The sequence below is a fragment of the Uloborus diversus genome, unplaced genomic scaffold, assembly GCF_026930045.1.
Source record: "Uloborus diversus isolate 005 unplaced genomic scaffold, Udiv.v.3.1 scaffold_11, whole genome shotgun sequence".
Classification (NCBI taxonomy): Eukaryota; Metazoa; Arthropoda; class Arachnida; order Araneae; family Uloboridae; genus Uloborus; species Uloborus diversus.
The window spans coordinates 1,401,482-1,545,660 of NW_026557765.1; the positions used below are offsets into that span (position 1 = coordinate 1,401,482).

General features: G+C 33.3%; 3 protein-coding genes across 5 annotated transcripts; 2 read left to right on the top strand and 1 right to left on the bottom strand.

Moving 5' to 3' along the window:
• The first annotated feature begins 9,928 nt into the window (after nucleotides 1–9,928).
• Nucleotides 9,929–70,449, top strand: LOC129232128 (retinol dehydrogenase 13-like). 3 transcript variants are annotated; one of them, XM_054866368.1, is made up of 7 exons: nucleotides 9,929–10,015; nucleotides 37,830–37,973; nucleotides 41,986–42,177; nucleotides 44,884–45,042; nucleotides 56,080–56,199; nucleotides 64,877–65,084; nucleotides 70,280–70,449. In XM_054866368.1, exons 1-7 carry the CDS (start codon nucleotides 10,012–10,014, stop codon nucleotides 70,374–70,376), a joined length of 924 nt encoding a protein of 307 aa, XP_054722343.1. In that variant the 5' UTR covers nucleotides 9,929–10,011; the 3' UTR covers nucleotides 70,377–70,449. The 3 variants fall into 3 exon arrangements, with proteins under 3 accessions (XP_054722343.1, XP_054722341.1, XP_054722342.1); XM_054866366.1 differs by lacking the exon at nucleotides 9,929–10,015 and adding an exon at nucleotides 22,334–22,500; XM_054866367.1 differs by lacking the exon at nucleotides 9,929–10,015 and adding an exon at nucleotides 36,370–36,598.
• LOC129232129 (uncharacterized) lies at nucleotides 70,389–87,469 on the bottom strand. Its single transcript, XM_054866370.1, has 4 exons — nucleotides 87,349–87,469; nucleotides 85,817–85,985; nucleotides 72,703–72,759; nucleotides 70,389–70,513 (listed from the first exon to the last, which is right to left on the bottom strand). The coding sequence occupies exons 2-4, from the start codon at nucleotides 85,974–85,976 to the stop codon at nucleotides 70,500–70,502; spliced, it is 231 nt and encodes a 76-aa protein (XP_054722345.1). The 5' UTR covers nucleotides 85,977–85,985; nucleotides 87,349–87,469; the 3' UTR covers nucleotides 70,389–70,499.
• Nucleotides 87,470–87,834: 365 nt separating this feature from the next.
• LOC129232135 (zinc finger protein 239-like) lies at nucleotides 87,835–104,119 on the top strand. The gene is made up of 2 exons (XM_054866376.1): nucleotides 87,835–88,084; nucleotides 102,832–104,119. The coding sequence occupies exon 2, from the start codon at nucleotides 102,888–102,890 to the stop codon at nucleotides 103,950–103,952; it is 1,065 nt and encodes a 354-aa protein (XP_054722351.1). The 5' UTR covers nucleotides 87,835–88,084; nucleotides 102,832–102,887; the 3' UTR covers nucleotides 103,953–104,119.
• The last annotated feature ends 40,060 nt before the right edge of the window (nucleotides 104,120–144,179 follow it).

Below are 144,179 nucleotides of genomic sequence, written 5' to 3' on the forward strand. Positions count from 1 at the left end.
ATGGCCACAACATACTAGTTTTTCTTGATTTAGTTGAATTTCTTATTTGTTAGCCCAGCGTTTCTTAATTTCTTTGATTAGTAGAACCCTTTTTAATGCTCACTTTTTTCTTGGAACCCCTGGTGTTTCAATAGTTTGCAGTGGCGTCGCCAGTATTCTGTTTCGGAGAGTGCCCAAGTTCTTACCTCAAAGAGACTATCACATTAACTATTTGTCGATAATCGCTAATTAAATGTACATAATTGTAGATCATTTTAATCATTGGTAATTGCTAATTATTATTTCTTTTTGTAAAATATACCGGTACATTCCTATTTGTGATTCTGAGAAATACACAGAATTTTTAAAAGGGATAAATAACCTAAGAATTTATGTATGAGCTATATGATTAAAATATCTTCTCAATTAGGAAAAGAAATAGTGATGTGTTTTACCTACAAAAGTGTTAATAATTCACTTATATTTACGCAAAAAAAGTTTTTAATCCTTAAAGTTAAAATTTTTAAAAATATCTCTTATTACTTTCTTCTATATCTAATGTATAGAAGAAAGTATTGGATTCGTGCAAAATTTCGGATTTCGAATTTTGACGGATTCGAACGTTTTGAGGTGTGCTGAGTCCATTCCGACTATTTTTGGAAAATGTCTGTCTGTCTGTGTGTGTGTCACGTCTGTGTGTGACCAGTTTTTTGTGGCCGCTCTACAGCAAAAACTACCGCATGAAATCGAACGAAATTCGGTACACATATGTGCCGCTATGTGAACTTGTGCCCATTGGTTTTTGGCGCGAATTCCTCCAAGGGGGTTGGAGCAATGGGACGTTTTTTGAGTTACGCGTGCTTGCTATTCCTCAGGAAGTAACTGGCGGAATCAAACAAAATTTAGTCCATATATTGCCATTAACAGGAACAGGTGCTGATTCAATTTTGGTGTCAATAACTCAAACGGGGGTTGAGCTATAGAACGTTTTTTGTCGTCAATTGTGACTACTGTATCTCAAGAAATAATGAACGGAATGAAAGAAAAATTTATCGGCAAGTAGCCCTTAGTGGGTATAAGAGCTGATTTTATTTTGGTGTCAACAGCTAAAAAGGGGGTACGCCAATCGCTCCAAGAGGTGTTGATTTTTTTTACTTTCTTCTATATCTAATATATAGAAGAAAGTATTGGATTCGTGCAAATTTTCGAATTTCGAATTTTGACGGATTCGAACGTTTTGAGGTGTGCTGAGTCCATTTCGACCATTTTTGGAAAATGTCTGTCTGTCTGTGTGTGTGTGTGTATGTATGTATGTATGTGTGTGTGTATGTATGTGTGTCACGTCTGTGTGTGACCAGTTTTTTGTGGCCGCTCTACAACAAAAACTACCGCATGAAATCGAACGAAATTTAGTACACATATGTGCCCCTATGTGAACTTGTGCCCATTAGTTTTTGGCGCGAATTCCTCCAAGGGGGGTGGAGCAATGGGACGTTTTTCGAGTTACGCGTGCTTGCTATTCCTCAGGAAGTTACTGGCGGAATCAAACAAAATTTGGTCCATATGTTGGTATTAACAGGAACAGGTGCTAATTCAATTTTGGTGTCAATAACTCAAACGGGGGTTGAGCTGTAGAACGTTTTTTGTCGTCAATTGTGACTGCTGTATCTCAAGAAATAATGAACGGAATGAAAGAAAAATTTATCGGCAAGTAGCCCTTAGTGGGTATAAGAACTGATTTTATTTTTGTGTCAACAGCTAAAAGGGGGGTAGCGCAATCACCCGTTCTTTTTTTCCATTGTGAGTGCCCTCAAGAAGTAATGCTACGTTCTGGTTGAAATTTGGAATATATGTGAATCCATATGTAAACAGGCTTTGGTTCTATTTTGACGCCGATCGCTCCAAGAGGTGTTGATTTTTTTTTTTTTTTTTTTTTTTTTTTGCGAATAAAAATATTTTTATTAATGCAACAATAAGAAAGATAAATCGTAATAGATTGTCGTCTGCGTATTTCTCGTGATTTTAATTGTATGGAAATGATCGGAAATATTATCTCAATGATTTAAAATTTTGAACTGTTGCCATCTTATGTTTGTTAACAAATAAAATATTTGTAATTCATTCAAGCAAGGCTTTTAAAATAACTTTCAATTTTCGCTCTTTGCTTTGCTTTTGCAATAATTCAGACATTGGGATGGTCGTCAAGTTTTTGCATGTGTAATTTTGTTTTTGTTGGGAATATTGCTTCCTCGTCAAGCATGGGGAGGGATCAGAAAAAAAAAAAGAAAAATATAGAAGAAAGTTTCGTGATGGCCACAACATACTAGTTTTTTTTTGCGAATAGAAATAGCTTTATTAATGCAACAATAAGAAAGATAAATCGTAATAGATTGTCGTCTGCGTATTTCTCGTGATTTTAATTGTATGGAAATGATCGGAAATATTATCTCAATGATTTAAAATTTTTTACTGTTGCCATCTTATGTTTGTTAACAAATAAAATATTTGTAATTAATTCAAGCAAGGCTTTTAAAATAACTTTCAATTTTCGCTCTTTGCTTTGCTTTTGCAATAGTTTTTGCATGTGTAATTTTGTTTTTGTTGGGAATATTGCTTCCTCATCAAGCATGGGGAGGGATCAGAAAAAAAAGAAGAAAAATATTCGGAACTCCAGCGCTCGAATACGCTACCTTGCGGTGATTTACAAAACTGCCGATGAAACTAAAACATTGCCACGTTGCGTTCCACGTGTGTCTGTTGACGTAAACACAGGCAGTTTGTTCTGAGTATTTATTAACGCAATCGATGTGTCTTAGTTTGCTTTCAGCTACAGAAATTAATTCGTCCCTTAGTAGTATTCTCGAGCTTCTCAAAATAATGTTAGTTTTCCTTATTTCTTTCAAAAAAGTATTAAATGGTGGAAGCGTAAACAAGAAAACTCTGGATTAACAAAATTGGATAACGTTATACCAGGTAAAATTTTTTATTGTTTTGTATGAATTTGTAAGAATATGAGTTTTTTTAAATCTTAAATTAATTTAACTAATCATATTTTACAGCAGCATTTAGTTGGAATGGACAGTATGCAAAATATTTTCTTGAATTTATTATCGTAGAACAAAATGAAAAATGTTTAACCGAGAAAGAATTTACTTTATTCTTTTTATTCTCAGCTGAAAGGTTTCGCCAAATTTGTTTAGGGTTATAGTTTTAGTATTGTGCGAGCAAAGTAGCCTTGGCGAGATTTCGCGTTTTTAGTTAAACCATTTTTAATTTTTATCATGAGTGGAATAAAATGATAATAAGATTACAGAATTCGATAAGTAAAAAGAAATAATGGTCAATCAACTGAAAAGAAAACTACCACCATATATAAACTGTGAGTACACATTTTATTTATTTTGTTCTGAGTGAATTTGAATAAATATCAGTTTTTCAATTCGATGGAAAAAAAACGAACTTAACAACATTGACGGGACACTTTTCCTTAACCTAATTCCACATAAATGATTTAAATAACCTTTGTTACTACAGTATCCTACTGAAATAGACAGTATGCAAATAAATTTTCTTGAAAATATTTATCGCAGAACAGATTGAAAAATCCAGAAAGAACGTTATGAATTTGAACAATAAAAAATAAAAGTTCGCCAAAAATCTGTTTATAGGGTTATGGTTTTAAAATTGTGTGAAAGAATAATGTATCTTGACAAGATTTCGCATATCAGGTAAATCATTTCCATGACGAATGAATTAAATGCATGATTTCTTTGGATATCCAATCATATAGTCATAGAAATAAATTATCTAGTGTTAAACGTTACTCTTGACAGTCTGCCACGTATGTGCACTATGTGACAAAAATGTCAACAAATGCCGGAAATGTCACGAAACTGAACTTAATATGTACTAATGTATAGGAAAAACGGTACAAAATGAAACTGCCGTTCGAAGCGAACCAAAAATTTATGAATTCCGAATTCAACATCGTGAAAATGGCTGCTTCAGAACAACTTACTGTGTGTTCTGCATTAATTGTTTACTTTCGTAATACTTTTTGGTTTCTAATATCTTTCTATATGGGTCAGAATAACCAAAAGACTTTGAAAAATCTTTTCAAATGAATAAAGCGAAAAAATCATACATACGAACAAAAATCACAACACTTTTAGCATTTTCTTCGTTACCACATGCGTTTGTTTTAGTTTTTAAGTCGGCCATTAGACAGTGACCCCTATAGTTCGTTGGAGTTGCGAATAGAAGAAAGTTTCGTAATGGCCACAACATACTAGTTTTTTATTTATTTACCAATCAGAGTTTTTGATGTCACTGTGTGTTCCATCAGACAGAACTATAGTTGCTGTATATATAGGCACCTTAGACAGAACTAAACCATTAAGACCCTCGTGACCAGTTCTCCTCCTTAAATTGGTCTTCACTAGTTAAATGCTGAAATGGTCCCTTCAACTGCTGCCCTAGGTACTGGGAGAGTGACTAGTATCAAGGGCAAAATATTTGAAATTGATGGCAAAAATCGTAATTTATGGCAATATCTGGTAATGCTGTAGGGGAGGATTTGGGGCGCTTTTCCGAAATTTCTTTAACATTTAAGCCACTTTTAAACTATTTTTGGTGATATTAGGGAGCCAATAGCTTCTTCTGAAACTTTTAAAACGCAATTTTATGATATCTTTGGAGACATTTGGTGAAAAACAGGCGTTTAGGATTGATCTTGAAAAAATTTCGAAGTTAAAACCTTAAAGGCACCATTTCATGCTATTTTCGATAGCTAAAAATTTGCATTATATTTGGTGAGAAATAAAATTGCTCCCATATGGCTAACCCAGATGGATACTAATGCTTAGATTAGATGTGAAAGTAACAGGGTAAGTGTATTTTTGAAAAGGCGTTATTTTTGTCGATTTTGTAAGTGACTAATTTGAAAGGTGTGAAAAGAAAATCTTGTGGAACCCCTGAGAGCGCTCCATGGAACACTGGGGTTCCGCGGAACACAATTTAAGAAACGCTGTGTTAGACAAAATCACTGCCATCCGATGGGGCCAGAATATTTGAAGTAACTACACTTGATTTGTTTATTATTATTTTAAATTTTTTCGGAGGAATGGATGTGACTGTATCCATCAGAGGCGTACTGGCTGACTTTGGCCCAGTCGGCAAAAGAGTATTTTGGCCCACCCCTGTAAATTAAAAAAGTTGAGTTAACCAGTACCGAATCTCGATTCTTCCGAGTCGAGCAAATACGTTAAACTACCGCTAGTTCCTATTTTCCTTTAAGTTTCTAAATCAAGTTTTAAAGTTCTATTAAAAAAAAAATGTGAAACGTAAAATAAAGTTAACACTGACACATTTTTTATGTGCCTTGAAAAAAGGATACTAATGGTTATAAGTCTGCCGATTTCGAGCCAGGGACTCCTCAAGGACCGGGCCCGTAGTTTCTGATTAGGCTAGTATCTAATTACCAAGATGTGCCAACGTAAAAACCACGATCTTTATTTTATTTTTTATTTTTTTTATCTTTTTTTTTTTGATGAAGATGAAGAAAGGAACTGAATTCGGCACATTTTAATCTTCACCCTTTTCCCTCGCATTCGGTAGAAAGTTTAAAATCCAAAGTTTGTAACTTCATTTTCGGAAATTTTCAAGGTTTTCAATTACTTATAAGTGAAATTATTTTTTTCAAGTACTTTTCATTTTTCAGGAACGAATCAAGAGTAGGGGGGCTCCCAACGAAACGGGGCCCTAAAAGCTATATAGCTTGTTTCGCTTATAAATAAATGCGGCCCTTTGCTGGATCCGCGCTTATCTGATCCTCTAAAACAAATCAGTGATTCTCAATTTGCGAACAGCTAGCGAAAGTGAATATATATGTAATTTTTATAGTTGTGTAATTTAATTTATTAAACAAACTTTTGGATTTGTTATATTTCTTCCCCCCCCCCATATAAAATTGTTGTGAAGGTATTCCAAGCGCTCCCCACAGGTCGGTAGCAAAGATCCACCGTATTCGTTAATGGTGACTGGGGCACGTTAAATATGTTGTAGTCTCTAAGTCCTTCAAATGGGAATCAATGCCTCGGGCGGTGCTGGACCGGGGAATGCTCGGCTTCTAGTCTGGATTAAAAAATCAGAGCTGTCTTCAGGCCCCCACCCAACCGGTTAAGCCGCAAATAGTGGTAGTCGGGGTCTCTGGAGTGAAGGATAGTGAAAAGGTTGAGAATCACCGCTCTAAATTACGGGCTGTAATTATTTTTCAAAAGCGAATGCTTCCCGATGCCTTGGGTTCTGCCTCCCCTCTCCCATCTCTGTAAAAAACAAAAAATCTATGTAAATAAAACAAAGAATGTATATGTGTATATAAATATACAGATTGTTCCGTTTTAACCTACAAGACCTTTATTTTCGCAACCGTTAGTCCTAGATGTATACTTCCAGTTGCAAAAATGTTCAAAATCAGGTGCAGAGTTAAGATATTGAAAGTTTGAAGTGAAAATAAAAACGAGCTGATGTGTGCATCACATGACTTCCTTTTACTCCAATTTAATGTCATTTTCTCATTATTGGCAGTTTTAATATGATTCAATAGTTTACTCTCTAAATATCACCAACAGTGGCTAAATTGAAACCAGATTAAAAAAAAAAGTTTAGAAAAATCGCCGAATTTGTCGCCAAGTTGGCGACAAAACTTGGCGACCAAAAGACTGGCGATATATCGCCAAGTGTCCGCCAAATTATAACACCACGTGAGTTTACATTGAAATTAACAATGATTTCCCCCCAAAAAGGGGCAAAAGACCCCCTTTGGAGCATTCGAATGCAACCAAAAAGGAAGGTGCACAACTAGACCCCACTAGGAGTCTACGTACCAAATTTCAACTTTCTAGGACATTCCGTTCTTGAGTTATGCGACATACATACACACATACATACGTACATACAGACGTCACGAGAAAACTCGTTGTAATTAACTCGGGGATCGTCAAAATGGTGTTTTCCCATTTGGTCCAAAAAAGAAGGGTGTTTTCCCATTTGGTCCAAAAATTTCTCGTGGTTTTGACTGACAAGATTTTCTTTATGTGTTTGACAGTTTGGACCAGTTGGAACCTCACCGTCAAAATGGATATTTCCGGTGTCTGTACGTTCCTAGGCACATATCCACGTGTGGTCGGGTTGAAAAAAAAAAACTCAACATTCATTTGGGGGTAAGCAAAATGGAAATTACGGCCGATTTTTGGGTGAAATTTTTTTCGCGAATACAATACTTCCTCTACTGTAAAAGGAAGTAATAAGACGAAAAATACAAAATTTAACTTTTTACACGGGCCTCAGGTCCCCTAACTAATATTTAGAGAAATAATCTCCATTGAAAACTATTACTGACACAAAAAACTTGACATTTGTGCGATGAAAAATCAAGGAGATATTCCATTTCAAAAATTTAAGGGACCATACAGAAGATGAGATTGGAACTTATCGCCCTATCAAAAGAATGACAGGTCGTCAAAGTAAGAGAAAAACAAGGTATTTCTATATTTTTCACTGCTATTCAAAAATTAATGCAAGTGTTATGCCGTGATACGCAAAAACGCACTACAAAACCTCGAATAATTTGAGAAACCAACGCTCTATGCACACATATCATTTCAAACACTTGTTAACCGCTATATTTTCCCTCAAAAGGTGTTATTGATGGCGAGTGAAAAGTGGTCTAAGTCACAAAAACGGTGTGTTTCATATATCGGTGAATATTGGTCGTACTAATGTCAAACGTTTTTTGTTGGAATTATTTTTCAATGGAGATTATTTCCCTAAATATTAGTTAGGGGACCTGGGGCAGTATAAAAAGTTAAATTTTGTATTTTTTGACATCTTAACCCTGCATCTGATTTTGAACATTTTTGCAATTGGAAGATTCAATCTAGGACTAACGGTTGCGAAAATAAAGGTCTTGCAGGTTAAAACGGAACACCCTGTATACCCTGTATATATAATGTGTATGTTCCCTCTATTCACACCCAAATCCAGTTTATGTCGGCCCTGCCAAATTTGGCAGGGAGGTACTTGGGCACCCGAGAAGAAACGTAGGGGGGGGGGGGGGTAAAACGCCAAAAAAGAACCGAACCGTTCAAATTTTAATTTTAAGGCCCGAAATGGTATTAAATGGCTCTACCCGAAATTGTTATCTGATCAGTTCGATTTTAACGCCATTCGAATGCCCGCGAAAAATACCCATACAGTTCATTCACTTCCTACGAATTCAAGAAAAAAAAAGCTGTAAAATCACCTTGAAAAAATTAAAAAGCATCATTAAGCCTAATGGAACCGAAATTTTACGTCGGAAATTTATCGTTTGCGCGATAAATTAGCGTGAAAACAATTCTGAAGGTTGTCACTTTTTTTTCTCGACTGTGGCTAAATAACATTTTGTTTTTGTTTTGAGGTAAAAATATCCCATTTTGATTATTATTTGGCGATTTAGCTTACTTTTACAGTATTTTTTCTTCTCTAATTGAAGCCTGGTTGTTGAACATGCATTACTTGTAAATAAATAAAACTAGTATGTTGTGGCCATCACGAAACTTTCTTCTATATTTTTCTTTTTTTTTTTTTTTCTGATCCCTCCCCATGCTTGACGAGGAAGCAATGTTCCCAACAAAAACAAAATGACACATGCAAAAACTTGACGACTATCCCAATGTCTGAATTATTGCAAAAGCAAAGCAAAGAGCGAAAATTGAAAGTTATTTTAAAAGCCTTGCTTGAATTAATTACAAATATTTTATTTGTTAACAAACATAAGATGGCAACAGTTAAAAATTTTAAATCATTGGGATAATATTTCCTATCATTTCCATACAATTAAAATCACGAGAAATACGCAGACGACAATCTATTACAATTTATCTTTCTTATTGTTGCATTAATAAAAATATTTTTATTCGCAAAAAAAAAAATCAACACCTCTTGGAGCGATCGGCGTCAAAATAGAACCAAAGCCTGTTTACATATGGATTCCCATATATTCCAAATTTCAACCAGAACGTAGCATTACTTCTTGAGATAGGGCACTCAAAATGGAAAAAAAGAACGGGTGATTGCGCTACCCCCCTTTTTAGCTGTTGACACAAAAATAAAATCAGTTCTTATACCCACTAAGGGCAACTTGCGGATAAATTTTTCTTTCATTCCTTTCATTATTTCTTGAGATACAGCAGTCACAATTGACGACGAAAAACGTTCTATAGCTCAACCCCCGTTTGAGTTATTGACACCAAAATTGAATCAGCACCTGTTCCTGTTAATACCAACATATGGACCAAATTTTGTTTGATTCCGCCATTTACTTCCTGAGGAATAGCAAGCACGCGTAACTCGAAAAACGTCCCATTGCTCCACCCCCCTTGGAGGAATTCGCGCCAAAAACTAATGGGCACAAGTTCACATACGGGCACATATGTGTACCAAATTTCGTTCGATTTCATGCGGTAGTTTTTGCTGTAGAGTGGCCACAAAAAACTGGTCACACACAGACGTGACACACATACATACATACACACACACATACATACATACACACACACATACACACACACACACACAGACAGACAGACATTTTCCAAAAATGGTCGAAATGGACTCAGCACACCTCAAAACGTTCGAATCCGTCAAAATTCGAAAATTTGCACGAATCCAATACTTTCTTCTATATATTAGATATAGAAGAAAGTAAAAAGACATTCCAGGCTCTGGTTATACGCTCTTGGTACAAAGGCCCGTAATTTTCATTTCACAGCAAAAACTATGGCGTCATAGTTAAAGATATTTTTTGCCACGAAAAGGAAATATTGACCAAATAAATGAAGGATTTGGCTCCTAGCCTAATTCAATTAGTTTCCTTTCTGTATTCTCTTCTCTCGCGCGTGGAGGCTTTCTGAAACTGAAACCTGCGAAGTAACGTTAGAAGGGGAAGGTGTTGAGTCACTTTCTGCTGGTGAATCGCACTTTCAGGGCTAAATGGGTAGGTAATTTTTCTCACTCTTTATACAGTTGAACTCGCTTAAAACGAGCCCTGATTTAACGAGAGCCCGGATTTAGCGAGGAAGTCAGAGATATTTGGTAGGTTCAATGTTAAATCTATGGGAGAATAACTCGCTTTTAACGAACAAACCCCGCTTAAAGCGAGCAATTTTTCTGTGATTCATAAAATTTCTGTTGATTTCCAGCTAAATTTATTCTTTTTTGAGAAAATTTTCTTTAACATTTCGAAGTCAACCGAGAACAAGCACTGACAGCAACTTTTTAAATTTGTGGTGTAAAGAAGCATTTTAAAATTATGTATATGTGTGTGCATGTGTATTCTTCAACAAGCAACGATAAAATTAAAAATTAAAAAAAAAAACCGACTGAGTCGCAACTGTAGAATCAAGAGGGGAAAATTGAAAATCCTTTCAAAAGCCTTTTTATTAAAGATCAATGTCAAGTATTTTATTTGCTACTCGTGGTACCCGCACGGCTTTGCCCGTAGTTGAAAATTAAAAGGTCATTCGGCTCGCTTGTATATTTACAAATAATGGATGCCGAATTTCTCGCCAATTGGCTATGTTCATTCGCTCTCCCATTCCACGTCGTGATAATTTCGTAATTTACTCGTCCGTCTTATGATAATTTTGCTCCGGAAAATGTTCTTAAAATTGAAATAGAAAAAGAACAAAATCGAATTTTCGAAAAATCGCTTCGAGGTGCACATTCCCATGCTACAAACTAACTTTGTGCCAAATTTTATGAAAATCGGCTGAACGGTCTAGGCGCTATGCGCGTCAGAGAGATCCAGACATCCTCCAGACAGAGAGACTTTGAGCTTTATTATTAGTAAAGATTAAATAGGAACTGGCAACAGATAAAAATTTTAAATCATTGCTTTTGATTTCCTTGTCGTCCAACAATGAATTCGTTATCAATCGCGTGAATAAAGGCTTATGCAACATTCAAACAGCGTCCGCACATCGCGTTCGCCGCGTCAAGCGGACACACTTACGTTTTCCGAACAGGGGAAAGCATTCATACATTCGAACGCGCGTAAAGCACATGTCGTTATCGCACCTAATAGCGAGAGCGCGCTCATCTCGTGGAGACCAATGAAATGCGACTCCCACGGACGTCAGAGCCGTCAGATATCTGGCACGTCGACGGGTCTTGCACAATACGGCTTGCTGTCATGGCAACGCCGGGCAAAAACTGATTTAGGAAGAAAAGTATACGTCGGTGACGGATGTGCGGACGCAATGTGAATGTTGCATTAGCCGTTATTGAAATCTGCTTTGAAAAAAGGTTATAATTCGAATTCTATGAAACATGGAAGTTCCAAACACATTCTATCAGACGCGCAAAAAAAAATTCTCTTTATTTTGGTAATAAATTTTAAAATTTTTAACTATGTTTTCTCTAAAAAAATCTCGAAAAACCTTGTAGAGGTTTTTAATTAATATCTTCGTTAATTAATGTCATCCAAAGATGCAACCTAGCTAAGAACACTCTCGATCAACTCTCCTTCCGAACATTTTTTTTTTTTTTTTCAAATCGGTCCATCCGTTTAGGCGCTAGAGTGCCACAGACAGACACACACACGTACACACACACAGGGCCGCCGACAGGATTTATGGGCCCCTATGCAACTTTCTTCAGGGCCCCTAACTTTTTACTAAATTTTTAACCTCCTATTTTTATTAGGCACCGTTTTCACATAAATATTTAAAATTTATTTGCGATTTTTTACTTTTTTGGAGGAGGAGGGATATCAGGAGAGTGATGCAGGGATCTCCTTTGGGTTGAGGGTAGAATATTTCCAACTTTAGGGGGTCCGGGGGTTTCTCCCCCCGGGAAATTTTTTGAAAAAAACACTAAAAATTTCTGCATTTTGAGGCCTTATACGGGATAATAGGAACTACAAAAACATGAGGAAAGAAAAAAGGAAAACAAAAAATTTCTTAAACTTTACTCTTTTGCAAACTAAGACAATACAAAACACAAACTGCTCGTGGTTCGACAAATCGTAGATATTAATCGACAGAGAGGAAGAGCGACGAGGGAGAAACGATGACGCATTGTCACTTGCTCACATCGACTATCGGTATAATTAGTTTTCTATCATCTCTTATCAACTCACCAACAAACGGAACACTGAATTAACTGAAAAACGATCAAGATTAAAATATGTTTTAAAAGAAATGGTGGAAATAACAGCCTAACCATTTGGACAAATATACTTTATACAACTGATGGGAAATAAAATTGAAGCACTTTTCAAGCAGTATCAGAAACTTTTTAAATTATTTTCAAGGCCTCTAGAACAATTAAAATTATTCAAAGCAGTTCATTTGTACTTTCCAATCTCTGACATTTTAATACTTGATCGTATAAGTGATCGAGCCTGATCACTTTCACTGAATTCACAACGATTGAAAACTAATAATCTTAACTATTAATCTTAACTCTAGGAGAAAAACTTCCTTCAAACTAAATAGTTTTTTTAAGGGGGGGGGGATTTATCTTTATCTTAGGCCCGCTTCGCGGGCCCCTGTGCAATGCATAGGCCTGCCCCCCCCCCCTCTCGACGGCCCTGCACACACACACAGACACGTCAAACTTATATCCCCCTTCCATTGTGTGCCGGGGGTTAAAAAGAAACAGATAATCAGACAGTTCAAAGCAAATTATTCAACTCTTTGGTATTACACAGAGATTAAAAAGGAGAAAAAAAACGACTTGATGGATTTTTATGATTTTTTCCCGAACTCGTTTTTTACGAGCACTCGGTTATAATGAGCTCGTTATTTCTTTTAACAAATATCTTCAAGAAAGTTGGCTTTTGAATGTAAATGTTTTCAATCGTAATTTTAGTAGAACGATTCATGTTACCTTCTCAACCTTGAAAGCTGTTCGTATTCAATGGGTATGTAAGTTGATGTTTCGTAGCCTTTGGTCAGAATGTGTATCCCGAATCCCGTATCGTATCACATACGCAAGTTCAAAACTTTTCACTTTCGGTCAAACTTGGGTTTATAAATCAGGCTCTATGTTTTAGTAAAAGGATTTCATTTGGAAACTATCATAACATGAAACATGGCAAGTTGGCTCAAAATTTCCCATTGTTGGAATTACAGTAGCCATTTTTACTCTTATAATTTTTTATTTCAGTGGAACATTTGTTGTTTTTAATGAATTGATGAGGGGGCCCCGCCCCCTCCTCGTTTCGCTCGCCAACCCCTCCCCCCCATCGCCATCTACGGTGGCTCAATGCCACCTGCGTCGATTATTTGATGATTTTAATGCTTTTACCCGGTTGTGTGTTCTAAGACCCTTATATATATATATATATATATATATATATATATATATATGATAATAAAAGTGAAAAATATTGAAAAGACCACACCAAGAGCCCATAGATGCGCAACGCAGCAAAACTAAAAAGCCAAGTAAATATAAAATTAAGCAAACAGAATTACAAATATTAAACAAATTATAAATAACAAATGATGATAAAAAGGAAAAATGCAAACAGCTATTAAGTAGGAATAGAAAAAGAGTGAATCCAGAGCTCATCAGCCGTGGAGGATTCATTAATTATGGTCAAAAGACCAAAATTTTAACTATAAACTAGAAGAGAATGCTTAAGCTCCAGTACATGTAATATAGAGTAACAATGGGCAAACGTACCACTTGCTAAACTAAAAACAATAAACTAGAGCTCAAACCTAAAACTAAAAGCAGGGGGTTTCGCTTCGACTAATTAGGAAAACAAGTTCCGATAATTAGCCTTCCACGGGACAGTAGCTGCCAATAACAAAATTGTCTTACCTTGAAATCCGCGTAAACAAATCCTGTCCATTGCTCAGCCTGATAAAAAAGCCAATCCATTCGTCAACAAAACATTAAAAATATAAAAACACATCCGGAAATCGGTCCAAAGACATACCAGGTCGCCTGTTTCGCACATGTAAAACTTATCCACCACGGTGATTCATAAAAAAAAATGGTTTGTCACGGTTGTATCATACATTTACACAGTTAAACAGTTTCAAAAGAAGCGAAATGTTCATCGAAGGCTATACTTAAGCAGATGTTTTCAACTAGATTTTTAGGGAAGTTATTATAAAAAAGTAAGTTTTTGAGTACTGAAATTTCTTGCTTAAATGCAGAAATGGTATTGCAAATTCTTTTAATTCTGATAGCTTGCGAAACAATAATGCCAATAAAAACCTTTTGACTTAGGCAGGAGGAGAAATCTTGTAAACTGTTAACTGTGAAATTGAATTCACGTCTTTTATCATAGATTGTAGTGGAACAATTTGAGTCAATGTTGATATCCAAGAAATTAAAGCTATTATGATTAGAATTGGTCTTTTTGAGCGTTAATGAACTATGATAAATAGTTTTGCTGAGTTCAGAAAAATTAGGAAAATTTATGCACAAAAGGTCATCAATGTATCTGCAACAAAGAGGTGTAGAGGAAGGATTGTCAATTAAATATTTTCGTTCATAATATAAAAGAAAAAGGTTGGCTAATGTAGAGCTAAAATTAGCTCCCATTGCTATGCCATTAATTTGAAGAAAACATGAATTACCATTTTTGAAAAAATTATTGAAAATACAAAATTTAAAAAGACCAAGAAAAAACAATTCATTAAAATCAAGGGAATCCTTGACTGAATTAAAAAGTTCTGAAACAGAGGAAAAAAATTCAATGAGTGGGATATTGGTGAAGAGGTTTTCAAAATCAAAAGTTTCTAAGTGATTTATATCAAGCATATTAAGTAAATTGATGACTTCAACACTATTATTAACAATCCAGAACCAATTCATTTGTTGAAGTTTAAGTTGTTCAAGAATTTTTTTGAGAAACTGTTCAAGCTTTACACTCAGATTTTTTCCAATGGTGTTGGTGGCAGAGCAAATAAAGCGAAATCCAACAGGTGTTTTATGAAATTTTGGAATTGCATATAAGTAAGGTAAGTTAACAGAATCGGGACGTGGCAATTTAAAAAGTTTGTAAGCAGCAGCAAATTTTTTGATGATGGAGGATTCATTAAGTTTGGAGGAAACATAAGTGGTGGTTTTTTCTAGTTCATTTTTCAAAATATTAGCATATAATTTTTTGCAGCGAAACACTTTTAAAGACATGTCAAGTCTTCCACGTGCTTGAACTGATTTTAGCCTAGAATTTTTGCTAAATTAGAAACCCTTATGTATCCTGTTCTAATTAATTGAGAAAACTATAACAAACTTCATCCTGTGCAGAAAAAACCTTTCACACGGCATAGAATGTTATGGGGTGTGAGAAATCTTTTATGTCCTTATTTTAGGCATTTTATATTAAATTTTACCTTAAAAAGTTATTTTCAAAAAAAAAAAAAACTAATTCGAAGTTTAAGGAGAAGAAAAAACTTCGAGGTGCAAACTCCCGGGGTCCGAAATAATTTTGTACCAAATTTTAAGACTATAGGTGTTATGGGGTCAACTGAACCCGGGACAACCTGACAACCACCGACACAATTTCACGATTTCTTTTTCCCTTACTTTTTTTAAACTATAGGGACTTTGTACTGTGTAGTCTTATGGATTTTTCCTCTTCCATGCAGTACGTGCAATAAAAATTTAAAGTTTTACGGTTAGCACGGTTATATAATTGCTGAAAAAATATTTTCGTATTTTCACAGTACTACTGTGCAATTTAAATGGGGTTGTTTCCTTCAGTCAAAAGTACTACTTTTAGTCACTGAAACTGATAGAACGAGTAACAAAAATAACATGGACCCCAGAAAATACTTTGACTTTCCCAACAGTTATTTTTTAACTAATTTTTTAAATGTCCGACTTTGAAAACAAGGCGTGGTCTTTATGACGTCAGAAATGATGCGATTTGGCGCATCTTTCTACCACGTTTCCACGTTATGATAATCAAGTAGCGAATTAAATATCGTGCTCTACGCTTACTATCAACCCTATCGTTGCCTATACACGTGACTAAAGATGCGAATTAAATATTTTGCTCTGGGAATGGCAACACAGAATGGCATTTCATCATTTGTGATGTCACACGACAGAAACGTAAACAATGAAAGCGCACCGATTAAAGTAATTTTTTAAAAATATTAAACTTGAAGAAATTATTTAAAAAATGGTTAGATAATATGTTTTTAAGCATGTTCTTTCAGAAAAAATACTTTTAAAATATTGGAAACGACCCCATTGAAGAAAATCTCCTACGGTATTCTGTTGCTACCAAACATTAAGAAACCATGAAATTAAGATTAAGAAACATTAGAAAACCATTTTTTACCATGTCCGATTTTGAAAATGAGGCGTGGCCTTTATGACGTCACAAGTGACGTATTTTGGCGCGTCGAATGTTGCGCGTTGAATTATTTAAACTAGTATGTTGTGGCCATTACGAAACTTTCTTCTATATTTTTCCTTTTTCTGATCCCTCCCCATGCTTGACGAGGAAGCAATATTCCTAACAAAAACAAAATTACACATGCAAAAACTTGACTACCATCCCAATGTCTGAATTATTGTAAAAACAAAACAAAGAGCGAAAATTGAAAGTTACTTTAAAAGCCTTGCTTGAATTAATTACAAATATTTTATTTGTTAACAAACATAAGATGGCAACAGTTAAAAATTTTAAATCATTGAGATAATATTTCCGATCATTTCCATTCAATTAAAATCACGAGAAATACGCAGATGACAATCTATTACGATTTATCTTTCTTATTGCTGCATTAATAAAAATATTTTTATTCGCAAAAAAAAAAAAATCAACACCTCATGGAGCGATCGGCGTCAAAATTGAACCAAAGCCTGTTTACATATGGATTCACATATATTCCAAATTTCAACCAGAACGTAGCATTACTTCTTGAGATAGGGCACTCACAATGGAAAAAAAGAACGGGTGATTGCGCTACCTCCTTTTTAGCTGTCGACACAAAAATAAAATCAGTTCTTATACCCACTAAGGGCTACTTGCCGATAAATTTTTCTTTCATTCCGTTCATTATTTCTTGAGATACAGCAGTCACAATTGACGACAAAAAACGTTCTATAGCTCAACCCCCGTTTGAGTTATTGACACCAAAATTGAATCAGCACCTGTTCCTGTTAATGGCAATATATGGACCAAATTTTGTTTGATTCCGCCAGTTACTTCCTGAGGAATAGCAAGCACGCGTAACTCGAAAAACGTCCCATTGCTCCACCCCCCTTGGAGGAATTCGCGCCAAAAACCAATGGGCACAAGTTCACATAGGGGCACATACGTGTACTAAATTTCGTTCGATTTCATGCGGTAGTTTTTGTTGTAGAGCGGCCACAAAAAACTGGTCACACACAGACGTGACACACATACACACACACACACACATACACACACACACAGACAGACAGACATTTTCCAAAAATGGTCGAAATGGACTCAGCACACCTCAAAACGTTCGAATCCGTCAAAATTCGAAATTCGAAAATTTGCACGAATCCAATACTTTCTTCTATATATTAGATATAGAAGAAAGTAAAAATGGTGAAATCCAATGTTTTTAAGCATGCTCTTTCAGAAAAAAATACTTTTAAAATTTTGGAAACGACCCCAATGGCACAGTATAGGTTACAAACCAGTGGCGCACACAAGGGAGGGGTCCAAGGAGAGGGGCGGACCCCTCCCATAGGTCTTGCTTTTTTTTCCTTATTGATTACGATTATATTGTATTTTGTACGTAGAATAATTTGAAACAAAGGTAACAATAACTTCAGTTCTAATATGTGAAAAAGTAAAATCCTCATGTTAAAAGATTTTTACTTTCTTCTATATCTAATATATAGAAGAAAGTATTGGATTCGTGCAAATTTTCGAATTTCGAATTTTGACGGATTCGAACGTTTTGAGGTGTGCTGAGTCCATTTCGACTATTTTTGGAAAATGTCTGTCTGTCTGTGTGTGTGTATGTATGTGTGTGTGTATGTATGTGTGTGTGTCACGTCTGTGTGTGACCAGTTTTTTGTGGCCGCTCTACAGCAAAAACTACCGCACGAAATCGAGCGAAATTTGGTACACATATGTGCCCCTATGTGAACTTGTGCCCATTGGTTTTTGGCGCGAATTCCTCCAAGGGGGGTGGAGCAATGGGACGTTTTTTGAGTTACGCGTGCTTGCTATTCCTCAGGAAGTAACTGGCGGAATCAAACAAAATTTGGACCATATGTTGCCATTAACAGGAACAGGTGCTGATTCAATTTTGGTGGCAATAACTCAAACGGGGGTTGAGCTATAGAACGTTTTTTGTCGTCAATTGTGACTGCTGTATCTCAAGAAATAATGAACGGAATGAAAGAAAAATTTATCGGCAAGTAGACCTTAGTGGGTATAAGAGCTGATTTTATTTTGGTGTCAAAAGCTGAAAAGGGGGTGGCGCAATCGAATGTTCTTTTTTTTCATTGTGAGTGCCATTTCTCAAGAAGTAATGCTACGTTCTGGATGAAATTTGGAATAAATGTGAATCTATTTGTAAATAGGCGTTGTTTCAATTTTGGCGCCAATCGCTCCATGGGGGTCTGATTTTTTTTTGTGTTAATAAAAATAGCTTTATAAATGCAACAATAAGAAAGATAAATTACAATATTCTCGTCTGCTTATTTCACGTGATTTTAATTTTCGGGAGATAATCGGAAATGTTATCGCAATGATTTAAAATTAATAACTGTTGCCATTTTATGTTTGTTAACAAATAAAACATCTAATTAATTCAAGCAAGGCTTTTAAAATAACTTTCAAGTCGTTCTTTGCTTTGCTTTTGCGGGAATTCAGGAATTCGGACGGTCGTCAAGTTTTTTTTTTTTTTTGCTGGGAACATTGCATTCTTTTCAAGCATAGGGATTGATCAGAATTCACAAGAAAGATATAGAAGAAAGTTTCGTGATGGCCACAACATACTAGTTTAAAATATTGTGCACTTTTCTCATAACGAATTGCTTATAAGAAGCAGAATGGTGATTATAAATGAATGCACTGCAATAACCATGTTTTTAGTTTTGTAATTGCAGATTACTGAGAGATCAGAGAAATGAGATTGTATGAACTTGAATCCATTTTTACTTTCTTCTATATTTAATATATAGAAGAAAGTATTGGATTCGTGCAAATTTTCGAATTTCGAATTTTGATGGATTCGAACGTTTTGAGGTGTGCTGAGTCCATTTCGACCATTTTTGGAAAATGTCTGTCTGTCTGTGTGTGTCACGTATGTGTGTGACCAGTTTTTTGTGGCCGCTCTACAGCAAAAACTACCGCATGAAATCGAATGAAATTTGGTACACGTATGTGCCCCTATGTGAACTTGTGCCCATTGCTTTTTGGCGCGAATTCCTCCAAGGGGGTGGAGCAATGGGACGTTTTTTGAGTTTTGCGTGACTGCTATCCCCCGGAAGTAACTGGCAGAATCAAACAAAATTTGGTCCATATGTTGCCTCTAACAGGTACAGGTCCTGATTCAATTTTGGGGTCAATAGCGCAAACGGGGGTTGAGCTATAGAACGTTTTCTGTCGTCAATTGTCCTGTATCTCAAGAAATAATGAACGTAATCAAACAAAAATTTATCGACTAGTAGCCCTTAGAGGGTATAAGAAACGATTCTATATTGGCGTCAGCAGCTGAAAAGGGGGTAGCGCAATCGAACGTTCTTTTTTTCCCATTGTGAGTACAATATCTCAAGAAGTAATGCTACGTTCTGGATGAAATTTGGAATGAATATGAATCCATAATTAAAAAGGCGTTGATTCAATTTTGGCGCCAATCGCTCCATAAGGGTAGGGGGGGGGGCTGATTTTTTTTATTTGTGTGAATAAAAATAGCTTTATAATTGCAACAATAAGAAATATAAATCGTAATGGAGTGTCGTCTGCGTTTATCTCGTGATTTTAATTGCATGGAAATGATCGGAAATATTATCTCAATGCATGAAATACACCACCAGTTGAGTCAATTCCAGCCGAGGACTGAGTTTCGTGCTTATTAGCACTCATCAGCCCGGCATGGGAGTGACTGAGCTGGAGATGGAAAACTCTTAGCAGACTCTCTCGCAGAGAAAGAATTCTCGCAGAAACTCTCGCAGAGGTTTTCCACCTCCAGCTCAGTCACTCCTATGCCGGGCTGATGAGTGCTAATAAGCACGAAACTGCTGTCCTCGGCTGGATTCGACTCAGTTGGTGGTGTATTTCATGTGTTTCTGCCTTAACCCTAGGGCGGTAACTTACTGAATATATTATCTCAATGATTTAAAATTTTTAACTGTTACCATCTCGTGTTTGTTAACAAATAAATGTTTTATTATTTTAAGCAAGGCTTTTAAAATAATTATCAATTTTCATTCTTTGCTTTGCTTTTGAGATAAATCGGGAATTAGGATGGTCGTTAAGTTTTGGCGTGTGTAATTTTTTTTTGTTGGGAATATTGCTACCTCGTCAAGCATGGGGAGGGATCATAATTATACGAAAGATATAGAAGAAAGTTTCGTGATGGCCACAACATACTAGTTTAATTATGAGAAAAGTAAAAGCATAAATTATTTTGCTCTCTGGTCATATATTTAAGTATATTTCATTAAATATAATGCTAATTATTTATTCATTAGTTTATTTTTTATCGTTTCTCGTTCCCGCGAATCGAAGAAATCAAGTCAATATGTTTGATGGCGTATTGGGGTATGATATGAGAATGAAGTTTTCGATCTTGGACCCTCCCCTTGCAAAATTCCTGTGTGCGCCACTGTTACAAACACTTCAATGTAATTGTATGTATGATTTGTATGCATATCATACATACTCTTCATCTGAAAGAGCTTTCTTTGAAACATGGCGATTGTTCTGAAGAAAAGAATATTCAATCATGTAGACACTTTTGCTCTGTGAAATTGAAAATATTGTTTAAAAAAAAAGAAAAAAAAAAAAGTGTCCCTTTCGTTTACATAAAAATAAGCTAAAAAGTGGGTTTCCCATTTGCAATTTTAAAGTTGATGCGTATTTTACTATTAGGAAAAATATTTACAGTATTTAATCAAGGAAAGCAAAATTTAAGAAATACTAATGGCCTTACTTGGGAAAACCTAATTACAGTAGAATCTCGAAAATCCGAGTCTCAAAAGTCCGAGGTTCCGCTTAATTCGAGCTATCAAAAAGTTTGATTCTTTCCCTCGCTAGTAGGAATGATTTTTTTCCCTCCGTTTTTTTGATGGAGCAACTACATTTTGGAAAAACACATATTTTGGCATATTCCCTTTTTAGATGTCTTAAAAGAAAAGGCAGCGAAAAATTTAGTAACGATATTCCTTACTAATTTTCTTTACACTTTAGTTCCTTACACATTTTTAGAGTAAAAGAAAACGATCTGGTGTGTAAATTATATTAGGTTCTTTCTTGTACGCCTATTAGTAACAAACACTTTTAATAGCTAAAGATGATTTCTGTCATCAACAAATTAATGGTTTTTACTTATTATAAAACTTCTTTAACTGCTTATACAGTGAAGTCATAAAGAACGATTGGAACGGCTGTGTCCCCAGCTAGCACTCTTTGAGAGACGTGAAATTTTAAATTGACTAAAGTCGAAATAATTCAACGAAACTAATTGAAATGAACTCGGGGGTAGACTAGTTGGATTTTTTAGTTGCTCACGAGTTTAGTAGACATCTTGAATCACTTTTGAAAATAAGAGTTATCGGTTACTAAAATGGAAAAATAGGTGAAATCTTTTCATCCCTACAATATTCCCTGTATACTTTGTACTGGGAACTGAAAGATATGTACGCCCTTTTGTAGTCCAAATAGTGAAAAATTGCAAAGGATAAGATTTTTCCGGATAATCCGAGTTTTCAGTAATCCGAGGTGGCGTCAGCCCCAATTACCTCGGATTTTCGAGACTCTACTGTATGTGATTTCACTTTACACTTGTTTTAGCCCGGTCCTAATTTCAAAAAAAAAAAAAAAAAAAACTCATTAAAATTTAAAAAAATAAAAGCGCATTTTCATTTTTTCCGTAACTTAATAAGAATGCGTAACATCCGAAACTTTCTTCGCCATGCATTATTCATCTCATCATTCTCCATAACACATTCTGTTCGGTAAACCAAAACGACCTATTTCGCGACGTCGCACGAGCGTATTCCTAGCGAGTTTCTGATCCTCCGGTCAAAACAACCCTTTTCTCTTCCCTCGCGGCGGGAAGTCAAGGACGGGTCGGGTCACTTCTCTCTGCTTACTTTTAAAACTAACTCGTCTTCGATCATTTCAAATTGAGGATTCTGTGATCGCGAAATCTCTTTTGTTTGGTGCCATGGCATCACAGGATGACAAGGAAGACCATTTGCAAGAAGTCCCCTTGCATGGAGAGGATATCGTTGCTGGAAGTGAGCAGATCGAATCGGATTCGAATACCACGTGTTGTGCCCCAGGTAAGTCCCTTTCCTTTTGCTTCTTTATAGGCAGGGGCGCCTCGAAGTTAAAGATTTTTGGGAGGGCAATTCCAAATTTTGCCGAATGCTGATAATTCACCGAATCGTTTGACAAAATTTGCCGGAAAAGGACATTTTTGAAAAGTCACATTGACCTTCTATCCTCCCCCCCCCCCTTTTGTAGGAAGTACAGGGTGAGCACAAACGATGGATTCGATTTCAAAAAAATCATATTTTCGAAACCGCTGCAGTCATTATTACAATAAGTGATACATGAATGTAAAGAGAAATATAGAGAGGTTGAGAATCCCTGTTTTAGAAGATATCTAAACTGTCAAATTTCAAGACAGAGACCAAAATACTCTCGACCCCCCCCCCCCTTAAACAACATCTGAGATTCATCCCCAGGGCCAACGAAAGACCGCAGAAACTAAGGGTCTGACACCTGAGGGGGCGGTGCACATCGAAGTAGTATTTGTTGCAGGGGTGGAGGGGGCTTACTGGGCTGTCAACAAACCCTGTTCGTTCTTGTTCGGCAGTTTTATGCGGCCCTACGTTCAATAGAGCTTTGACCTAGGTCAAGCTTGTTCTGTAAAGACGTAAAAAAATAAATAAATAAATAAATAACGAAAAATCGAAGGGGGAAAAAATTTGAATTTTGACATCTTGTATTCAAATTATATTTTTCGCAATCACGAGTGTGTGTGCGTAGGTGTGTGTGTTTGTGTCTGTGTTCAAGCATGAGTGTGTGTGTGCGTGCGTGCGTGTGTGTATGTTTGTGTGATTGTGTGTGCGTATGTGTGTGCATGTGTGTGTTTGTGTAGGTGTGTATGTGTACGTGTGTGCGCGTGCGCGTGTGTGTGTGCGCGTGTGAGTGTGTATGTATACGTGTGTGCGCGTGTGTGTGTGGGTGCGCGCGCGTGAGCGTGTATATGTGTGTGTGTATGTGTAGGTGTGTATATGTATGCGTGTGTGAGTAGGATATAGGGCAGACGGTTTTCGCTAGAGGAGCAGCATCGTGAGGCCGGTCGACGGTGGTGCTGCAGAGGGAGGCGGGGGGGGGGGGGAATAAAATCATAGGAATTCAAAACAGTCAAATGAGAACAATCAGCAATGTGATTGCTCAAAAAGTCATTTATAATAACAGGGGTGCCTATCCCCCCTAAAGGCTAGGGCGCACGCCCCTGTTCAAAATTACGGAATCCCGCCTCCAAAAGTAAGAGCCCCCCCCCCCCTCTCCTCCAAAAATGAGAAATGCCCGTCAAAACAACCCCTTTTAAAAATTTCAGTGCCGCAGTCTGCGCCATGAACCCTCCCCCCTGGTGGGAACCCTTGGTAATAATACAAGTCGGACAGGGGCCCTCTAGATTCAGGGCCCTGTGCGGCTGCACGGACTGCGCAGCCCTGGAGCCGCCCCTGTTCAAAACGGTATTGCGATGGTAAGCCAACTAAGCACCAATACTTTTCCCTTCTCAAATACGCAGACACTTTCAAAATCAAAGGCAAAGTTACTTGACCCGAACTCATCGATAAGTTTGGAAATTGAAAGAAATGTCAATTCATCATCTTCTTCGTCTTCTTTTTTTTTTTTTTGAACTTCTTGGTTTCCCCCCCCCCCCCACATTTTATTATTATTATTATTATTATTTTTATTTTTATTTTTTTATTTAAATTATTTTCTCTTTTGAAAGACAGGGCAGCTGCCCCGAATATGTTGCTTTAATTTACCTGCATCATCTCCATCCTCTTCTTTTTAACAGAGCTTTGTGAAAAGGATTCTCTTTTAAATTTCGAATATTTTGCTGTTATTGTGTTTGTGTTCAGGAAAACTGATGTAAATAGCGGATATAATAATACGATCAAAACCTGTTTCTACGACATGTGTTTTAATGAATCTTCAAAAAGCTCATTTCTTCTTTAAATTGAAATTGAGGAAATAATGAAAAGAAAGATAAGGAAATTACTTGGTATTTTTAACAATGAACTTTCCTTTCGTTATCAACAGTTATTTTCCTCTTTTCCAACTTTCTCTCTCCTTCTGCTCTCTCAAAAGCGTTTATGTTCAATAGTTTTTCGCTACTCGATTTTCTTCCAGGCAGAGCACCCTGTCCTGTCTTGGCGAGAAGCGAACGCGCAGTGGCGTAGCGATAAATTTTTCATGGAAGGGGAGGAGGGGGGGGGGGGTCATAGTAAAATTTTTCGAAGTTAAAGACCGAAAAGCGCATTTTTAGGCCCTTGCATGTGTGTTCATCACTGGCGACTCGTGGGAGGGGCCAGAGGGGGCCCGGGCCCCCAGACAATTATTTATAACCTTTAATTTATTTAATTTTTTTTTTTTTTTTTTGTGCGTACGGGCTTGAAATTAAAAAGAAAAAAGGATTGTACCGTATTTTCCAGCGTATGTTACGCGGATTATCTGTTAAAAAAGTAAAATGAGATGCGGATTATCTGTGTGTGTGTGAGTCAACACTCTCAACACCAACGCATTGAACTTCAATATTTACAGCAGAATTCGCCGAGACCGATACCCTGCCTGTAGGTTGTTTATTTTACATTGCTTGAATGTTCTTACACGATTCAGTCTATGTAAAATAAACAACGTCATTTGCAAAAGATTAGATCTTTTGCTTTTTCCTTGACTCTTTGTCTTCAAGTAATTAGCGTACTGTAACGACAATTTAGAGAAGAAATCTTTTTTTTTTTTGAGATTTTTTTAAACATTAGTTTTGAATATACCTCAAAAGTTATTTCTTTTTTTTTTCACGTTTTAAATTTAGTTGCTAAAATTGTTATGTTAAATCAAAACTTCATTTTTTTTTTGCATCGTATTATCCGATGATTATACGCCGCCGCGGATTATACGATTTTTTTTTCTTCAGGCCGATTTTAGGACAACAATTTTGAAAAAAAATTCCAGGGGAGAGGTCCAGAACCCCTTCTCGTAAAAATCTTCAATGTTTGTCTACAATTGCGTTTTCGGAACTGCAATTTCGAAAAATTGGAGGAGGTGGGAGTAGGAATTGATTGCTATTTATTTATTTGTCAAAAAAAAAAAAAAAGAAAAGAAAAGAAAAAAAAACTATCGGGGAGAGTCCCGGAGCTCCATCCCTACCCTAACGTCAACAAATATGGCCTGTAATCGCGTATTAAGGCTTCATTTTCTACAAATTTCCGCAGAGTCCCATGTACCACCAAATACCGTCTAAAATTGCGTTTTTAAAACTACAAGTTTCAAAATTGAGAGAGATTTGATGAGCAAATCAAATCAATCAAATGGATGAGATTTTTTCCTATTGTGCCCCCCCCCCCTACCATTAAAAATTATTTTCTAGTTGCGCCACTGTTGTGTGTTGTATTGTATGTACGTGTGTGCATTGCAACACAGTTACAAGATTATTTTTTTATTTAAAAAATGTCTTCCTATTGTTACACAGAAATTATTACTTGCTTTAAATACTGCTTATGTAGTTTTAAGGAAAATGTGACAAGTTATCAATAATTTGAAGAATATAAAAAGAGTGCAATACTTTTTTTATTTGCCTACATAATCTGAATATGGCCCATGGGACAAGGCAGATTCATATGCAGAAGGGTACACCCGCATATAAATCTCAGAACAGATTGATATAGCATTAGCTAAACCTTATTTTGGGGAAATTTGTGATTGTAATTGTACATTTAAGTATTTTTATAATGTCCGGAACTTGATTAAATATTTCCGTAATGATAACACTGCTTGTTTAGTATGTCCTTTTCTGCAGGCATAACAAGTAACTTAATCGCCCTGTTTTATGAAACTGATCTAGCGATGTTCATGGGTGAAAGACTTGGGCCGTCTTAGAACGTGATGGGTCCCTCGACACAAACACACATTATTGAGGCCTGTCATAAACATTCCCCTTTTTATACTGCCATACCCTGACGACCCCCAGGGTCAAAAACCTGGTGGGATGGGTCGGGTAGGAGTTTGGCAGCCCCGTAATTTTTTTTTTTTTTTTCCATACTCATGTATCAATACAAAGAGAGAAAGTGGACTTAGCTTTCTCGCTTCTGGGAGTCATTAAAGTATTGGCAATATAAACTTAATGGTAAGATTAACATTAAGTCTGAAATAGGGGGTTCAGGGGGCCTCTCCCCGGAAAATTTTCGAAATTGTAGTCTTAAAAACTCAATTTTAGGCAATATTTGGTGATGTTAGAGGAGCGTAGGTTCAGGGTTTCTCCTGTTGCAATTTTTCGGAAGTGGAAATCCAAAAAAAAAACAGAATTTTAAATTATCTTTGAGTATATGCTATGAAGAGCGGTTCCGGGGGCTCTCCTCTGAAATTTTTAAAAAAATATTAGCTCTGAAAACGCAGTTTTAGAAAATCTTTGGTGATTTTAAGTCGAGATAGATTCCGATTTCCGAGGCCATCCACCAGAAAATTTTCAAATTGAAGCCTTTTTTGGTAAAGACTAGGGCACCGGCGTTACTCCAAAGTTAAGTTCCAAAAACGAAATTTTTGCTGACCTGCAGTGATGTTAGGAAAAGGAGTTTTCAGGAGGCTCACCCTGGAAAATTTTCGAAATTGAAGCACTAAAAACGAGATTGAAAACGTTCTTCATTGATGATGCCGAGAGAGAGGAGGGGACGGGGCACTTTCCCAGAAAATTTTTGATACTGTTAATTTAAAAACACAGTTTTAGACCATCTTTGGGAATGTTAAAAAAATGGGAGAGGTTCGAGTGCTTTCCTCCAGCAAATTTTCGAAATTGGAATTCTATGTTATGGCGGGAGTGGATTCGGCTGTTCTCTTATGAAGTTATTCAAAATTGAAGCCCAAAAATTTAAATTTTACACGATCTTCGATGATATTAGGAGGGGGGGGGGCGAGGAGAGGTTCTGGGGACCACTGAAATTCTTTCGACATTGGTTTTTATCAACTTATTTTCTTTTTAAACTGAGGGGTCCGAAACCGCGAGCAGGCACGTAGCTAGAACTTTGTTAAGGGGGGGGGGTCCAAGGGTGCACGAACTTCAAAAGAGGAGGCATGCTAAAGCAGAATTAGTAGCTGATAATTACACAAGACTAAGATAAATCCAATTAAAACTGATCATTAAAATATGATAATTAATTAAAATTAATTAAATAATTGAAATTAATAGAGTCATTAGTTAAAATTAGTTAACAAAAAGTTTATGTTAAGTGATAAATTAATTATTGTCAGTTTGTAAATTAACATTAAACTGAAGGTTATCACATACAAAGTTTCCAAATATGGGTGAACCTTTGTCCTGCTGAAAATAAGTGATATATTTTCTATTAATAAAAAGGGCACAATAAAAGAAAAACGGAAAACGAAAACTGTTCTGGAAATTACTTGGAAAATGCATGCGATAATTTAATAAAATATTAAAGCTTTGTAATATATTTCAACAAAATATGTACATTTGTACTTATGCCATTTTATTTGAAAACTAGAAAGTCACCCGTCAAGGCATGACGGGTGAAAATTGCTTCAACTCTTCTTCATTTGAACGAAGCAATTGCCTGTTTGGTGATATTTTGATAGTTGAAATTTTAACTCTAACACCAGTGCATTAACCCTAAACTCCAGTAGATAGCGTTCATTGTTTTCGTTTCTTCATTCCTCTGATATGACACAGTCTTACCAGTAAAACTGTTCAAGTTACCGGATCGAGTTCAGCCTTGTCACAATAAAGCCTTTCCTTGCATGTAAAACATTACCAAAACATATTATCGAATTACATATCATGCCGTGGTGCGAATTCATTGTTGAAACACGCGGGTTACTCGATCATCGGCATTATTTGTATGAGGATAAATAAATCTATATCTATGGAGTCGAATGTATAACTATATGAATGTTACATAAGGTAACCCTGTCCGATTTGAACAACATTTCAGGCAAAATCACACAACTCTCTCAACGAAAATATTAACAAGGTTTCATTTAAAAAGCTTGAATTGGTTTTTATTTATTTACATTTATAATATTCTTTTGATAACACGAAATAGAATGATATTTCCAATCTTATCCGTTTTCTAATTATCATTCCTAATCATCAATTAAAAGCTTGAACAAACTATTAACTCTTTGAGGGACGGAGGCTTCCTTTGTTGCAACCATTTTATATATATATATATATATATATTTTCTTTCTTCAGCCAACTGACACAGTGATTTCAGTTAGCTGGAAAAAAAAAGAGAAGCAAGAAATAAATGGTGTTCTCAAGTGAAGTCGCTATTCCTAAAAAGGGTGAAAGCTGTTCGAAAAAAATTTAAATATCGGAAAAGGCGTATTTTATCATTATTTTTTTCTTTCTAACGGGGCTGTGTTAGAGGCTTTAGCCTTTTGCGGAACAAGTGCGAACCAACGATATGGCATCCAGTCATTCATATGCCACCCTTAAGGCGCGGATGTGAATGTCACAGGAAAATTTGATGCCCAGTTTCCACCAGATGGAAACACCTGAGCTCTCTTCGATGCGAAACTGCAAAAGGAATTTAATTTTGTCAAGAGTATTCACAGTCAAACGACCTAAGGGATTTTTTACATGACGATTAATGGAATGTATACCTAATGAATTAAATTAAGCATCTGTGTAATTTTATTTTAACAACATGTTGTTAATTTTAACAACAGTACATATCATATTTTACGACGCAGGTAATGATTTTTTTTCTTCAATACGATGTTAGCAAAACACTCTATTGCAAGAAATAGTAAATATCTTTAGCTTGAAGAAAATAAGTGTTTAAAAAAAAGGCAATATATAAAAGAAAAGCTCAAAAACATTTACCTCGTATTCACCTTTTTTGTTTCTTTGCTTGTAACGCAGTAAATAGCGGTAATTTTCACCTAGTAATTTATAGTTAAATGCACATGCCTGTTTTTTTTTACGTTTAATGCTACCTTCACAATTTACTAAAGATGGATGCATAGATGCTAATAATTAAATAACTCCTTAGTACAAAGCCAGTGAATAACAATCAGAAAATGTGTTCCAATGATGCAAATACAAATATGTTTTATGGAACAACATCGAATAAGATTTTTTTTCGTCAATTAAAAACTAACTTTTTCTTTTGGGATCATAGAATCACAATTCAGTAAGATTTAAAAGTAATAATTTCTAATAAATTACTTATTACATGCCTTAATATGGCCGAACTTGTAATTTCATAAACTGATCACAGTAAAATATTCAAGTAATTTTCAATTTAATTTTTCTATACAATTTTTACACCGTAAAAAGTTTGCTACATCAACTTCAAGTTTTATTTATTCATTTATTTTATTTATTTTACCTTCAAACACGATTTTTTTTTTTTTTTTTTTGGGGGGGGGGGGGGCATTTAATATGTTCCATGATCATGCTTAAATATTGGGGGGAAAACATCAGTAAAAAATCTACGTAATTTGTTACTCAGAAAGGAGAGAGATGTTAAAAGTAATCTAAAAGTTCAAATAAAATTTTTATCAAAAAATAAAATGAATCTGAAATGAACCATGCCAAAAATATAAGAGTTAAAATGAAAAAAAAAATCAATAATTATTTTTCTCATCCTCAAACACACGAAATGTGTAGAATTTCTTTTTTCGCTGCTGGCTTAGAATCTAAAATTAGTTTTTAAATGGAAAAAACACATTAACACGTAAAATTGCTCGTATTATCAAGAAAACTTTAAAAGGGAGCACTACGACTTACCTAGTTTGGGTAAACTTAATTTTCTTTTGCATACAATTTTTTTGTTCAAGATATGTTTCCTATAAGTATGACGTAGATAAAAACTGCGTGTTAAAACAGAAAAGAATCGGAATTCAATTACTGATTCACCAGGAACGCACCTCACTCTGACTGTCTTCCGTACAACATGCGTCTACGAAATCCACGAAAATCCAAAAAGAAAAGAGAAAGAAATAAAGAAAACCACGCCAATGAGAATGTGGGATACGGCGGAAGTGGCAATAAATGCTTGTTTTTACTTTGCCAATGGCAATTTGATGGACCAAGGAGAGGGGCTGAATTTCAAGGTCACAGGACCCAGCTGGTTTGAAAGTCGAAAGGGACATTTCCCCGTTTCGGACGGAGTAGGTGACACAGCAAAAAACGGACGAAAATTGGGAACCTGCAGTTGTTGCACGAGGTTCTCGTGTTCTGAATTGACTCAAGCGCTGAGAAAATTGCCGATTACTGGGAATATTTAAGGGGAGAATGCTGCCTTTTATAAAATTATTGTCTTTCGGAAAATTTTTGTTGATGCGAGATGCAACAACTGAGAAAAAAGGAGAGGAGTCTTTCGGGAAGGGGGGGGGGGGGGGTCCGGACCCCATGGACCCACCCCTTGGCTACGTCCTTGCCGCGAGTTTGTACAACGTACAGAATACTTTATGTTTCGTCAAAGAATGTTTGAAACTCACATTTCGGCGGCCTTTGGCCTTTGATTTGATAATCTTAATAATGTAGAGTCTTTCATGCTCCTCAATGATATTTTAAAATTGCATTTTTTAAAATAATTTTACGGAAAAAAATATTTTGTCACTTTTATTCAAATTGTCATAAACAGGGTCGCCGACAGCAAAAGGGGAAAAAAATGACATAGGTCAATGTTTTTCACTGGCCCCCTTCTACACCTTTCGCCATTAGGATATTTTACTCTCTGCACGAGTTCAATTCCGAGCCGAGCCCCTATTCTACAACTAAGCTGACATGACCTCACGTCGGTCCTTGATGTAAGTTGCATTTTAGAGCAATTTGAATTGTCATTAAAAAAAATAAAAGCGTCGAAGAAACCAAAAGTATTTTAACTTTTTACGACCGCTAAGGTTTCCCTGTTTTTTTTTGTTTTAATTTATTCATTTATTTTTTATTATACCATCAAAAATACATTGGCAGTCCCAGGGCCCGACTAACTAAAAGTAAGGCTCTAGGCCCACATTAATTTGGAGGCCCCCTGAATACAGTGGTTGATTTACCTTTTTAAAGCATGAATGCACCTTTGGACGCCTCTTTGTCTAATCACACAACTATGTACAAATCACTTATGTGCATTTATGAATCCCCTTTGGGCCCCCTCATAATCGTGACCAAGGAAATTCGTTACTGGCAGAATGATTAAAAATTCCCCTTTAAAAAAGTTTTTTCCAATTAAAAAGTCATATTTTTTTATTTATTTTTTAAAATACATGTATTTTTCATATCGTTGCAATGATATGCATAGTTCTTTGAAAGATGTGGAGCCCCTTAGGAATGGGGCCCCAGGCCTAGGCCGAGTCAGCCTGTGTGGTAATCAGGCCCTGGGCAGCATCATTTCAGAAATTCCCCCTCTGCCACCCTCTTGGTGACGGCCCTGCCTCCCTCCACCCGCAAGCTTTACCCCACGCGTAAAGAGGAGCTGATTCTGTGTTTTGCGAATTTGCGTTATTCTAAACACATGCGCGCAGAATTTATATTTTGCTGTTAGTAGACAGGCCCGAATTACTTTGCTGTTAGTTGATCGGCCCAAAGCATAATCGGCCCACTGGGGCAAATGCCCGGTTGCCCGTCGGCTGTATCCGCCACTGTTGTTCTGTAGGCGTTCATGTTAACCAGCAGGGCTTAAATGTGCACAAGAGATCATGGGAGCTCATCTCTTGCATTTCTTCTTTTCGAACGAATTTTTAGAAATTAAACGGTAAGCAGCGGAGCTTATCAGCAATGCTCTCCATCTACTTGTCTTTCCGTTATAGTTATCTGCTGGAAACTTTTGGCTAGTATTCAATTGAAGCTCGCTTCACTCGCTAATCGGCTGGGTTACAGTAACGTGGTCGCTTGGTGACCTAGATAGGCGATTAACAATGGGGTTGCAAGGATTATTTTACATTTAAAAGCAACTATGTATCAGCCATTGACTTTTTTTTTCATTTATCTGGTGAATATTTTAAAATAGAAAATCGCCCGTAAAGGTATGGCGGGTAAAAATTGCTTCTACACTTGAACGAAGCAATTGCTTGTTGCCGAAGCAATTGGCAATTTGTCAGAAAAAGCTCATCCGCCATTTTGGGTCACTTTTTTGGTAGTTCCTAGATCCACAGGATTTGGATCTCGGAAGCTGAAAATTTGCATAGGTTAGTTTCAAAGGCCGTATAATTTTTTCTACACCTCTATAAAATTTCATCCAATTCGGAGATGGTCGTGCTGGGACCACTAGGTCACTTATGGAATGACTTATAGCCACAGGCAAAGCGGCCAACTGCTACGAAAAAAATCGTAGTTTCTACGAATTACAGCTTCAAACTACGAAAGCGGGTCCAAAAATTACGATTTTCTGTTTTCCCAATTTATAATCCCCAAAACGCAAAAAACAGCATGAAAGCTAAAAATCAAACTTCTACACGTGTGCTGACGGTCTCTGCGCAACAAGCATCGCTCTTCGAAAGTTGCATGGTGTAAAGATGGATCGGTTTTTGGATCGCGACGCTGATCCAGTCATTGAATCTTCGGCAAAAAAGTGGAAAAACTGCCAAAAATTCTGTGAAGACTATAAAGTTTTTTATTCCATATTAATACTTTCTGTATCATATTTGAAATTTGTTAAGTACCATTGTTTTTTGTTCTTTATACTATTGACAATTCATCACTGTTTGAATCTGCCCCCCCCCCACTGCAAAATGTTGTTACGATTTTAGATTTTCAAACGTTGACAGCTCTAGCCATATGTATAGTAAAAGCTATTTGTACAATGCTGTATACCGTAGCTATATATTTTTTTACAAACTCTAAAATTAACTAGGGGACCCCACCCACCAGATGTGAGTCACCCAGGGTGGAATGCCCCTCTCATAAACGTTTATTCTAAAACCTATTGTCTTTGCGATGCAATTGGTATATGATACACTCCGGTGTGGCCAGTAAAATTTATTCTCTAGAATTTTCTTATCGTCTGCTTTTTTTTTCTTTTTTTTTTGCATTTATGAGTCTGTAAAACTTTTATTATCGTTTTTTTCCCCAATACTTTTATTATTTTTTAAAACGTATTTTTTAATATACAGTCTGACCACCGGTGAAATGCTAATCTTCGGTTTATGGGTGGAAATGGACGCATCTATTATTGTTCGGGGATGCCAGCTTTTGCAGATGTTATTCTCTGAATTAAGCATTCACACTGAAATCAAAATTAACGAAACACGCGCGGCCCTTTCTTTATCCCCCCCCCCCTCCTCTTATTCAGATAGACCGTTACCAACAGATAAACTCGTCTCATCGACACAGGCCCCGCAGCGCGGGGGGAGGGGGGCACATCCTTAAAGGGCCCAACAAATTGAAAAAACAAAAAAAAAACTAGCACTTAGACTTGTTAACGGTTCAAATATACACTGCTAGCCTCTAGAGAGGGGCCCTACAACTGGTTTTGTTGCAGTGGGCCCAAAATTTATAGATCCGGGCCTGCTTCCACAACCACAACAGTGGGCAGCATAATTTATTTGTAAATAATAAAACTCATCTTATTAAGGTTTTTTTTTTTTTTTTTTTTTTTTTTTAAATCAATTGCTTTTGTTTTGGCAATTTCTTTCGGATTGGATATTTGTACATTATTGTTTGATTACCGGGGGATCCTGCTGGTGTAAAATATTTGCCGAAATTCTTGGTTCACATTTTAACGAAATTATTTTAGTATTTTCAATAAACAAAATGATGAACATAGGCGGATTTAGGCCGAAATATGTGGGGGTGCAACAATAACAGGGATCTGGCGGGGGGGGGGGGATTCCCAGAATAACAAGGCAGTGGCAAAAATCAGAAAATAATTTTAGGGCGGGACATACTTTTAAGTCTAAAAAACGCGATGTAAACCTTATTTACTAAGATTAGGGGATGAGCAATTCTTAACATTTCAAACTGCAGAAAAAAGTCTTAAACGAAAGTCGATATTAGAAGCAATGGGTGAATCCAGCTACTGGTTTAGAATGGGATTCACGCCTCAGAAAAAAAAAATTTAAATAGTAGTTCTGAAAACGCAGTTTTATAGTTCTTGGTGATATTTTAGGGGCAAGAAAGGTATGTGTGGCTCCAAGGCTATTTTCAGAATTTTTAGTCTTATAAATGTGATTATAGTCCCTATTTATAGTTTGGGTTAGGAATGAGACCCATAGACTACCTTCAATTGATTTTTTGAAAAGCAGATTGAAATATGTATCCCCCTCCCCGCCCCCACGCTACCTCTTTAACTTTTCAAAATTGAAGTTCCAAAAATATTACGGAGGACAATTTTTGATGCTGTTGCCGGATAGGGTGTTTTGGAGCTCTCCCCTGGAAAATTTTCGAAATTGAAGTTCAAAAAATGAAGTTCTTCTGCAGTACTCCTTGGTATTAGAAAAGGAATTCTCCCACTGAAATATTTCGAAATAGTAGTTTTCAAAACCAAAGTATTAACACTTTTTGATGATATTAGAGAAAGGGGATAGGAGGCTCTTGTTCGAATGTCTTCCAAAATTAAAGTCTAAACAAATGAGTGTACAAGACCATATTTGGTAGCGTTAGGGACACTGCAGTTTTTCAAAACTGAAGCTACGAAAACGCAATTTTAAAGGATTTTCGATGTATTTACATGATTAGATCTTCTTTGGAAATTTTGCGAAAGTGAAGCCAAAGAAACGGAACTTGAGGTACTCTGTAATAACTTTGGCTGGAGAAAGGGCTTTGGAGAAGAAACAATTTGAGGACTAATAGAAAAAATGAAAACGAAATAGAAAAAATGAAAAAAAAGGGAGGAGGGATATGAAAGAAAGAGGCTTGTGCGAGAAGGGGGGGAGGCACACAATTCGCCGCCAATAATCTGAAGCTGTTGAAAAATTTAAATGTCAATATTTCTTTTTGAAAGAAATTTAAGATTTTTTCCCCCACATTCTTTTTTCTTTCATAAAATAACTGCGTTTTCTCAAAATAAGATCTTTTCTTCTCTTCAGTAATAAAGAATATTTTTTTCAAAACATCTACTCAGCATTTTGTGGGGAGGGTCACCAGTCTTGTGCCCCCTCCCCCTGGATGCACCACTGCAGCAAAATGTCCGGGAGTCCTCCTTCAAAAATTTTTGAAAATTTACCTTAAAAATCTTGGTTTTCGGTTGATTTCGATGTAGATTTTATTGATAAAGTTTCTTACAAATGCCATGTTTTCTTTTTTTGGGGGGGGGGGACTTTATTAGTCATTGTTGTTTCAAAATAGAAGAATTGGTATTGATATACGAATAAATACCCAATTAAAAAACATGCAATTATTCTATACAATAACACAACACTGAACAATAAATTGTTTGAGAAGTTTCTTTATTGCATGAAATTATTTATTAGTTTTTTTTCCAAATGGATAAAATTACTTTAATTCTTAATATGAGCACAGTTATGTTTTTCTTGCACTAGCGACGGTGTGGTGATACCCCGGATTCAAGTAAATTTACTAGTATAGCAGCTATGAATTTTTTCCCCCAACTGCATTTCTGAGTGATATATACTAAGCTAATTTTTTTCAAAACCCAACCAAAAATTTTGGGGGTGCGACGCACCCCCTGACACTCCCGTAAATCCGCCTATGATGATGAAAGAGGATATTTACAGCATGGGCTTGGAAACCTCGTCTTATTGTTTCCTTACAATCATTGTGAAGTTTTTCCCCTGTCCGATTCCGTTTTAAGATTATTTAAGTCCGATAAATTTTCATAGATTTTTGAGATGATTAATTGCTCACGACCAAGATATTGTTGTTGATCGGAAAATTATGCAATCGAGACCTTGGGGGAAAAAAGAACTCTCCTCACCTTGACGAAATGCAAAGAGAAAACTAAAAAATGTCATTCCCTTCTTTCCCATTCCAAGATAGCCACTCGTATCAGCTTTTCGTAATCAGTTGGAAAGAGTATTATCGTACGGATTTTCCTAAATTTAATACTACTGTTTATTCTCAGTGTTATTTAGTGAAGAGTCGGTTTCTTTTATTTCAAAATTTAAAATTAATTTATTTCTAGTATTTATAATCAGATTTTTGTTGTGACTGAGTGGCAGCATCCTCATGATTTTAGGATTCATAGTTTCGTCTGCTATCGCTTGTTTTGATTTTTGTAAGATATTTTTGTTAATTTTTTGCTTTTGTTTTGAACTGTATGCCTTTCTTGTAGTTTCTTTCTTTGTTAATTTGGAACATTTAAATTTTTGGATGGACTGTTGTTTGAAAAAAAAAAAAAAAAATGCTTATCAACTCATGTCAGGAGGGAGCAATATCAGTCTTTGGGATTGAACATTGCTGAGTGAAATAAACCAATAAATTGTAATTTCTTCTCTCAATGTTACTTTCTTCAAAATTTATGAGTATTTTTGCTTAGATATTGAAGATTTTTTTTAGGTTTGTGCAATAGTAAAAAATTCATTTAATTTGAAATTAAATTATGTTGTATTTCACGATAATAATTTTTTTTCTTCAAAGTCAAGTTTTTGACAAATCAGAAACAAAACTAACTTTTTTTTTTCATATTTTCCACTTTATTTTCAGTTGAAATAATAGCATAAATATTCAACCATTTACTTTTAAAGAAGATTTGACTTCAAGTGAAAACTATGCATACCAATTTTAGCTGTGCGAATTTGAGTCATATTGTGTATCTGAGTCTCAGAACTCATAACTTCATGCACTCATTAATGAAGGGGGTCGTTAAGATACCAAAACAAAGAGTATGCAATATTTTTTGCAATAGGTGCAATATATGGGTTAGATTTGTTATTTACGACTTAGGAGCCTAGTTAGACATAGAGCCTGTTGTTGTTTATCTGTTTTGTATTTGTACTGTTTACTTTTTTGCTATTAAATCATACAGTAAAAAACATTTATCATGAACCTGAAGATGGGCCCGTAATTTAGAATACTTCCTGGTGCAAAGGGTGTATTGGTGAAAACGCAATGCAAATTTTGTTGGAAAACAGCAAAAACAATTCCCACTTACATGTACGAACAAACATTTTTCAAGGGGGGTGGTTGACCACCCCCCCCTAAACGGTGGGCCTGACTGAAAAGACAAAAATATATTTTCATGTTAAAATAATTTCTTGTTAATTGATTTCTATTTAATTTCACACTGCCCAGAAGTCAATATCATTTTATGTTAACTGATTTTCCACTTTAAGTATTTTTGGGTTAAATATGCTTCAGTGTATTTTTATTCTTAGTATTGTTATTATTATTATTATTATTATTTTTTTTGCTTTATTCAACCATTTAAAAAAGTAAAGTTACACTGTATTTTGTTTCACATTTTAAATTCTGGAAAAACAAAATTTATATGTTTGAAATTTTTTTAGTTGCAGGATCCCTTGTGTATCTGCATGGTTTTGTGATAGGAAAAATATGTCGAAGTACGGCTCTGTTACATGGCAAGACTGTCATAATTACTGGAGGGAATACTGGCATAGGAAAACAGACTGCTCTTGATCTTGCAAGGAGGGGTAAGTTTTTAAAATTCAATATTTATTTTCAGTTTCTACTGTTATGAATTTCTGAAGGAAAAGCAAATGTCCGTTTTATGAATATTTTATCTTGTTGTCTAATTTTAAATGTCAGAATTATCATTGTATAAAATAACACAATTAATGAAATTGAAACAATCTTACTGAAATTACAAACATATTATCTGAATTTTAATGTTTTTAATGTTGGAATCATTGTACTTAACTTTTTTTTTAAAGAAATACAGTGAAATATTTTTTCATATTATTTAGACCATCTACTGATGATAATCATCCTTTAAATTGCTTAATTTTTTGTCCCTTTATACCGACAACCTATAAAATGCAATTCTTCATAAAGTGCACAACTTTTCGGAAGTTAACAAAAAGATTTTTAGTAAAAAAAAATCTCTATTCTGGCTTACAAACACAACAGTTCTTGAGCAAATTAAATTTTGAAAGGGTTTTTCATCTTTACATCTTATTTCAGAGTTTATAAATGATAATTAGTAGATAAATAATAATTAATCAGTACTTTTACTATTTGTTTGCATCTCTCCAATACTTCGACAAGGAAGATTGCTTGCAAATTCAAAGCCGGATCTAGGGTAGGCATTTTTTCCCCCGTCTAAGCTTGATGTAAAAATTTGAGGAAGGTGGATAAGAGCAGCAGTTTCAAGCTTTGCCACGGTTTGGAAAAATAAAAAATCTGGTGCGTTGAAAATTAATTTACTTCTCTTTCCAAAATAAAATATTATTCAGCGCCCATGCATTATCGGAGAATAAGCGAAAAAGAGTGAATTGTTGCCAACTTTGGCACTATGTTCAAACAAAAGTTAAGTGATTTAACAAGCCACTAATTTAGCAGCAAATCCTTCTCGGGCGCAGACTCAGAATGGAGTCATGGCTCCCAGGGCCCGACTAACTGAAAGTGAGGCACTAGGCCCACGTTAATTTGGAAGCCCTCTGAAGACTCTGCAGTGGTTGATTTACAGGTACTGTGACATTACAGTCACAGGTACTGATTTACAGGGCCCGTCGGAATTAGAGATAAGACGGGCTCTAGAATCGAAAATAGGTTTCGGGCTCGGGCTCAAGCACGGATATTCAATCGCCGATCTCCATAACAAATTCAAAGCAAATAAACATTTTCCTACTTTGAGAAAATGAAAGGAACATTTAAATCAGTTCAATCAATGGCAAATTTACCCTCCCCCCCAAAAAAATATTAATTAACGCTTATTTATATTGTTTTTTTTTTGCCATTACTATTGCAATATGTCATACAAGTAATGCATTTGAAGTGGAGCATTTTAAGAAAATTTAGAAACTTCTGTTAATGAAGAACATTTGACGTAACATTTTTCATTAACAGAGAGATCATGTCAGGCTGTAGAAGGCTCAGTTTTTGATACAAGGAAGTTTCCTTCGGGCTCGGATTTTGGTCCGAGACAATATCACTCGGGCTCGGGCGGGCTCGGTTACAAATTTTTCGGCTCGGGCTCTCAAAAATGAGCCCGAACTCATCTCTAGTCGGAATGCTCTTTTGAGGACTTCTATGTCTAATCACACAGCTACAGTACGCCGCTTAATGTGATCACTTTGGGACAAATATAATTTGATAACAATAACCGACTGATAACAATAACCAAAAAGAATCCAGGAGACACAAAATAATGATTTTTTTCCAATTAAGGTGCATTTATTTTGGCAACCTCAAATTAAAATCTGTGACTCAACTAAATGCACTTTCAAATTATAAATTACTAGTGGCACCCGCACGGCTTCGCCCGTAATAGAAAAATTAAAGGTCTTTTGGTTCGCCTGTATATTTACAAATAATGTATGGTGAATTTTCTCGCCCATTGGCTTGTACCCATGTTACGGTTCCACGTTATGATAATTTTGTATCTCGCCAATTGGCTTGTGCCCATGTTACGATTCCACGTTATGATAATTTCGTAATTTATGATAGTTTCTTTTCTTAAAATTTGAATAAAAAAAGAACCACATCGAATTTTTGAAAAATCGCTTCGAGGTGCACACCCCCATGCTACATACTAACTTTGTGCCAAATTTCATGAAAATCGGCCGAACGGTTTAGGCGCTATGCACGTCACAGACATCCTACAGACATCCTCCGGACAGAGAGACTTTCTGCTTTATTATTAGTAAAGATTAAATTAACAGAATGGGAATATCTGAATTATAAAAAGTTAAAGCTAAATTATACAAATTTTAATCACATAGTAATAGGTGAAGTAAAATATGACCGCTTTCCCTGACATTCGTAAACCAGTTTCAAAGCACAATCAGCTTTTCTATCTTTTCCAGCATGGTTTTGCTTGTTGTTTAAATTTTAATTTAACTTCGCTTTGTTTTCAATCTCGACACAATTCTTTAATAGTTTACAAAGTAATGGCAACAATGGAGGTCCTACATCAATGCCATGTCCAGCGACTGAATTCTTTTAAGTGCAACAGAAAGTTTTCTTAGGGGGAGTCAGTGGTCACTGGGGGCGAACTTTCTGTAGCTTCATTCCTAGAAAAATTTTGAACTGCTATTGAAAACCACAAAATACTACACAGAAAGTTAGTCTCGTCAGGGTTTGCCTATGTATTTCTGTTAATTGAGGAACAAAAACGGGGGAAAAATTGAAAGTTTATGAAAAAGTGATAACAATAAACGAAGAGGCTGATTACAATATCCGACTTTTTTAACGTGTGTTAACATACAAGTGTTCCGGGACTTCGTGATTCTGATAACATTACGCGAATGATAACATTAATCGTGATCACATTAAGCAGCGCCTACTGTATGTATAAATCATTTATCATGTGCATTTATGAATTCCCTTTGAGGCCCCTCATAATTGTGGCAAAGTAAATTTGTTACAGAAAGAATTAATAAAAATTCCCCTTTAAGGAACTTTTTTTTGTATTTAACAAGTCATAATTTTTATTATTATCTCAAAAATACATATATTTTTCATATAGATATAATGCTATGCATAATTCTTTAAGTAGTTTGAGGCCCCTTAGGTAGGTGGGGCCCCAGGGCCAGGTCTAGTATGCCTTTGCGGCAGGGTTTGCCAATATATATCCGATATTTATTTTGAAAATATATCATGATATTTTGGATATTTATTTTTTTGGCTATGGTATTTTCAATATAAAAATTATATTTATCATAGTAATATTGTTCATTTACTATTAAAAATAACCAAAAAGTTATGTACTATATTTTTATGATGTATTCATTCATCAGTAATATAACAAAGTAATATAATATTCCATTTTTACTTGTATTTTATATTCATAAAATTATTAGTAATGTAACAATTTTCAATTAAAAAGTGACTAATTAAATATTAAATGTTGGTCAGAAAAAAAGGGAATGTCTTGTGACTGTGCACCAACCAATACATACTTTTTTATTTCTGAATCATATAACTGTAAAAGTAGCTAACAGAAGAAAAATGAGTGAGTCAGCTAATGCTAAATTAACTCCATTAAAATTTATAAAAATTTAAAATGAAATATTAGATATAAACAATGAAAGAAACCTTAATTTTAAAGTCTACATAGTGCAGTAATAATATAAGAAAATAAATTGTGATTTGAGGATGCATTTACTATTCTGAAGACTTTAATTTGTGCTGATTGAAAATATCGGATATCTATCAAAATATCCAATACATATCAAAATATCGGATATTTTCAAAAAATATCATGATATTTTCAAACCCTGCTTTGCGGTAATCAGGCCGTGATGGCTCAGACTTTAATTGAACAAAGATAACTTGAAGATCCGTCTTGTGAACTTATGTTTCGAGAAATTTGATCCAGACCCCTATTTATACCTAAAATAAATGTCAATGACTCCCTCCGTATGGAAAAGTCCCCTCAAAAACCAGAACCTGGTTCTGTCCTTGTTCCTGTTAATAATATTTGTTTACTCAAGAATAACAATTTTGGAGCATTGGATTTTTAAATATATTTTTTAATTTCAGGTGCTAAGGTTATAATTGCCTGCCGAGATTTAGAGAAAGGGAAAAGAACAGAAGAGCAAATTAACGACCAAGTTCCAAATGCCAAGGTTCTCATCAAGTCCTTAGATCTTGCTTCTTTCAAGTCCATTCGAAGATTCGCTGCTGAAATTCTACAGAGTGAGCCAAAGATAAATATCCTCATCAACAATGCTGGTAAGTTGTAGTCCCGCTAATGTCATCAGAAATAATATAATAATGGTAAGATAAATGATAATAATTTTATTAATCTAATAAAATTAGTATTAATATAAATATTTATTATAAAATTGATTGTTGTTTTTTTTTGTAACATGCATTAGTTTTGTTTCTCTTTTGATGGATGTCTTTTAATCCATTAGCTTATCCATTTGCATTGAAAAAAGGTTCCTTGTAACACTAAGGCATGTGTCTCCAATTTATTGCAGTTTGTTTTAAACATTGTTCTAATCTTCACTTTTCAAACAAAAGTTAATATTTCAATTGAATTTGTTTCTTTTTTCATCTTATGAAAAAAGAAACAAATCCTAAGCCTAAATACAATCCAAATTCAAAATAATAGAATATCAGAACTGTTTGAACAAAATTTGTCCCTGAGTGGGGAAAAATGAACGCATGAAAAAAAATTAGAAAGACTAAAACTCGTTATTCACGAATGGGTAAATCAATCTAAACAACTTTTCAGATATTATTTTAACAATTTATGGATCATTAACACATTGGAAAAATAGCTTTTTTATATGGGTCAGAAAATTAGAATAATCTATTCATTCAATGTGAATTTTAAAAAGTAGCGAAAATATTTGCATACCTTGTTACCTTACAGTTTGTCACAAGTATGGAGCTTGCTGCTCGGATAATTTTACGCCTTTTAAAAGCCTTTTACTGCTAAAAATGGGTCGTTGAGGTGATAAATAGGAAAAAAACAAAATTACATATTGTATCATTTCTTAAAGTTAGAAAAAAAACTATCCATTCTAGTATTGATATTGTTTCTTTTGAAAGTGTTTTTCCCCCTTTAATTTAAATATTCTAATTTTTTGACTCGATATAAATCTTCATAACTATAAACTTTTGGATTATTCTGTCTGAGATTATTTTTAATTGAGTATATTTGAAATGAAATGCACACTTTAAGGTCTAAGAAAGGTGGCACGTTCATTTAAATACTAATTGCACTTATATTTGGTTAGAATAAACTTTTTCCCAAAAAGTGGGAAGTATTCTATTATTTTGAATTTGGGTTGTAGTAGCTACTTTTCACTTAATTAAAAAAAAAATTAATGTTTTGGCCATTTTAGAGAGTTTTTATGATACACAGTGCTGTAGGTGGAGAAATAGGGCTCTTAATTGTAAAATTAATACAAATTTAACAAGCTGGTTTAAAACCACCTTGATTAAAAAGTTAATGTTACTTGAATTAAAGGTAACATAAGTAATCTAAACTGAGCTTTATTGGCCCAATGAAAATTCATCAACCTTGACCATCGACCAATAAAAAAGGTGCAATCCCCAAATATGTTTTTCCAATAACAGCACAGACTATAAATATTGGTTCTTTTCTTTAGTATATTCATCAGGGGTTAATCCAGATGCAAATTGGGTCTGCTTGTCATCCTTTCACACAATTCTGTATCTTTTTTTTTTTAAATTACGCCCACCATCGTTCTTTCAAACATAAGGCGTCTTGCTGTCCAGTATAACAATGAAGTGGCTTCAAAGGGTGTTAGGGCCTGGAAGGCATCACAATTATGAATATCATGAAGAGAGGAGCAACTATAAAGATGCTCCCTTGTCATTGGAGAAGTCCCCTCACAGAGGTGAATCTGCCAGGTTGATTTTATGTAAATGGGCCTGTAGATAGTCATGTCCAGTAATTGTTCGGAAAGAGGCAACTCCCAGGGCTCTGGGAAGGAGAGAAAGGCGCGCACGCTGTTCATCATCCAGAAGGCAAGCCCAGGGCTTTCCGTCAGCTTTGTTCCTCGGGGCAGAGACTGTAGCATGTTGGATTTTGCTTGCGAGAAGTCGCTTAGCGTTTCTAAGTGGAACCGGGCGAGAAGGTGGATGCAGCCTCTTTAGCCAAGATGTCCACTCGTTCATTTCCATAGATGCCACAATGGCCTGGGATCCACTGGAAGACAACCTCTCTTCCGGAACGCAAAAGAGAGTCGATGGATTTTTTAGACTCAAGCTCAAGTTCTGAAGGATATAGATTGTAATCAGTAATGGTCTGAATTCTGTATCGTAAAATCTGCCCTTTCACAAAATTTAGTTTGTAAAAATGGTCCTTACTACTTTCAGTATACTTTTTTTTGTAAATTAAACAATTATGAAAATATCTACTTCTGTTTTATGTGATGGAAAAGTCTCATTTTACTCCAGAGATTCATAAATGATGGAGATAAAGCACTTTCTTGGATCATTATGTTTTATGAGTGAATTGCTAGGAATTTTGAATAAAATCATTATGTAAGCAAAATCACTTTTTCTAGAACATTGATCAGGCCTCTTTAATCATGGAAATACGTTTAATTATATCTCATTAGAGATGTCTTGTTAAAGGTAATGGTAATTTTTAATATTATTTTTTATTTATTACATAATTTCTCTTGAAACACTTTTAGGATGTCAGATTGAATTATGATAACTAATAAGGCTCTTTGTGATATAGCATAATTTTTAAAAACCAAAACAAGAAAAATTCCTAAAACTACCTTGTTTTTCAAAAGTAAAGGTAATTACCCCACCCTACCCCTCCACCTGCTTTCAATAAAGGTAATTTATATCAACCCTTAGTCATTAAAAACTACTTTTAACCATAAGTCGTTATCTGAAATTGCTCTAAAATGAAACACTGATAATCATTTCTATTGTCTTTCAAAGGTGTTGCTGCCTGCCCTAAGTGGCTCACTGAAGATGGCTACGAAATGCAATTTGGTACCAACCACCTCGGTCATTTTTTGCTCACAACTCTACTCTTGGACCGCATTAAAGCTTCAGCCCCTGCAAGGATAGTGAATGTTTCATCTTTAGCTCATATTTGTAAGTATGAAGTGGATCTGTAATTTATTTGTTGCTGGTGAAATTAAACACAAAAATGTTACTGGTGTGCTAAGATCTACCAGGGCTGCCAATGATAAGGGCTCTCACTAAAGAACTTACAATGGGGTAGTTTCCTTCAGTCAATAGTACTACTTTTAGTCATTGAAATGGATAGAATGAGCAAAAAAAAAAATTAAAAAATAAAATAAATAAATAACAAGGACCCAGAAAATACTTTTATTTTCTTAACAGATTTTTTTAAATTAATTTTTTAAAATGTCCGATTTTTCAAACAAGGCGTGGTCTGGATGACGTCACAAATGATGCACTTTGCCGCATCTTTCTACTACGTTTCCACGTTATGATAATCAAGCAGCGAATTAAAATTGCGTTCTATGCTTGCTACCAACCATATCGTTGCCAATGCAGTAAAGATGCATCGAGTAAAGATGCAAATTAAATATTTTGCACTGTGAATGGTATTTCATCATTTGTGATGTCATCGGAAGAAGCCGTAAACAATGAAAGCGCTCCGATTTAAGTAATTTTTTGAAAATACAGTAAAACCTGTTAAGTTGACCACCTGTCTAAGTTGACCGCAATTTTCAGGCACAGAATTAGATCTTATCATATAATTCAACCTCTATATGTTGACCACCTGTTTAAGTTGACCGCAAAAGTAGTGCACCGCAAGTGGTCAACTTACACAGGTTTCACTGTATTAAACGTAAATAAATTTATCAAAAAATGGTCAGATCCTATGTTTTTAAGCATGCTCTTTCAGAAAAAAATACTTTTAAAATTTTGGAAACGACCTCATTTCAATACCTTAACACATTAATGAAATAATTTATATTAATGATAACTTTTTTCAGAAGTAGTACTTATCTTGAACTTTGATTAAATGTTTCCAAACTTTTTTGTTTCGAAGGCCTGCCTGTTTGTTTTATTGATTTTCCTAGACCACCTCCTGAAAGGTTGTTTCGACAAAAATAGAGAGTAAGATAATGCATTTAAGTTTGAACTCGAAAGCAGTGAAATGGAGGGCTCAGTTTTGCCTAGGCTATTTTAAATACTTGCAGTGAAAGCAATATGGAGCTTAATTTTAAATTAAGAAAAAATATTGAATTAACTCCTTCTGCTTTCACGGAAGTTTTCTTTATTCTTCAACTGTTCATGGAGTGGGAGGGGTATCTTGCTACTCATATCAAATGTGCAACTATTTACAAGTTGCAATTTTGAAGAATAGGCATCTACTTACACAAGCTGGTGAAATATTTTTAATTATTATTTAGTTAGTCAACTTATATGCTTAATATATAAAGAATTATTATGTAAGTACATCAGTAAAAGTTTGATGATGACATGCCATACTTAAATGCAATTCAGTCTCTTAAACACCCATTTAGTACAATTGAATCTCCTGTCCCCCCCCCCCCTTTTCAGAATTTTATTCATGTTAACATGAACCCTGTATAGGTCTGAATAAACCCCTAGGGTTTGGGAACCAATGATTCAGATAAATATAAAATTGCTTTCATAAATTTTAGAAAGGTTTTTTTTAAATTTTTTTTTTAAATAAGCTATCTGAATAACTCTGGCATTAATTTACCTTTTATTGAATGTCCTATAAATACGAGAAACACTTTTTATGCAAATTTTATACAGCCCTCTTCAGCCACTTTGAACTGATTTTGTCTGCAATCATTTTTTCCCTAACAGTCACTTTAGGGACAGTATTTTTTCATTTTTTTGCCACCCAAGTTGTCAAAAATATCATTTAATCCAAAAATTGAGAAAAAAGAAAACAATGTAAGGTTTCCATCTCTCCGAGTTTTGTCCAGAGAGTTTGGGTTCTAGCACATTATATCTGGGCTGAGGGTTTTAGTATGATTTCCCCAGATTAATGTAATAAATCCCCCAAAACAGTACAACCTTGTTTATCTGGACTGTCTCCAATCAAAGGTAATGCGAGTGATCGCAAATATGGATAACTTGTGGCACCTGCGCGGCTTTGCCTGTAGTAGAAAAATTAAAAGGTCTTTTGGTTCGCCTGTATATTTATAAATAATGTATGATAAATTTCTCACCAATTGGCTTGCCCATGTTACGGTTCCATGTTATGATAACTTGGTAATTTACTCGTCCGTCTTATGATAATTTTGCACGGGAAAATGTTCTTAAAATTGGAATAGAAAAATAACAAAATCGAATTTTCGAAAAATCGCTTTGAAGTGCATACCCCCATTCTACAAACTAATTCTGTGCCAAATGTCACGAAAATCGGCCCAATGGTCTAGGCGCTATGCCCGTCACAGAGATCCGGACAGATATCCAGACAGAGAGACTTTCAGCTTTTTTGTTAGTAAAGATACTACAAGTAGTGTGAAAATAAGCAGAACAAATCCTTAAATAAGCAGACTTACTGTTGCTTGTGATTATTTAAAAAAAAAAACATGTTTTGTAACAAAATGAAATAGAAATTTACAAGACATAAAAAAATATTAAATTTTTTTACGTAATTTCTTTATTAAGAACGGGCCTACTGTCTTTTGCTTCAAATTCGTGCAGTGTTCAAGTGAAGCATGGGTATACTAACACTTTATCATTAATAGATCAGAATTAAAAGTAAATGTTTAGTGCACATCCATCCCTGCTATTGCAATTAAAAATTATCTATGTGAGCATAATACAGGCTGTCCGAAAACTGCTCGACACATTTTAAAAATTTATAGAAAAGCAACAAATTGTCGTATGAATATGTTGTTTGTGCCATAATTTTTGAATAACTTTGACGGCTATATCCTCACAGAAAGAAAAACAAACGTCAAATGAGGTGTTTAATCATTCTATCTAACAAAAAGCAACACCTTTCATTACCAGAGTTAAATGTATGCACTGTATATTGCTCGAATCACACCTAAACGGTACCCAAGTTCATCCCATGTCCACAAACGTAAACGCATTGAAATCTGGTAATGAAAGTTGTTGATTTCTGTTTAATGAAATGATTAAACACCTCTCATGAGGTTTGTTTTTCTTACTGTGATGATACAGCTGTCACAGTAAGTTACTTGTAATTACTTTTTTACTTCCTTTTACAAAAAAGGAAGTATTGCATTCGCAAAAAAAATTTCCCTGAAAATCGGCCTTACATTTCCATTTTGATCGCCCCCGAATGAATATTGAGTTTTTTTTTTCAACCCGACCACACGTGGATATACGCCTAAAGACATATAGACATCCGAAGTATCCATTTTTACGATTCCTGAGTTAGTTACAACGAGTTTTCTTGTGACGTCCATATGTATGTGTGTATGTACGTATGTATCTCGCATAACTCAAAAATGGTATGTCCTAGAAAAGTGAAATTTGGTTCGTAGACTCCTAGTGGGGTCTAGTTGGGCACCTTCCCTTGTGGTTGCATTCGGATGTTCCAGAGGGGTCTTTTACACCTTTTTGGGATAAAATCATTGTTAATTTCAATGCAAACTCAAGTGGTGTTATAATTTGGCTAACACTTGGCAATATATCGTATTTTGGTAGCCAAGTTTTGTCGCCAACTTGGCGACAAATTTGGCGTTTTTTTTTTCTAAATCTGGTTTCAATTTTGTCTTATTTAGAGAGTTAACCATTGAATCACATTAAAACTGCCCATATTGGGAAAATTTATCTGCATCAAATATTTTCTTTGTTTCGGTTCGCAACAAAATTGGAGTAAAAATCATAGACTAATAATAAGAGTAGACCGAGCTATGGCAACCCTTTTGCTGCTCATAAACCAAACCATGTGACTGGTGGATATCCTAGCAACAGTGGGCGTTGATCGAAGCAGACGATCAACGCCCACTGGTGGATATCCTAGCAACAGTGGGCGTTGATCGAAGCAGACGATCAACGCGAGCGAGCAATAAAATAAATAGAATTGATGGAACACGGAAGAATGAGCTTTTATGAAATCCTATTTGTAAATTTGTTATTCTAAGTTGTAAATATTTTGTTAATAGAGTGAGTTTTTCGTTTAGATAGTATTGTGCATTTTATTTAGTCAATTTCAATGACTCTGTAAGCAATTAAAGATGCAAGTGCCCAAAACGAATCGGCAAACGGTAAGACTTTTACCCACAATTTCAATTTAAGATACCGATTAGAAATATTTTGCGTCAACGCAAAACGTTTACGCCATTAAGTTCACGCCAACGCTGACGTAGCAGTTCCAAATGAAATAAAAGTTACCGAAAACTGATCAAAAACTAATTACTATGTCAAAATAATGCATAACTAAAAGAAAAACAGTTCAATCTCTGCACCTGGAAAAAAATTATGATGAAAATACATTACGTCTTAAAATACATGTCGAGTGCCAAACTATAGATAATGTTGCCATCTAGCAACCATGCTGCCAAAGTTTTCGCCAAGCCTTTCCACCAGTCACATGATGCATCCATGAACCAATTTTTTTCATCAGCAAGTCTGAGAAAGCTCGGTCTACTCTTATTATTAGTCTACTAGCTGCGTGCCCGGCGTTGCATGGGCTACTTAAAAAATTAAAGAGATGTCCAATTAATGTTTTTGTATTACTCTGACATCAGTTTCTAAAGCGCTAAGGAGTAAATAAATACGCGTAATGCAAAGTTTGCAAAACACCAGTAGAGCATATGTTTGGCAAAAATCTCTTTAACGTTAATCATAGTTATCAATGATACACGTTATGAGTATTTTCAATTAGCAGAAAAGATGAAAATATAGCATTATCAACTATAATCAGTGCTCACGTTAAAATGAATTACATCTGATAGACTATATCTGAAATATTTATGTACAATTACAATCAGCTTTTTACATAAAACGACACACACTTTTTGGTTGATAACGTGAAACTAAAGCACCAAGACTTACTAAATACCAATAAGCATTAATTTAATATCAAGTCATCATATTCCAAATTAGCTTTAAATATTGTTTTTAATCCTTAAAAACAATATTTTTTGTTCAACTCTGCTTCACTTAAAGAAATCCAAACAATCTTAATTTGACATGTTCTTTTAATGATAGAAACTGTATTTCAAAAATAGAAACATGAAGGAAAAAGAGAGTGTTATTACAATTGGAAAACTCACCCATGTGACGGAAAAAAGTCCAACAAAATAAACATAATTAGTCGCACATCCTAAATGTACCAAAATATGAGGCCGGTGAATGATAAACTTACACTACAATCAATAAACATAGCTAAAGAAACAACTTTCATATGTTGAAAAGAGCTAAGAACGTTGAATGTAAAAAATAAAAAAAAGGACAGACGATAAAATAAAGGCTATGTCCGAATAGAGCAATCAATTTTAAACTAATTTAAAATGAAATTCCAGATGGAAACATTATTTTAAGATTTGGACAGCAGCCAAAAAATCTCTTTTAAAACAATTTTTAGAATGAAAAATGGCAACAGGAAAGAAATAAAAATTCCCGAATAACGTTATGTTAATTAACGTTTTAATTAATATCTCTGCTAATTGAAGTCGCACAATTACGAGATTTGTTCTATTGTTTTCTTTGGAAAATTTCGAATTGATCGGTATCTCGTTCAACTCTCGATTCGCAGCGGTTCTCGAGAAGATCGATCTTCAGACAGACAGACGGACGCGAACAGATTTTAATATTATAGTGGATGGTAAAAATACTTAAAGTGATCTTTACTTAATCCGAGGCACTTTATCATTAAATTGCAGTAAAAAGGAAGTCACGTGATGCACACATCAGCTCATTTTACAATGTCACGAAAAAATTGTTGAACCTGTGAAATATTTGGCGCAAATCCCACATTCATACGACAATTTGTTGCTTTTCTATGAATTTTTAAAACATGTCAAGGACTTTACAGCCTTTATTTGATTTTTTTTTAAACTTCAAATTCGAACCATATTAAGAAGTATATTCAGTAAATTACCGCCCATTAGCCAGGGCTAAAGCAGAAATACGTGAAATACACCGCCAGCTCAGTCATTTCCAGCCGAGGACTGCAGTTTCGTGCTTATTGGCACTCATCAGCCCGGCATAGGAAAGTGACTGAGCTGGAGATGGAAAACCTCTTAAGGAAGCCAAGAGTGCGAAACAAACTGGTAGCCAATATAGAATTAGCGCAGACCAGACGAGTGACCGAAGCAATGGTTCGGTTCAACTCGAAGATTGAACGCGAGGCAGGGTATATTCAGTAAATTCAGGTCGGCTAATTCTATGTTAGCTACCAGTTTGTTTCGCACTCTTGGCTTCCTTAAGAGGTTTTCCATCTCCAGCTCAGTCACTTTCCTATGCCGGGCTGATGAGTGCTAATAAGCACGAAACTGCAGTCCTCGGCTGGAAATGACTGAGCTGGCGGTGTATTTCACATATTAAGAAGGTCAGCTAAACGAGATTCATCTGCAAGTACGAAAATTAATAAAATTGTTTATTGGAAATGATATGCAGCAAAGTAGTGAAGAAGTGGTGTGTGGTACTTACTTCTTTTGTACTGACCCAGTACGGTTGGTTCAGCAGAATCGATCGATCATTTACAATGGTTGAATTAATCTTGCATATTTGTCTTATACAATGTTATTTAAATAAAATGTTAAAGTTAAAACATTTTTGTTGAATACTTCGGTCAACATGTGCAGTATTGGATAACAGATAACTAATCTAAGACTGCCTATTAGAATTGTGTTTTGTTCATACGAATTAGACCATACTTGTTATTAATAGCAAAATAACAAATGTATTCATTTATGGGGAATGAGCCCCCCCCCCTCTTTTTTTTTGGTTATGTACGCAAGAGGATTTGAGGTCTAGCTATCATTATGTTGTCCTAGAATGTGTCACAAAAAGGAGGGTTATTGTTCAAACCCTTAACTAAGAAAACTACCGTTTATTTTACAATCATTAACTTAGGGATATTGTTCCATACAAATTAGGTTGCAATAACAATTGTAAAAAAAATTAAAATTTGTATTAGGATATTGTTATGTTTCGATGCAACTTCAAACTTTCTTCGAAATGACGACACTGTTCTTGAGAAAACACAGGAGATTTATTTAAAAATATTAATAATAGAGCAGGTCACAATTGCAAACATCCAACAATTAATCGAATATCGTTAAGCATTTTACATTACTCAGTACATCACGCATTTAAATCCAACATATGTGAAAAGAACAGCAATTCGAAAATAACAGCGCAAGCGCTAATACATCCACAAACAGCAGTGAAAAACAAGACTAAACAGTTAGACAGCAAAACTGACTCTCCCTCTCATTCACAAGATGTCCGGCCTTATATACCCAGCAAAGAAACATCCAGAAAATCTTACAACGTTCTACCAATTTCTGTTATTTTCTTTTTATTCCATTCACAAATGTTATCCAGGGACCATATACATCATACCAATGTTGGGGGGTTGTATATTCATAACAGGAAACAACTTACAGGTTAAGTTACTACGATAATTTTAGATGAAAATTAATGGAATAAACACCAAAATTAACCAGATTACAACAAATTAATCATAAAAACAATTACTGTTTACAAAATTTGTAACAATATTTTACATTTAAAATGGGTTTAAATATTCAAATGTGTAACATATGGTATTCCGAACCTACTAATTCAATCTTTTTTTTTAATCATGCTTAGTTATAAAAGTAATACTGAATGAAATTTTTAAAAATGTAAGTACAGTGAAGTAGTTTATACGTTTTTGAAAGGACTATGAGAAAAGCATAAAATGAAAAAATGTGTAATATTAGGTATACATTAATATGTATTAGATTCTGCAGGGGCCAATTAAAAATATGTATAAAAGAGAAACATATAAACGGTGCTTCATGTAGAGAATCAAGGACGCCCATATAGGGGGGCAAGTGGGGGCTCGAGCCCTCCCTTAGAAATTAGAACTTTCTTGCTTTTAGTGCTTTTTTCTTTGCAAAAATGTAAAAACATTTTTTCTCCAGCCATTCAGTGGCGCCGACTCCATGGAGCCTGAGGGGGCCCGAGCCCCCTCAAAAATATTTTTGAGGGGGCAGAGCCCCCCCCCAATAAATTAAGAAAATTATTAGTTATATTATGCTTTATAAACTCACAAATTTATCTTTTATGTTCCTTGTTTGAAGATACAAGATGGTTTACCTTGTAAAATACATTCAGTAATGAGTTAAAACAAATAATTATTACGGTAGAGTAAGCCGGTTAACTAAAAACGAGTGGTGTGAATAATGATAGTGTTACGGTGCTGCAAGCTCACTTAGAATTTGTCCCAGTGCGCGAACTTACGGGTCAAGTCTCACCAGTAGGCAGCGCTGCTCATCTAAGTGTTGGTGATTTGGAAAAAATATATGAGGATTTGATTTGTATATTAAATGGGGGGCGTGATTTTGAATACTTTTGGGAATTGTGTTTAAAAGAAAAACCTTCACAAAATGATGATCCTTCGCTTCCTCGTAATCGACGTACCAAAGTGGTATGAAAACAACGAAGCCAGCTCACCGAACACTTTCAAAATCCCTAAGGAGTTACTTCAAGGCACTTTACATTGAGCTTTGTGAGATGGTGCAATCTTACATTATTGGGTGGTTTACATTAACTGAATTCACACAGGTTATTGCAGTTGAACAAGAGTGCTTGCTTTTATTAAACAGAGGTGAAACAAATTTTGAAAAGTCAACTGAGTTTTTAAAAAATGACCTAGACATTGAGAGACTGCGTTTACACTCGAATATGTTAGCCCATATCACGAATGAAAAAACCAGGGCTGTGGAGTCGGAGTCGGACTGATTTTGGGATAAAGGAGTCGGAGTCGGAGTCGTTAGAAAACATGCCGACTCCGACTCCGGGCTTCTTTTTTTCTTTCCTTTTCACTGACTCTCCTTGCATTTTTTAAAAACTGATTACCAATTGGTTCGATTACATGTATAAAAAGATACTAATGAGAAAATAACTGCCATTATGGCAATTAGCTAGCTTGAATGCTTACCGAACTTTCTGTAGCCGTCCCCTAGTTTGCTTGCTTTTTAACTTAACTAATAGCAACTGTCAGCAAACGGTTTTGTTGCCTAACATTTTCAAGTAATCACTTTCAAATAAAAATGAAATATAGTGTTTTGTTCTATCTCAGTTTAAAATAGTAAAAGAAAAGTAACAAATTAATAATTCGACACCAGTAGCTAAGGTTGAAACGTTTAAGTGTGATCGGCAAATTCAAAGAAGTTCTGGCGCGAAAGCACGAATCCAAAAGATTCGATGAAATAATCTAATGTTTTTTTCTTTATTAAGACTATTTCTGTAAGCTTGGTTCTCACTAAAAAGTATGGAACAAAATAAGTAAATGATTCCTTGATTACAACACTCAAGAATTGCAGTTAATCTTAAAATCTTCATATTTAGGTTAATTCTAAAGCAGCCAATAAAATTTAAATTAAAAATTTAGCGAAGAAGAAATATAGGTATAGTAAAAGTTATTCGTACAAATTTGTATACTGCCGCGTTTTATGTAAAATTAGCTCCTGACGTATATGTGCCCTATTTTCGTTGAAATTTTTTTGATGAAATATAATTTAAAATATATTCGTGAAAATTTTCAGAATTAAAGTATTTATATTTTTTTATAAACTCTGAAATTAACTTTGGGTGTCATCTACCAGATGGGTGTCACCCGGGGCAACCACGCCCTCTCAAGAACTTGGATTTAGAAAAAAAGGTTTTTTTTTCTCTCAAGTTACAGCTTTCAAAAATTGAAAGCACACGATTTGATCAATATCTATTTGTTAAACATTAAAGGGGGGAAAATTACAGATAATCCTTTTTAAAATTTTTAAAAGGGATTTTTAAGTCATCTCACTTTTTAACTCGTAACTATTGGAAAGTTTGATTTTTAAATTGAATTTCTAACGTTGTATGGCGTCTTGGGTTTACAATAAAACACAAAATGCGAAATTTTCATAAAAAGGAATTAATACTTCAATCTGTGTTAAGAGGTTTTCCACCTTCCCTTGAATGAAGAGAGGGAGTTGAAAAAATACAATTAAAAAAATTAAAAAAAATTCGGAGTCGGAGTCGGGCGTTTCAAAATCCAGGAGTCGGAGTCGGGGTCGGAGTCGGCCATTTTATTTCCGACTCCGCAGCCCTGGAAAAAACAACTGGTCTTAAAAAACATGCGTAAATTAAATGTCTTTTTACGAAAAAAACTGCGTGTTTGTATTTACTTTTTTCTTTTTCCAAAGCCAAAAATATGTGTCAGGCTTGTCGAGTTTTCGGGGCTTCGATGTTGATTATATGACTTTAAAATGCTTTTAAAAAAACTTTAAAACTCACTATTGTTTATCTCAAATTTAGAAAATTTCCCACGGAAAGACCCCACAGTATATCCCCCCCCCTCCCCAAATATTTTTTTAAGTCGGAACCTCTGGGAGTGCCCTTCCATGCAACTCAAGTCATGCAACCTTATACCAATGCTAGCTACGGCACTGTACGGCTCTCCATAAAATAGAACAAGAAAACGTCTCTTACTAAGACAAGTGACATGATCTAGTTGAACCAGAGAATTCGTATACCAATTTTTAGATTGTTTTACTTCGAAAACGCCATGTCACATACTGTTTGTTTGTTTAAATTATGCACACCAGAAAATATGGCATTTTAAAGGTACAAAAATCTGACCTTTATTTGGGGGGGGGGGGACCTCCATTGGTTTACGTAGCCCCCAAAACCCCTGGTGATGTCTGGCCCCCTCAATAATTTTTGCAAGTCGGCGCCCCTACAGCCATTAATAGGTTATTAAAAATGTCAAATTTTAACGATCTAACTAATCTATCCTGAAATCGGTTTCCATGGGGAAAATATCCGGCTAAACCACATGAGGAAAATATCTGAGCCCCCCCCCCTTACAATTTTACATATGGACGCCCATGCAGAGAATACATTTCAAAATAAGTGCAATTGGTTTGCAAGAGTTGAACATTTCCTAGTTTTTAAATATTGTCATTAAAACTACATTTTCCTTTATTTTTCCAGTTGGAAACATTAACTTTAAAGATATAAATCTGGATCGAGGATATCAACCTCTTCTGGCCTACTGTCGAAGCAAGCTGGCCAATATACTCTTTACCAAGGAACTGGCAAACAGATTAAAAGGTACTTCAGAACAAATTTCAATATTCAAATCGAAATTATTAAGCAGCTATGAAAGAGAGTTGCTTGTAACTGTTCCTTTATATATGAACTTGTATTAGAATGAAAAATGAAACGAATGAAAGGGGGTCTCAACCGAACCAACTATTGCGACCAGAGATCTATTGTACTAGTCCCCAAACAGAAATCTTAAAACAGACCAGTAGCTGAAGCAGAATTCAGCAAGTACCTAATAGGAATATCATGAATCACGCATGGTTCAAGCAAATGATGACCAAGGTGTTCAAACCTATAGACACAAAACACTTCACAATCACACAAGGTGTGAGTAATAGTTTCCTCCTTAAAGAGGTAACCTCTGCAAATTGAATTATTACTAACACCCATTATAAGCAAGGTGCCGCTTTAAGATGTAAAGTCCAGTAAGAAGACCAAAAGCCTTCCCAATACTAATTTTGCTAAGAAGCAGATTGCATTTCTGGCATGTGATCCTCAGAGAGAATCAGGTCTGTCCTCCTTAGAAAGACAAGCTGAATATGTTCGATGTAAAGTCCAGTAAGAAGACCAAAAGCCTTCCCAATACTAATTTTGCTAAGAAGCCTATTGCATTTCTGGCATGTGATCCTCAGAGAGAATCAGGTCTGTCCTCCTTAGAAAGACAAGCTGAATATGTTCGATGTCATCGCGAGATAACCTCTCCGACGGGAAGGTTTCTCTCACAACCATCTTAAACATACGCACTGCTTGAGCATAGGACTGTGGTTGACCAGTCCTCACTCTTCAAGATGCAGCAGTTTGTGCAGGGGAAGGAGTTGAAACCTTCGATCGAAGATGTTTGGTTTCTCCTACCTTCTCAGGAATGGCTGGCCCAGTGTCTTTTGCCTTGAGTAACGGCCTCCCCTCTCCTGCCCGCGCCTGTTGCATTTTTGTGCATAAATGAGTACCTCCTGCCCCCCTACTGCAGTGTCAGTTTGTTGCAGATATGCCCCCCTCACCTGTCGGTGGGTTGCAGACCTGCAACCTTCAGCAGCAAGGTTGCTGGTTCTGTCCTTCAAGCCAATGTCCAGCTTCAAAGGAGCTGGGAACTGGGGGGGTGGTAAAATGTCAACACCCGCACAACCACCCTGTATGAGTGAAAGGCAAATTACAACGGGGTTTTGCCCGGTTCCTCGAGAGGATCGTTTAGACATCATACAACCCAGATGCCATCCATCCATCCTTCAGCACGGTGCTTCACACCTTAGATTGGGTGTCTATTTTAGTCGCCTTTTACGACACACATTGACTACGTTGGGATTATTCTGCTCCGGTCACCACACGGATTGAACTTGTATTACATAGAGCAACCATTCTTTCTACCGACCCTAAAGTCAGTACAGTGAAACCTGTGTAAGTTGACCACTTGCGGTGCAATACTTTGGTGGTCAACTTATAAAGGGGGTAATGATGATGATTATTATTTAATTTTTTTTTTTTGTAAATCTTGCACCATGCATTCATTTTTTGCCTAATTGACACTTACTCTTTCTGTCCAACTCACTTTCATTGTTTAGCAGAGAGTTTTAGAGATTATTTTCCCAGAATGATGTATAGTATGTTATGAAAATTTAAAATTTCAGTAAATTGATCAAAAAAAAGTCTTATTGTTTATGAAAATTTAATCATTTTATATTAATAGTTAATCAAAAAATAAAATTTTTTTCGTTTAACAACAAAAGAAAAACAAGTTTGGAGAATAAAAGGGTTCTTAGTAGTTTTCCCATGTGGTTAAACTCAAAAGGAGGTTTAGTTATGCTGCTGTTTCATTAGTTGGTAAAATGCTGGTCTGGCATCAAAAATATTCTTGGAAAGCTATAAAAAAATAATAAAAATAATTATTTGTTGAATAAAATTTTTAAAAATAAACCAAGTGGTCAACTTACAAAGGGTTTTTTTTACAATATTCTAAACCAAACTTGGGGTTCATTAGTGGTCAAGATAGACAGGTGGTCAAGATAGAGAGGTGGTCAAGTTACAGAGGTTTTCTTTCATTATATAAGATAGGAATAATTCTGTTCCTGACAAAAGCGGTCAACATAGACGAGTGGTCAACTTACAAAGGTGGTGAACTTTACAGGTTTTACTGTAATAGTATTTTGTGGATAAAAAAAATTGCTCTTAGTTGCCAGTTTAACTCCTACATATTAATGACATTGCTTACAGTTACATTAACTTTAACATACCCCTTGACATACAATAACATCATTCATTTCATATGCTGTTGTTGATTTTGATATCATTTATTGTTGGTCAAGATCCCATTCAGTTCAAATGCTTTTGTAGACTGATGTCTCAGACCTCATTTATTTCATACTAGTGGTACCCGCACGGCGTTGCCCGTAGTAGAAAATTAAAAGGTCTTTTGTTTTGCCTGTATATTTCAAATTCACAACTCCAGAGCTCGAATACACTACCTTGCAGTGAGAAACAATACTCAAGAAAAAGGTAAAACATTTCATTCCACGTGTTTTCTTTGGGGGTAAATTACAGGCTTCAGACAGTTTATGGTGCAATGTAATTTCAGACGAACAGGAAAGAAAGCTTCCCACAAACACGATGAAAAATTACTGCCATTCACTAAGCGTCAAAGCAAGTAATAAGTTACGGCATTTGTTTGTTTTGCCTTTTTCATCCGCCATTAGACAGTGGCTTCAGCGCCCCCTTGGAGTTGCGAATAATGGATGGTGAATTTCTCGCCTATTGGCTTGCCCATGTTACGGTTCCATGTTATGATAACTTGGTAATTTACTCATCCATCTTATGATAATTTTGCTCGGGAAAATGTTCTTAAAATTGGAATAGAAAAAGAACAAAATCGAATTTTCGAAAAATCCCTTCGAGGTGCACACCCCCATGGTACAAACTAACTTTGTGCCAAATTTCGTGAAAATTCGCCGAACGGTCTAGGCGCTATGCGCGTCACAGACATCCAGACAGACGGAGATCCAGATAGACTTTCAGCTTTATTATTAGTAAAGATGCCATTAGAAACTCTTCAATATCTCTCAGTCATCAAAAGATCTGTGAGTGGGCAGGGAAACATCTTTTCTTGTTACTTGGAGTTGCTGTACCTAAAATTGTTCCGTGTACCATGAGCATGGCGCCCTTGTCACGATCTCTCATTGGCGGGAAAGTTGAAGAATGTTCTAGAAATCGTCGCATTGCTCATGCTAGATATACGTGGACCAATGAGCACGTGTTATGAACTTGTGTTCTTAAGGTGAATCGCCGTTACGTTTGTAGCTATCGATCTCTCTATCCATCTGTTTAAGTATGTGATTGTGGAGCCATTGGAACAGTGTGAAAGCTATTTTACTATTAGCTCGGTAGTTGTATCAGTGCGAGTGCAGTATGGAAGATTAATAGAATGATGTTACATTAAAGTGTAGTATTTTCGGCATACTTCTGAGTTGTAGGGTATTAAGTGGAATTTCTCCATGATGGATTTCTAGATGATGTGGAACTTAGTCTAGTCATTTTTGCTTACTACTTGGAAAGTTGTACTCGCCATTGTAAACAGGATCCGTATTAGATAGTTAATGGAGGGTATAGTTATAGTGCAATATTTAGACATCTTTCTTACTGTTTCTATTAGTGTAATATATAGAATACCCAATGGCCCAGTTCATTCTTTAATATTAACCTATTGTTTTTAATGTATTTTATATAACACTTTTTGCCTCAATAAAGGCTTTTGTTATTTTATACAATCGAATCTTTCTTGCAACTTTTGTCACATTTACACTCAAATTTACGTGAGTTTTCTTTCAACAATTCGTTGTTACGCCGAAACATGTGTCTGCAGTAATCTGCAATTTGTGCTTTTTGACGTTGTTATTTCTTACTTTACTTTTCAGAACAAAGGTATTTATTTATCAGACTTTAGAAACTTCAATTATTAATTTATAGAGCACACTACATTACATTACACTCAAGGGTCCCCTGTACCAGGGCCGTACGCAAGGGAGTGGTTTATAGGGTTCAAACCCCCTCCGACATTTTTCATCCAAAGAAATGCTTTTCATTATTTTTTAATTTTATTTATTTATTTATATTTTGGTGACAAAAATGTTGTTATTATTATTTCAATTTTATTTGTAAAATGAAATTAGTATGGCTGAAGAATTGTACGAACTTGTGTGTTTATGGTAGCTATTCAGAAATTCATTTATTATGTAACAATTATGTATACACTTCCTCTCTCCATTTAGATAATCTATTGTAACAAAAATCAATAGAATACGTATGAAACCAAATTTAATAGAAAATATAAATGTTTCAAAAATGTGTTTGGTAACCCCCCCCCCCCCCCCCCCCGAAACAAAGGTCTGATTACGGCCCTGCCCTGTACCTGCCACTATATGTAAATTAAACCAGTTGGTAAATTAAACCCTGAAAACCACTGTTTTTTTATCCAGACCAGGAGCTGAGCAATCTCTGGTCCAGCACCCCTGCAGGTATTGATTGGAATGGGAACTCTTTGTGATCACCACATATTTATCGTGTCCCAGTCACCATAAACGAATATGGTGGATCTTTGACAGACTGGTGTCGAACCTGTGCCCCTCCAGTTAAGTCTGACACAATCAGGGGGTCTGGTGCTCTCCCTGGTAATTTCTCAAAATTGAATTCTTCAAAACTCGGTAATAGCTAAGAAAAGAATGAAAAAAAATCCCTGACTAAATTTACCAAATTTCCCTGATTTGAATTATCAATCACTGTGCCCTCCTTGAAAACCATTTCAAATGCAGCATTTATAATGTTTTAGGCTGTTAATTTAAAATATAGTGTAATTTTCTCAGTAGCAGATTTTTGGGGGCAAGCGGAAAATTAATTTAACTATTCATTTTTTATTTTGTTAAAATTGACTTCTCTATATAACATGAAGAAACAGTTTAGTTATTTAAAAAGAACCCAAAAGACACAAATCTTATTTGAATAAAAGCATTTTTGTTTGCTAAAGAAGTAATACAGTCGACCCTCGTTTATCGCGGTTAATTCGTTCCAGACTTTACCGCGATAACTGAATTTCCGCGAAGTAGGATTCTATATTTATAAACCGTATATTTTCCTAATTGGAGCGCATAAAACTTACTTAAGACAATTTAAATAGAATTTTAACATAGGTAGAGCCCCCTAGACATGAAATGTAGCCACCATTACATTTGCATTACTTAAAAAAAATGCACAAAGTATGAGAAAATGAGATATGTTAGACGTAATAGGTATCACATTGTTAATTATTTGGGAAATAAACTACACACACACACATGCAGTTCTTACACACTACTATGAATCTATGAAAATAGCTCAACTTGTTCGATGATGAATTAATTGCCAGTTAGTGACCGTATGTGCCCCCGTTCTTCCTCTACATTTATCCTCATTTAAGGTATTACGCATACAACTTAAAAATCTAGTACATTGTTGAACACCATTTACAATTACTGATGTAATAATACAGTGATTTATACTTTTCAGTTAGTGTTTAACCATTAAAATGAGATAGCGATTCCTAACTTTTTCTTCGACGATTTTATGCCTCCACTCCCTCAACTAGTACAACCACAGCCCTCAGAAGAGCTTACCTTACTTAAAAGACATACTTTGTTATTCTTATGTAGGGAACAGTTTACACGAGCGCATTAAAAAAAAAAAAAAAGCGATGTAGTGAAGCCGCGAAGTAGCGAGAGACGACTGTACAGTGAAACCTGTGTAAGTTGACCACTTGCGGTATACTACTTTAGTGGTCAACTTATAGAAGTTGAATTATATGATATAGATCTAATCATGTGTCTGAAAATAGCAGTCAACTTAGACAGGTGGTCAACTTTACAGCTTTTACTGTACTGGAGTCGAGACCAGAGTGGCAATTTAACTTACTGGTTATGAACTCATAAAAGAATGTAAAACCGCCATTCGTCTATTAATTCTTCTTTGATGGAACCAGTAATTGACGTTTTTTTTTTTAAAAATGTGTGAAGATGTGCCTATGAAAGCCTGCAAAATGAAGTAAATTACATGATAGTCCCTTGGCAAAACAATAATATTAATTAAAAAAGCATGTAGCATGTAGTGTTTAAGCTTTTAAAAACAAATCAGCAACTGCTTTGAAATTCGCAAAGAAGTAGCTTCTGAATTCTTCAATAAAACCTACATAATATAAAGCTATAATTTTCTTATTTACATAATATTTTGAAGTTAAAATATAAATTTATTTAAGAAACTCAAATGAGTTATGGGTTTATTTAATACCCTTGTCCGTGTGTCATAATCCATATAAAAATGTTCCTAATTAAAACCGCTCATTTTTCAGCATATCGGTGAAATAATATAGCCTTTCATGTTTAATTAGCTTGAAATGTTAAAGATATTTTACTTCCATATTCAAAGTAGAAAAGTTGCATAGTATTTATGCATTTAAAAGTATATTAATTGGCCTTAAGGGTTCCTGAAAAAAAAAAAAAAAAATTGAAAATAGTCATGAAAACTTTGCTATGAAAAATTGAAATGGGGGGGGGGGAGCTTTTCAATTTCTTGGGTCCCCTCCAAAAGTTATTTCTGAATCTGCCCCAGAATTTTCTGCATATTATTGGTGGTGGTGTGTGATCACTGTTCGTAAAATCAGCCTGAAGAGAACAAATCGGTAATCAGTGCTAATGGTTAGTTCAAATAATGAAGATTGGTTCTTCTTTGCCAGTAGGGTTGTTTCTTTTATGTAGCCTGAATCACTTAAATGGAAAATACAGGAACATAAAAGAAACTACCCTACACGAAAAGACACAGCCTTCATTACACAATACTATTCGCTGAATTTCCCCCGATTTTCATTACCAATTATGATGGTAACTACTGTTTGCCCTACTTGAAAACCATTTAAAATGTAGTCCTACTGTAAATTGGAGTTCAAAACTTGGGCAGACATACTGAAAAATAAAGCACAGATAATCCACTGCAGTGTATAAATTCAATTATTTGTACACTTTTTTAACAGATTAAGGTACTCAATTTTGCAAAACAAAAATGACTCTTTTTTCATTTATTCAATTTTCCTTGAATTTTTTCGAATTTTCCTGATATTTTACTGATTATTCCCACTTATTCACTCCCCAGGCTTGTAAGTCTTCCACTTACAAGGAGGCGGCACGACCGTGGGGTTGGAGATTTGCGTCAATTTTTTTTTTTTTTGTAGTGAAAGAGGACCCCTAGTACCTTACGTGGTTAAAGTAATACGACGCAATACTCAGAAAATTATGAGAAAAATCGATTTAAAGTCGCCATGGAGTCTCCTAGGCGCCTTAAGAGTTTAAAATGTCAGTCTCTTGACGAGCCGCCGCTAGCCTAATTGATTAAGGCGTGATCTTTTGCTCCAGAGATAGCACAATCGAATCCCACTCTGGACCTTTTTCTTTTATCTTCTTTTTTTTTTTTTGCTATCACAACAATTAGTGATAACGCTTTTCATAGTGGGTGCCTATATTACTTTCTGAAATTTATTTTTGCCAAGGATCGCAAACTTTTTCACTCACTGAAAAATATTCATGCTCATTATTTTGCACGGTTTGATTTGCCTAGTAAAGGTTTTATGACCTTTGGTATCCTTACGGTTATAAGGGACATCTGCTCATAGGACATTCGGATTTTTTTCTGTTGTTATCACAGCAACTATTGAAATAGTTTCTCCTCCCTACATAATTTTTAAGAATTTATTTACATCATTTTTAAAAAAAATTATTTTCTTTTTCTTCCAGCAAAACAATTTAAAACAATTCATATTTTTCATTCTACCGCTACTTTGTTACCACTAATTGTTGTGGTTGCAAAAAAAAAAAAGAAGAGAAGTGAAAAAGGTCCGGAGTGGGATTCGATCGTGCTATCTCTGAGGCACAAGATCAAGCCTTAACCAACTAGGCTAGCGGCGGCTCGTCAAGTGACTGACATTTTAAACTCATGAGCTGCTTAGGAGACTCCATGGCGACTTTAAATCCATTTTTCTCATAATTTTCTTAGTATTGCGTCATATTAGTTTAACCACGGATGCAGAATATGTTTGATCCGGCGATCTAGGATCGGGGGGAAATTTGAACCATTTGGGGAAATTTTGCAGATTTTTTAAAAAGAAAAATTCCGATTTTTTTTCTGCAAGTGTCATTTGAATGCGTTTTCTTTTGCAGCACCACTCTTTATATTTTCATCAACTATTTGTTGGATAGAAATTCACATTTATTAAAAAATATTACAATGTATTTACTTAATTTACTTTTTAAATATCGAGTTCTACAAGCTATTAGTTCATTCTATTAGTTTTAAAGATGCAATTGCTTTTTTTTCCCAAAATTATCTCTATCTATAGTAATAGGAATGAATTTTTATCTGAAACATAAAGCATATTGTAAAATTTGGGGGAAATTTTCATATAGATTGGGGAAAATAGTGGTGTTAAAAACATTTTCTGCACCCCTGAGTTTAACCACGTAAGGTACTAGGGGTCCTCTTTCACCACAAAAAAAAATTAACGCAAATCTCTGACCCCATGGTCGTGCCGTCTCCATATCAGGACAACATCCGTCTTACATAATGTACTCTTATACTTAAGGCAGAGTACTGCATTTATATGAATCTTTCTCACTCAAATTTATAGGAACTGGAGTAACAACATATTGCCTGCATCCGGGAGCTGTCCATACCGAGCTTGGTCGTCACATGGGCACGTCTTTTAGCAGCATTATGGGACGCATCTACCAGATTTTCAGCCGTGCATTTTTTAAAAGTGCTTACAAAGGTGCTCAGACCACCATTTTTTGTGCTGTAGACGAATCATTGGCCAATGAAAGTGGTTATTACTACAGGTAACTGATATTTTGCCTATTCCGAAACATTCACCATTAATTTTCAGACTGATTACTTTTGGTATAAATTTCTAAAAACCTTTTGCATTTTTAAATAAGTTTAAAAAAACAGAAAGTAAGCCTCACGGGTGGAAGTGGGGAAAAAATCCCCAGACTGAAATGTTTTAAGATAAAAAGAGGGGGTGTGCTCAAAATTGAATTTTCTAAGCGAAAGGATAAAATAAGAAGCTTCCTACTTAAAAATGAACCACTTATTTTCTACAAAAGTGTTTTAAAACACAAAATGTAAATAAAATTACAGAGCTACTGTATTAAAGAAATAAAATTATAACTAATTGTCTCACTTTAATCAAGAATAATTTATTTTTTATCATTGGTTAAGATCAGTAGTTTTTTATTATGATTGTACAAATCAAATAAAAAACTCATTTGTCCAAATTTTCTCCATATTTAATTCATTCAGAACATTTATTACTTTTTGACTTTTATCCTGTTCTGTCTCACTTTTTCAATATTCCGATGTTTTCAAGAAGGTGAAAATCCGTCAAAAGACCGAAAACTTTCAGCCCCGATTAGCATGTAAACAATAGTTTACAACACGGTTCATACTCTTAAAGACAAAATGAATTTCAGGAGTTTTCAGGAGTCAAAAGCAAAATTTTCAGGAGTAATAACATGAGCGGTTTTTACAAGAAAACTAGTTTCAGTAACATTTTATCTACTTTGCTGTCAAATTTTTAATCGAATAGTAATTTTTTTTTTTTCACATACTATTCAATCAAAAAAAAAAAAAAAAAAAAAAAATTAAAAATTGGATTCAAAATAATTAAAAATAACAGGGATACACAAAATATTAGATATATCGGCATATTATCAGTACTAAATATACTACAAAATAGCACTACTAATTAGCAATATAGAAAATATGCTTAATAGCTGTTGCCACAAAAACTAGCACATGCTCTTGGTTCGTTCTCTAGTGGCAGTTACAATCAGTAAAAGTAATGGGCATGTTTGAACAGAGTAACAGGTCAGTCGGTTCGAACACACCCCATGTCTTTGCGAAAAGCACTGGGTGATCTGTATAATACGAGAATTTTGATTGGTTGCCAGCGATTCAATATGGCTGCCTAAACGGAGATGAAATGGAATTAAAATTAGCGATTGTTGTTGAAAATTATTTTCAGGAGGAGAAGAGAAAAATCAGGAGGTTAAAACAAAAATTTAGGAGTTTTAAGGGCTCTTAGAAGAAAAAATTAAATTTCAGGAGTTTTTCAGGAGGCGTACGAATCCTGTTACAAATTAGTGCAAGGATTCAGCAATGCAAATTATTTAACAGTTTTAAAATATTGCCCACACATTTCAATATTTGTAAGTATTCTATTTTACTAAACATGGTGTCCTTTAACACTATCTGTTTAATTTATTCTATCTCACTGAACTCAATCTTCCACACATGTAGATATTCTTGCTGAATACTGTCAAAGGTTTATTAGTTAACACATGTGAAAGACTTGAAACCTTTTTTTTTTCCTCGTTACAATTGGATCAGGGGTGAAAGTGTTCCGTTTTTTGAGATTTCAAGTCTTTTAAAAAAAATCAGGAACAGAGTGAAACCAAACCAAATAAAAGTTGAAAAGTAATAAATAATCCGTTAAAGAGTTAAATCTGGGAAGTTGAGAACTTTTCTTCAATTTAATTTGTATTTTGTGATAATATTTAAGAGAAAATTGCTACAGCCATGAAAAATAAATTATTCTTAAATAAAGTGAAGTAATATCTTATGATTTTATTTCTTAAAAAAATCTTTATAATTCTTCGTCCAAAATGCTATGAAAAAAAAAGTTAAAAACATTTACCTCCACATTGCTGCGCTTATTCTACTTGTCAAAGTAAATTACCAAATCAAAATTTGAATCAATTAAAGTATGGTTAGGGGTTGCGATCAATGCAAAATCTAAATCTATAGTTGCCTTGGAGTTAGGTCAATTTGCAATTGAAAATTTTTTCTATATAAACGGAGCGAAATGGCTCATTGTCTGAATTCTTTGGATTTGATTTAGTATTTGTAGTTATTTAAGGGAGTGATAGGAATATAGAGTCATTCCATTTCAAATCAGGCAGGCAGGTATGAAAAGTGTCATATGACCATCACCGATTTTTTTGAAAAAAATACAGTAGTTACAGCTAAGGGACATATGAAATATCCCAAAAGGATTTTGCAAGAAAATTTTTTTTTCTTCAGTTACAGCCTATTAAAATTCTGCACAAAATCCACCATTTTGGAAAAAACCGGCAAAACACTCCATTTCAAATGGACATTATTTCAAAAATATTTAACCTATTTGAATAATTCTTTTTTCTAAAAATAAATAAGGACCCATATATCCTCTAGACATTGTTTTTGAAAGTTTAGTTAGGTTTTTTGATAAAGAAAAAAATTTATATTTGCCGCGAAAAACTGCATTTTTACCGATTTTATGATTTTTTTCACCATGAAAAAAAAGTTTTTTTACTAAATGGAGATGGCAGTCTAAAGCCCTTATATGATAGTTTCATAACATATTTTATTATAATCCTTGGATGCATACAGCCTAGGAAGTAAAATTTGAAATTTTGAAAATTTTCAAAAATAGCAATTTTTGAAGTGATTTTACTCAAAATACCCATTTTTTAAAAATCTAAAAATTGGCTATTTGAACCCCATATAATGCTTAACAAGTGGATAGACACTGCATCCCGTATTTTTCCCCATAAAATGTTTTATGATTTTTTGAAAGTGACCTTATCGCCCATGGCATGTATGTAAAATAAAAATGTCTCATAATTTTAGTACCTGAAATTCTGATTATATTAATGCCTAATAGCTACAATAATGGTACACTTTATCAGGAATAACTAAAATCTTACTGACTTTTCATAATATATCAGTAGCAAACCGCTTTTGATGACCCAGTCAATTCGTCTTTTTGTAAGACTCTGTGTGTAGCCTTTAGATAGAAGAGCCTTTGGTGATTATATTAATGACTAATAGCTACGATAATGATGTACTTTAGCAGTAACAGTTAAAATATTTCCTTTTTTTTATATAAATATTAGTTTATTTTGTCTCCAAAGCTATGCATTCACCGTTACTTTCATATGCAGCAACAAATCATATTTTTTCTCTTTCAATTCTCTCTCTTCAACTCAATTACGCGACAGGGGACACCATCAAAGGGAAGAACAATACAATGCATTTAAAACGATTAATTTTAATTTCCTGCTTTGGTTGTCATTGGCGAATGTTGTCACATAATTTTTGGATCCTACCTCGTATGATTACTTTTATACGTAAGAATATGTATACTAAATTCAAACCGCAAAACTCACTTGTAGTTTAAGAATTTAAAAAGCCCACCTGTTTTATGAGGGAAGTAATCATTTGAACATGGTTGTAAGTTGAGGTAACTAAACAGATCACCAAAGGTAGCTATTACAGCCAGGGATCCAATTTCTAACAAAAGAAGCGCAGGATCCCTATAGTCTTCAGAACTTATTTTAATGCTTAAGTGGCCTGAGTTCGGTCAAAAATACAAAAATTTGAGTGAAACAAATAAGGAAGCATGGGAGCTGAGCTCCCATAACAATTAGGCGCTGATCAGCAGAAAAATATATTTATATAATGAAGTACAAAAAGACGAATTGACTGGGTCATCAGAAGCGGTTTGATACTGCTATATTATTACAAGTCAGTAAAATTTTAGTTGTTGCTGATAAAGTGCACCATTATTGTAGCTATTAGGCATTAATATAATTAGATTTTCAGTGACTGAAATTATTAGAAATTTTTATTTTACATGCATGCCACGGGCGATAAGGTCACTTTCAAAAAATCATAAAGCATTTCATGGGAAAAAATACGGGATGCGGTGTCTATCCACTTGTTAAGCGTTATAATGGGGTTCAAATGAGCCAATTTTTAGATTTAAAAAAAATGGGTTTTTTTGAGTAAAATCACTTTAAAAATCGCTAATTTTTGAAAATTTTCAAAATTTCAAATTTTTTTTCCGAGGCTGTATGCATCCAAGGATTATAATAAAATATGTTATGAAACTATCATATAAGGGCTTTAGACTGCCATCTCTGTTTAGTAAAAAAAACTTTTTTCATGGAGGAAAAAAAATCAAAATCGGTAAAAATGCAGTTTTTTCGCCGCAAAAATGAATTTTTTTCTTTATCAAAAAACCTAACTAAACTTTCAAAAACGATGTTAGAGGATATATGGGTCCTTATTTATTTTTAGAAAAAAGAATAATTTAAGTAGGTTAAATACTTTTGAAATAGTGTCCATTTCAAATGGAGTGTTTTGCCGTTTTTTTTCCAAAATGGCAGATTTTGTTCAGAATTTTAATAGGCTGTAACTGAAGAAAAAATTTTTTTCTTGCAAAATCCTTTTGGGATATTTCATATGTCCCTTAGTTGTAACTACTGTAATTTTTTCAAAAAAATCAGTAATGGTCATGTGACAGACCCTGCCTGATCTGAAATGGAATGGCTCTATATATTCTTAATTTTAAGTAATGACATTTTTGACAAACAAAAACCTTTAATTTTGATCAATGCTGTAATAACTCGTTATCAATATCCTTTTGCCGTCAAGTGTTTAATCGTAGATGGATAAAAAAAGACTGATTTTGGTGCAAAATATATAAAAAATTTTGGTGCGTTTCAGAAATGAGACAAATTTTTAAGATTTTTGTCAGCAATTATTGCATTAATTGGAACTAAAGGAAATCAGATGGTGCAATGTTGGGTGAGTAATATTCTGGTGATGGTCAATATAGAATGGGAGATCATTGTTCAAACCCCCTCCCCCCCCTAAAAAAGACTGAATTTCAGTGGGTTGCCTCCCCTGATATTGTACCACCTGGTTTCTCTTTACTACAATTGCTATACGACGAAAAATATGAAAATTCAGCTGATGTCCATGTCTGGATATTTTGCTCCGAAACCAGATTTTTATTGATCCACGATTGTGAATTTGTAGACTGCATGGTAAAAGGTAGTTGATAACATTTCGCTTCTAACATGAAAATATAAAGGTAAATTAGTCTAGCATACATAGTTCTTAAAACTAAGATGGATTTTTTTTTTAATATTTAGGTATTCAATATTATAAAAAGAGTTATTGTTTTATTATTTTTAACTTACAGCAACTGCAGTAAAGTGGCACCATCCAGAAGAGCTAGAGATGCAGAAATGGCGAAAAAACTGTGGGAGCTTAGTGAAAGTTTTGTCAAGACTGAATAGAAAAAGAAATACCATTCATGTAAATTATATTTTATAAGCCAAAGACATCACATTTACAATAAAGATTTTTCTACTTCAATTTTTCTTCTTTTATTAACTGCTAACAATTAACATCCAGCCAACTTAGTGAAAGTGATCTGAAACGAGATTTACATAGTATAGTACAAGTAGGTGAACAAAAACTAAAATCACAAGCATTGTTCTAAAATATAAACATATCAATCAAAAAATTGGTCAATCCTCTTAAAAGTTGACAGGATAAAATAATTTACTAGTTTTGTAATAGGTTTACCTTATTGCAATAGTAAGAGATTCCGAAGAGGATCCAAAAAGGAACATGAAAAATATTTTTTGCAATTCTGTGAAAGGCACATGAAAAATATTTTTCATAATTCTGTGGTCTCTAAGGTGCCCCCAAAAATAAATTGCTAAAGGTTTCCAAATTAATCCACTGATTAACTTACATGCTAATAAAAGCATAGCAAAATGTATACTATCCTAATACACTAGTAGTAGATACATAAAGAATTATCTTCAAAAACATGTTTCATTACCATTGGTAAATTTATTTGATGTTCAAATAAATAAGGCAGTAAACTCGACTTATACAACACCAATTCTAATTTTTTAAGGTGCACCTACACACTAAGATATAATTTTTTTTCCACTCAAAAATCTTGTTTTTTAACTGTAGGTCACTGAGTTAAGTTTAATACATTTGCAGCATAAAAACTAGTAATGAGCTAACCAGCACATTTCATGAAACACAATATCTTTAGTCCAATTCGTCTATAGTTGAGGCACACCTAACAGAATTGCGAAGGCTATGCAGCTCTCAATCGCAGCATTACGAAGCTACTAGGTTAGGTTTGCCGTAACTATAGACAATTTTTGTCCAAAAACATCTCTTTTATATCTTTCATGTTGTCTACCCCAATAAAGACGTAGAGAAAAGTTTTTTTTAGTTATTATTATTATTTTTTTTTAAAGATTTTTTCAAATACGGAAGAAAAAAAATTCTCCAAAATTTTGCAGTTTTAATATCCATTTTAAATTTACTTTCGAACTAATGCCTCTGATTTAGGCATACAGCATCCACTTAACTGTACAGAGTTACAGACTGCATAATGGTATTAAAATAATTAATATACATTAATTCTCTGTTGTATAATCATGTTTGGGAAAAATCAACACATGACAAAGAGGCGATTCTTCAGAAATCGGGTTTAAAGTTTTGAAACAAGTTCTCAGCGATGGCAGCACCTCATGAAAATATCTTAGTATCATTGTTACAGATATTTATTCCTTTATGAGCTTTAGTAGATATCAAAATAAAGTTAAAATATGAAAAAATTAAAAGTTAGTATTAACTTAAAAATTAGTAACTACCAATACTTTAATATCAAATATCTTTTTCAAAATAGGTCTATTTAATGTAACACATGTTTAAGTAACTACAGACTTTCAGAATATTTAAAACATTTAAAGGATGTGGATACAAAAGTTTTGAATCGTAAAACATAGCTTGCAATTTCCAGCAAAAAATATATCTAATGTGGCATTCATCCAAATAATAGATCCTTATCCAAAGGTATTAATTACACTTTTGTCCAATTCCCAAAGTAAATATCTTGAGAAATTGGGAGGAGGAAAAAATAGGTTTAGGGTTGTCATCAACGTTTTGCTTGAAAATAGCTTTAGTAGCCTGAAATGTATAAAATAGTTGCCTAAATGGTCTCCTCAGAGCTACATCTAAGTTGTGTTTTGTATACATGTAGTTGCTTTTTTCCCAACAGTTTTTATAAATTTGCCAACTCAAGAAATACACAACCACACAATAGAGCATCTTGAAACATGACTACCATCTAGTAAACACAAGAAAACCAAAACATAATTTTTAAGATCTAACATTTGTTTCAACATTTACTTAGTTCATTTAGCATTTTTCAATAGAATTACTGTTTTACCGTTTCAAAAACAAAAGTTATTTTTTCCCTTTTATAAGTGCTATGAAATGAAAATTTCATAAAGGTTTTTTTTTTTTTTTTTTTTTTTAGTTCAAGGTAAATTAAGCATACTTACTCTGATTTTAAAAACAGAAATTGAGTTTGCGTACGATTAAAACAAAATTACTGCATAATTAAAAATCTATAGCATTTAAATTTAAAACTTTGATGACAAAAATGGAAAACTTGGCATTCCTTGGTTTTTTAGTAACATAATTATCAATAAAACTTGGATTTTTAAAAATAGAGAATTGCATTTTATACGTGGGCATTATAAAGGTATCCATTCTACCGTAATGAAGTTGAATGCAGAGACTTACATTGCCTCTCTTGTTTGTGCTTCTCAGCCCAGATTGCTTTATTTTCAGGAGAATTCACTAGAAAAGGAAGAACAACAAATTAATAACCATTCAGTTAAACAAACTATTTCATAATAATATTTGTTCACGATCTAAGAAGCTAGCTATAATGTTTATTAACTTTATATTGTAAAATACAATGTTGAAAAAAGAGAAAACTCCTAAAAATATTTTTAAAAAATATGCTATAAAAAGTGAAAATTACCTTTTAAAAAGCATTTATAAACTAAAGCTATTTGTTTTATTAACCTTTTAAAAAGCATTTATAAACTAAAGCTATTTATTACAGCATAAATGTTTAAATTAAGCGTAAGAGTAACAAGAAAATACTACAATATTGGTACTAATTAGTTACTATACAATATTAGTTTGCTAATTTTTTTTCCAAAGTGGGAAAAAACTGGCTAGATGGAAAGTTTCTTTGAATAGTAAAAAATATTGAAAAAACCTTATTTCTTAGGAATTTATCACATAAGTTACAATTATATAAGATAAAATAAATACATTTTGAAATTTAACATTATGTAACTTTAGTTAGATTAATAAACGGTTACATACTAAATGAATAATTACATCAGTATTTTACCCAAAACCTTAGATTTGATTGAAGCTATTTATTGACTAAGTAGAAAATTGCCCGACAAGATATAAGGGGTGAAAATTGCTTCTACATTTGAATGAAGCAATTGCCTGTTTGGTGATATTTTGATAGTTGAAATTGTAACCCTAATTCCGGTGGATTAACCTCAAACTCCAGTAGATAGCTTTCATTGTTGAGCACTTTTTTGTTTCTTCATTACCCTGAAATGGCAGTCTTACCAGTATAACAGTTAAGTTACCGGATCGAGTTTAGCCTCGTCACAATAAAGCCTTTCTCTGCATCTCTACATAGTATAAAATGAAGTCCCCAAAAAGCGTCTGTGCGTTTGAACTCGCAAAACTCGAGAACTACCCGGCTGATTGTGCTGAAATTTTCACAGTTTGTTCCTTTAAGTCCTGAAAAGGTTTGCAAACCAGTTCGAATAAAATTCGATGAATCGTTCTTTTTTTTATTCCCATTTATGTCCAACTTACATGTAAATTCTCAAATATGGGGATGAAAAATTACTTGCATATATTAATATTACATATCGTTAGAAAGGGTAGAATTTTCCGCTTTCTACGCAATTTGTTTTAATGCTCTAACTTTATTACGGCGGGAGTTATTTGCATTTTTAGCTCGAATTTTTTTAGTCTTAGCTGAAATTTAGGCACTACTTTCCTCATTAAATAAATCAATAAAAAGTGAAGGAATTGTCCCACAGCTTTCTTTTTGACGCCATTGGAAAAAGCGACCTTTTTTACTCCAGATCTAACTCGACCTATGGTCGAAAAAATAAGCTTTCATCTCGAAAGGAAAAAAAGTTACAAGCCTTTTAAATCAAGTTTAAGAAATCTCGATTCCATTCAAATTGTGAACCATTTTCTTACGCATTTTAATTTATTAAACTTATTTTATTTTGTGTTTCCAAGGTTACGCATTTTAAATCCATCTTTCTGGATTTAATTTCTTAAAAGTATTTTAATATCTGTCGTCATTGTTTGGAAGGGAAATCATGATGTTTTTTTTAAATTTATTTTTTACGCCTAATTGTTGAATATACGTCACTTGACACAATTTTTATTTTCAAGGTAGACCGGGCAAAGCCGGGCAACGCAGCTAGTTTTAAATATTACATAAACATATTATCAAATTATCATGCTGTGGCGCGAGTTTCATTGTCAATAACATCAGCAGCGTTATTCAATCACTAGCTATTATATATATATATATATATGAGGATAAGCTGCAAATTATGCTCCTTAACCAGAGATTATGCAAAACTGTAAGCAAATACCTTACAATATAAAACCTTACAATATAATACCTTACAATATAATTGTTTGGCTCTCTTGGCTCCCTTAAGAGGATTTTCGCCACCAGCTTCTGTGATTCCTATTCCGGGCTGATGAGTGCTAAAAAGCACGAAACTGCAGTCCTCGGATGGAATAACTGAGCTGGTGGTGTATTTTAAGTATTTCTGCCTTAGCCCTGACTTAGGGCGGTAACTTACTACAAATACCTTACAGTTTATTATGCATCCAGAGACTTTAGTTTCACCCTAATTTGGGCAATCATCAGTCTGGAAAAGCCATAACAGAGCTGGAGGTAATAAACCTTTCCTAAACTCTGAGATTACTGACACATTAGCCACGTTCACAACACTTTTCTACCCCGTAAATCCCCGCTCCGGCTCCGCAAAAAACCAATTGAAAAATTCCCAGTTTACATATAAAAAAAAGTTTTCCATTATTGTACCAGAGAATGGTTTTTATCCAGCATCCTTAGCGGCTATACCCAGCAAGTTGATGAACTTGTTTTGCGTAATGCATTCTGGGTAAAAACTCAGCTTTGACTTCAGAAGGAAGCAGGAGGGGAAAAATTCCACTTACATCCCGCAAATAACCGGAATGCAGTGAAAAGCAGGTTTTTCCGGGGTCGAAAGTGTCCATGGAAACGGCACTACCGGCAGGATTGGGTTTTGGACTGTCCAAAACTGGTTTAGGACAGGACAGGTAGTTTTTACCGTCTAAAACTGTCCAAAAGTGTCCGAAACTTTCTTAAACTGTCCAAAACTATGCTAAAGCTAAAGGGGTGTAATCGAATCAATTCCTATTTATAGAAATATTCTTGATGCTTAAATACTGATATTAATGAGATTTAATTAATGAATATTTGATAATATTTTTCTACAAAATGTTCATTTAAAAAATATTTTTTAAAAAATTGCCAATAACTCTATTACATAAAAACTTCCTTATGTAACAGTTGGTAGAGTTATGAAAAGGAAGTTCACAGCACTACCAAGACAACTCATTTCAGTTCCATTTATAACTCAAAGGAATGTTATCAAATGTGCAATGTTTAGGTGCAAAAAAAAAAAAAAATTTTTTTTTAATGATTTGTGCAAATAAGTTTTACATGATGTTTTAACGAAAATTATTTTTAAAATCATAGATTAAAGAACAAAAAACTGATGATTAAATACTTATGTTTTAAAACTTGTGTTATTCTTTTCTTAGTTCATATTTTTACTATAATACATTCTGTAACTAAAAAAAATGTCAGTTATTGCATTTAAGTCAATATTTTTAGCACTTTCTTTTGCACACAAGCATAAATGTCTAAGAATTTGGTTTATGGTAAAGAAAACAAAAGAACTAACTCATGGGTTTAAATTGAAATTTTTATTGAAGAATTTAATTTCTACATAACTAGATTAAAATCAGTTATATATGTACACTTGAATGTTCACATTGAGTAAATATATTAAATAGTCAAAAATAAATAAATAAATAAAATAATTTTGACATATTTTGTTCTTTTTTCGATATTTTCTCACAAAGTATCGTTTCTCAGATAACAGTTTGGGACACTTTCGGACAGTTTTGAACACAAGAGTTTTGAACAGGATGGTGAAAAACTTGCGAACCCTGCTTTCATTTGGGCACATGCATAAACATAAGGAAATATGGTTACCATTATCAAAAAGAAAATAAATAAAATTGAACTCGTGCACACAAATTGAAATTTTACATTAAGAATTCAATTTCTATGAAACTAGACTAAAATCAGTTGCATAAATAAGTTGAATGGTCACATTAAATAAATGTTCAAAAAAAAAACATTATTTTGATACACTTTATTCTGTTTTTGATGTTTTCTCAGAAAATATAATATCTCTAAAAATGTAGTTTTGGACACTTTCGGACAGTTTTGGACACAAGGGTTTTGGACAGGATGGTAAAAACCAGGGTTTTTACCGTGGTTTTTATCGTAGTGTCCAAAACCCTGCCTACCGGTAGTTAAATTTAAATTTAGCACATCAGTGAAAAACATCCAAAAACAAGGTGAAGCTCCATCGCATGAAATGAAGGTAAACATGAAATTAATAAGCTGTAAGTTGCACCTCTTAAACAAAACTAAATATCCAATAACTTGTTGCAACATCCAAAGACACCCAACAAAAGCGTTTGTCAGCTGTCTTTATCCAGAAGCTCATTTCTTTAGCATTGAAAATGGGATTCCTTGTAACCCTGAAACATGTGTATGCAAAGCAGGGGTAGAAGTGACCAACTTGTCACATATAAGACATTTTCCGCAAAAAATATAGGACAAATATACATTATATGAATAATTTTGCTATGAAAAAAGAAATAATACATATCATATATTATTTATTTATTCCTATCAATGATTTTGTTTAAAAAAAAAAAAAACTCAAATAAAATTATTCCTTACATCTAAAATGACTTTCCTGTAGTTGAAAGAATAATATTTGAAAAAAAAAAAAAAACAAAAAAAAAAAAAATTGTACTTTATAGACGAAATAATTAAACAAAATTTGAAAAAAGAAAATTTTTATTTTTTCTTCCTCACTCATGACCCAAGTACTAATTTCACTGTTCTTTGATTTTAAATCTAAACTGAACCCTTTAACAATTGTATTAAGAACAAACAGAGCTTGAGAAGGATCCTCTTGACGTTTTTCAGAGTCTTCTTTATGCTTGAATGTTTTAGCATGCTGCCTCAATTGCGAAAATCCAGTATTGCTTACGAGCATATAGGACGTTGCAAAAATGGCAAAAAGCGGTAAAATCATCTTTTCCTTTAGTGCACCATGCACCAAAATCTGTAGAATTAATGTCCTCCTGGTTCAACAACAACAAAAAACGGGACTATAAGAAATATAAGACATTTTTCAAAAATATAGGAAATATAGGACGATTTTGATGCTTTTCTTGAAAATATAGGATATATAGGACTACTCCGACCCCTGTGCAAAGGCTTGCAAGGAGTCCCGGTTTGACCAAGACAGTTCAAAAAAGAATATCGTGGTCCGGCTGGTTTACTTCACCTCACTTCTCAATAAAACACAGGTGCCCAAAAACATCTAAAAATAATTAACTGCGAAGGATTATTTAGGAAAATTACTTTGTCATTTGAAACATTGACTTGTAAAATTAATATCGGATTAGCTTGTGAGGATTTTTACAAGATTAAAACCAAAATATTTTTTGAACTAAAGTAACTTACTTTATTAACATGAAAGAAATAAAATGTTCAAAGTTATTTGCTCGTGTTATTTATTATTACACTTGGTTTAGACTCATAATTAGTAACCATTTACTCAAAGCTTCGAGAATTAACTACCCTTTAAAACACTCTAAAGACAAGCCAGGGGCCCATTTGAATATACGCAACCCAAGGGGAAGGGGTCATTCCAGTGTCCCGGTTGAAATTTTTCAAAAATCTGGCAAGCCTACGTATGCAGTATCCTGCAAGTTTGTGTCATTTTATATTATTTAATTTTCTTTTACTTTTCAAGCAGAAAGGTATTTGTTCAATTCTCATTACTTGTAAAACCTATTAAAAGTTTAATAATTAAAAATAAGCTTCTAAAAATAAATAACATTTTAAATGACATTTGACCAAATTTATTCCAAGATTTTAATTCCATTAACAGGGGTTAAAATGAAAATTCTTAAGTTTAGCATTTGTAGTCATTGAGTTAGTTCAAGCTTTATGTAATTTCCACAGAGGTTGAGATACAGGAACTGAGTAATTTTTGTGGAAAACCTCCTAACCTGCTCATGAATATAATATATAGGGCCATTCTATTGTCACGTACGGGACAATCCGACTCTATAATTTCACCACCATTCTGTTATAGATCTTAATATATTAACTAAACAGGAAAAAGCATATTTTTTAATCCTTACAATATATACTAAGATACTCCAAACACAGTATTACTTTTATTGAATAACTTCGTTACTTAAAATTTAATTAATTTATGTGTGAGACATCCAAAGTCAACCTTTTGTTGTTTGCTGCATGCATTACTTAATATTTTTGTTCTATTAATATAGCAATAACAAAATGAATTGCAGGTTTTAAAAACTAAGGTTCCAACCTAAAAGAAACATAACACATTTGTTGAGAAATAATAATCTAAATTGTTGAAAAAAAATTATGCATATTGTCATTCTACTGAGAACGGTCATTTTGTCCTGTGCGCGACTGCTTCTATATTTCAAAAAAAGGAAATAATTATAGAGGTAATGAGAAAATTTTTTGCTTAAGAAGCCACATACATTTGTGATATCTTAAGCAACAAAATTTTCTTCCTTACCCTTTTAAATTATTATTTTTAATGAAATGTATGAAGCATCACATATGGGACCAAATTACTGTTTTCCGTGGACTGTCGCTATTTCATTTTTACTTTCTGTTGCTTTCCTCCAGTTTGTTAAAGTGTTTTTAGTTTTCTTGTACAGCCCCGAAAGAGGTTTTTTTCAGAAGAAACGGTAGAATTACTGTAACCGGGTCGCATTCGCGTATTTTTTCAAAAACAGCCAAATTTGGCACCTAAGACTCAATGTAAACAAAGAAAAATATCCAATGGGAATAGATCTAAAGAAAGGGGGTAGAGCTTTGGATGGCTCCTGACTGTTTATTAACTTTCTAACTAACTGTTTATTAACTTTCTCCTTTCTTTGATCATAGCCCTAAGGAAGCAAAAAAAGGGTAATAAAACTTTTCCTTTTGTAATTGATGAAAATATGCAGAAATATATTGTTACAAATTCTGTAAATAGGAATTATTTTTGAGAATAATTTGTCTAAATTTGGCATTCATTAAATTATCTTTCATCTAAAATTATTGTAGTAACGTAACCTGTAAATAGTTTCTTGTAATGAATATACAGCCCCCGTACATTCGGCTGAAGTATACGGTCCCCCTATTTTTCATTGTAAGGTTTGTGAATGAAAAGAAGATATGAGAAATGTGTAGAACTTAGTAGGATTTTCTAGAGATTTCTTCTCTTGGTATAAAGCGCCGGGCGTTTTGTGAATGAGTCAGTTTCGATTGAGAATTTGTACTGAGAGTGTATTAGCTCTGTTTATTGCGAGGCATTTCGCTGTGTTGTTTTTTGTAATTGGAAGTAAATACGTGTGTAACCGTTGAGTTTACGGTGTTGAGTGATATTTGCTTAATTGCTGATGATTAATTTAGCAGTTGTTAACGATCTCTCCTGTACATAGTGTAAATAAAGCTCCTGTGTTTTTCTCAAGAACTGTGTCGTCCTTTCAAGAAAGTTGGAAGTAGCACCGGATCCATTACAATATTATTAAGCCTAATTTTTTTTATAGAATTTTATTGCTTTCCTTATTTTAAAATTAAGTTTGTAGAAAAGACAAGTGAGATGTAACGTTTTTCAACATGTTACCATAATGTGCGTGGGAATATAAAGTGCATAAAACGAAATGGTTTCATGACGAAAATGATGTTACACTTTTTATGTTTGATTTCCTAAAAAACATTAACATGAAACATACATTTCTAGCAAATTTAACAACATTAAAAGTTTGATAAAAAACGACATTAGTCTGTAATAGTTTGTTAAGTAAATAGAAAAAGCCCTTAGGTGAATTTAATGTTCAATTAAAATTTAAAACAATCTACTAAATAAGTTAAATCACATCAAAAGATCCATTCAGAGAACATTATCATAACTAACATTTTAATTCCAACTTACTGACTAAGTTATTGCAATAAGTAATGAATTAAAGATGGAACAGTAAAACACAAAAGAAATTATTCACTGTGAACAAATTCCAAACAAGTATCCAAAAATATGAATAACTGATTTTTAAATCCATGACTTAAAATAGTGACAAACATTCCGTGATGTAAAATTTTGTAAAATGTTTTGAAGATCTAAAAATTGAAGAAACACAATATATGTTGCCATTTTTTGGAAAAATACCTTTGAGAAAATTAAAAATCTTATTCTATGGAATTAAAAAAAAAAGATTTATTAAACAAATACATTGCAATTTTGTGTAGTGAACCCTGAAATGGTTGATTGGCCAAACAAATAGCGAATAAGCTTTGGTGTAGGGTTACCAACATTGCTCCATCGCCAAGGTAAGGTAGCGGGTGGCCACAAGGACGTAGCCAAGGGGTGGGTCCATGAGGTCCGGACCCCCTCCTTCCCGAAAGATCACTGTCTGCTTTTTGTCAGTTGTTGCACCTCACGTCAACAAAAACTTTTCAAAAGAGAAAAATTTGACGAAAGCCGGTATTTTCCCCTTAAATATTCCCATTAATCGGCAATTTTCCCGCATCCGAGTCAATTCAGAACACGAGAACCTCGTGAAACTGCAATTCCCTCTTGCCGCCTTTCTTCTGCTGTGTCGCGTATTCCCTCCGAAAATGATGAATTTTCGCTTCTGCTTTCAACTCAGCCGGGTTGTGACCTTGAAATTCGGCCCCTTTCCCTTGATCCACCAGAATGCCATCGGCAAAGTAATTGAAAACAAACATTTATTGTCACTTTCGCCGTACCCCCAGTCTCATTGGCGTCATTTTCTTTCTTTCTTTCTTTTTTGTACTGACTCTTTTCCTGTTTGAACTTGATTTCCTAGACACATGCTGCACGAAGGACAGCCAGAGTGGGGTGCATCTGTTGTGAATCAGTAATTGAAATTCCTATTATTTTCTGTTTTAACACACAGTATTTTTCTACTACACACTTATAGGAAACATATCTAGAACAAATTTGTAATCAAGAAGAAAATTAAGTTTACACAAACTAGGTAAGTTGTAGTTCCCTTTTAAAGGTTTCTTAACAATACGAGCAATTTTGTGTGCTAATGTGTTTTCCCATTTAAAAATTAATTTCAGACTGATACGGAAAAGAAATTCTGCACATTTCGTGTGTTTGAGGATGAGAAAAAACGAACATTAATTATTAATTAATTTATTTTTGCTGTTTATATTTTTGTGATGATTCATTTCAGATTCATTTTATATTTTGATTAATAATCTTATTTAAACTTTTAGTTTATTTTTAACAATAATAGATTACTTATGTCCCCAGAAGCTTACAACTTTTAAACTGTAATCCTGAAAAAAAGTTTTTTTTTTTTTTTTTTTTTTTTGTGAACATTTGTGTCTTATTTTTAGCTCAAGATAACATTGAGAAACTTCTCTCCTTTCTGAGAAACAAACTAGATTTTTTACGGATGTTTTTCCACCTAATATTTAAACATGACCATGAAACATATTAAATGCCCAAAAAGAATTTGTGTTTGAAGGTAAAGTAAGTGAATAAATAAAATTTAAAGTTGTCGCAACGAAATTACTTTTCGCTGTATCAAAATTTTATAAAGCGAAGAATGAAATTGAAAATTACTCGAATATTTTACTCTGATCAGTTTATGAAATTGCAAGTTCGGCCATATTAACACATGTAATTTAAAAGTAATTATTTGAAATTCGTACTTTTAAGTCTTACTGAATTGTGAGTCTATGGTTCCAAGAAAAGAGCCGTTAGTTACTTTTAACTGAAGAACAAAATCTTTCTTCGATGTTGTTCCGTTTTTCAAGTAAAGCATATTTATATTTGCTTCATAGGAACAATTTTTCTGATTGTTATTTACCGTCTTTGTACTAAGGAATTATTTAATAAGCATCTATGCATCCATCATTAGTAAATTGCGAAGGTAGCATTAAACGTAAAAACGGACATGTGCATTTAACTATAAATTATCAGGTGAAAATCTCTGCTATTTACTGCGTTACAAGCAAATAATTAAAGAAAAGGTGAATGCGAGGTAAATTTTATTGTGTTTTTCACTTCTATATTATTATTTTTTTTTTTTTTTAACTTTTAATTTTTTCAAGTTAAAATTACTTGCTATTTCTTGCACTAGAATATATTTTACTAACATCATATAAAAGAACGAAAAAAAAAGTCAACACCTACGTCATCAAATATGATATGCTTTCGCGAATACAGGATGATTACAAAATTGCTCCTATAATGGAAGTTATACCAATTTGAAAATGAAAGAATCAGAAGTGTTATTATTGTTACATTAATTTTAGAAGATGGATTTAAATTCTTACTGGATTTTTAACCACAATTATTCTAAGAGTTTTTACAAAAGATTGTCTGTAGACTTTGGAACATCAGATGACTGAGGAGCAAAAAATTTGCAAACTAAGGCTATGAGAAACCTATAAGTTTTGTTTCCAAAAATTGGCTAGCTTTATGCATACATATTGTTGAAAATGTATCTAATTTGATGCTGCTGTATTATCGCAAATGGGACGAAGACTACCTTAATGATCAAAATTTGACGTTTGACTCCAAATTATGAAATTTTCGAGTCTAACACTTGCTTACTGCTAATAAAGACAGTAAAGTAACCAGGTTATAATCAAATAGTGTCACGATAATTCGTAACAGAGCATATTGCCATTTTCCCTGTAGTTGTTTACAATTATTTTTTTAATTTGAAAAAGACTGATTTGTACAGAAGTTGTTTTGTATCAGCAGAATAAACAGAACTCGTGTTTGGTGGTGAGATAGGTGGGTGCAATGCCTCCTCTTGATCTTTTAAATGAAGCATTAAATGAAAACATCAGACGAAAATTGCCAATAATACACACACACACACACAAATCAGTCATGACCTTATAAAAAAAACATTTATAAAAAGCAATCATTTACATTTTTTCCAAAATGTTGTTAAAATAAAAATACATAGATGCTTAATTTCATTCATTATGCATTCCATTACTCGTCAGGTAAAAGATCTCTCAGGTATTTGTTTGGTTTGACAAAATTAAACCCCTAGTGCAGTTTCGCATCGCAAAGAGCTCAAGTGTCTCTATCTGGTGGAAACTCGGCGTCAAAATTTCCTGTGCCAGTCACATCCGCGCCTTAATGGCAGCATATGAAAGACTAGATGCCATATTGGTGATTCGCACTGGCACTATGTCCGAAAAGGCTAAAGCCTCTAACGAAGCCCCATTAGAAAGAAAAAAAAAGTACCATAACGGATCCTAAGATAGCTTATTTTACCAATTCGTTGCAAAAAAAAAATAATAATGAAAAAAAAAAAACATCAATACGCCTTTTTTTTTTTCTTCAAATGATTGCAGCAAAGGAAGTCTCCGTCCCTCAAAGAGTTAATAGTTTGTTCAAGCTTTTAAATGATGGTTAGAAATAATAAGAAAACGGATAAAATTAGAAATTTCATTCAATTTCGTATTATCAAGAGAATGTTATAAACGTAAATAAATAAAGAACTAATTCCCGTTTTTTAAATGAAACCTTGCTAATATTTTCGTCGAGAGGGTGATTGAATTTTGCCAGAAATCTTGTTCAAATCGAACAGAGTGGCGGAATTACGTTATATAGCATTCATACCAGGGTAGGCTGAATCGGACCCAATTGGGTTGGACCCAATGAGTTTTTTTGAAAAAACCCATTTAAAAAAACCCATTATTTAACCCACTTTTGGGTTTTTTAAAATTTTGAGAACTTTTAAAAAAAATTAATTAATTTAAATACTTTTACAATTTAAACTTCTTTTTTATTTGTTCTTCACCACAGACAATGAACACAAAAAATGAATTTTGAGCTTTAATAATATTTCTTAACTCTTAATGGCATTAAAAATATACTTCAAAGATTTTAAATAAATGTATTTAACTTTTTTCTTTAACTGGTCAATAAATAACTCAAATTATCTTGATCAAGTCCTGTCACATCTGATTTTCTCAATATTTGTAGATTGTATAGAGGAAACAAATCTAGTTAAAAGGCTTTCATGTAAATTATTTTCTGCTAACCAACACGTCACAAATCTCGAATAAACACAAGCTAATTTTTTTAGAAATAAACAGATTTTTCAAACGGTCTACAAAAAACAGAACAGGTACAGTATTTTCATTATTTTACAAAAAAGTTTAATATTTCTAACCCTGTACACAGAAATAGAAAAACAAGCAACATAAAAGTCAAAGAAATGTCTTGATTAAGCTGGAATTCAGTAAAAAGGGATTTAAACTACTTGAGGTTCTACAGTAGTTTTGCATAACAAAATGAAATACTATAAAGTAAAATGAAAAAAAAAAAATGTAGTACTAATTAAAAACGAACAATAGATTTTATCACTCGAGAAGTAACTTTGCCTTAACTGTTGATAATAATGAAAATTAAAAAAATCTGAAACTTTAACATTCTTGGGTTTTTTCATCTTTTATACTTTTCTTCAGAAAACTCTGAATTTTAACTAGTTTTCCAGCTTTTTACCCGAAGATAATTTTTACTTTGTCCATATACTTATGCTACAATATGCTACAAGTACCCCACATTTTCCCTAAAAAAACCCAAAAAACCCTGGGTCCATGGGCTTTTTAAAAAAAAACCGGGTTTTTGCCAACCCTGATTCATACAGTTATACATTCGACTCGATTAGATATAGATTTCTTTATTTTTTCAAATAAAATGACCTGTACATATTTTGTTAAAATATCAAACAAAGCACGAAACTGCAGTCCTCGGATGGAAATGACTGAGCTGGCGGTGTACTTCAAAGCTTTAATATTTTATTAAATTTCACCTGCATTTTCCAAGTAATCCCTAGAACAGTGTTCATTTTCTGATTTTCTTTTATTGTGAACTTTTTATTAATAGGAATTATATCACTCATTTTCAAAGCATCAGAACAGAGGAAGCTTATGTGATGGAATTTTTCTATCCATGTTTGGAAACTTAGTATGGCATAATTTTGAGTTAATGTTAATTTTATGAACTGGACAATAATTTCTTTGCCACTTAATATAAAATTTTTGTTAACTAATTCTAACTAATTGCTCTATCAATTTCAATTATTTAATTAATTTTAGTTAATTATCATATTCTCATAATTAGTTTTAATTTGATTTATTTTTTAACGTAAATATGAGCTACTAAGCTTTAGTATGCCTCCTCTTTTGAAGTTCGTGCAACCTTGGACCCCCCCTTTAACAAAGTTCTAGCTACGTGCCTGGTGGCCAGAATGAAATATTTATCCCTGCGACCCGGTTACCGTAATTCTACCGAAGAAACTCACCGCTTACTGGGAATAAGCTTTTTTTAACCCTTTAATTAACACAATACAAAAATAGGTAAGCAATGAAAAATCTCACCTTTTCTATGAATGAAAAGGAAAAATGGAAAAGAAACAACCATTCCTAAAGCAACGAATCTTGGTAGCCAAAAGTTGTCCCAATGCCACTTGTATGGAAACTGCACCAGCTTAGCACTGTAGGTGTAGGGGTATTTCATGTGCTTCCTTTCTGCTTGCATGGTGATTCACTAGAAATATGTTACCACAGTATTAATAATTGTTATTACAACCAATTTCAGATTCCAACTTTTAGTTGACTCATTATGCATTGGTTGTATTGATCACCATGCCATATGTCACTGTGGATTATGTGACAAGAAACATTGTTTGGGACAATTATTGTGATGAGGATTACAGACCAGTTTTTCTACAAATTTATGATAAAACAAACATAGAAAAACATTTAAAAAAAAAAAAAAAAAACATGACGCAAAAAGTACTATGTTAGGAGGAACTTCATAATGTAAAGAAGATTCGGCAGTGATCAATCAAAAATTTTTTTTTGATTAGCTGATTTCCAGATAACTAAAATCCCCTTTCCCCCTCCCTTAACAAATCACTAAATACTCACGCTCGTTATTCAGGGGTGGGGAGTTGATTGCCTCTTCTCGTTTTGGGAAATGTATTTACAAGAAGTGAGCATGGTTTTTGCTTCAACTTACATTAAGTACAAACAGTTTGCCCTCTCCCAGGAAATGCTCAAAATGATGAGCTTAAAAGCGATAAAAGAACTGTTTTTACAAATGAAACTACAAATTTTAATTTAAAGATACATGAAATTTTGAGAAGAGGCCACTTTTATGATATAGAATTTTGTGAAGGCGGCGCAAGCGGACCCAATGTGTATTTAATTGAGTGCTGTTGGTATAATTTGTTACTGAAGTTTAAATTTCCTTAGCTTGGTTTTTGCTTCAACTTACATTGAGTATAATACAGTTTGCCCTCTCCCTGGAATGATTCGAAATGAAAGGCCTGCATATATGGCTCCCAAAGCATAGCTTTGGAGAAGCAGGGCTTCTCATAACAAAGTTATCCAAGCCACAAAAACTCTTGAATCATAAAATATCCCCAAAAGACAAATTTCTAACTTTCTGATTTTTTTTTTCACCATCTACCATTGTTTCTCACAAAATGCAAACTCCATTAATGATAAGTGATGAGACAAAAAATAAACGAATCAATAATTTAATAACTGATATGATAAATGCAAAAATATTTACTTATTAACTAATAAAAAAAGTATTTAGCAGACAGTGGTAGGTAGCCATCAACTATGCGCTACATTAGAGAAGTACATTTTCTGCGCTTTACATTTTTTTTTTTAAAGTCTAAGTTGCATTCTTTGCATAAAAATAAAAAGGGTTTTTCTTCTTTTTTTATAGTAAAAACTAGTAAATTGAAATATTTTACTACCTATAGAGGAATACAGGGGACATACAAGGTTACGTGGAAGACAACGAAATATTTGAAGTGCAAATTATTACAACAATGACAAAAGCACTAAAACTTGAGGCATATCTTGAAAAATAACATATTCTCAAAAGCAATTACCGTTTCCTTAATTTTTAAGATTCTCTAAAAAACCGCGATACTTTTCAGATTTCAGAGAAAATAATCATCAGCATCAACCTTTCGAGAAGAAGTTGAAGTTATTGAAGCAACAGTCTTTTACAAAATGCTCCATATTATTTCTAAAAATTTTGCGCTAAAGAGCCATTACACTCAATAAAAAGGCTTTATTTTTAAAGTTTTTATGGGGCATTATGACCGCTATTTTTTTATAACTTATTCGAATGACGAGTCTGGTGTTTTTCTGTAGTACATTTAACGAATTTATCATTTTAAAGAAAAGGAGCCTGTTTTACTAAACAAAGGCAAATGTTGAACTAAAAAGCTTTTCAAAGGGCCTGTCATTCTTTTTGTTTTGAATGTCATCCATTACCTTTTTTCTAAAGTAATAAAACATGTAAAAAATATTTTTTCCCCCTTTGCTTTTTTGTCAACGCCTCCCCTCATCAGTGATTTTCAAGTTTTCGGTGTGATGTGTTCAAGTCTTGATTAGGATTTTTTTGTGTGTTATTTTCAGCTAATGGAATCTATAAATGTAATAAATTACTTCTGCTTTCATTTTAGATAATAGTTATAGCCAATATTTTAAATTACGGAGCTAGAATTTTGTCTCGTGGTACGTGCGTAGCATTTTATCTGACCGGCAGCCATACTTTCGTCTTCAATAATGGTGCCACTTTCATTGCAAAGTTTCTGAAGAAAATTCCGTTGCCCATCCGTAAGTTACAATCTTATTTAGTTTTACTGTAAATGTTTTGGTCAAAAGCTATTTCTTTGATTGAAAATTGAACCTTTATAATATTCAAATGAGAAGGGATGTTATTTTTTTACGTCGTGTGTTTAATACTTACTGCAATGTATCTGTGGAACAAATAAATGCATGAATCATTAGAGGATTTCTCAAATTTCGTATGGAAGCAACATGATTGAAAATTTGTTTCGCAGAGATGTTTGTTTGTTTTTTCTCTTAATTTTTTGCATAATTGAATTCGATGCCGATACGTTCGGTCGATTAGGATCAATTAGAAATTCATCTATTTTTGAGTATTTGTGATAATAACATTTTTTATAGAAAAACTACAAGTATTTAAAAAAGAGATTTTTGTTTTTACTTTATTGATGGATTGAGAACTGCCGGAGAAATTAAATAATCAGCTGATGAATCGGACATAATTGGCTTAAGTTTCACTTAATTAATGTTTGGTCTTTCATTTCAAATTTAGAAATGTGATACATTTTATGTTCATTTGATATGTATATTTATTTAGCTTTTAAAATAAAAATGAGTTACTAAAATAATGTTCTTGTAATGCGAGTTATTTATCATTTCATTTGTTCTTGAGTTTTTTTTTTTTTTCTCCAAAGAAAAGCTCTTGTTTTTCCGAGAAATAAATTCCATTCAAACACGAACGATTTCGATTGGAATGAAACTTTTTCTCATAATGTTTTGATTTTTTTATTTCAAGTTTCAAAATTTTGATGAAAAAATTTGACTCTAGATAAGAAATTAAACATCATGAGGGGGGGGGGGGGACTGTTAATGTATCAACAGCAAATCTGCAATAACACCGAATTATATGCTTGAATTTGTTGTTTTGTTGACAGGTTATGTAATTGTAATTTGCTTATAAAAGTTGAAATGCTGGGAAATGCCTTTTTGTGTTTGACAGAGAGCAGGAAGTTTTTTTTCTTTTTATAACTGCATTTTGGTTTTAATACACGTGCTCTCCAGAAAAGGGTCTTAGCACTGCACAGACTGCAGCACTTTTTTTTTTGCGGGAGGAGGGGGGATACTTTTCTCTTGAAAGCACCCATGGTTTAAATAACCATAATGACTCTGGTAACAAAAGTCCAAATTTTGGAGTTATGTCATAGAAACAAAACTAAAATCTATTCTGTTGATCAAAAGAACATAAATACATTGAAGGTAAGTTAACATCACTGCACCAGAAGTTGCGCCAATAAAGGGTAATCATTTGCCACATTTGTTTGCAGGCACACGGTTATCTTTTGACAACAAGAGAAAAAAAAAACTCCAAATCTGTAGCTCTAGTGATGTTTATATGTAAGTACCACATTAAATTACTTCAGAGATTGCCTATAAATGATGATACACTTTTTTTTTCAACAGATTTAACCCCACTTCATCTGTGTCATTCTTAGTCATGTAAAATACCCGGGTATTTATAAGGGTAAATACCAAAAATGGATATTTAATTTTCAGTGAAATTTATACTCAGAATACAAGTATTGATTTAAATATCAACCCTTTTGAGTAATAATCTATATTTGCTAATTTTAGACAATGAGAACAATTTTGGAGTAATGAATGTTGAGGTTTGTTTTAAATTGATAAAGGGTGGGATAGTGGAAAACAAAGATAAAGATAGCGTCAATTACAGGGAAAATTGTTGTACTAATTCAAAAATCCTGTTTAATAATTCCTAAAACCAAATTTGTAATGAAAAAAAAAATAGGAAAATAGCTTTCTAATTCCAAATGTTTATAGTTATTTTTTTTGGAAATTGCAAATAGTTATTTTTTTGGAAATGAAAAAAAAAAAAATTATGAGGTTTTCATTTTAAAAGAAATGTATCGTGTAAGATACTTTCAACAGCTACATTGCACAACATCTGTTTTCTTTTAATTAAACTAAATCAGAAAATATATATAATGCAACCATTCCGGAGAACTATCACTAACAAGTTGCTTAGGTTTTTGAACAATAATCTGAATGAGATTAAAATACTTCAGAGTCAGACTGAATTTGACTCACTATCTGAATTGCACAAATTATCTGATCTATATAAGACCTTCTTCACTTGAGAGTGATTATTATATTTTCTTGTGTCGTAGGATGGACCAACCAGTTGATGAACATTTACGCACTATTTCATGAAAAAAAATTGTAGTATTTAGCACATGAGTAAAAACATTTTGACTGAAATGTATAATTTTTAAATTAAAAAAAAAATGTGAGAATTAGGGACATTCTGTGCCTTTTTTTTTTTTGGTTGGGGGATGGTGGCATGATAACATAAAAAGTCTAGTAACCAAGGGAATCAACACCCTCAAACAGTGGACAAGCATAGCACTCAATTATATCCCTTTCTGGAAATGTAAAAATATTTTTTAAATCTTGAAATTTATTATTGACTCACTTATATTTTTCCAACTAGCATGTAGTAGATAAAGAGTCTTTGATTCACAACTTGATTTTTACTAATCTCAATTACTCAATAAAATTTTCCAATAAAATTTTTTGTACATTCAACTTTTTTTTTTTTTTTTTTTACCAAATACCCAATTTTTGGCTTTTTATTTACCCAGGCTTCGGGGAAAATACCAAAAAAAAATAATAATAAAATCCTACCCCTTAGAGCAGGAATTATAGATGGAGGGAGCAAGTCTAATCATTGGCTTAGCGAAAGCTTGGGCAACGCTGAAATCACATGACTGATCAACTACAAATGGCTGACACGTTTTGCGTGAAACTAGCGAAAGAAACATGATTTTATTCCAATGCTTCGCTTTAAAATCTGTCACATGACTTGGTGTCTTTGTTTCACGAATGAAAATCTGCACTCCCTCAATTTTATCTCCCCTTGATGACCTACCCACTGGGCAATTTACCGATCCACATCACTAGTCACACTTCGCCTTCTTACTTCTCTTTGCCACATGTCAGGTTTTCAAAAGCATTATTTTTCTTTAAAAAATGTAATGTCAAACTTCTTGCTACCCTCTCCCTTTGTCAGAATTTTGCAAACCTCTGGTTCCCTTAAAAGTGTGAGGTCATTTGCGGATGTGGCTTTTACTACAGGGTTCGTACGCTCCTTACAAACTCCTTATAAACTCCTGCTTTTTAAGAAAAGAAAATAAGGGCCCTTAAAACTCCTGACTTTTGCTATTATCTCCCTTACAAACTCCTATATTTTTTTTTATTCTACATGGCCTTAAAGATGTTTTTCTATCGCCAATCCGATAGGAGTGATTACGTAGTACCTAATTTTACCAAAATTCCGCTATTTATTCGTCTGCTAATACCGGAAATCCGATTTTTTCGTTAGACAAATTTCTTCCCCACATCCGAATTTTTTTTTCAAATTTATGACGATTATGTAGATAGTTATTTGTAAAATAACATCTTGTAGATTTGTTAAAGTACCATTCTAAAGTTTTTTTTTTTTTTTTGCTTCTATAAATTCCTTTTATGTACCCCCCCCCCCCCCCTTGCATTTGAATTTGATACCGGGGCGGCTCACGTCAAAGAAAATGCAGTAAATGCATATTTTACTATAATTTTAATATGTTTGTGCGTTCAATGTTTTTGTATGAAAACAAAAATAAATAATATTAGAGTTGTACATATTTTTTCTGAAATAAGTTTTTAAAAAATACCTCTTAAAACAGGTAACTAGTCCTTAAAAAATAAAATGAACTCCTGCGAAACTCCTTAAAAACTCCTTACTTTTGATTTTCCAAGTTGAGTATGAACCCTGTAACTAGAGCTTGCACGATAGTACCTGTGGTCACTTTTGAGTTTCATTCAGGGTTGATAAAAATCATTAAAAAAAAAAAAATAATAAAAAAAATCACATTTTTTTTATTTAAATAGAATTTTTTTAGTTTTAAGATTAATTAAGTATGTTTAATTACTAACAAATTAAATTGTTCAAGTGACATGTCTAAATCAGATTCTTATTTTATATATAAATTGAAAAATACATAAAACTAAAAAATATAAAAAAGAGTAGTTTAATTACATCTGGCAACCATGCACTGCAGGTGCATATCTGAGTTTGACAAAAACTTGCTTCAATTATAAAGTCCCATATCCAGATGAATTTATTTCCTGGACATCTTTTAACAATCAAATTAAAAAATATTTGCCTTTTCTATTTAAAAAATTATAAAATAAATTTTAAAATAATATAGAATTATATTAACTGCAGAAAAAAAGAATAAAAAAAACATTAGAACATTGAATTATTTTCTTCAAATAATGCTTTTTATTAGGACTGGTCGATATCATAATTTTAATACCGTGATATATCGCTCACCAAATATCGATATTTTCGATATATCAATATATTCTTGGGGGGGGGGGGGGGCAAAGGATCGAAAAACAACAAAAAACATTTTTAAATATAATATTATTTCTCTAATTCAAAACTTTCCTGGAGAGGGGGGGGGGGGGCGTGCTCAATGGTATAGCGCAATGCATGACAAAAGTGCTTTGCAACGAAAAAGTTTTAAATATTCGATTCAATATTTTGTTTAAATCTTTCAATTTGAGCAGTCTCAATAATTTGAATGTACTTTGAACTATATTTCGTGTTGATGTCTTAAATAGTTTGTTTTTAGTCATTTAATAGCTTTTGCTTTAAGACTTTTTAGTTTTTAGTTGAGTAAGATTAAGTAAAATACTAATAATAAATCTTTAAAGAATGCAGCTATAAATGCACTGCAATTTGATATAAAACTTAAATATTTTCAGGGGGGAAAATTAAAATTAAAAAATTTATTTATTTATTCAATAATTATTATTATTATTATTTTTTTTTTTTTGAAAAAATCTGAATATTATCAAAATTAATGCAGTAAATTTTTAAATAAATTATAAGACATTTTTTTTATTTCAATGAAATTTTTCATAATTTTTAAAATCCACGAATTATGTATATTATTCATTTATGTCACATTAGTAAATAAAAAAAATGCTTAAAAATTGTACTTACTTTTTATCTTCATCCGACGGTCTTAGGTAAACCATCCAATAAATGTCATCAATCGACAGCTCAGCTTTTTCAATCGTACTTGGTACTTGTTACTCTTCCCAAAAATGCGTAGAACTTTCACAAAGAACATATACCCTTGAATGGTAGAACTGAATTCCATCTTCGTTAATGCGTACAACTTTCACAAAAAACACCATGTCCACGCATTAACAGTAAATGTCTGGCGAGAAGAGTTCAGTTTCAGGGCTGCCCGTGATAACGCTTTAAAATTGGATTACCATGTTATGATCAGAATAATATCAAAGATAAAGCTACTATTTTCATTCAGTTATGAGTTGCGCTCTTTTTGATACGACAGCTCGGATGGAAAATGATTGATCTGGCAGCGTATGTTATTTAATCTCATTGGTTTTTTTTTCGTTTTTCATTGCTTTTTTAATACAAACATTTCTGTTCAGTATATTTCGCAAACCTTTTATTCAGCGTAATATCAATGGTTTACGTTTAATTAGAAATATGAACCGTGTTGATACCTCCATTGGTTAATTTTTAATTGTTGCATTAAGATGCTTTTTTAACCAACACGCATTCACTTTTCAGGCCCCACGAGAGGGCATATCAGCCTTGTCAGAAACTAGGGGCGCGGGTCCTTAGAAGGGCCCCGCTCTTGAAAACTTTTTAGGGGGATGGGATCTGGAGACCAATCTGACAATGGGTTCACCTTGACCTTCAGCGGCCCTGTTGTTAATTTTCCCTTGTACTATAGTTAAAAATAAAATAACTGATTGAAGAATGCAGTTAATTTCTTGAAATTTCAAGCCCTCATCCATCATACAGAACTATAAAAAGTTATTATTTTTGAGTCAGTATTTCAATTTCTCCGTAATTATGTCCCGTATTTCTGTTTCAACCGATATATCGGATGGATAGAAATCTAAATATCGTTACCGTGGTAATAGTTATATATCGATATATGACGATATATTGGTATATCGCCCAGTCTTACTTTTTATTAATTTTTATTTAAAATTATTTTTTAAAGAATCATCAAATAACATCCATGATTTAAAAAAAAATTTCTTCTTGCCTTTTAAACCTTTAATGCAATTCACCAAGAACAAAAATCAGGCTTTTTCCCCCCTCAAATTCTTGTCCTATCAATATGCATATTTTACTTTTTAACACTGTTTTGACTTACTGAATGTTGAAGAGGATTGAATGACGAGCTCACTTTTAAATGAATCCTTTAATAGCTTAACTCCTTACAGATGAATCCCTCCTAATTCCAAACACAAACGTCTTAGTTCATATCCTTTGCAATTTTTCTTTTCAATTTTATTGACATCATGATTTTTTTTTATTTTTCTTTGGTTTCAATTTACTTTATTTAATAACTATATGAACTGTTCTATTTTCTTTTGGTAAGGTTGTTTATAATTAATATTTGCTTTTTTATTGGGTTTTTTCTATTAAAAATACTCTGAACTTTATACACATTTTAAGTTCATTGTTTTGAACTTAAAAATTCATTTCTTAAAAATCATGATTTAAATCAATGATTTTTTAAAAAATATCAATTGATTTATCAGAGGTCTGGCAAGAGGATATTTGGGTCCGTTAACGGACCCTTCACAAAAATCCGATCAACCAAAACGGACCTTTCACAAAATCCCGATCAAACAAAACGGACCTTTCACAAAATCCTGATCAAACAAAACGGACCCTTCACATAATTCTGATAAACAAGATCGGATCTGTCACAAATTGTTTATTGAAAGAGCAAATCTGAAAGCAAAATAACGCATATTTCTGTGTATAAACCGATAATTTTTGGAACCTCTTTTTAAGTCAAATTAGAGGAATCAGCTTATACAAAGTCGGCTAATTTTGAAAAAAAAAAAAAATTGGCACTCTTGCGATGCTCCTGCAAGCGATAAATAATTGCTACTGCCAAATAAATATAATGGTTGTTTGTTTTATCACAGCCAATTAGCAGCGGTGTTGTAAACTTTTCTGAAAAGGCATTGGTAAGCACTTTTCTCCGCTCATGATTTATGATTTAATAAACAATAATAATATATATCTGCGAAATGAACTTAGAACTGCAAAGGAATAGTAAGGATGAGGAAAAAATATGATCGCTTCAGATAGGGTTACCAACTTCAAAATTATCACCACTTAGCGTCTGGCGTTGAACCTTTATAATGACTTGATTAGAAAATATTCTCATCATTTTGCCAGCTTGTCAATATTTGCGTTTTTAGGATGGGGTGCGATGTTTAACTGTTATTTTGGGAGAACATTATAAGGGTTTGATTTTTCGATGCTAAGAAGGATGATTAACTTTAAATAAACTCTTTTACCTACCGTTTTTTGTTTCTTTAGATGTCTACATTTTGAAAAATGCAATATTTTAACATCCGATATGAGAATCATATTTTGCTCTTTTTTCAAGCTAACTTCGCTTTATTAGGATTCAAATAAATGAAAAGTCTCTTTATTTCTGTTAGAACTCTCATTTCAAGTTTTTAAAGCAAAATTCCATTTTCTGTTATGATTCAAAAATTAAAATGCTGAATAGATGGTTTATTTTATTTTTTGGGTCAACTGTGTCCACAGATATTAATGACTAGCCGCCTGCGGCGACCAGCTGGTTCGCCTTCTTACGCCATTCACCTCTCTATGCAAGCAGCCACCTACGGCGGCTGCTTGGCTAACTTGTCATTTACCATTTTAATTCAAGTTTGCCGCCTTTGGCGGCTGTTTAAATAAATTTGGCAGCAGTCTTAATCAATCCATCTCTATCTTTTTTGTTCCATTCACATTTTTACGCCAAGATTGACGCCTTCGGCGGCTATCTACCTTTACGATCTATCTCTAAAATTTCTTATCCATCTCTATTTATTTTAACCCCCCAGCTCATTTTCTAATAAAAACAAAGATCACTCAAAAAACCGCTTTTTTATTTAAGTAGAGCAAAAAAAAAAAGTTACCGCCAAAATCCCCCGTACTGTGCCAAAAGTAACAAAGTAAACTAAGTGACAAAGATAAAAAAAATCTCGCTGTTTTTAGTGACTTAAATGCGCACAACTATGAAATGTAACGTAATATAGATACAACAAAACGTCCAGCTTGGGGGGGGGGGGGGGAGAGAATGAAAAAAGAAATAAATGAAATCCCTAAATAAAACAAAAAAAAGGAAAGAAAAAAAGCAAGCGCTGCCGGAAAAACACGTGTTCATCACGTCATAAAATTAGAAGTAAGCTATATAGTGAAAAAAAAAGATTAACATTGTTTGCGATTAAGATTCCGTCGTAAATATCGAATCGAAATCCAAGTAGTGACGTCAGAGCCATAGATGATTGAAGAACGCTTTTTTCGACTGATGCGTGGAAAGACATGATGTGTTCAGCATTGAAAAAATTGTTTAAAAAAAACTATTGCGTATTTTTAAGAACTTTCTTCTTCTGAAGAGGGCGAAATGTTTTTACTATTACCAACTTAAATTTTAGAAATGAGGCTTTGATACTTCTCGCAGGATGATATTAGAAAAATATAAAAGCCAGAAAAAAATGCTAAATAAAGGTTTTTTCAAAAATTTATAAAAAATACAAAAATTGCTCTATTTTCAAAATTTTTTTGTTCATCATATTTAAAATTTAATTTTCGACCCTATAGTACAAAAAATATTTGTCTGGCGCGATTGGTACGGGGTCTGTGAGGTTAATAGTACTAAAAAGTGCTAAAAATCACATAAAACATTAAATAACTTTTTTCTAATTAAAATATCAAAAATCGAAGCCCGAGGTGCACAACTTCAGTAAAAACTACACCTGTATACCAAATTTCATCTTTCTAGGCCTTACCGTTTTCCCGGGATGCGTGCCACACACACACACAAACATCTTATTTTATTATATGTATAGATATGTTTATCATAGGACTCTAAAATGCAATTGTAAAATAATTTTATCAAAAACATTTCTTTTACAAGCCGTTTTTATACTTTTGATTCCTTCACTTTGAGAATTGCGATCTCTTTGTATCCGCTATGGGAATCCGATTTTACGAAATTTTGATTATTACGCTTTGTTAAGAGGTAAACAATTGAAATATCTTTTTATTTTTGTTAAAATCACGGAATTTATAAGTTTTAAACGAAATTCTGTGCTTTTTAAGAGTGTCTTGGGTCAAAAAGGTGAATGCTGAACCCTATTCTGATTTTTATTTTATTTATTCATATTTTTGTTACAATTATTTTAGGTACTGTACAGAAATATATCTAGTATAATTTAACAATGTAGAATGGTAGATAAATATTGATTCTTGAAAGAGCGATGCCCCCCCCCCCCCCCCGCCAAATATCAGAAAAAAATTCCAGAATGATTTTCTTGACGTAGAAGAGGAAAACACTCAACTTTAAGTTTAATTGATGCCGTTTGTGCCATCTCTAAATTCTAAAATTTTGTTTTGACAAAAAAAAAATTTTTTTTTGCAAATTTTTTTGATTTTTCACAAAATTAATTCATTTTTCACAAAATTATTTGATTTTTCACAAAAAACGGACTCTGTGAAAAATCCTGGACAGACCCCTGTTTATATCATGATTTAAATCGGGTATGTAAATTGCTCAACCCTGGTTTCATTATAAACACGGAACATCAAACAGTGTTGAGTGTTGTGAAGTGTCAGTTAAATATATATTTTCTCTGTAATAACATAAGTGCAAAAATAAACAATGGTTCGGTTCAACTCGAAGATTGAAGGCAAGGCAAGTATATTCAGTAAGTTACCGCCCTATAGCCAGGGCTAAGGCAGAAATACAAATTTGTTTTGGTCACTCGTCTGGTCAGTGCTAATTCTGTATTAGCCACCAGTTTGTTTGGCACTTTAGGCTTCCTTAAGAGGTTTTCCACCTCCAGCCCAGTCACTCTATGCCGGGCTGATGAGTGCTAATAAGCTCGAAACTGCAGTCCTCGGTTGGAATTGACCGAGCTGGCGGTGTATTTCATGTATTTCTGCTTTAGCCCTGGCTATAGGGCGGTAACTTACTGAACAGTAAAATTTATTTCATGCAAAGTAACTAGCAAAGCTTTATAGATAAATTACAGATTTAATAAATTTTGAAACTTATATTTTTTAAGGTAATGCAAGTAGAGTAGGCATAAAATTGCGCTTATACCTGCACACTTTTTGCATCCGCGATAGACAATGCAGTCAGAGCAAGAAAAGAGAATATATAAAATTATGAAAACGGAAAATGTCCATGTAACCCAGTGCTCTTATAAAAAAAAATATAATGCCAAATTTTCATCGTTCAAAGAACTTTTTTATCCCAATCTAGTAAAAGAAGTCTCGTGTATGGATGGTGGAAGAATGAATAAACATTAATTTTTTGGCATTCTTGATCATTAATATATGTTAAAAGAGTTTTCATTTAAGTTTGTACTGAGGCTTTAATTAAACTTTTTTTTCTTTGATAAAAAAATTGTATTCCTAAATGCATTAAACCAGGAGGAATAATGTCTACAATGGAAAGCATAATGATTTTCTTAAAACCTACTTGTCCTGTTTCTGCAGGGTGTTCCGTTTTAACCTGCAAGACTTTTATTTTTGCAACCGTTAGTACTAGAAGTATATTTCCAATTGCAAAAATGTTCAAACTCAGATTCAGAGTTAAGATATTGAAAGTTAGAAGGAAAAAATAAAAATGGGTCAAAAAATATGAAATTTAACTTTTTATATGGGCCCTAGGTCCCCAAACTAATGTTTAGAGAAATAATCTCCATTGAAAACTATTACTGACACAAAAAACTTGACATTTGTGCGACCAAAACTCAAGGAGATATTAGAGTTAAAAGCTTTTAGGGACCATACAGACTCATTTCAGAAGAATGAGATTGTCGAAGTAAAAAAACAAGGTATTTTATATTTTTCATTACTATTCAAAAATAAATGCAAATGTTATGCCGTGATACACAAAACCTCGAAAAATTTCAAAAACCAGTCTATGCACACATATAGTTTAAACACTTGTTAACTGCTATATTTTCCCCAAAAAGTTATTAACGGCAAGTGAAAAGTGGTGTAAGTCACAAAACGCTACATTTCATATCTCGGTGAATATTGGTAGTACTAATTTCAAACTTTTTAAGCTGGAATTATTTTTCAATAGAGATAATTTCCCTAAACATAAGTTAGGGGACCTGGGGCCCGTATAAAAAGTTAAATTTCGTATTTTTTGACTAATTTTTATTTTTACTTCAAACTTTCAATAACTTAACTCTGCATCAGATTTTGAACATTTTTGCAATTGGAAGTATACATCTAGGCTGCCGTGCTAAGCACAGATGTGATATCTGCAGTAGAGCTGAAAATGAGAAATTGATGATTAAAGTTTTCCAACTCGTTTCTTTGATTTATGACTTAATTAAATGCTCAACCTGCGGTAGTTGTTTTGTTAATAACTTATCTAAAAACCGTAAGAGAGTGTTTTTGTAAAAATCTTAATTTAAAATTAATAAATGTAATTACGACAAATTTTCTTTTCAAAACCTTTTCATATACTAAGCTATTTTCACTGTAAGTGACAATTACTAAGCATTTTTAGGGGTGTCTGCACAGATACGACAAAAAATATCTTAGTAAAACGTGCTCAATGTATCATTAAATAATACTGAAAACATCTGCTTTCTTTGGACTTAGCTGTTTCACTTTATTTTGTTAATACAAATCTGACAGAATCTACCTTCTGAAAGATACCATTTTCAAAACTCAAGACAGTTAAAACTGTAATCCGTAACAATTTTCTGTTTTTTATATTTAAAGAATGTGTTTTTTATAATGTTTTATTTTCTAGATTCATTTTTACCGAGCATGAAGATAATTTTGACAGCAGACGATACTTAAATAAAAATATTACTGCCCGTAGAATGAAATGCATTTTTTTTTGCATGAAAGAATTAGATATAAATATTTTACATGCATTTCATTTTTAGAAATTGCATTTTAAATAATCATTTAAATAGAAAAAACTGAATATTTACTTTAACAATTATGCAAAGTTATACAGTAGAAGACCGTTATAATGCACACCTTGGGACCAGAGCTTTGGCGTTATACAGGTTTTGGCGTTATATAGGTCACTTCACAAATCTTGAAACTAATATTCAGAATATATCTTTTTATTAGCTCTGCAATGTGAGTATTAAAGCACTAATTATACAATTAATCATTCACAAATAAAAATTTTCATAATCAAAAGAAAGTGACTGCACTTCTGATAGCTTGATGGTTTGCATAACAGCTGCATTTTCAAAAGCCACTTGGCATTTTCTTTTTACTGTGAATACTAGAGACGTACCGAGTAGCACTTTGGCCGAGTACCGAGTACTCGGCCTTTCAATACTTGGCTAGTTACCGAGTACTCGGCCGAGTTACCAAGTTCCAATTATGTTTTAAGAAGAACCACCAGCACACATGTGATGAATTTTGAACTTATTGGAATAGTTGTATAGACCTCCATGTCCATATAATAGTTTTTAAAACTAAATTCCTGCTGAAATTTAATTATGCATTATTTAAAAAATTTTGTTTATATGTATATATATATATATATATATATTTTGACAAAAATTTTACAAAAAAATTATTTTTAAAATTAAAAATAAATATAAAAGGCATGATTAATCAAGTTGGAATTAAAACAAATTATACCAATCTATTATAGTTCTTGTCCGCCAAAAAGTAAATAATTTTTCAAAGCAAATAAAACAAATGTGCAGGAACACTGCAGACACGTATTTCTGCGTTGCAAGGGACGTCTTTTTCAGTGCATAAAATGTGAGCTAAAGAATGTAAAGACATTCGACAAAAGAATCCGACTTTTGTCGGATGCCTTTAAACAAGCTCACATTTTGTGCATTGAAAAAGGAATTCCTTGTAACGCCAAAACATGTGTCCGCAGTGTTCCTGCACTGTGCTTTAAATGTTGTTTTATTTCCTTTTATTTTTTAAGCAAAGGTATTTTTATATTTCGTATAACTAATTTTTGTTTGTAGCAAAAATCCATTTTTAATATAAAAATTCCATATCTTCTATACTTACTTTTTTGCACAATTTTTAATAAATAAGTTTTATTAACTTTGGGGACATTAAAATAAAGATTTATTCCATTGAAGCATTACAAACTTCATTATTCTCAAAATTTAAATTTAACTTGTAAATGATTGCAGAATATTATATGTGATTGCGCTTTTTTATAAATTTTAAGATCTGTCTTGGACAATATTCAATTTTTTGCAACTACTCGGTATTGGCCGAGTACCGCATACTCGGCAAATTGGCCGAGTAGGCTGAGTACTGAGTAGTTACTGAGTACTGGGTACGTCTCTAGTGAATCCTAATTCTCATTTAAAAGCTTTGTACTAAGATGGAAAGATGAAAAACTGTTAAAAAATTTAATTTGCCTAACAATTTTATGTTTGCAAGGCAAAACAGAGGGATTTTTAAACGTCAAAACCTATTGTTTACTTTTGAAAAGTTGTGCGGTTTATAGAGAATAGCGTTATATAGGTCAGAGTTATAAAGGTATTCTACTGTATTAGTTTTTATTATCAACCTGTATCAACTATTCAACGGTAAACTAATTTTAACATTCTGTGTTACAATAAACTGCTACATTATTAAATATGCTGCTTTACTAAGGTATAAAAGTCGTATCTACAAATTACTAAGGAAAAAAGTGGTAACTGCGCAGATACCACTTTAAAGGCTTAGTATTTGTCACTTAAGTTCAAATTGCCTTAGCAAACTCCGCAAACTGTGCAGTTACGACTTTTTCTTAAAGCTTGTTTTAATATTTCGCGTTCACAATCGCCAAAAAACTTGACATTTAGGTAAATTAAATTACTAACGACTACCTGGTGACAATAACTCAATTTTGATAAAATGTTCAGATACCACATCTGTGCTTAGCACTGCAGTAGGACTAACGGTTGGGAAAATAAAGGTGTTGCAGGTTAAAACGGAACACCCTGTATAATTGTTGTCACTGATACATTAGGTAAATTTATTACATGATTTGTAGCTTTTTTAAAAATCTTTAAACAAAATATGCGTTGATCTTTTGATTTTTAAAGTTGTGTATAATGTATATCAGACTTATGATTCATTTGTAGATACTGCAAAATACTTTCCATGTTTAAGAGTGCGTTAATTTTACTTTTTTTTTTTTATTTATAGTAGATAGCTATGATTATGAGGAAATTAATTTGCAAGTATTTATTCTTGGTTATTTGTAATTAATAATGTCTGAACTATCACAGTAAATTATTTCTTTGATTATTTATACCAAGACCCATTTATGTATTGTATTTTTCATAATAGTTAAAAGATTTTCAAATAATATTCTCCTATAGAAATCTCCTAGTATGAGCAAATGAAATTACAAGTTTTTGTTTACTCTTAATTATTTAATTAATTACGAAGAAATTTGGTACAAATATGAACATTAAACATCCCTTAACAATTAATTCATAAAATCTTCATGATTTTCCTAAAATAAAATTGTTTTTCTAAAAAATAGTTTTTTTGGGGGGGGAGGGAGGGTCAAAATAAAAGGATGCTTATACCGACCCTGATTTTACAGTACAGTGTACCCCCAACAGAACAAAAAATATTAAAATACCATTTCATGCTTTTTAATATTGTTTTTTTCTTTTAGGATTGTATAAATGTTTCCGTAAGGAATCCTAATATTCAAAAAAGAAAAAATTTGCCATGGATGTGGACCAGCTGACGTACGACATTCAACAAGAAAGACCGCATGGTTGTGAAATATGTGGTAAGAGATTCAAGAAAGGAAATCAGCTCAGGCAACATCTCATCATCCACAAACCCCTCGACAAACGTCCATACAGTTGTTACATCTGTGAGAAAACTTTTAACCGATCTCATCACCTGAAGCTTCACGTTATTGCTCACACTAAGCAGAGTCCGTACAGATGCGAGATATGCGGCCGGGGCTGCAACCAAATGAGCAATCTGAGAAGGCATCTGCAAACTCACGAGTCTGAAAGAAATTTTGCATGCGAATACTGCGGGAAGACGTATGTCGAAGAAACCGGTCTCCAGAGACACTTGTTGAAGCATACGCAGAGAAATGTCTATCAGTGTGATTCTTGTGATAAGACTTTTTACAAAGCCGCAAATCTGGAAAAGCATTCCTTGCTCCATAGCGGCGATAAGTCATTTTTGTGCCATTTATGTAATAAAGGCTTTGTGAGGGAGAGCAGCTTGAAGCAGCATCTGGCCACTCATGCAGACGAGGAACCACACAGCTGTGATGTCTGTGGCCGCCGTTTCAAGAGGCTGGGGAACTTCGAAAACCACCTGATTACGCATACCGGATACACTCCCCACGTCTGTGACATTTGTGGCAAGAAATTCTTGCAAATTGGAAGTTACAGGCGACACTTGAGAACGCATTCGGATGTTCTCAAAGGTGCTACTAAGATAAGTTTGGACAGGGGAGATTCAGATATGTATCTGTTGCACGAGGATGAGGAGGAGGAGGAAGATAGCCCTGAGATGCTGTCCCCAGACATCTCCATCAGAGAGTATGACGCCGATAGCATGATGTATAACAATGTCGAAGGCGATACGCTCATGATTGGCGAGCCCGACGATCAAGGTAACGTTACGGTTATTAGTTCTGCTTGTTCTATGGAAGATATTCAGAGTTTAAGCCAAGATGGGAAGGAGTATTATTTGATTGAAGTTAAGGATTGTTCTGCAGAAAATGAAGGAGCTGTTACAACAAAACCTTTTGTGCAGACTCTTTGAATTCTGTTTTGTTATTATGTTGAAAGTTTGTTTTGTTGCAATAAAATAACTTAAATATTGACATGTATTTAATTGTCACATTATATGTACATAAACATGCATGGAAAAATCAAAATGCAAACAATCTCAACTTGAGATTTTTTAAACTCAAATCTCTTTCAGCCTATTCCTAGAGATTTCAAAATTTTATTTCAAACAATGCAACATTTTTGAATGAAAGATAAAAAATGTATATCCTTAGTTTCTTTGACTGAATTGACTTTTAGCATTGCATTGTTTAAAACAATCTGCTCTTTTTATAAGAAGATTCAGCAGCTAAAAGTATTTGTATATGAAGAGAAGATGAAGGCCTCAAAAATCTCAGCTAATCTCTCTCAGCTTATTCCTACAAATTTCAAAATTTTACTTCAAACAATGCAACATTTTTGAATAAAAGATAAAAAATGTATATCCTTAGTTTCTTTGACTAAATTGACTTTCAGCATTGCGTTGTTTAAAACAATCTACTCTTTTTATAAGAAGATTCAGTTGCTAAAAGTATTTGTATATGAAGAGAAGAAGGGCTGAAAACTATTTTTAACAATATATTGGTTACTTTCAGCAGCAGAAAACAATTAATTCAATAAAACTAATGCAAATTCTAAAGAGTTTTCATTGAAAAATTTTACCAGTAGTACAGTAAACCCTGTTTAATCTGGACCCTATTAAACCAGGTAGCCATTTAGATGTACATGAATGAATTATGAATTTTTCTTTTATAAGTTGTATATTTCACTCTCTTGAATTAAAAGTACAATTTTTACTGTGTACTGTAGTTTATGTACCTTGATGTGATTTAGAGGTTAATTTGTTTAATTCGGATGACCTGGATCCTGCGTAGGTCTGGATTAATGAGGTTCTACCATAATAACATTAAAAAATATATATATAGTTATTTTTATACCAAATATTAAAATAATATCCAATTATTGCTCGAAAAATGGCTGAATACAATGTATGAACAAATCACATGTTTGGCACAAATTCAAAGTGAAAATTGCATTCATCCTGTCTCAAAATTATTTCCGATTGCTAATTTTCTCACATATCTTCAATAAGATGCTAATGTCATTGAGCATGTGTGCCCAACAATGTTAGATTTGTCAATGTTTTAAACATTTTATAAAAAATGCTATGCATGTTATGCTTTTTTTTAATTTTTTTTTTAAATATGGACTTAAATTATTGTGTTCGATAAAAATTAAAATTGTAAAAATAAACCAGTTTTAATTTAAGTTTCTGAAAAATGAATTAGTATGTATTAGAAAGATTATACTTTTGGGGGTAAAGGGAAAAATAAAATACAGAAGCAAAGTTTAATATTTATGAACTCGTGAAGTCATAATATTGATAATTCTTTCATTCATTTTGCATACTATGAGTGACTTGATCGATCGGCTGAGCTGAAATATTAAGTGAAATGAAATAAAAATATCTTCTTTCTTTTTTGCCAAGTGTGTTAAAGGTAGAAATAAAAAAAAAATTCCATATTTTAAACAAATTTAATTATAGAATCATCACATGATATATATTACAATAGTCCTGTTTTATAGCTAGAGAACAGAAACAAAACATTTTGTGCATAAGAAACAAATCAGCATAGAATTCTATGTACAACACATCATAAAAAATATACGTATCATTCAACTATGATAACTTTAACTAGAATTTTTAGGAACATGTATTACAACGATGAGGGATTCTCTTCCTTGAAATTTAGAATTGAACATCTTGCTAAAAGTTTAGTCAAGCTGTGTTAAGTTTTGCAATGTAACAATTTTATTGTTACGTTTTAAGCAAAACAAAGGGGAAGAGATCTACATGCATGTTTTGTTTATAAATATACTTAAAAACAAACAGATAATGTATTTTATAGTTGCTTGAATTGTATATACAAAGAAATAATATTGAAAGACTTGGTTACAGCTGAAAATTAAACAGGAATCTCTTGATGCTTTACTATAGATACAAATGCTCGCTTACAGCCTTTGTAACAAAGTTAATGTGTCTTGATAACTATAAAATGATACCAACTTGATTAGTAATTATACTTTTATTGCAACAGTAAAATTTTGGTATCAGTGTTGCAGATGACCTACCGTGCTAGTTAGTGAATCATTTTATAAACAGGGTCATGAAAATGCTTTATAAAGTAAAAATTGATTCCAATGCTGCCAGCAATGAACAGACTGACAAATAATGTAGATTACCTGCTACATTAACACCAAAATTTCTTCACTGCCTACCACTCACTTTATTGTCAAAATCCTCGCATTTTACCCAGCTTTGTTGAAATCTCTTATTTCAGACAAATGGAAAAAATTAACGAATGTATCCAGAGAAATATACAGGTCACTGAAAGAGTATTTACAAGTATATCCTCCTCAAATCAGATGGAGAAACTATCATGTTGCATTGTGGGCATAACTTTTTAACTCCCTGCAAAAAAAAAAGAATCAGATGAAAGAAAAAGCACTCCATGTACATATACAATAAAACCTCTTTGAGCGGCCACCTCACCATTCAGTGAATATTTCATCATTTAGAGGGGTATTTAGATGGGGTTTTGCTACAATTACAAGATCTATAATACAAAATGCAATGACGTTTCACTATTTTTCTAAGGGGAAAATAGTTTTTTTTTTACGACTTTTTATTTTGTGAATCAAGGATGACAACGTGTGGCATCTTAAGTTTTTATTCTTCAAGGAAACAATTTCAAGTTTGATTTTCAGTTCAAAATATAAATATCTAGAGCCACTTTTTTTTGTTATTATGTTCGACTTTTCCACATTTCTACTTTCTCCTAGGTGACTTGATTTGAAAGTTAAGCTTGCTAACGATTACAAAATGTATCAGAAAATTCCTCGTCAGGGTGAGACAGAAGTAGCTCCTAGAAAGGCACAAAAATTCATTTGTGCTCAAAACATTTGTAATGCACACTCATACTGGTTAGTTGATTTATATCAATCTCAAATTAATTTTAGTTTTGATTAAAAACATTGAGAAAAACTCTTATCTTCGGCAAATTTGTTAACGAAAAGACGTTTCTCAGATGGCACTGTAATTAGCTAAGCACTCCATTGCTTATGTTGAAGAGATTCGGTACAGGATCCACACTTTTTCATTAGTTGATGTTTTAACCTAGTGATTTATGAATGTAAGAGAAAAAATTGGTTTACTTCCCCTGTTGATCATTCCAACATCTGCCGGTGATGAGAACAGAAAATTTGACAAACTTTAAACGTGTTTTAAAATTTGAGGGATGATATAATGGTTAGATAAATATACAATTACTGCATGTGTTAACTGTTCTAATGCAAAAATTTGCCTGAGAGTTCTAAAAAAATCTGAACAATGAGCTATTTTGTCATGCTTTGGGAAATTTTCAAAAATGGCATTTAAGTCCATTTTTTAAGTCCATGCACTGAAATAGGAGTTTGGAAACTCCTATTTCAGTGCATAAATCCGTACCTCACAGCCAGATTAACATAAGTCACATAACTTCTACTTTACAGAAGAGAGGAAAAACATTTTCCTGGTGCATACAGAGAATGGAATGCACTCTTTTAGCAATGGTAAATAATTTAAAAGGAATTATTTTTTAGAATTACGTTCACATGGCTCAATGCAGAATAGGATTCTACATACAATGCACTAATGAACTGAAAATTGTAATTTTTGCACTTACGCTAGTCTGGCTCTGAGGTACGGAAATAAGGAATCATGTTTTTATTTTTTAACATAGGGTAACAGCACCAGTAACAGACAAGGGTCCAGTAACAGACAGTCATGACTTTGGATTTAAATAATAAGAATTTTGAGCGGGTAAAACTGATGTTTCTGTGGCTCTTAAATACGGTGCAACCACCTAGTGTTATCAGAGTGAATTTTGTGAGCCAGTTGGTATTTATAAGGCAGTGGTGAAAGCTTATAAACAGCCACCACAAGGTCAGCTGGTGTTTCATGTTCATTTGAATTAAATAAGGCATTAGTTCTGAAAATAAAGAACTTTCGCACATTTTGAAGAGAAAAAGGGAATTCTGTCCATTATCCATCTTTTCCTCATCCTGTCTGTTGCTGTGTATCCTCGGATTGTTCGGTGTCCGTTACTGGGGGGTCGGACCTTTTTCCGAAATTGAGCAAGTAGAAATAGAATTAACTAATTCAAAGGATCCAGAAGCAGCCAAATGTTAGATGAGATGTAGTTACATGAGAGAAAAACAGTTTCAGAAGTCCAGAAAATTGAGTTAACCTGAGAGCGATGTCTAAAGCATGTCTGTTACTGCTGCCGCTACCCTAATTGATATTGAATGAAACATACCATCGTCATCAACCAACATTCTTCACAGTAAACATGCCAGCAGGCTGTTGATACAACAGGCTTTGTGTAAGGTTCCTGAAAAAAGATTTTTCCTTCTATAGATTGCATACACTTCCATATCAAAAGCACAATACGAGTAAATATATTATAATTTTTTTGTGAAATGATATTTCAATAACCACCAGCATTCATTTTTATTTGAGAAAAAGTGTGCAGCAGATACAAGGCCGGATTTAAACTTAATGGGGCTCTAAGCAGGGTTCGCCGATATATATCATATCTATCACAATATATATCCGATATTTATTTTTTCAACTACGGTACCTTCAATATAAAAATTATATTAATCATAATAATATTATTCCTTTATTGTTAAATATAACCAAAAAGTTATGCACTATATTTTTATGATGTATTAATAAAAGTAAACAAAGTAATATAATATTTCTTTTTAATTTTACATTCATTTTTATTATTAGTAATGTAACTATTTTAAATCATATTAAATGTGCCTAATTAAATATTAAACGTTGGTCAGAAAAAAGAAAATGTCTTATGACTGTGCACCAACTAATATATTTTTTATTTCTGAATCATATAACTGAACAGAAGAAAAATGAGTAAATCAGCTAATGCTAAATTAACTTCATTAAAATTGACAAAAATGTAAAATGAAATATTAGATATAAATAATGAGAGAAACATTAATTGTTAGTCTTCATATTGCAATAATAATGTAAGATAATAAATAGTGATTTGAGGATGCATTTACTGTTTTGAAGACTTCAGTTTATGCTGAGTGAAAATATTGGATATATATCAAAATAACCGATATATATCAAAATATCGGATATTTTCAATATTTTCGAACCCTGGCCCTAAGTTACTTCAGGTATGGGGGCCCTTTTTGTAGTCTAAATAACTTTATGCTTGGGTACATTTAACCCATATCTTTATTTTTGTTTTTAATGTTACTTCTGTCTTTTTTTGATTGACCTCGGAGGGGGATTTGTTATATGGAACGTGATGCAGGGACCTCCTTCAAGCTGGGTAGAGAATATCCCCTATCTTAGGGGTTCCGAAAGTTTCCCACCCAGAATGTTTTTTGAAAAATAGGTATAAAATTCTGCATTTTGAAGTCTTATGAAATGTAATTTGAACTACAGAAAAAAAGGCAAACAAAAACTTTTTTAAAGTTATTCTTTTGCAAATTAAGATAATGCAACATAAAAATTGTTCAAGGTTCGACAAATCGCTGATTGTAGTCAACAGAGAGGAAGAGTGAGGGAGGAGAAAAGATAACGAGAGAGAATTCTCACTTGCTCACATCGACTTTTGCTATAATTTGATCATCCTTCCTTCAACGCACCAACAAACACAACACTAAATTGATTGTGAAATGATCAATAGTAAAAAATGCCTTAAAACAAATGATGTAGAGATTCAAAAAGTAGGTAATGAGAGACTAATATCCTTAACTACCCGAGCAATTGTTTATATACTTGATAAGAAATAAATTAGAAGCACTTTTAAAGGAGTTTTAAAGACGTATTTATTTTCAAGGAATCTAAAACAATTAAAATTATTTCAAGCACTTCATTTCCACTTCCAAATCACTGACAGTTTAAAACTTGATTGTATAGTTTTGCGTGAGGGGGGGGGGATTGTTCCAATTTTGTAAAAAAAACCATATTATTCTGCACAACTTGTAATTTTCAATAACAAATAGTGCAGAAAAGGAATAGCGGTAGTGTAGTATTTTTTCCTTGTGCTAAACATATTGACAATATGCAGTAGAAGTAAGATAAAAGCAGGCAATTGCAAAAGAACTTCCAAAATACGGAACTGAGGATTAAATACAGTCAAACCTCATTATCGCGACACCCGGATTTCACGACACTCCGGATGTCACGTCACTTTTTTAAAGTTCCGAACCTATGGCATATAATTTTAATGTTACGTGGCCAGATTTTACGACAGCTTTTTTCATGCAACTCCAATTACGAGGACGCTTCAAGCTGCGCAGACTGGATCAAATATTTCTTTGCAATTGAAAAAATGTTCAATAAAATAATGAAGACATCTGGAAATGTTTGTTGTAGGAACCTTCGACTCTGACAAGAGATTTGACCAGGCATGGCACTTCGAGAATGGTGGGGGAGGGAGGGGGGGCGAGTAGATAAGTTTTGAAAGGTAGGTACAGGTTTCAGACTTTGACAAGAAGGACAAGAGAAAGGAATTCAAAGCAGGTGGATTGTGATACTGGAGGAGGGAAATAGCAAGAGAAGAGAAAGACTATAGCTACGTTAAGCTGTAGGTGGTCACAACAAACTTCTCCCATGAGAGAAAAAGAGATAAGGGGCTCCTCATTTGATTGAAAAGGGACACACAACTCTTGAAGTGGAGAAAAGGATTAGAAAGAGTTTTTTCACCTTTGAAAGGTGGAGCTTAGCTGTCAAAATCTAATCAAATTGCGGACAAAAGTGAAGAGTTTTGAATTGGTTTCTTTCTTGCTGGTAATTTCATGGAAGGAGTCTGACAAATGTTATTCAAAAATTTATCAAACATTTTATTGGAAAGTATTGTAGAATTGAAAAATAATAATAATAATAATCATGAGTGAAGAGGAGGTGTTTTTGTTATATTCACAAATAATTCAAATTTACATTAGTTAAATTTAATTAAAACATAAACAGTATTAATTTCTTCATTAAATCTAATTTTATGGTTAACTAATGTTCAATTAAGAATTTTTTAACTATTCCGGTAATGACGACACTTCGTTGACAGTCTCAAAGGTGTCATGATCACGAGATTCGACTGTATATAGCAAGACATGAAACATGTGAGAAATTTATCTCAAGCAAAATTTTACTGAAACCCAGTTTTTATGCAGATGTAGCAAGGAGCTGAATTTGGCCCATTTTAGGATCCCTCTGTTAGAAATTTTAAAATTCAAAGTTTGTAACTACATTTTTTGAAATTTTCAACATTGAAAAGCATTTGAAAATGCAATTGATCTCTTCAAAAACTTTTTTTTTTAGAAACACATCATGCAATTTTTGGGAGTTGGGGGCCCTGTAGCCTGTTTCTTCAGCTTATTGGTAAATCCAACACTAAGCATGTACCACTGAATGAATGCAACACTATTTGCCTATCCGTATCTTTTTTATAATCAACCAAATTAAACTTTGAATGCCTATCAGAAAATGCTTGTAACATTAATGCAGTAGACTCTCATTTTAAGGGGAATTGATTACTGACAGTGTAAGATTCAATGTCTTTTTTTTTTTTCTTTCACGCATACAAGTTTTGATTTTAACCAGAAGCATCATTGCATTGCAGGAGAACATTTTCTCCTCCTTTAAAATTCTAACTCCTGAGATTGTTGACAACATGAAATGAACATTTTTTTGGGTGCTCCAAAAGCGAGCTTGGGACATTGAAGTTTTTTTTTTTTTTTTTTTTGTGACATGTTCCAGAACTATTTATTTTTAGCAGTAAACTTATTAGACTCATAAAATTCAGAGCTCACTAAAGAAGAACTTTTAGAGGTGACAAAAGAGGACAAAACCAATGAGGGTACTCTGACATCGATGACTCACAATCAAAAACTTTCATACTGAAAGTTTTCAGTTACTCCTTGACAATGGCAAATGGTCTTTATGATTTGTTTGTGAAGGAAGATCTCATTATGGAAGTGATGTGAGAAATTATGGATGTATTAATACACTACAATAAACTACAGCAAAAAATTATTTACAACAGCCAAGAGACTATCATAACAAATATTTTTATAAACATTAAGTTTATTTCATGTTTTCTTTATACACCTTCTGCATTAGGGTGTCCCCTCCATGTATAGAGAAAAAAAATTTTTGATCTACAAACTATCATAAAATGTATCAAAATTTGCGGAATTTTTCAGATTATGAAAAAGGTAAAAACAATGGAGCTGCGTGTCATCTTGGGGGTTCTATAGCTCTTTGAAGTTCGTTAATTTTACGTTTTGACAACCCTAAACTATGTGTCTAAAATAATACAAAAATAGAGTTTAAAAAGTATTTTATAGCTTAAATTAATGAAACAAAGCACCAGAAAACAAATTATACGAACTACAGCTTATAAACAATGACAAAAGCTTAGAATTTAAACATATTTTTGAGTCCAAAACTTGGCACTTCTGCTCGAGATCGTAATGTGGAAAAAAGTGTGGAAAGAAGTTTTTTACTCTCTTTTTTTAATCTCTTCAGCTCCGCCTCTATTTTAACAATAATATTAAGTCTTCATTTTTGCTATTTTGATTTACACGGCCTACTTGTGAAATTTAATCCCCACAAAAAACGAGGGTCTACTGAAGTATGAAACACAAATTATAAAAGTTGACAATTTTTCAGTCATCACTTACCAAACAAATTAAGCATTTGACACTTTTATTGTGTTCTTCTAAGTCCCTGATTTTTTCTTTTAAGGAAGACAGTACCAGGTTTGGATTAGAGTTTCTGAAAAAATAAAAATGGATCCTTATGCTCTATATTTGAACAAACATCAGCTAACGTCCTTTTATTTGACATGAATACATATAAGAAAACCTTTTAATTTCTAATCATTTTCATCTTTTGGTGTAGTAAATATATTCTAAATCATAAATTGCCTCAGATTATAAAATTAGATTTGGACAAAGAGAGATAACATCTTCTATTAAAGTGGAAGAAGCTGAAGTATATGGATATACTTAGGTCTATTCCGTAGCAGGTTGCTCCACTATTATTGTAAAATAGTTCATTAACTATTTTCATGACCTATTTTAGAGAACTGAATAAGTTATTTCAGAAAATGCATTATAAAATTAGCATACATCGTTGACATGTTTGAAAGTAGACACGTACCGAGTACTCAGTAACTACTCGGTACTCGGCCTACTCGGCCAATTTGCCGAGTACTCGGTACTCGGCCAAATTCTGATCAGATACTCGGCCAATACCGAGTATTTGCAAAAAATTAAATATTGTCCAAGGCAGATACTAAAATTTATAGAAAAAAGAGCAAGCATTATATTCTACAATCATTTAAAATTAAAATTTATAAGTCAAATTTTAAATTTTGAGAATAATGAAGTTTGTAATGCTTCAATGGAATAAATCCTTATTTTAATGTCCCCAAAGTTGATAAAACTTATTTATGTAAAATTATGCAAAAAAAAAAGTATAGAAAATATGGAATTTTTATATTAAAAATGGATTTTTGTTACAAACAAAAATTAGTTATAAAAAATAATGAAAATACCTTTGCTTAAAAAATAAAAGGAAATAAAATAACGTTTAAAAGCACAGTGCAGGAACACTGCAGACACGTGTTTTGGCATTACAAGGAATTCCTTTTTCAATGCACAACATGGGAGCTCGTGAATTTAAAGGCATCCGACAAAGTCAGATTTTTTTGTCGAATGTCTTTACGTTCTTTAGCTCACATGTTATGCACTGAAAAAGACGTTCCTTGTAACGGGGGGGGGGGGGGGGGGCAGAAACACATGTCTGCAGTGTTCCTGCACATTTGTTGTATTAAAATTATTTATGTTTGGTGGACTAAAACTATAATTGATTGGTATAAATGTGTTTTAATTCCAACTTGATTAATCATACCTTTTATTTATTTATTTTTAATTTAAAAAATAACTTTTTTGTAAAATTTTTGACACAAACAATATTGTTTATATAATGCGTAAATTGAATTTCAGCAGGAATTTAGTTTTAAAAACTATTATATGGACAAGGAGGTCTATACTACTATTCCAATAAGTTCAAAATTCATCACATGTGTGTCGGTGGTTCTTCATAAAACATAATTGGTACTTGGTAACTCGGCCGAGTAGTGAAAGGCCGAGTACTCGGTAACTCGGTACTCGGCCCGAGTAGTAAAAGGCCTAGGTAAAAACATATGTTGAGGGGAGGGGGGCTTATCCGTAGTAATTTGCAAACCGTCAAACATGTCAGTACGAATACATTCCGGTCAGCGAGCGCAGTATAGTCCTTCCATAGGGAACGAAACATGGCAGTGGAATTGCAAAGTTTGAAAAAAGGGATATTTTTAATAGGAGTCGTAAAACAACAAACTACGGGCTTGAAACTTCCCTCTAACGGACAAGTTCTGTCGGTTTTGTTTTATAACATTCGAGAAGTAAATTTAACCATCAGTGAAAGTGCAAATATCGCTATTCGGGAATGCATCATCTTTTGGGAAAAGGCACGCGTTCCCACCAAAAAATAAATTGCTAAATTGTGTGAATAAACTTAAAAACCTGTATCAAATCTAGAGAGACTTACAAAAAAATGCAGAGAAACTGCAAGAAGTATTCAGGCAGCGCCAACAAGAATTTTCAAGTAATTTAAACAATTGATTCAATATTGCACATGCTGATGCACTTCGGTTAATCAAAATAGAGGAAGATGGGACTGTTGCCTGCTTCGAGTGCTCAAAAATCAAAAGAAGATCGCTTATCTATAGTTATTTTATATGGATGTGACGGAACAACTCATTGCTGAGTCTAAACTGGATAATTCCACAGGAAAAGAACAAACAAAGGCTGTTTGAAAGGCAGTTTTAGATTGGAATCTCGAAGACAAAGTTAAGTTGTGATATTACAGCTTCCAGAACAGGTCCTTTAAGTGGTTCTTGCGCTATTCTTGAGCAAAAATTTGATAGAGAAATGCTTTCCTTTGCTTGCCGCCATCACATATATGAACTGATCTATCTCACTTAAATACAGTGCTATGGAGGAGCTGCGGAGTTGTTCCGAACTGTACCCTAACTTGGAAAATTTACTTGACTTTTACCGTGCTGAACTTACTAATATTATGCTCAGGGATGACTATCAAGAGTTGACAGAACTGCCTATCATATTTTTAGGAGGATATACCAGAAAATGAATTTAAAATAAGACCACTGGGAGTCATGCACAAAGCTCGATGGATGGCTCGAGCGATTTACTCCCTAAAACTATTATATTTAGTTCACAACTAAAATTAGATACGAAGGAAAATGAAGCATTGTTTGATGTCTGCTTTTTTGTAGTGACAATATACGTTAAACCATGGCTTCAATGCATTTTGACAGTCAAAGCACCCAAAAAAGATTTGTGCTTTTTGATAAAAGTGTACGAAAATGTGGACCCAATTATCTGAAAACCTGCTCTACAAAAATTCATCCAGCTTTTATGGTATGGTCAATAATATTTCATTCCTTTATGTGAAAAAGACTGTCTCAAAGCTTAGTGCAGTAAACGATGCAGCTGAAAGAGCGGTAAAAATGATGCAGGACTTTCATGGTTTGCTTACAGCTGATGATGAACAAAAACAATTTGTGTTACGTTGCGTTCAAGAGCACCAGAATCTCTATCCTGACTGCAAAAAGCAAACATTGAATTAAAAATATGTACAGTAATGTTTCTTTTAGTCTAATATTGTTGTGAATATGTGCTTTAAATAAACTGATGTCGCGTGTAGTAAGGAATTATGCAGTTAGCAATCTTTCCACTGTAGTCGCCATACAGGATTTCAGGTCCAACTTTGACCTCAAGTCGGCACGGGTTCCCGTTATTTAATTGCAATGGAACCTTTTTCTCATGTTTCTGAGGTGAAATGGAAAAAATTTGGAGGGTATACGTATTCGATTTCACAAATTTTTTTTTCGCCATTATATCTTGGGACACCCTAATATATATATATATATGTGTGTGTGTTTTTTTTTTCTGCATTCAAAACCAATTTCTTTAAACCCTGAAAATGTATCAAAAAGTCTTTGCAAATTTTGCACTTTTTTAACAGTAAGTTTGTGTTGACTTTTTTGTGCAAAAGTATTTATTTCTTAACAATACCCGAGTTGTTCACACAATATCCCTTAATAAATTATTTACTAAATTAAAAAGAAAAGGGGGGGGGTCTAATTTTCAAATACAGCTCAGTCAACTAAATAAATGCAAGTTCTCAATTTTTAATTTTGGCCTCTTGAATTCAAACTATGGTTGCGATAAAAGCCATTAGTAGAAACAAGAAACTCAAAAAGTAGGGTCCTATCACAATTTGTGATTGCGAGAAACATAATTTAAAAATTCTAGATCTCAAAATTCAAACTAGTTATGTATTTTTTTGTTTTATTATTATTATTATTTAATAAATAACTCTTTTGTTGTTATATAACTAAGTCACAGTTTTTTTTTCCTCACAGAGCTTACATCAAATGCGTTTAAAACAGTTTAAAAATAAAGTTGTTGATTTGAAAAGTCAAAATGAGATTTGGAACATAAAAGAAAAAAAAATGGAAAAATTAATCAAAGAAATGAGACTTAAAGACTGGTAACATTAAGTGATTATTAACATTAACTATGACAACAGTAAACTGAATTCACAGTATTTTTGAACTTTTTAGCGCAAAACTTTTTTAAATAATTTTTCAAGAGTTAATTAAAAAGAGCTAAATGTGTTGTTCCCTTCATAAAACTAATTTATTACATCAAAAATACTTACTTTTCCTTTTCTTCGGGAAATACATCTGTAAAATTAAAATGAATAAATAAGTTAACTTTTTAAAGTAACAATGCAACAAACTTAGAAAGAAATTACAAGTTGTGATGCAAATAATTTTTTAAGCTTATATAGAAACATAAATGCCACAAATACAGAGGAGGATCAAGTGAAGTGGGGGCCCTAAGCAGTAAGAATTTCGGGGCCCTGCAAACTTTATTAAAAAATAGAATTTCCAAAAAGATGAAATTTTAAAAAAATGAGCAAAAATCCAAAGCAATATTGTTATACAATAATTTTCATTTAAGTACCTCATATGAATTTTCATCGTGTTTTATTGGTAGCAAACTCCTGACCTATTTTTTTAGTATCGATGCGGTTTAACATCTCCTGCTCTATGTATAAAATAGCTTAAGTTTTTCAGTCTCTCTTCTCCCATTTTATTTCGTAAATAATTTTTTTATTTTTCCAAAACTGAAAACAATTGTTCACCAATTGCATTTGTTAATTAATGGAATTGTTGAAGTTTTCAACGATGTTTCCATGTTCGGAAATGTACAAGATATTTCTTTAGCTGCTTGATAAATGTGATAACAGGAGAGATCTAATGTGTATGAATTTTCTGGTGTTGTTTTAAAGATCTCCTCTTTTTTGTTGGAGAAACAGAATAAAATGATCAAATTCATGTTCCAAAGTGCAAATATCGATCCATTTCTGTGCATATCCTTTAACATTTATTTGAAAATCAATCCACTTGCTTTGAAAAAACTCATTTGTTTAGTTCCAGTTGGTAAAATCTAAAACTAAGGTATTTGAGCTTTAGATTCTAGCTGAACTTCGGGGCCCTATGCATCGTAATGCAAAATAGTGACGAAACAAATTTGTGGCCTCCTAAACCAGACCTCATGAGGCTATTGGTATATCAGTCCCCGGCCCTAGCTGTAAAAAACCTTGTTCGTTTAGTTACATTTGGTAATATCTAAAACCAATGAAAAATTGTTTTAGATTCAAGCTCAACTTCGGGGGCCCTGCGCCATCACAGGGCCCCACGTGGCCGCCTAGTCCGCTTACCGTTAGACCTGCCACTGCACAAACAGCAGCAAGCTCTGGACTTAACTAGGCCCAGTCCTTGTCATTTGACATAATTAACACTAGTTGAGTTCCGGCACACTTGCAACTTAACTTAATATGGTTCCAAAAGTGAAAATTGAAGTCAGTTTTCAGATTCAATTACTTTTCATAAAGAATCATGGAAAAGTCTATCAATTTATCAGTGCACCAACTTGAATTTTTAAGAATGTTTATATTCTGGCATGATTCTCCATATTATTTTCTCAGTTGCCTCCATAGTGAGCCCCAGTTGCTCTCCTTCCCTCATAAGTTAAAAAAGAATATAAGCCCCTTCATTGTTATACACACTGTCAATTTGATAGAGCAATGCCATTGCAGCAAATACCAACTGCAGTCAAGGGCGCCCATATGCAAAATTTAAGGGGGGGGGGGCTAAAAATTTGCCCATGATTTAGCAGGATATTTCCCCCATAGAAACCAAGTTCAGTACAGATTAGAGTTATTAAAATTTGATCTTTTTAATAACTTATTAATTGCTGGGGGGGAAAAAAATTACATTTTTGCAAAGAAAAAAGTATTAAAAGTAAGGAAGTTCTAATTTCAAAGGGGGAGGGGGGGGGGCTTGAGTCCCTTCCCAGGCACGTAGCTAGAACTTTGTTAAGGGGGGGGTCCAAGGTTGCACGAACTTCAAAAGAAGAGGCATGCTAAAGCAGAATTAGTAGCTGATAATTACACAAGAGTAAGATAAATCCAATTAAAACTGATCATTAAAATATGATAATTAACTAAAATTAATTAAATAATTGAAATTAATAGAGTCATTAGTTAAAATTAGTTAACATAAAGTTCATATTAAGTGGTAATCACATACAAAGTTTCCAAATATGGGTGAACCTCTGTCCTGAAAATAAGTGATATATTTTCTATTAATAAAAAGGCACAAGAAAAGGAAAACGGAAAACGAAAACTGTTCTAGAAAGTACTTGGAAAATGCATGCGATAATTTAATAGAATATTAAAGCTTTGTAGTATATTTCAACAAAATATGTACATATGTACTTATGTCATTTTATTTGAAAACTAGAAAGTCACCCGTCAAGGCATGACGGGTGAAAATTGCTTCAACTCTTCTTCATTTGAACGAAGCAATTGCCTGTTTGGTGATATTTTGATAGTTGAAATTTTAACTCTAACACCAGTGGATTAACCCTAAACTCCAGTAGATAGCGTTCATTGTTTTCGTTTCTTCATTCCTCTGATATGACACAGTCTTATCAGTAAAACTGTTCAAGTTACCGGATCGAGTTCAGCCTTGTCACAATAAAGCCTTTCCTTGCATGTTAAACATTACCAAAACATATTATCGAATTACATATCATGCCGTGGTGCGAATTCATTGTTGAAACACGCGGGTTACTCGATCATCGGCATTATTTATATGAGGATAAATAAATCTATATCTATGGAGTCGAATGTATAACTATATGAATGTTACATAACGTAACCCTGTCCGATTTGAACAACATTTCAGGCAAAATCCCACAACTCTCTCAACGAAAATATTAACAAGGTTTCATTTAAAAAGCTTGAATTAGTTTTTATTTATTTACATTTATAATATTCTTTTGATGCCACGAAATAGAATGATATTTCCAATCTTATCCGTTTTCTAATTATCATTCCTAATCATCAATTAAAAGCTTGAACAAACTATTAACTCTTTGGGGGACGGAGGCTTCCTTTGTTGCAATCATTTTTTATATATATATTTTTTCTTTCTTCAGCCAACTGACACAGTGATTTCAGTTAGCTGAAAAAAAAGAGAAGCAAGAAATAAATGGTGTTCTCAAGTGAAGTCGCTATTCCTCAAAGGGTGAAAGCTGTTCGAAAAAATTTCAAATATCGGAAAAGGCGTATTGCCGTTTTTTATAATTATTTTTTTCTTTCTAACGGGGTTGTGTTAGAGGCTTTAGCCTTTTGCGGAACAAGTGCGAACCAACGATATGGCATCCAGTCATTCATATGTCACCATTAAGGCGCGGATGTGAATGTCACAGGAAAATTTGATGCCCAGTTTCCACCAGATGGAGACACCTGAACTCTCTTCGATGCGAAACTGCAAAAGGAATTTAATTTTGTCAAGAGTATTCACAGTCAAACGACCTAAGGGATCTTTTACATGCCGATTAATGGAATGTATACCTAATGAATTAAATTAAGCATCTGTGTAATTTTATTTTAACAACATGTTGTTAATTTTAACAACAATACATATCATATTTTACGACGCAGGTAATGATTTTTTTCTTCAATACGATGTTAGCAAAACATTCTATTGCACGAAATAGTAAATATCTTTAGCTTGAAGAAAATAAGTGTTTAAAAAAAAAGGCAATATATAAAAGAAAAGCTCAAAAACATTTACTTCGTATTCACCTTTTTTGTTTCTTTGCTTGTAACGCAGTAAATAGCGGTAATTTTCACCTAGTAATATATAGTTAAATGCACATGCCTGTTTTTTGTTAATTTAATGCTACCTTCACAATTTACTAAAGATGGATGCATAGATGCTAATTAAATAACTCCTTACAAAGCCAGTGAATAACAATCAGAAAATGTATTCCAATGATGCAAATACAAATATGTTTTATGGAACAACATCGAATAAGATTTTTTTTCGTCAATTAAAAACTAACTGTTTTTCTTTTGGGATCATAGAATCACAATTCAGTAAGATTTAAAAGTAATAATTTCTAATAAATTACTTATTACATGCGTTAATATGGCCGAACTTGTAGATTCATAAACTGATCACAGTAAAATATTCAAGTAATTTTCAATATAATTTTTCTATAAAATTTTGATACCGTAAAAAGTTTGTTACATCAACTTTAAGTTTTATTTATTCATTTATTTTACCTTCAAACACGAATTTTTTTTGGGCATTTAATATGTTCCCTGATCATGCTTAAATATTGGGGGGAAAACATCAGTAAAAAATCTACGTAATTTGTTACTCAGAAAGGAGAGAGATGTTAAAAGTAATCTAAAAGTTCAAATAAAATTTTTATAAAAATATAAAATGAATCTGAAATGAACCATGCCAAAAATATAGAGTTAAAATGCAAAAAAAAATCAATAATTATTTTTCTCATCTTCAAACACACGAAATGTGTATAATTTCTTTTTTCGCTGCTGGCTTAGAATCTAAAATTAGTTTTTAAATGAAAAACACATTAACACGTAAAATTGCTCGTATTATCAAGAAAACTTTAAAAGGGAGCACTGCGACTTACCTAGTTTGGGAAAACTTAATTTTCTTTTGCATACAATTTTGTTCAAGATATGTTTCCTATAAGTATAACGTAGATAAAAACTGCGTGTTAAAACAGAAAAGAATCGGAATTCAATTACTGATTCACCAGGAACGCACCTCACTTTGGCTGTCTTTCGTACAACATGCGTCAACGAAATCCACGAGAATCCAAAAAGAAAAGAGAAAGAAATAAAGAAAACCACGCCAATGAGACTGTGGGATACGGCGGAAGTGGCAATAAATGCTTGTTTTTACTTTGCCAATGGCAATTTGACGGACCAAGGAGAGGGGCTGAATTTCAAGGTCACAGGACCCAGCTGGTTTGAAAGTCGAAAGGGACATTTCCCCGTTTCGGACGGAGTGGGTGACACAGCAAAAAGCATACGAAAATTGGGAACCTGCAGTTGTTGTACGAGGTTCTCGTGTTCTGAATTGACTCAAGCGCTGAGAAAATTGCCGATTACTGGGTATATTTAAGGGGAGAGAATGCTGCGTTTTATAAAATCATTATCTTTCGGAAAAATTTTGTTGATGCGAGATGCAACAACTGAGAAAAAAGGAGAGGGGTCTTTCGGGAAGGGGGGGTCTGGACCCCATGGACTCACCCCTTGGCTACGTCCTTGCCCTTCCCCATGTGGGCACCCTTGACTGCAGTTTATTTATTTATTTATTATCCATCTATTTATAGATTTATTTGGTTTCAAAATTCAATTCACATGAACTAGAGTTAAATAGTACTCAACCAGTGAGTTCTGCTTTACAGTATTTCTATGTATTGTTTGTAAATTGAGTTTCTCATAAAATATTTTCTTTCTTTTTACCTTTTGATATAATGAGACCATTTACAGTTACATAAAATACACTATCAAAATCACAAACAGTTAGTTATAAAAACTGTAACCTCTTCACATATGAAGTCAGTGAGAAGCTACTGTATGTCAGCAAATTAAGGCAACTGTGGATGAACAAAAAAACACTGCAACATGTAAGAGATTGGTTAAAATTTTGATGGGACAAAAAGTTAAAGATACAAAAGAAAACTTTAAAAATAAGATGATGCAGTGAAAAGTTTTCAAGGCAAATAACTTGTTTCATACGAAATTGGTCTAATAGCAGATAGTTACTTAATGAAGCTTTCTTAAAAACAGAGATGCATCATTGGAAAATGGAAGAAAAAAATTGCAAAAGAACAATGTTCATGAGTAGTTTAGCTGAACATTTCATGTTACTGACCATCTCCCATGGTCATAACTCACAAATTCAAATTTTGGAATAAATAGACTTACACATGGCTTCCCATCTCCTAGCACAGCATTTCTGAATTTGATTGATAATGTCTACTTTTTTCACAAAACCCCTGGTGCTTCTTCAGTACTGGTTTGATTGCAACAGTCTGAAAATGGTTTACTTGTAACAAAATACAAAACTATTCGAACCATATATATTTATGGTCTCCAAATTTTTAAACGTAAGATACAATACCTTTTTAGTATTGTTATTATCGCAGATACACATTTTTAAAACTGGTAAAACTGTCAACAGCGTCTTTCATGGTAATTGAAGATAGTCACCTTTTAAACAGCACCACAATTCCAATATAGGGGTTAAATTAAATTTCTGAGGCAAAGATGAATCACAAATGTCGTTTTAATAAAAGTACTGCATTCATGTCCTGTCCTGGCCAAAGGTCGTAGATTGACGGTAAATATTTTTAAATCCATAATTCATTTTGATACTTTCTCTCTGATGCTCTTTGTGAAATTATTGTGTGTGTGTATAAAAGCTTCGCTCAAACTTTATTTTATCAGTTTTTCAGTAACTAATTTAATTTAAAAGGAAGAATTCAAGCTTTGAGCCCTCGAGTGTTTCGAAAGGTGAACCCCCTGTGGTTCCGCGCAACACAATTCAAGGAATGCTGTCCTATTATATCCTGTTCTATTATGTTACTAATTTATTCCCAGCAGTGCCAAAATGTTTATTAATTCCACATTTCTCTTGGACAACTAAAAGAATGTAGGCATGGAAAAATTACACTCTCTCTTTTCTTCACCTTCATGATTTGACCTAAAAAACTTGCTAGAATATTTCAACAGGATTAAAAAGAAAGAAACTTCAGGACATAATCCGCATTGTTATTGTGGCACAAGTTCTTTAATTGTAATATGATTCAATTTGAGCTGCACTTTTCCCATCTGGTTTAAACAGAAAAAATGATTCCCAATGTTCTAATTAGCATACATACTTCAAAGACACTTCATCTGGTGCAGATTTTCAGAGGCCTTATTGTGGTATAAAATTCGAAATTGTAAATTTGTAAAGTGTGGAAATGTTTTTTTTTTTTTTTTTTTTTTGTTTACACAATTCTCCGATACTAAATTTTAAAACTAGATTGCTTTGAAGAATCTTTAAATTTTAAAAAACACCACCATGTCAATTCCTACACATAAAAGTACTTTCCTGCTGGATTTTGCAAAAATTCAATCAAAACGGATTTGTATGCAGAACATGCGTGCATACAAACACACATGCATTGTCCTTCATATATACAGATAGTAAGCCATGCATAAGTATTTATACCATTTTAAAAATGCTTGATGTCTGAAAGGTTCTTTTAAAAAGTAACAAAAGATATCGAAACACATTATTTGAACTTCTGTGAAAAATCTTTGAAAAGCGAAATATGATCAATCGTCCGGCATTGAGACAAGAAAGATATGCGAGAAATGGATGGTGACACATGAAATTAATTTTAATGGGAATTTTAAAAAGGCAATATTACCACTTGTATTCATTTCTGTATGCATTGGTTCTTCATTATCACTGAAAAATAGACGTATGCATTGAAAACACACAAATACAATCTACTAAAAAAAAAGAAACAGAATGAAAGTTTTATTATTTCACAGGCAATTTATGATGAGAATTTAATATGAATATTAGTTATTCAAAGCATAAATCATCATTAATTAATTATGATATGCCTTAAATATTATTCGTATTTGCATGTTGTAAACTTGTACATTATTTGTATTTATTAAAAAAGGTTGCTAACACTTGAACATCCAGGAGGATAAAAACTCAATACATGATCAATCACTAGTGTTGTTTAGTGACAAAGCACATGATCAAACTACAAGTAATACTTATGATTCACATTAAAGATTGTGAGTGGTTAAAGCGAAAAATAAATAGAATATTTTTCATAGAAACTAATCAACATGGCTTCAGCTTTAACACACAATTTTAGCAAACCATTTTCAAGAAAATACTCTGAAAACAAGCATAAAAATAACAAGCGTAAATGTTTATGCTGAAAATTGTATTTTAGAACATAGAATGCTGAATACCTTGCAGTTCCGTTTATTCTTCTCAAATCTATTAGGAAAAATAAAAAATTTGTTTTACAAAATTATGATAACAAGTATTGCAAAAGTAAAGTAAAATATTTTATACATTTTGATGAGAAATATTAACATTTCCTGACAATTTTGTAAATATAGAAATATACTTGAAAAATTGAAGAGCAAAATAGGAAACTGATGAACAAAAGATTTTTTGTGCTTAGCAAATCAAAGCGATTTCAAAAACATTTGCCGATTATTAGACTACAAGTGTCATCACACTAAAGAAAAACTTTAATTATACAATAATACAATTACATCAGATTGTACTGAGATTAAAATTTCACACAATTTTATTTCATAGTTTTGGATTTAAATAGAGAAAATGTAAAAAGAGAATTAACACACATTCTATTAATCAATTGACACGTAATATTTGAAAGTCATATTTTCTCACCATCACTCAGGCTCCATTTACGAGATTCTAAAACGTGCGGCTGAGCATCGGAATTTCTGAAAAAATTAAAAAGTAAGATTCATACATATTACATAATTCAAAAAAGTTTGGAAAATAAAATAAGTGACTTTTATTATTAGTCAGCTCTATAATTTTAGAGTATTTAATTTAAGAATACATAAAATAACAAATTTTTAAAGGAATAAGAAAGAAGCTTTGACATTAACAGAGTCAACTGAATTTTTATACAAATACAAATACAAAAGTGACGACCAGCAACAGGCTCTGGGCCCAGCTAGACTGGTCCTAGTCAATTTACAATCCCCAGTGAAGATCAATGGCCCTCTTAAAACTGTCTACTCCTTTGCTCATTACCACCTCTTCCGGTAAGCTGTTCCAAGGTTCCACTACCCTGCTAAAATAATAATTTTTCCTAACATCCATGTTAGCCTGAGATTTAAATAGCTTAAAACAATGACCCCTTGTCCTGTTTTCAGTGCTAAACTTCAGCCCCGTAACATCTTTCATTTTAATAAATTTAAACAACTGAATCATGTCCCCTCAGTTTCTTCTTTGCTCAAGACTGTACATTTTTATCTTTGAAAAAAAAAGAAAAAAGAAAACTTTAGTAAGACTATTTTTAGCTGATCCATATAGTACTGACGAATAAGGGGACAACATTTGCAGAAAATTTACAAAGATTGCAGACAGTTTTGATATTTTTTTTTTTTTTTTTGAAATTTAAGTATCACTAAATTTGGAAAAACAAAAGTTGTATCAAACAAAAAAAAAAAGCTTTTTTAGTCATGGAACTGACACATCTATTAATCATAATGCTTTGGCAACCATCCTGTGTCCCAAAACGGCACTCCACTTGCATATAACTTAATATTTTTGTCGATGGAGATAGTACAGGACACAGGAAAGTTTAACGGCGTTTTCATTTTTGCAGAAACCTTTCAAATTACAAGAGTTAGCAGCAGTGTTGCCAGATGGTCAAATCCAGATTTCCCCAATTCCCTTCCAACTTTTCCCCAAAAAGCGATGTTTTCTACCAAAATTCCTCAAATTCAAAAATTATTTTTCCACTAATATTTTCAGAAAATGAATCGACTTCCTCCGATATTTTTGTCTCTTGAAAATTTATTTTTTCCCCAAATCGCCAAACTTTCTTATAAAATTCATCAACTTTTTTTTTCTTCCCATTTTCGCTTTTTTTTTTTTTTTGTCTTCTTTATCTTTATTTTTCTTTATCTGTACTAATAATAAAGCTGAAAGTCTCTCTGTCTGGATATCTCTCTGTCTGTCACAGGATCTCTGGGACGCGCATAGCACCTAGACTGTTCGGCCGATTTTCATGAAATTTGGCACAAAGTTAGTTTGTAGCATGGAGGTGTGCACCTTTAAGCAATTTTTCGAAAATTCGATTTTGTTCTTTTTCTATTCCAATTTTAAGAACATTTTCCCGAGCAAAATTATCATAAGATGGACGAGTAAATTACCAAGCTATCATAACGTGGAACCGTAACATGGGCAAGCCAATTGGCAAGAGATTCATTATGCATTATTTGTAAATATACAGGGGAACCAAAAGACCTTTTAATTTTCTACTACGGGCAAAGCCATGAGGTTGCCACTAGTCATAAATACAGCCGCCTGACCGAGAGATAAGAAATAGCCAATTGTTTTTTTTTCTACTTACCTACATTTACTACTCTGCTTCTGTATGTATACATTTAAACTATGATTTTTGTATATATTTATCCAAGAACAATCTTCATCACACTTATTTTTACCCGTTTCACGTATCAACTAGTTACTCACACAGAACATTAATGTGAATTCCGTAGCATAATATTCCACATAATGCGAAATGCGAATTCCATAAAGTTGAGCAAAGCTAAACCAACGCTGTTTGATACAAACAATGTAACTACTACTTCTTGTCGTGAATCTAAATACGAAAAAAATTCTTTTTTCCTTGAGGTTTTTTTTTCTCCAGGTTTTCCCCAAAAAAAATTTTTTCCCCAAAGAATTCCCCTCAAAACCCATTTCCCCAAAATTTCCTCAGGGAGCACCAGATTTCCCCAAAATGGGGAAATTTTCCCCAATCTGGCAACAATGGTTAGCAGATAGTTTTGGCATTTTAGCTAGGTCTGAATTTCTGCTCTAGCAAATCTATATAAAGAAAACAAAGAATATATGAGTATGTATGTATGTTTCCTATACAAATGCACAGTCTAAGTCGGATCTCGGCCAAATTCGGCAGAGAGGTACTTGGGCACCCCAGAAAGGAACATAAAGCAGTCGTCTGAATTTTAACTTTAGTACCCGAAAATGGCATTAAATGGCTCTTTCTACGCAAAATAATTATCCAATCAGTTCAATTTGAGGGTTATTCGAAAGGCCGCGAAAAATACCCCTTTGGAAGTTTTTTTTCCCTCTGGAATTGAAACCACCAAGGCCCTAAAATCACCAATCAGAAAATAAGCATTTTTAAGTCAAAGAACATCAATATTAAATCAGAAATTTATCCTCTGCCGATCAGTTTTAATTAGCGTGAATAAAATCATGGAGAAAAAAATCTGTTGCCATTTTTTTCTCAAGTGTGAACAAATAAAATTCTTGTTTTTGCTTCGAGAGTTTTATTGTATTCAGAAGATTTAAAATGCTTTCCCCTTTTGGTTATCTTTCTGCAGTCTGTCGAGAATTTTTTCACATGTATATAAATATTTTTTTAAGCCTGATTGTGTATGCGTTGCTCAACAAAAATTTTATTTTCGAGGGACCCTATGCAAAGTTGAGCAAAGCAGCTAGTTTGGAATAAATGTTATAGTCATCATTTTAACAGAAATAGAACATCACATTTTTTTGCACAAAATTCAGTTCATTCATAAGTGTGTGGATGTTGTTTATATTGATTTTCAAAAAGCTTTTGATAAGGTACCGCATGTTGCTCTTCTCATCAAATTAGCTGACATAGGAATAGGAGGAGAAACTTTACTTTGGGTTAGAAATTGTTTGACTGGAAGGAAACTAAGAGTAGTTGTGAGGAGAAATCATTCTAAATGGAGTGATGTTTTAAGCGGGGTTCCTCAGGGTTCAGTTTTAGGGCCTCTCTTGTTTATTATTTTTATGAATGATATCAATGAGAATATTTCTGGAAGCATGAATTGTTTTGCTGATGATGTAAAAGTTATGGGGATTGTAGAAAATGAAGAACAGGTAAAACAGCTGCAAGAGGATTTAGATTATATTACTAAGTGGGCAAATAGGTGGGGTATGGCAGTCAATGTAGGGAAATGTCAAGTGCTACTTAGGTCATGGAAATAAGCGTACGAGTTATCGTTTACAGGGTTCAACCATTAGTCAGGCAGAAAATGTTCTTGATCTGGATATCTTAATAAATCAGGACTTCAACTTTAGTCAACAGTGCAGTATTGCTAGTAACAAAGCCAACAGAATGCTTGGGTTTCTCAATAGATCTATTTCAAACAAATCTAAGAAGGTTCTTCTGCCTTTATATAGGAGTTTAGTAAGACCTCATTTGGAGTATGTTCAGTTTTGGTCGCCTTATCTGAAGAAAGATATTTTGTGTATTGGAAAGGGTTCAAAGAAGGGTAACTAAATTAGTAAGGGGACTTTCAGATTTAGATTACGATACTACATTTAATAGGCTTAATATGTATAGCCTGGAGCAAAGAAGAGTCAGAGGGGACATGATTCAGTTATTTAAATTTATCAAAACGAAAGATGTAAATAGATTAAATTGTTGCACGGAAAGCAGGACGAGGGTTTATTGTTTTAAGCTATTCAAATCTCAGGCTAACCTGGAAATAAGGAAAAACTACTACTTTAGCAGGGTCGTGGGCACTTGGAACAGCTTACCGGAAGAGGTGGTAATGAACAAGGGGGTGGATAGCTTTAAGAGGGCCATTGGTCTTCATTGGGGACTAACAAATTGACTAGGACCAGCCTAGCTGGGCCAAGAGCCTGTTGCTGGTCGTCACATTTGTATTTGTATTTGTTTATAAATTTTCTTCAAGATAAAAAAATATAACTTACTCTAAAACTGCCCTACGCAACTGCTGCAATTCCTTCTGTTCCTTGTCATCCATTGCACCTGGTATGACATCAAGCTCCGAGTATCAGTGATAATTAAGGAGAATAACAGGGTGGTGACAAAATCCTGGGTAAAAAGTTCCCCGATTCAGCTCCAAAAATGTCCCTGATTTTACAATCATGGCATGCTGTTGATTTTAGTTTGAAAAACATACAGAAAAACAGTAGATCAGAAAACAAGAAAGAAAACAGTAAGATTAACATTCAAAATACTTTTTTAATTAAATTTTGTCCAGTTCAACATTTAACTTGCGACATTTGAAAACTCGCACCAAAAATGATTAGAGAATTTCAACTAAATGTTTCTGAACTAAGGTTTAAATGGAAACAAACAAATTTTATTTACAAGCCTTCTAACAAAGCTTAATAATAATCCAAAATTTAAAAAAAAATTAAATTAATAAATACAATTCCAAACACAGATGCAAAAAAGAAGCAGAGGTAGTTTACAAATTTTTATAATTTTTTGTTGGGGTCGATCTCGAGGCTTTGCTGGTTTGTAGCCGTTGAAAATAATTTTAGAATGTGTATATAAAATACCGTTTAGCACAAAAAAAAAAAAAACTTTCGTGTCAAAATGAAAAGAAAAGTCAGTGAGGAAAACTTCAGAGGTTTGACGGTTGAAAATTACATTTTCCCCTGATATTTTGAGAAAAATTTTTCAGAAATTAAAATTTTCCTGAGAATTCCCTGATTTCCAGGTTGTGTTACCACCCTGAATAAAGTCTCTGATTAAATATGCTTTCTGAAAGTCACTAACAAGAATGCATATTATTTTCAAAATTATTATTTAATATACAGTAGTTTCCTTTGTATTATCTGCGGCTTAATAAACCAATAGGTCTTGAAATCAACCTGAAGAAAAAAAATCTTCGTTCAAGCCAAAAATAATACGATCTCAAAAAACGGAGTTGGTGTGATTGAAAATACAATTTTATCAACTACATTAAAAACGTGAAGTAACAATTTTTAAGCTTTAATCAAAATTAAACTAAAAATTAATGTTTTCTTCATGAAATTTATTACAGTTTGCTAATTATTTTAAAACAATGAGTAAAGGCAAAGGCTCAAAGTCAGTAATCAGTATGCAAATGGAGACTCCTCCTTTTTTGCTTGTAGAATTATTTATTTTACATAGCCTGAATTATATGGAAGGAAAATTTAAGCTATGTAACAAAGAATTAAATTACAGTAATATCAACAATTCACAGAAGTAGTGGTTTTCAAACTTTTTATACTTGCATCTCCCTATTTTCAAACCAAAATTATCCTCTTCCATTTCAATTTTTGAAAAATGCAATAAATAGTACGCAAAGATATACGAGACTTAGCAATGCAGTAGTTCGCATTTTAATTATATTTCCAAGTTCTCATTGCTGAACCTGGTTTCAGTGACCTTAATTGTATACTTAAGTGGAAAACTAAATTGAATGTAGAGGACAAATAAATTTTGAAACTATTATTGCTAATCTTGCAAGCATCATGAAGCACCTACCTCTTTCTCACTGACTTATGCAAATAGGAGGACCAGAAAAGTATTAGGGGTTGATGATCAAAAAAGTTTGGAAGCCTCCATGTTAACTGACACTACGAAGAATCTCAATTTGAGAAAATTTATAAAGAATTTTAATGAGAAGAATTATGATGTAGCATTTTATTTGAGTGATGCTTACTGCGATTTTTAGTGAAGATTTTAGCAGGCAGGATAAAAAATAAAAAAAACTTGATGCTTGTCCATACATTTGTACTTTATAGACAAAGAATTTAAGTGAACCATAAAAAGAAACAGGTGGAGTACTTTTGAACACAATGTGATATATGAACCATCATACAGTCATGTGTAAAAGTTTAAAACCACTCATAGAAAAATCAGATTTTATGGTATTGTAGGTTTATAAGATAATAAACCAAAATCTTTAGTCAAACTGCTGATAGTACCTTTTGCTGATAGAGCAGCTAGCTCTAACTCTACTGGTTGATGGACATTGAGTGACCATCCTTCTTAGTATCACGTACACTAGTTTTTCTTGGGTGACCGCTTCTCTTAAGATCCGTATAATTTCCCGAAGTTTTGAATTTACAGACAGATTGATGGATAACTGTGTGTCTGACAGGGGTGCCCATCCCCCCCCCCAAGTTCAAGGGCGTAAATCCTCTCTTAAAAATCCCCCCCCCCTTTATTTTTTATTTTCAGCTCTCTCTCTTTTAAATATTTTTTTTTATTTGAAAAAAAAATATTTTTTATATATTTTTAAAAATATTATTTATTTATTTTTAATTATTGTTATTAGTGATATTTTATTCGAAAAGTTCTGTGCTACGCCAATGACACACACACACACACAAACTAAATAAACAAAGGAAATTAAATACAAACAGAATAAACTGAAATAAAATAAAATATATAAAATGACACAATCTCAGAAATACAGAACCGAATAACGTTGGCAAACAAGGCCTTTTTTGGACTACGCCCCATCTTCAGATCGTCTTTGATCTCAAGAAAAACAAAGATCTTGGTTTATAAGACTCTTATTAGGCCAGTCCTAAGTTATGCTTCTGAAACATGGCCTTTGACTAAAACCGGAGAGCACAAGATATCAATTTTTGAGAGAAAGGTTTTAAGAAGCATTTTTGGAGGCATCAATGAGAACGGTGTCTGGAGACGACGATTCAATTTTGAAATTTACAGATTGTTTAGAGAACCTGACATAATAAAAAGCATAAAAATTAGGAGAATGAACTGGGCGGCCCATGACTCTCGAATGAACGAAGAAAACCCAGTAAAAAAAGTTTTTGCTGCAAAACCTGTGACGATTCGAGGAAGGGGACGACCAAAAATGAGATGGTTGGATTCTGTTGAATCTGACTTCGATATTCTCAAAGTTAAAAATTGGAAAACCCAGGCAAAAAGTAGGACGTCTTGGAAGATTCTCCAAAGGAAGGCCTTGGCCCACCCTGGGCTGTCGAGCCAACTATGATGATGATGATGAAAATAAAATAAAATTCAAACAAAATGAACTGAAATAAAATAAAATAAATTTAAATTAAAAATCAATCAATAAATCAATTTAAGCTAAAAATAAATCAATAAATCAATTTAAATAAATAAATAAAACAATTTAAAAAAATCCCCCCCCCCCTCCCAAAAATTTAGATGGCGCAACTTGCGCCAAAATCTTTTCTGTGGGCACCCCTGGTGTCTGAAATTTAATTTCAAACTTATTTTATGTTCAGAAAACCAAACTTCATGCAGGGCTACTATTTTTGCCATTTTTTCTACAGTTAAGTGAAGATTTTTTACCCATTACAGCAATTATACAGCAACACTGTATATGAAAAATCTGATAACAAACTACTGAAAAATGAGATGGGCACGTTTTTTTATAGCAGTAGAAAGTGTCTGATGCAATCAACGCATGAGATGACGCAATCACAAGTGAAAATAATGATATCTGTTAAAATACAGGAAAATGACAACTGGTCTTAAACTTTTGCACGTGAGACGAGACTGTAGATCTCATTTTGTTTAAGTGCTCATAACATCAGTTGAATACTTCATGATAATGTTCCATAAATCATATAACGCATGATAAGAGAATGCATAGATCTATGTACAGTCGACGACGCTCGTTATAACGACCCCAGTGGTCCAAATCGGTCGCTATAACGAGTGGTTGTTATAACGTGTTGCATGTTGTTTAGTCATTTTTCAAAATGCACAAATAATTTCTCATAGTTAAGAGAATTAAGAAACTAACAAGATAGTTTTAAAATATTTTTTTGGTTTCTTTTTCATTCTGAAAATTTTATGCTGCAATTGTGAAGCTTTCTGCTTTTTTAACTTTTTCAAAAAAATATAATTCGTAATGCCTACCATTTGTGTGCGCTTTTCATCAAGTCTTTGGCCCCATACCAAAAAATAATTCTTTTCAATGGAAATAGTTTACCTTTAGAAACCTAAAATGTTTAAATATTAGTTTTTGAATAGTTAGCTCTGAGGATATCAAAAAATTGAAACTTAGTTTTGGATGCTATATTGGAATGAACGATTCAGTTTTGACGCTCTAATGAACAGTAAAATAACAATGCATTTATGGAATAGGAGATGGGACTTCATGCATTGGTCGCTATAACGGAAGGGTCGCAGTAATAGGAGGTCGTTCTATAGAGCGTTGACTGCATTCACAATCACAGTTTAAGTAAAGAGTGCAGTATCCTTAAATTTTTGCTTTAAAAAAAGTTCATTTGACTTTTTTGAAAGGATACTGAGCTTGACCATAGGCTATAGTATCATCAACATCTACATTCAGATCTTCATCTTCCTCAGATGTCCGATGTTTTTTGGTGTGGCCTTGAAGTGCTATAGAAATGATAACAAGAATAAGAGCCAAATCAATAGTATGATAAAAATCTGTGATGAACAAATAAAATACAAAAAATAATCCAGAAAATCAAACTAGAAAGTAAAAAATGCAAGAACAGAGAAAGATAGAGAATGGTGTAACATCACATTACTTTATCCATCATTTTAAAAAAATCAAAATTTTCATTTTTCTTTTAATTAAAAGATTAAAGTGGAAATTTTAAAAAAAAACTTACAATTATAACCACCTGGGACAAAACTAACAGCTCGAACTCTGGTTTCATTGCCAATTTCATACTCCTCAAAGCTTTCGTTGCCATCATCATTGTCAACAACAAGAAAGTCATCAGAATTGTCTTCCTGAAAATGTATTGTGTCTTAATTTGCAAAATCTGTCTCATGTTTACATTACAAAATATTTTAACACATACATTAAAAAGGTATTACCATATTTCAGGGAAATTTGAAATTAGTATAGCACATACAAATTTAAAGCTAAACAAATATGAAACAAACATTAATGTAATTAAAAATGATTGCCTGTGTTTGAGTTTAAAAAAATAATGATTAGCTTGTTTTAATCAATTAAATAATTAAGCTTCTTGCAGGTCATTAGCCCAACATTGAATTTTTTGCACTGAAAAAGAGATTTTAGTAACCTTTAAAATGCTTTTTTTTTTTTTTTAAATACAATGCAAGCAATGATTTGAATAAATAGTATCTAATATTCTGTAGGACAATTTGTTTATTTAAAAACATTATTTTATTAAGAGAAAATTTCCTAGTTTAAATAAGGCTGGACTGATCAGTTGTGGAAGCCTTATAAAAAAATAATAAATAAATTTAAAAAAAAAAGTACTTGCAACACATACAAGTGATATATTAGGCATTGCACTGAATATAGCACATACACAATGAGAAGACAGCATAAGCATTGAAAAGTAATATTTCACTTTACTAGTCCGGTCAATTTAGACAATGGAAATAACAAAAATTCCGGGAAAGCTAAATTTTTGTAGAGACCTTGGGTTTAGCGTTACAAATAAAGTGCCAAAAGTCCCCATCGATCCCATGTGCGCTAAAAAAGTTATTCGGGGTCAAAGGTCAAAATTTTAGGTTTTTTGGATTTTTCTTAAAAACGGTAAGTATTATCGAAAAGTACCGCAGACCAAAGTTGTAGATCTCAAAATTCTCTATAAAAATGGTCCTTATGTTTTTTTTTTCTGTAAGACAAAACTTTCCCAGATATTGCGTACTCTCAAAAGACAGCCAGTCATTTACAGAATCCCCTCTACTCGCGTGGCCTTGAATAACATCTGGCTATTCTAGTCCGTGTGGCATCGTTCACATACCCAGAGGTGTCCAACCCACTAAGAGCAAAGGCGCACCCCCCCCCCTCATTTTCGCAGAAATCCCCCCCCAAAAGCATGCCTCCCCCCAAATAAAAAATACCCCTCAAAACAATCCCCCTAAAAATTTCGATGGCGCAGTCTGGGTCGTGACCCCTCCTAGGGGGGGGGGAGGGCACCCCTGACGTGCCTGCTTCTTTTAGAGTTAAACGTGCAGTTCGAGTGAATAAACGTATTTATCACAAGCGTCTGCTGTTGTTTGTGCTGATCAATATTTAAGAAAAATGTCACAGTTTCGCTTTATTTGCAATAAACTTTTGACTGAAGGTGAAACTGTTGTGCTGGACAGTTGTGGAATGCCAACTTTAATTGATGCAAGTCTCGGGAGAAGTTATAAGAATGCTAATTATTTAAGAAGTCAAAAGTCCGTTACAATTCGCGTGGATTGCAGAAAATCATACACCCGGCAAAATTCAATCTCTGCAGCAACGTGAGGATAAAGAGGCTAGTACTTCAAAAGTAAATCCTCCTCGTACTGTAGCGCGATTAAGTGAATTTGAATCCAGCTTTTGTTTTTGAAAACACTGCTTATTTTGTGGCTGTAAAGCGGATGAGGAGGAGGCTGAGAAGAAGAAAACGTAGAGTAATGAAAGAAAAATGTATAAAGCAGCGACTAAATCATACTCAAAATGAAAACGTGCAAGAGCAGCTTTTGACACACCTCAGAACGATCTTTAGCTAATTTTAAAAGGGATTCTTTGAATGTAAGTGTGGAAACTTTATAAATTTTTCTGCGATAATTCTGTGTTCTTCTCAGCCTCTTCATCCACTTCCTCGCCACAAAATAAGCAGTGTTTTTTACAACAAAAGCTGGATTCAGATTCACTTAATCCCGCTCTTGTTCGAGGTGGACTTACTTTTGAAGTACTGGTTATGCTCATTAGGGTGGATTGAAAAAAATCAAAATCTGATAAACGCTAAGTAATGGCCCGGAAAAGTTGCCTTTTGTAGAGATATTTGGTTCAACAAAAGGATTTAGACCGCAAAAAATATCTTGAGGTGTCGCTCGCGCCTTGAAGTTGACCATAAATGCATAAAAACTGGAAAAAGTTATAATAATTTCATCAAATATCAAAATTTGAGAAATTTGATGTTATCGCTCTTAAGAGCAGGCTTTTTGTGTAGATTACACATTGTATAAGATCATTTTAATAATAAACTGTATTTTAAAGTTCCACACATGCGTTGAGTCTTGAATTTGACCAATATAGTCAGAATTGAATAACATCGTGTTGCTCCGTACTTAGAAAAAAAATATTAGAAGTTATGATTTGTAAAAGTTTCTTTTCAAATTCATTAATTCTTACATAGATACGAAAAAAACCAAAAAGTAATAAAAGCATTTCTTATCTAGTAAAAAAATGTTTAATTCTCCACTTAGCAGATAACTTTGGCTCAAAATGCCAAATTTACCTATGATAGAGAACAAAGGTTAAGTATAAAAATTTTAAAATAATGTGGCTTGCAACAGCCCACATCAGTCACCCTTTGAAACAAAAGACGTTGCTAAAGAAATTTTAATGGGTTTTGAGCCCTCAAACTGTAACCACATTGATTACAATAAAACATAAGTTTGGCATGCGAGTTGAACTATTTTACTTCTCATAATTTTCAGTTTTGATTGAAATTGTGGCTTGATGGTATTGTGGCTTAATATTTCTAGATTCCAATCTGACTCGAATAAATCCATCCTTTTTGGTTAGGCAGCAAACTGTACCTGACATTTATTTTTCTTATTTTACCTATCGTCTCACTGCATTAGTATGACATGTGAGGTTTTGAGTACCTGACACTTCTTTTTCTTATTTTTCCTATCGTCTCGCTGCTTTAGTATGACGTGAAGTTTTGAAAACCATACTACTTAGTAGGTACGCCACCAAGCAATTTCTTTCGAAGTTTTATCGGAAGTCACCCTTTTTGAAAGAGGGAGTTGCCGAGTTTTACCAGTTCTGCTTATCGATAAGCTCATAGCAGTCTCTCTGCCTCAAAATTGAAATCTGGAATTATACATGTTCATTGTCCATCTTCGAACTGATCGTCGTAATCCGTCTTGAAACAAGTTCTCTGATGATGGTCATCCGCAATGCCTAGTGTTATATTTTTTAGATTCTCAAAGTAACCAGTTAGCAGAACAAGAGCTGATGATCCAAAAATAGTACGATGGCTAGTTAAAAAAATTCGATTGTATTGCGAAAATTTACAATTTCAGATTTCAACTTGAGTTCTTTGATAAGTGGGAAAACTCGAATCATCTTCTTTAAAAAGGAATATCAGATAAAACTTTAAAAGAAATGGTGCTTGAGGGCGTAACTACTGAATTATATGATTTCCAATACCTCACGTTATACTAAAGCAGTGAGACAATGCGTAAAATTAGACAAAGAAGCGTCAAACACAGTTTGTTGTCTAACCAAGAGAGATGGATTTCTTAGAGTCAGATTAGAATCCAGAAATCTTACTCACAATGTATCACTAAGGCCAAACATTGTTAGAAGTTAGGATAATAATGCGACTCGCCAGGCCAAACTATGTTTTATTGTATGAAATGTGGTTACAGTTTGAGAGCTCAAAAAACATTTAAAAGGGGGTTGTTTTGAGGGGCATTTTTCTCAGTTTTTGGAGGGGGACTCTTGCTTCTTAGGGGGGGGGGGCTCCGCGATATCGAGGGGTGCACCCATGCCCTTAGTAGGTCCGGCCCCTTTGGGTACGTGAACGATGCCACACGGACTAGAATAGCCAGATGTTATTCAAGGCCATGCAAGTAGAGGGGATTCTGTAAATGATTGGCTGTCTTTTGAGAGTGCGCAATATCTGGGAAGGTTTGGTCTTGGAGAAAAAAATCATAAGGACCATTTTTATAGAGAATTTTGAGATCTATAACTTTGGTCTGCGGTATTTTTCGATAAAACTTACCGTTTTTGAGAAAAATGCAAAAAACCTAAAATTTTGACCTTTGACCCCAAATAACTTTTTTAGCGCACATGGGATCGATGGGGACTTTTGGCACCTTATTTGTAATAGTAAACCCAAGGTCCCTACAAAAATTTAGCTTTCCCGGAATTTTTGTTATTTGATCACTATTTTTATGTCTAAATTGACCGGGCTATTACAGATTCTTTCATTCTTTCTTTCTTTCTTTTTTTTTTTTTTTTTTTGCGTCAATTTTTCTGTTTTCACATTGTCTGCATGTGCTGTCAGTGTGTTGCCCAATTTATCACTTGGAATATTTTTCGTTGGGAGGGAAAAAAACATAAAATAGTCTGCTCAAGATGCTTGAGACCAATGGACAATATATTCTTTTCTTTAATTATTCTTGAGATTTTTGGGAACCGCATTTTAATACACAATAAATTCAAGATGAAAATAGATAAATAATACGTTTTTCTAAGGTAAAATATAGAAAAGACCTACTTGACTCAGACAATATAAAACATGTTTGTTAATGTCCTGTACTGTTCCAGATATTCTCAAACTGCATGCAGGACACTGTACTTCACTTCTAGCTCTTGTTGCATACTGTGATACTTTTGCTGTTAAAAATAAATAATAAAAAAAATATTTTTATCTTGTATCATATGGTACTTGACGTTAAGAGCAAATTTCAGTTCAGTTCAAAGTAGTTAGATTTTATTATGTAAGTTATATGAAAAAGTAAATGGCAGCATACCCCTACAAAAATGTACTTCAGACTTATTTGAAAAATTGATTGGTTTTTGATCTTTCAGAAAAACACCAGTAAAATATTGGAATTTAAAGTTCTTTTCAAGCTTTCTTTCCAGCAGAAACTAAATAAGAATGTTTGTATAATAAAACTGAAATATAATACGGGGGAGGGGGGGGGAGATGCAAAAAAAAGAGAAATCTAGATAATGCTATAGATCTGCCTATAGCACTATAATACGAGGTAAGAGTGGAATGGAGTAGATTTTGGCATGACTATCACTAGTTTTCTAAGTTGGTGGAAACAGAAAAATATTGTTCACATCACTGCCATGTTTGATCCTCATGCTTTAACTTTACTTTTTAATGGAAAGTGAAATGATTTTAATGGCTTGTTTTAGTAGCTCGGTGGATGATTTTACATTTTAATGGAACTTTAATAATTTTTAATGGCTCAATTCATTTATCTAGTGGATGTTTTATAATTTAATGGATTTTGTAAATCCTGTTTAACAGCTTGTTTTAGATGATTGGCATATTTGTGATGCAACGCTATTTTTTGGCTCTATTTCTTTCTATTGTACATTTTCTGAAAGAGTCCACAAAAATGCAAAAATGAAGAATGATCTTGCCAAAAAAGTAATTATTATGTAACCATTGTAAATATTACATCTGTTCAAAAATGAAATTCCAAATGCACAAAAAAAAAAAAAAAAAAAAAAAAAAATTCTAAAAATCCATTGAAAAAAATTTGGTTGCTGTCAAATAAATTGTTTTTATGACCATCAAGCCTGGCTGCATGTACTAAAGTTGCCAGAATTGTTGCATCAACATTTTTAAGAACCAGGTATGTTAAGCTTGTGAGCTTCATGTCCCCCCCCCCCTTGAAGTGAAGCATTTAACATTTTAACATTCAAAATCTACTGAATAGTGATTTGAAAATTAATGTTTAAAAATTTTGGGAAAAAAATTTCAATTCATAACAACCTATTTTTTTCCTTTTACTAACAATTTGTAGCTAAAAGCAACCATAGTGTTAAAAAATGTATTTATATTTGATTATACAATATCAATTCCACATATAAAACTTATAACTATTGCATATATTTTTCTTAAAAGAAATTTCTATTTTCAGCGAAAATAAGGCGTTTTTTTACTTAAAGTTGGCTTTTTTCTGAAAAACGAACTCTACTGGAAAAAACATTTTACAGAAGATGAAGTTAGAAATGAGAATTTTGTGGAGACCCCATCATCCTATGATTGGTTTTAGCCTTAACTTCACATTCAAACGAAGAGTACACATGTATTTGTGTTGTGCTGCATCAGCACCTTTTGGGGTCATAAAAATAGATAATTTACAAAAAAAAAAAGTAATTTTAAATAGTGATTTTATAAAACGATATCTCCTGAAAATTTCCCCCAAAACGTAACAGAAACAATCAGGGTTTTTTTTTTAATTAAAATATACTGATTAACATGAACTACAGTCAAAAGTATAAGTCTGTGAATGCTTCATAATAAATTCACAAAAGATACCACCATTAACTACCTTGCATGCACTAAAATCGGTGAAATAAAAATTAACTACGTCCTACCATCTACGTTCATCAATGCTTTTGCTTGTACTTAGCTTAACTAAATTAAAAAAAAAAAAAAAGAGCGAAAGAAAAGAAGGAGAAAACAAAATATTTTTTTAGAAACGATTATTTTCCTTTAGATAAGCTTTGACCTTGAAGCATTTGATTTGTTGGTGACAGTCCTCGCAGTTTTCGTTACATAATACCTTTTGTTCAACTAACTGATCAAAATGCTATAAAATTTAGTACTAATGCTCCTTTTAGCTCACAAAACTTATTTATATAATTGGAAAAAAAAAGAAGTTTCAAATCATATATATATATATATATATAATTTTTTGTTTTTGTTTTTTTGTAGCACGAATAATAATCAAATAGTTAAGAGCGATTCGGCGTTTTTCCCGTGACTGTGAACTGACGGCGAAGGTCCTGTCGCTGATGTTTTAAAGGGTCCTCTACAGGAAGATTAATTTTTGAAGAGGGCTCTTTAAGTATTTTTCTGACTCGCCACTCAAGAGTTTGCGCCGCCACTGGAAATTATGTATTTATACATAGCTTATGAATAAATTGTACGTTATTAAAAAAACACTTCCGCGTGTTCTAGTTCACTCACAAATAGAAATACGATTTCCCTTATTATCTTCCTTACATTTTCCCAATACCTCTTATTTAAAGGTTATATAACCATTATTATTATTAAAGGTTATGTTCTAGTCTTATCTTTACTGAATAATGGGGTCGTTTCCAAAATTTTAAAAGTATTTTTTCTGAAAGAGCATGCTTAAAAACATGGGATCTGACCATTTTTAAAATAATTTATTTAAGTTTAATATTTTAAAAAAAATACTTAAAATCGGTGAGCTTTCATTGTTTACACTTCTGTCGTGTGACATCACAAATGATGAAATGCCATTCACAGAACAAAATATTTAATTCGCATGTTTACTCACGTGTATTGGCAACGATAGGGTTGATAGCAAGTGTAGAGCGCAATTTTAATTCGCTGCTTGATTATCATAAAGTGGAAACGTAGTAGAAAGATGCGCCAAATTGCATCCTTTGTGACGTCAAAAGACCACGCCTCGTTTGAAAACTCGGACATTTAAAAAAATTAATTAAAAAAAAAAAACTGTTGGGAAAATGAAAGTATTTTCTGGGTCCATGTAATTTTTTTTGCTCATTCTACCTATTTCAATGACTAAAAGTAGTACTTTTGACTGAAGGAAACCACCCCATTAGTACTCAAATAAAGCTGGAATTTATTTCGTAATTTTCTTAGTCAGCTTGCTTAAATTTTATTATTATTTTTTTTTCAGTCAAAAAATCTATCTAGTTTTCAATTTAATTTTTGAAAAGTAATAAGAGTAAATATTTCAAATCAATTCTAAAGCCAAAATGAAATTTGCCATTTAATTTTAAAACTAAATTGTAATGCAATGCAGATTTGTTTCATTTTCAGTCTATTTATTCACCACATGTAACAAATGTGCATTTGACGAAACTTCTCTCAGAAGAAAATGAGAATCGATGTAGCAGCTCATAACTGTTGCCAAACTGAAGAACGAAAAACCACCCCGTTTTAAATTCGATCGGCTTTAAACTCTTCCCGTATCCAATTGTTTTCCACTTTTTTCATTAACGCAAGATGTTCAACTCCCCTTTAGCGTTTTTTTTTTATTGCATCTTTTGAGGGCAAAAGCAATAAAGGCGGTTGGTTATTCTAAAACAGTTGCCGCTCATTTAATGCAAAGACTTTTCGCGGCTTAGTAACTGCCACGTCACCAGTCGGAGCGAAATCAGCATTCGAAATGAAAATGTGAACTAAGAACTTCAGTAGTTCACTTCGCTTCTTTACGAAATTGTTTCAGAAAATCTATATTCAATTTAAAGTTTTCGTTTCTCTAAGGAAACAATAACAACTGGCGATAAGGGTGGACCAGCTGTCCACAGATAAAAAGGATTAAAAAATAGCTTGGAATTGGTTGCGAGGATTTGTTCAAGTACTAAAAATCTAAATCCAGCAGACTCATTCTTTTTCTCAAATTTCGAAAACTTATCATAACTAGTAGCTATTTTCTTTTAATAACGCCAACGTTTTCACTTTTTAATTAGCCGAAACGACACAAAATCTTCATTCTTTGAATAAATATTTTCCTGATTTAGGTATTTATTACTATTAATGAATGAATACTTAAACGTTATTTAATTTTCAAAAATTCATAACATCGTTAAGATAGAGCACTAGGCAGAAAACCAGAAAAACATCTTAATTAATGTATGAAATTGCTTTTAAAAAAGGGGGAGCTTTTAAGGTCCTGCGTCAAATTTTTGAGGAGTTGAAATGAAAAAAAAAAAAAAAAAAAAAAAAACTGGTCCAACTCGGTGAATGAATACCAGCAATTTTTCTTGTCAGTTTCTTTTTAGAAATGTATAGAAGGAAATTACTGCTGCCAATTCATTTAATAAGAAACTTTTGAAACTTTATTTTAAAAACAATAATAATAATATATTAGCATTTATTGGTGAACGTGGGGTGCTCATTTCTTGAGAGTTCTCCTTTATCAGTAAATCTGATAGAAAATCTTTCACAGTGTTTTTTGTATAATGAAAAGCACAAAATTAACTCTGGCTTTATGGAAAATGTTATTAGCCATTCTGAACCAAACATAAAACGATTTTATAACAACTGCTAACACGACAACTTAGCCACTTTGAAAGTTCAGTTGTTATACTGTCCCGGACAGAAAAAAGGCGATAACTACAAATTTTTCGTTTTCCTTTTTTTTTTTTTTTTAAGTGAAACTTTTTATGCGTGGGCTTTTGAAATTCTGATCGGCAAACTTTGTGTGACGGAAGTGACGTAGTTGTCTTGTAGGACGAAAAGTCGCCACATGCACTCTTCCTGTTTTCTTTCTTTCTCGTTGTCCGTGGTTGGGTATACTGTGTTGAGTATAGCCATTGGTTATCAACAGAGCATCCGTTGAAACACGCGTGTAATTTAAAGAAAAGAGCCCCATTTAAAGACTTGTCGAGAATTTGAAGATACCAATTTTCCGCCGACGACTTCACCGCCTGCATGTGATAGGACATCCATCTGCAAAGCGTGTAAAAGATGTCTCCATTACTCACCGAAAATAGCTAAATTTGGCGCCTTTTCTCAAAGTTTCGGCAGAGGTAGCAATCGAAAGGGAATATAGAAACATTTTTTTCGCACAAAAAGTATTTGCCCTCGTGCCCCCGTTAACGAGATATAAGGTCTTAAAGTGTGCCGACATTTTAAAAATAGAGCCACATTTAAAGACTTGGCGAGAATTTGAAGATACCAATATCTGGCGGACGATTTCACTGTCTGCGTGTGGTAGGGCATCATCTGCAAAGCGTGTGATAGATGTCTACTGTTGCTCACCGAAATTCGCTAAATTTGGCGATATTTTTTCAAAATTTCAGCAACTTTAAGACTTTATATTTCGATCACGGGGACACGAGGGCAAATAATTTATGCCTCCAGAAACATGTTTTATTATGCTCTGCTACCAATTTAAATTTTCTTTTTTCATCATTACATTATCGTATGGTTACCTGGTGCGATAATTAAAATCTGATAAATTCTCCACCAGCGGAAATTTTCCTGTTTTTAGAATGATTTCAAATACTGTTCGTCTGCAAAATGAACTCACCTGTCAATCGATTCTCTCTGTTGTTCTTGACTTGCACGTAATGCTGAAAATATCAAATGAGGTAGAAATGATTACATTAATCTTTAAGCTATAATACTAATACAGTAGACCTTCATTTTACGCGGGGGTTACGTTCCACGGAAATGCTGCGTAAACTGAGACCTAACAGTAGTGTTAAAATAGGGGTCAGGTTCCGCAGATAAAAGAATACTTCATTCTATTGATGACTAATTGTATAATAAGTTTAATGTGTACTTATATCAATTTTTATGCACAACATGCATAAAGAAAACAAACTAATTTCGTGCTATGTTTATAAAGAGGAGCTGGCTATGACAGTCTTTTGGCA

Bases quoted from the DNA above. Each gene is read 5' to 3' on its own strand.
- LOC129232128 (XM_054866366.1), top strand. From the start codon at position 22,383: ATGGCATCACAGGATGACAAGGAAGACCATTTGCAAGAAGTCCCCTTG. The intron at 45,043-56,079 runs GTAAGTATGAAG...TTATTTTTCCAG, and splicing joins TTCATCTTTAGCTCATATTT to TTGGAAACATTAACTTTAAA. The intron at 65,085-70,279 runs GTAACTGATATT...TTTAACTTACAG, and splicing joins GAAAGTGGTTATTACTACAG to CAACTGCAGTAAAGTGGCAC.
- LOC129232129 (XM_054866370.1), bottom strand. From the start codon at position 85,976: ATGCAAGCAGAAAGGAAGCACATGAAATACCCCTACACCTACAGTGCT. The intron at 72,760-85,816 runs GTGAGATTTTTC...TTCCTTTTCTAG, and splicing joins CCTTTTCATTCATAGAAAAG to TGAATTCTCCTGAAAATAAA.
- LOC129232135 (XM_054866376.1), top strand. From the start codon at position 102,888: ATGGATGTGGACCAGCTGACGTACGACATTCAACAAGAAAGACCGCAT.